The 143,229-nt window shown below is 45.4% G+C and overlaps 4 protein-coding genes across 7 annotated transcripts in view; 2 read left to right on the forward strand and 2 right to left on the reverse strand.

Moving 5' to 3' along the window:
- The window catches only part of LOC129828726 (slit homolog 1 protein-like), a 193,016-nt gene extending 177,594 nt beyond the window's left edge, over nucleotides 1–15,422 (forward strand). For both annotated transcript variants that reach the window (XM_055889887.1, XM_055889888.1), the window contains 9 exons: nucleotides 391–628; nucleotides 1,262–1,355; nucleotides 1,456–1,593; nucleotides 3,532–3,760; nucleotides 3,952–4,082; nucleotides 4,342–4,496; nucleotides 6,667–6,955; nucleotides 7,504–7,715; nucleotides 10,567–15,422. In XM_055889887.1, coding sequence (XP_055745862.1) covers nucleotides 391–628; nucleotides 1,262–1,355; nucleotides 1,456–1,593; nucleotides 3,532–3,760; nucleotides 3,952–4,082; nucleotides 4,342–4,496; nucleotides 6,667–6,955; nucleotides 7,504–7,715; nucleotides 10,567–10,805 — 1,725 coding nt within the window. In that variant the 3' untranslated portion in view covers nucleotides 10,806–15,422. The remainder of the gene's footprint in view (nucleotides 1–390; nucleotides 629–1,261; nucleotides 1,356–1,455; nucleotides 1,594–3,531; nucleotides 3,761–3,951; nucleotides 4,083–4,341; nucleotides 4,497–6,666; nucleotides 6,956–7,503; nucleotides 7,716–10,566) is intronic.
- Nucleotides 15,423–19,299: 3,877 nt separating this feature from the next.
- LOC129828727 (nascent polypeptide-associated complex subunit alpha, muscle-specific form-like) lies at nucleotides 19,300–87,913 on the reverse strand. Of its 3 annotated transcripts, none has more exons than XM_055889890.1 (8): nucleotides 87,804–87,913; nucleotides 66,349–66,414; nucleotides 64,369–64,448; nucleotides 57,554–57,686; nucleotides 57,017–57,346; nucleotides 55,825–55,921; nucleotides 30,400–30,532; nucleotides 19,300–28,939 (listed from the first exon to the last, which is right to left on the reverse strand). In XM_055889890.1, the coding sequence occupies exons 1-8, from the start codon at nucleotides 87,898–87,900 to the stop codon at nucleotides 22,571–22,573; spliced, it is 7,305 nt and encodes a 2,434-aa protein (XP_055745865.1). In that variant the 5' UTR covers nucleotides 87,901–87,913; the 3' UTR covers nucleotides 19,300–22,570. The 3 variants fall into 3 exon arrangements, with proteins under 3 accessions (XP_055745865.1, XP_055745867.1, XP_055745864.1); XM_055889892.1 differs by having other exon boundaries at nucleotides 87,808–87,826; XM_055889889.1 differs by lacking the exons at nucleotides 66,349–66,414; nucleotides 87,804–87,913 and adding an exon at nucleotides 66,083–66,303.
- On the reverse strand, nucleotides 36,951–48,484 carry LOC129828728 (ligand-dependent corepressor-like). The gene has a single exon (XM_055889893.1). It carries the CDS (start codon nucleotides 48,101–48,103, stop codon nucleotides 47,069–47,071), a length of 1,035 nt encoding a protein of 344 aa, XP_055745868.1. The 5' UTR covers nucleotides 48,104–48,484; the 3' UTR covers nucleotides 36,951–47,068.
- Nucleotides 87,914–97,226: 9,313 nt separating the features above from the next.
- Nucleotides 97,227–109,004, forward strand: morn4 (MORN repeat containing 4). The gene is made up of 5 exons (XM_055889897.1): nucleotides 97,227–97,388; nucleotides 98,409–98,521; nucleotides 100,774–100,881; nucleotides 100,957–101,066; nucleotides 101,199–109,004. The coding sequence occupies exons 2-5, from the start codon at nucleotides 98,421–98,423 to the stop codon at nucleotides 101,345–101,347; spliced, it is 468 nt and encodes a 155-aa protein (XP_055745872.1). The 5' UTR covers nucleotides 97,227–97,388; nucleotides 98,409–98,420; the 3' UTR covers nucleotides 101,348–109,004.
- Nucleotides 109,005–143,229: the final 34,225 nt, after the last annotated feature.

Raw genomic sequence — 143,229 nt, forward strand, 5'->3', positions numbered from 1 at the left:
TTTTTAGCGAATCAGAATGCAGAGCACAATGCACCAAAAAAAATAAAAAAATGCATTATGAAAATCCGCGAAATAGCGAATCCGCGATAAGTGAATCGCGAAGTGGCGAGGGATCACTGTAGCTTTGAACATCGCCGATATAGATTGAATCAAGTCCTTACTTGTCTTTGTGGCTGTTGAGTTTGTCACAAGACCTCTCCACTTCTGACATTATAAAGCCTGTTGTTCAGCTTGTGCAGGCTTTTCTTCCAGCCCAGCTTTAGCACACCTGATTCCATTAATGAAAATGCATTAATTTGAAATCCAGTGTTATCAATTTCTTCACAGACACTGTAGCTCTCCAGGAACAGGGTCAACTGGTGACCACTGAACTTTTCTTTGTGTCTGCAGGGTAGAAACTGTGAGACTTCTCTGAACGCGTGTGTCAGTAACCCCTGTGTCAATGGGGGCACCTGCCAACTCGATGAGGAGGAGGCAGCAGCATACAGCTGTGCCTGTCCCCTTGGCTTTGACGGTCCTACCTGCCTGACCAACATAGATGACTGTGAAGATAATGACTGTGGAAACGGAGCTGCCTGTATAGATGGAGTCAACCACTATACCTGCCTCTGTCCACTGTACTACACAGGTAACACACATTACACTACAGACCAGCCTTCTCTCGATCGCTGTTGAGTTGACCTATTCGGTTGCAATTTTTCATCCATCAATGTAATCTCTCCCTCTTTCCCTCTCTCCCTCTCTCTCTCTCATCCCTCTTTCCCTCTCTCCCTCTCTCCCTCTCTCTCTCCATCCCTCTCTCCCTCTCTCTCTCTCTCTCTCCATCCCTCTCTCTCTCTCTCTCTCTCTCTCTCTCTCTCTCTCTCTCTCTCTCTCTCTCTCTCTCTCTCTCTCTCTCTCTCTCTCTCTCTCCATCCCTCTCTCTCTCTCCATCCCTCTTTCCCTCTCTCCCTCTCTCTCTCTCCATCCCTCTTTCCCTCTCTCCCTCTCTCTCTCTCTCTCTCTCCCTCTCTCTCTCTCCATCCCTCTTTCCCTCTCTCCCTCTCTCTCTCTCCATTTCCCTCTCTCCCTCTCTCTCTCTCTCTCTAACTCTCTCGCTCTCTCTCTCTCTCCCCCTCTCTCCCTCTCTCTCTCTCTTTCTCTCCCTCTCTCCCTCTCTCCCTCTCTCTCTCCCTCTCTCTCTCTTTCCCTCTCTCTCTTTCCCTCTCTCTCTTTCCCTCCCTCCCTCCCTCCCTGTCTCCCTCTCTCCCTCCCTCTCCAGGGGAGGTGTGTGAGGAGATGGAGGATGTGTGTGCTCCAGGTGTCAGTCCGTGTCAACACCAATCTACCTGTCTCATCACCTCTACTGGGCCCCAGTGAGTACACCATATCAACGTGTGGGAGACTTAAAGATTTGCGTTGTCACCCAGACCTAATGCCCTGGCTCAAGCTCACAGACGTTTGTGTGTGTTGCAGGTGTGTGTGTTCTCCGGGCTACGTCGGTGATGACTGCAGTGTGGACTATGATGATTGTGAGGGGAATCGCTGTCCGAACAGAGCTCAGTGTGTCGACCAACTCAATGGATACTCCTGCTCCTGCCCCGATGGCTACAGGTGAGGCCCACGCACACACACACACAAGCCTTAGAACTCATACACAAGCCTTAGAACTCACACACAAACCTTAGAACTCACACACAAGCCTTAGAACTCATACACAAGCCTTAGAACTCATACACAAGCCTTAGAACTCACACACAAACCATAGAACTCATATACAAGCCTTAGAACTCATATACAAGCCTTAGAACTCATATACAAACCTTAGAACTCACACACAAACCATAGAACTCACACACAAACCATAGAACTCATATAAAAGCCTTAGAACTCACACACAAGCCTTAGAACTCACACACAAATCTTAGAACTCACACACAAACCATAGAACTCATATACAAGCCTTAGAACTCACACACAAGCCTTAGAACTCACACACAAGCCTTAGAACTCATATACAAACCTTAGAACTCACACACAAACCATAGAACTCATATACAAGCCTTAGAACTCACACACAGACCTTAGAACTCATATACAAACCATAGAACTCATATACAAGCCTTAGAACTCACACACAAACCATAGAACTCATATACAAGCCTTAGAACTCACACACAAACCATAGAACTCATATACAAGCCTTAGAACTCATATACAAGCCTTAGAACTCATATACAAGCCTTAGAACTCATATACAAGCCTTAGAACTCATATACAAGCCTTAGAACTCATATACAAACCTTAGAACTCACACACAAACCATAGAACTCATATACAAGCCTTAGAACTCATATACAAGCCTTAGAACTCACACACAAGCCTTAGAACTCATATACAAGCCTTAGAACTCATATACAAACCTTAGAACTCACACACAAACCATAGAAATCATATACAAGCCTTAGAACTCATATACAAGCCTTAGAACTCACACACAAGCCTTAGAACTCACACACAAACCTTAGAACTCATATACAAACCATAGAACTCATATACAAGCCTTAGAACTCATACATAAGCCTTAGAACTCATATACAAGCCTTAGAACTCATATACAAGCCTTAGAACTCACACACAAACCATAGAACTCATATACAAGCCTTAGAACTCATACACAAGCCTTAGAACTCACACACAAGCCTTAGAACTCATATACAAACCTTAGAACTCACACACAAACCTTAGAACTCATACACAAGCCTTAGAACTCATATACAAACCTTAGAACTCACACACAAACCTTAGAACTCATATACAAGCCTTAGAACTCATACACAAACCTTAGAACTCACACACAAGCCTTAGAACTCACACATAAGCCTTAGAACTCTTATACAAACCATAGAACTCACACACAAACCATAGAACTCATACACAAGCCTTAGAACTCACACACAAACCTTAGAACTCATACACAAGCCTTAGAACTCACACACAAACCTTAGAACTCACACACAAGCCTTAGAACTCATACACAAGCCTTAGAACTCACACACAAGCCTTAGAACTCACACACAGACCTTAGAACTCACACACAAACCATAGAACTCATACACAAACCTTAGAACTCACACACAAACCATAGAACTCACACACAAACCATAGAACTCACACACAAACCATATAACTCACACACAAACCTTAGAACTCATATACAAACCTTAGAACTCATATACAACTTAGAACAATATCAAGCCATCTGTGCTACTTCTTCTTCTTTAGCAGTGAAGTTTCTAATGTCTCTGAATCTATCATTTTGACTTACTCACCCTTATCTCTCTGTCTCTCTGCCTCTCTTTCTCTGTCTCTCTCTCTCCCTCTGTCTCTCTGTCTCCTCTCTCTCTCTCGCTCTCTCTCTCTTTCTGTCTCTCTCTCTGTCTCTGTCTCTCTCTTCTCTCTCTCTCCTCTCTCTCTTTCTCTCTCTCTCTGTCTCTCTCTCTCTCTCTGTCTCTCTCTCCTCACGACCTCCCCTCCCGCATCCTCCCGTAGTGGTCAGTTGTGTGAGGTGCCCCCCTCCCCGCGCTCTCTGTGTGACCTGGCAGACTGCCAGAACGGTGCCCCGTGTGTGGAGCGAGCAGGCCGGGCACTGTGCCAGTGTCTCCCTGGGTTCGGAGGGCCTCGCTGTGAGAAGCTGGTCAGCGTTAACTTTGTAGACAGAGACTCCTACCTGCTGCTCTCTGACCTCAAGAACTGGCCCCAGGCTAACATCACACTGCAGGTATCTAACATCTCACTACAGGTACTGTAACACACACACACAAAGCTTATACACTGCAGGTACTGAATGAACAATTCAACAAGCATGTGTTTGAGATCATACATGTACAGTAACTTGGATTTTTGGATTGTGAAAGTGATGTCAAAGGGAAATGTGCATACCTTTTATTCTATTGTGATGTGTGTCCCCAGGTGTCGACAGCGGAGGAGAACGGTATCCTGCTGTATAATGGAGACAATGATCACATCGCTGTAGAGATGCATCAAGGTCACGTTAAGGTCAGCTACGACCCTGGCAGCCAGCCTGGGCATGCTATTTACAGGTAAACATACACACACGCAAACACACACACACACACACACACACACACACACACACACACACACACACACACACACACACACACACACACACACACACACACACACACACACACACACACACACACACACACACACACACACACACACACACACACACACAAACACACACAAACACATAAGCACAACAGAAACATTGTCTGTCTCTTTCTTCCACTCTCCTGGTTATTTCTCCCTCCCTCCCTCTCTCTCTGTCTGCAGTACTGAGACAATCAACGACGGTCAGTTCCACACGGTGGAGCTGGTGACCTTTGATCAGATGGTGAACCTGTCCATCGACGGGGGTCTCCCCACCACCATGGATAGCCTGAGGGGGGTCCGGCCCCTCAATGGGGAGGCTCCGCTATACGTGGGGGGTAGGGGCCCTCTCCAGAACACACCCACTTCCTCCTCCTCTGCTGCAGGCACTACAACTACTACACTACTGTCAATGTCACCCCCCACCCCCCATCCCAAAACCCCAACTACCACAAGCGAGCCATATCCTGACCCAATCCTGCAAGCTACCCAACTCCAAACCTCAGTTCACCCAGTCCATCCCCCATAACCACTGTGTTTGTTAGAGCGCGTCCAGCATACAAACAGCACACACACATTTATGAACACACATAACAGAAAACACACTGATAAAGCTACATACTCCTGCCTACAATATAAACCCCATAGACACGTATACAAACACTCAGCAACACTGCAAACCTGGTGTCTGATATAGTGCACAACATTAAACCCTTGGCCCTATGAGCGTCACCTCTCAAGGCCCACAGTGTTCAGAATACATACAGTATTCCTACCATATAATACATACAGTATTCCTACCATATAATACATACAGTATTCCTACCATATAATACATACAGTATTCCTACCATATAATACATACAGTATTCCTACCATATAATACATACAGTATTCCTACCATATAATACATACAGTATTCCTACCATATAATACATACTGTATTCCTACCATATAATACATACAGTATTCCTACCATATAATACATACAGTATTCCTACCATATAATACATACAGTATTCCTACCATATAATACATACAGTATTCCTACCATATAATACATACAGTATTCCTACCATATAATACATACAGTATTCCTACCATATAATACATACAGTATTCCTACCATATAATACATACAGTATTCCTACCATATAATACATACAGTATTCCTACCATATAATACATACAGTATTCCTACCATATAATACATACAGTATTCCTACCATATAATACATACAGTATTCCTACCATATAATACATACAGTATTCCTACCATATAATACATACAGTATTCCTACCATATAATACATACAGTATTCCTACCATATAATACATACTGTATTCCTACCATATAATACATACAGTATTCCTACCATATAATACATACTGTATAGTCCTCTATTTCTGTGATTCCTACTATTTCCAGTTTTCATCCATCCTTATTCAACACATTGCTATAGATCTCTGTCCTACCAGACACAGTCTTCACTCTGGATATGTGATGTGGTATATTGACATGGGTTATGATTTCCTTCTTTATTTTTTATTATTATTTTTATTTGATTTAACTCGGCAAGTCAGATAACTCCTTCTTAATTACAATAACGGCCTGGGAACAGTGGGTTATAACTGCCTCGTTCAGGGGCAGTAATACAGATTTTCCCTTGTCAGCTCGGGGATTCGATCTAGCAAGCTTTCGGTTACTGGCCCAATGCTCTAAACACTAGGCTGCCTGCCGCCCCAAACTTGTAAGTAATGCTCTGTAACCTGACTAGCCATTCTTGATATTAAAATGTTGAGTGTTGAAATAGAACTGATCTGATATCAGAAATGGCTGTGTGTCCAGAGTTTGTGATATTATGTTTTGGTGCTGTGCTGTGCTGTACTGTGGTGTACTCTATTGTGGTGTAATGCACTGTGGTGTACTGCACTGTTATGTATATTTGTGACTGTTGGCCACTGTATGAAAGAGTATGCTACACATCACCCAATACCCCTTCTCCTTTTCACTGTCCTCTGTTTCAAAGACGCTGTTTCGGGAATTCAATTAGTGTCAAATCAATGTATTATACCAGAGACACTGTTGAATTAAAAATAGTCAAATGTTAATTATTTAATTGAATTCTTTGATCAAATTTTCATTAAAAAGATTGGGAAATGGACCCGGCTCTATACTTTCCCTCCCTACTGGCTCAGTAGCATATTTATTCATTCTGGACCAACATGTCCTATAAATCAGATGTTGATGTTAGTGAACGTTTTGGAGGATTCGGCCCTTAGTTCTCCTAACTTCTCGTAATGAAGCAGTATTTTGGCTCACACTTCTATCAGATGTCTGCAGTATATTCACTTGCATATGGCTCTTTGAAAAAGCCTCTTTCTCTTCCTTCATTACCTCCATATCAGTCCTGTGTTAGCTGTTACTCTACTTCCCCTGCTTCCCACTCCCACTCTAACCAACATCTCCCTTCTTCCTCCTCTATCTCCTTCCCCTCCGTCTCTCAGGTATGCCTGTGGACGTCCACTCGGCAGCCTTCCGCCTGTGGCAGATCCAGAATGGCTCCAGTTTCCACGGCTGCATCCAGAACCTGTATATCAACAACGAGCTGCAGGACTTCACTAAGACCCAGATGAAGCCGGGTGTGGTGCCAGGCTGTGAGCCCTGTAGGAAGATCTACTGCCTGCATGGTATCTGCCAGCCGGACGGGGCACAGGGACCAGTCTGCCACTGCCAGCCAGGCTGGAGTGGACCACACTGTGACCAGCCTGCCGCCAACCCATGCCAGGGCAGCAAGTAGGAACAGACCACTGGGGATATGATGATAATGCATTACATTTCACTTTGGTTTTCACCAAGTCTCAAACTGCAATTTATATGAACAGCTTGAGACAGATCATTACATACAGTAACATTCAAAAGTTTGGACACATCTACACATTCAAGGGTTTATCTTAATTTTTACTATTTTCAACATTGTAGAATAATAGTGAAGACATCATAACTATGAAATAACACATATGAAATTCTGTAGTATGCCTTGATTATGTCTTGACGACAGCTTTGCACACTCTTGGCATTCTCTCAACCAGCTGTGAGCCAGGCCTAATCGCCCAACATCAGTGCCCCACCTCAGTAATGCTCTTGTGGCTGAATGGAAGCAAGTCCACGCAGCAATGTTACAACATCTAGTGGAAAGCCTTCCCAGAAGAGTGGAGGCTGTTGTAGCAGCAAAGGGGGACCAACTCCATATTAATGCCCATGAATTTGTTCGACCAGCAGGTGTCCACATAATTTTGGTCATGTAGTGAATATTGATTGACTGATTAATTTATATTCCCTAGGTGTGTGCATGGGAAGTGTATTCCCCTTGACCTGCAGTCGTACCGCTGTGAGTGTGTGGAGGGTTACCGTGGCGCCCTGTGTAACCAGCAGGGGGAGCTGTTTAACCCCTGCCGCAGCCACAACTGTAAACATGGACGCTGCCGGATGTCTGATTCAGGAGACGCCTACTGTCACTGTGAGGCCGGATACATCGGAGAGCTCTGTGACGCAGGTAGGAGACACACAGACACACATACATACACGTATTACTACTGTGGATACATCGGAGAGCTCTGTGACGCAGGTAGGAGACACACACACATACACATATTACTACTGTCACTGTGAGGCAGGATACATCGGAGAGCTCTGTGACCTACAGAGTCAGAGTCTCTGTCTTTCCTCCCCTACAGAGTCAGAGTCTCCATCTTTCCTCCCCTACAGAGTCTGTGTCTCTATCTTTCCTCCCCAACAGTCACTGTCTCCGTCTTTCCTCCCCTACAGTCACTGTCTCCGTCTTTCCTCCCCTTCAGTCACTGTCTCCGTCTTTCCTCCCCTACAGAGTCTGTGTCTCTATCTTTCCTCCCCTACAGAATCAGTGTCTCTATTTTTCCTCCCCTTCAAAGTCAGAGTCTCTATCTTTCCTCCCCTACAGAGTCAGAGTGTCTCTGTCTTTCCTCCCCTACAGAGTCAGTGTCTCTATCTTTCCTCCCCTACAGAGTCAGAGTCTCTGTCTTTCCTCCCCTACAGAGTCAGAGTCTCTGTCTTTCCTCCCCTGCAGAGTCAGAGTCTCTATCTTTCCTCCCCTACAGAGTCAGTCTCTGTATTTCCTCCCCTACAGAGTCACTGTCTCTAACTTTCCTCGCCTACAGAGTCAGAGTCTCTGTCTTTCCTCCCCTACAGAGTCAGAGTGTCTCTGTCTTTCCTCCCCTACAGAGTCAGAGTGTCTCTGTCTTTCCTCCCCTACAGAGTCTGTGTCTCTATCTTTCCTCCCCTACAGTCACTGTCTCCGTCTTTCCTCCCCTACAGTCACTGTCTCCGTCTTTCCTCCCCTTCAGTCACTGTCTCCGTCTTTCCTCCCCTACAGAGTCTGTGTCTCTATCTTTCCTCCCCTACATAGTCAGTGTCTCTGTCTTTCCTCCCCTACAGAGTCAGAGTCTCTATCTTTCCTCCCCTACAGAGTCAGAGTCTCCATCTTTCCTCCCCTACAGAGTCTGTGTCTCTATCTTTCCTCCCCTACAGTCACTGTCTCCGTCTTTCCTCCCCTACAGTCACTGTCTCCGTCTTTCCTCCCCTTCAGTCACTGTCTCCGTCTTTCCTCCCCTACAGAGTCTGTGTCTCTATCTTTCCTCCCCTACAGAGTCAGAGTCTCTATCTTTCCTCCCCTACAGAGTCAGTGTCTCTATTTTTCCTCCCCTACAGAGTCAGAGTGTCTCTGTCTTTCCTCCCCTACAGAGTCAGAGTCTCTATCTTTCCTCCCCTACAGAGTCAGTGTCTCTGTCTTTCCTCCCCTACAGAGTCAGTGTCTCTATCTTTCCTCCCCTACAGAGTCAGAGTGTCTCTGTCTTTCCTCCCCTACAGAGTCAGTGTCTCTATCTTTCCTCCCCTAAAGAGTCAGAGTCTCTATCTTTCCTCCCCTACAGAGTCAGAGTGTCTCTGTCTTTCCTCCCATACAGAGTCAGTGTCTCTATCTTTCCTCCCCTACAGAGTCAGAGTGTCTCTGTCTTTCCTCCCCTACAGAGTCAGTGTCTCTGTCTTTCCTCCCCTACAGAGTCAGAGTGTCTCTATCTTTCCTCCCCTACAGAGTCAGAGTCTCTATCTTTCCTCCCCTACAGAGTCAGTGTCTCTATTTTTCCTCCCCTTCAAAGTCAGAGTCTCTATCTTTCCTCCCCTACAGAGTCAGAGTGTCTCTGTCTTTCCTCCCCTACAGAGTCAGTGTCTCTATCTTTCCTCCCCTACAGAGTCAGTGTCTCTATCTTTCCTCCCCTACAGAGTCAGAGTCTCTGTCTTTCCTCCCCTGCAGAGTCAGAGTCTCTATCTTTCCTCCCCTACAGAGTCAGTCTCTGTATTTCCTCCCCTACAGAGTCACTGTCTCTATCTTTCCTCCCCTACAGAGTAAGAGTCTCTATCTTTCCTCCCCTACAGAGTCAGTCTCTGTCTTTCCTCCCCTACAGAGTCAGTGTCTCTAACTTTCCTCGCCTACAGAGTCAGAGTCTCTATGTTTCCTCCCCTACAGAGTCAGAGTCTCTATGTTTCCTCCCCTACAGAGTCAGAGTGTCTCTATCTTTCCTCCCCTACAGAGTCAGAGTGTCTCTATCTTTCCTCCCCTACAGAGTCAGAGTGTCTCTATCTTTCCTCCCCTACAGGGTCAGTGTCTCTGTCTTTCCTCCCCTACAGAGTCAGTGTCTCTGTCTTTCCTCCCCTACAGAGTCAGAGTGTCTCTGTCTTTCCTCCCCTACAGAGTCAGAGTCTCTGTCTTTCCTCCCCTACAGAGTCAGAGTCTCTGTCTTTCCTCCCCTACAGAGTCAGAGTCTCTGTCTTTCCTCCCCTACAGAGTCAGAGTCTCTGTCTTTCCTCCCCTACAGAGTCAGAGTCTCTGTCTTTCCTCCCCTGCAGAGTCAGAGTCTCTGTCTTTCCTCCCCTGCAGAGTCAGAGTCTCTGTCTTTCCTCCCCTGCAGAGTCAGAGTCTCTGTCTTTCCTCCCCTGCAGAGTCAGAGTCTCTGTCTTTCCTCCCCTGCAGAGTCAGAGTCTCTGTCTTTCCTCCCCTGCAGAGTCAGAGTCTCTGTCTTTCCTCCCCTGCAGAGTCAGTGTCTCTGTCTTTCCTCCCCTACAGAGTCAGAGTCTCTGTCTTTCCTCCCCTACAGAGTCAGAGTCTCTGTCTTTCCTCCCCTACAGAGTCAGAGTCTCTGTCTTTCCTCCCCTACAGTCACTGTCTCTGTCTTTCCTCCCCTACAGAGTCAGAGTCTCTGTCTTTCCTCCCCTACAGAGTCAGAGTCTCTGTCTTTCCTCCCCTACAGAGTCAGAGTGTCTCCGTCTTTCCTCCCCTACAGAGTCAGAGTGTCTCCTTATTTCCTCCCCTACAGAGTCAGAGTGTCGAGGGGAGCCTGTGAGGGACTTCTACCAGGTGCAGCGTGGATACACCATCTGCCAGACCACACGCATGGTCTCCTGGGTAGAGTGCTCCGGCGCCTGCGACACGGGTGCCTGCTGCACAAGCCAGCGAATGAAACGTCGGAAATCCACCTTTGAGTGCAGCGACGGAAGATCATTCAGCGAGGAAGTGGAGAGGACCATCAAGTGTGGCTGCGTGGGCTGTATGTAGCACGCTTCACACAAACCTGCTAACGCCGCCGAACGCACCACAGAGAGAACCGGAGAGGAGTAAGAGAAATAGTATAAAGAAATATATATAAAAACCTCTATGTATTATGGGACAACAGTCTTTATAAAATAGGACATTACCTCCTCTTGCTTTGGGTGTGTGACGTACAGAAACACACCAACCACCAAAACATTGTATCTGCAACATTGTTTCGGAGGGGTCTAAAGATGTCAAAGGTGTTGCATTCAGAGCAAGGACTCAACCAACCTCTCATACACACATGGTCTAAACCTCTGGCCTCTTGGCCATCCATCCATTAGGTCCCAGATAGCCTAAGAACCATCTCTCATCTTTTCTTCCTGATGGCAGTGTGTGGAATGTAGCGTCTGTCCTGGTCAGGGTGGCAGGAGGGAAGAGGTACAGAGATATTGAAAGAGAGGGAGGAGACTGGGGTTTGGCTGTAGTTGAGTTTGGTTAGGCAAGGGCTGGAGCTGGGCTGGAGTTGGGCTGGAGCTGAGCAGAAGCTGGGCAGGGCTGGTATAAGCTTGCCTGGGCTGAGTTGAGCCAAATAAGGTCAGGCTTAGCTGGGCTGGGCCGGACTGCAGTTGAGCTGTGCTGGGCTGAGCAGAGCTAGGGCTAGGTCGGAATATAGCTGGTCTAGACCGAAGCTTATTAGACTCCTGGAGCTTTTAGAACAAGATATGTCCATTATTTTCCTTATTTATAACACTACTGCACTGAATACCAGCACTGAAAGTCAGTGCCCTTCACAGTGCACACACATACATACACGCACCCACACAGTAGAGAATGGCCTTGTCTGAGCAGAAGGAAACACACACACACAAACACACATTTTCTGTCTGTGCAGAAAGGTAATTTAATTTGAAGCAATACACATTGAGATGCAGGTAGACTCTCCATTTCCCTACTGTAGGCTATAAGCTATAACCCCACCTGGAGCAGGCAGTGCCCGTTGAAGACCCATCTCCCAGCATGCATTGCCTCAGGATGATTTGCATAAGCCCTCCCCCCTTTGAGCAGGATGATTAGGCCCCTCAATGCCTTCAGTATTAAACGTCTGCAAACTGTTGCATGTGAGAAGTTTGCAAATGGATATGTAGAGCTTTTTATTATCATGATGTATATTATTACAGAACAAAGGTGCAGAATATAATTTTTTGTTTGTTTTGTTATGTCTAATTTCAATGATTTGTTTTGCATTATATTATATTACTCCTTCAGCCCTCTCTTTATACAGAAATGCCTAACAGATTCTAATATATATATATTTGTATTTCATTTTGGTATAGTATTTTTATATGTTAAAGAGTAAATCTGTGTTTTCTGGAAGCTTCCAATGGAACGGGCAGGATGGCGTTTGATTGGTTCCATAGCTGTTTTCCTTTGTATATTTCACTTGCTCTAACAAGCTAGTTTGTGATTGTCCAAAACAAGGTAGCGAATGGTTGGCCTTGTTCTATAGGAGGCGTATTTATGTACAAACATGTTTAATATTGTATATGTTGTCTTCCATTTGAATATGACATCTAATTCATTTAAAAGTCTGTCTGCTGTTTTGTTTTATTTATTTTATCTTAAGACTTTTTCCTGTAGAGTATAAAAGGCATAATAATTTTTGCAGATTTTCAAAAATTATTGGAAAAAAAGGAATACAAAGTTACAATAAAAACTAGTGTAACAAAAAAGAAAAGCTGTAAGGTATTTGTGACATCACTTAATAGCCATTGAAGACAGTGCTTGTGCCCTCTGGCTCAGACACATTCCTCATTGTCTGTTGGGCCCGAGTGGGTGGAGTTCAAATGCAAATGAGAGAGATGCCCCTCCTGCTCTGAAATAGATGTTTCCTGTATTTACCATACTCTGAAATATAGTGAAAGGGTTTTGATCGTCGTGTTGATTTTGTTGAAATGTTCCGTTGAATTTCTGTCATTTTATTTTGGGGACATTTTCCGTCGTAGATAGAAGTAATTATAAGATTCAAGTGAAACAGTCACAGTTGACTGAAACTTATCTGCTGTAGGAAGCTTACTTATTGTGGATGTGCACAAAGATGGAGTCTACATTTGACCTGCATTAAGCACTATTAATGCTGCCATCTTACCATTGTACTGTGGTGGGGGCATGGCTTGAATGACAGCAAACTGTAGACCTGCCATCTTACCATTGTACTGTGATGGGTGCATGGCTTGAATGACAGCAAACTGTAGACCTGCCATCTTACCATTGTACTGTGGTGGGGGCATGGCTTGAATGACAGCAAACTGTAGACCTGCCATCTTACCATTGTACTGTGATGGGGGCATGGCTTGAATGACAGCAAACTGTAGACCTGCCATCTTACCATTGTACTGTGATGGGGGCATGGCTTGAATGACAGCAAACTGTAGACCTGCCATCTTACCATTGTACTGTGATGGGGGCATGGCTTGAATGACAGCAAACTGTAGACCTGCCATCTTACCATTGTACTGTGGTGGGGGCATGGCTTGAATGACAGCAAACTGTAGACCTGCCATCTTACCATTGCACTGTGATGGGGGCATGGCTTGAATGACAGCAAACTGTAGACCTGCCATCTTTCTGTACATCTGCAATTGGATCCACCAATGAGTGTTTTGTCCATTTTTACATGTACAGTTAAATCTCTCTACTATGACAGAATATAGAACAAGCTTCAGAGATGAAAGAAGGTGCCAGTGGCAGAGTAGACCAGTCCAACCTGAATGTTTATAGATAAATATGAACTGAGCTCACTCCTGAAGGGGTATGGATCAGCCATCATCCTGTTTAGTTCACATTATAAAAGGTATAAAGACACCACATCCTGTGTTTTAAAAGTGGGAGACATACATGACTTTGGAGTAGGATGGAGACCTACAGGACTGTGGAGTAGGATGGAGACCTATAGGACTGTGGAGTAGGATGGAGACCTACAGGACTGTGGAGTAGGATGGAGACCTCTAGGACTGTGGAGTAGGATGGAGACCTACAGGACTGTGGAGTAGGATGGAGACCTATACGACTGTGGAGTAGGATGGAGACCTACAGGACTGTGTAGCAGGATGGAGACCTACAGGACTGTGTAGCAGGATGGAGACCTACAGGACTGCGGAGTAGGATGGAGATCTACAGGACTGTGGAGTAGGATGGAGACCTATAGGACTGTGGAGTAGGATGGAGACCTATAGGACTGTGGAGTAGGATGGAGACCTACAGGACTGTGGAGTAGGATGGAGATCTACAGGACTGTGGAGTAGGATGGAGACCTATAGGACTGTGGAGTAGGATGGAGACCTATAGGACTGTGGAGTAGGATGGAGACCTACAGGACTGTGGAGTAGGATGGAGACCTACAGGACTGTGGAGTAGGATGGAGACCTACAGGACTGTGGAGCAGGATGGAGACCTACAGGACTGTGGAGTAGGATGAAGACCTACAGGACTGTGGAGTAGGATGGAGACCTACAGGACTGTGGAGAAGGATGAAGACCTACAGGACTGTGGAGTAGGATGGAGACCTATAGGACTGTGGAGTAGGATGAAGACCAACAGGACTGTGGAGTATAATGGAGACCTACAGGACTGTGGAGTAGGATGAAGTTGAACCTATACACTGACTGAGATTTGGGGGGGGATTACGGTCAAATTTTGGGATTGGAAGGCTGATCCTAGATCTGTGCTTAAGAGCAACTTCTACCCAGAGCACCCTGTTGCAGTGGACTCCATGTTTGCCACCATGTTAACCCTGGTCTAGATTCAATCAGATCAAGTGCTCACCGGCGACAGCCGAAACCTGCATAGCTGATGTTCTAACAGTTTTGGAGGTGTAACTACTTTGGAGCTCTCAACATCGGCAAGCAGCTGCTCCTGATCATTGTCATGAAGCCACACCCGTCCCTCTCATGTTAGAAGTTCAGTACGAGAAAGAGTAGGCTTTATGGAAATAATTGAAAATCATTCAACTAAATTAAATAGGCTGAGAGAAATTCTGAGGTGTAGATTACATATCACATTCCAATGTTCAAACTCGCAAACGAGGCTGCATGGGCTTTCTCTTAATGCGACTCTGTGCAGACAATAGAGCCCTACAGTGGTGTCATAATACCCATAAAACCTAGCGGTCAAACAGGGAAATGGTTCCAATTGTTTTTCACATAGGGAATTTTCAAAGCACTTAAAATAAGGGCTGTGTTTCGTGTAGGCATACAGTACCATGGCGTGACGTTTTGATAACCATGTTCATCTCTCTAGGACAAGGTGCCTTTTATTAATATATTAGTCTCTATTTACTCTCAAGATCAAATTGCTAATTAGCATCAAAGTAGACATCATCTAATTTTAAAGAATGTAGCCCATTCATTAATTACTAAATGTAGCTAACATTAGATAGTTAATCCAGAGATCCTTACCTTCGCCTTGACTTGGCAGTCTCATCCAGATCATCATGGCATTTGTAGTTCCTTATACATTTACATTACATTTAAGTCATTTAGCAGACACTCTTATCCAGAGCGACTTACAAATTGGTGCATTCACCTTATGACCTCCAGTGGAACAGCCACTTTACAATAGTGCATCTAAATCTTTCTAAGGGGGAGGGGGGGGGGGGGGGTGTCAGAAGGATTGCTTTATCCTATCCTAGGTATTCCTTAAAGAGGTGGGGTTTCAGGTGTCTCCGGAAGGTGGTGATTGACTCCGCTGTCCTGGCGTCGTGAGGGAGTTTGTTTGCCACATTAGCAGCTAATTAGCAATTCATTTTGGGGGGGGGGGATACAGCTGAATATATTGATAAAAGTCACCATGTCCTACAGAGATGTACAGGGCAAGTTTACACAAAACACAGCCCTTATTTCAAGTGTTTTTAAACTACCCTATGGGAAAAACGAATGGTGAGAAAACAATTGGAACCACTTCCTTGTTTGACCACTAGGATTTATGGGTATTAAGACTCATACTGTGGTACTCTACGCCAAGGTAACACGCCAGGAGCTGCTTGTGGATTTGACAGCTCTAACGCAAGTCCACCTCCGACACCACCAAAACAACCGTTCTTCGGATGTCAGCTAAAGCGGATCTGATTGAATAGAGCCCGTGGTCTTGTATAACCCTGAAGTTTTCCTAAGGTCTCCACATTGTAAGATATTGATGAAGTGTCATCTCATCCTTTAGCTAAACATTTAGCTCTACCCCTCCTAGGTTTCAACATCAGTTCATCACAGTTCTCAGAAAAAGGACTTTCACAAATATGGATATGGATGGTTGCAATTCAGCCCGATCCTTTTGGTCTAGTGTGAAACCCTTAAATACTCACCCACCATACGTGGACAGAGAACTGTACTCAGTATCATTTCATTGTGAAAGACAGTCTCTGTTGTATTGAACTTGTGCAACAACAACAAATATAATCACAAAAACTATTTCCTACAGATGTGGTACTTCGGTTGCTTTAGTTGTGTTCCGTCGCAGGTGTGATGGTGGGATTTAACTGGAAGGCCCAGTGATGCTGAATGTATGTAGTATCTATCTTATCTATTGCCACTGACAACATGTTTACTCCTCCACTTTTTATTCATTAAACTTTGTGTGTACTTTTAATATGGACTCTAACGTGTCCCTTCATTGGTTTGAATGGAGCTTGTGTGTGTGATAAGGTTGAGGGGGGAGGGGGGTTAACAGAGTTCAAAATCAGTTTGAGTGACCTGAGCTGGAATATGTTTAAATGTTTTTTATTTTAAAGCATGTACAGTGCGTTTTGGGAAGTATTCAGATCCCTTGACATCAACTTGATTTGAGTCCTCGTGGTAAATTCAACTGATTGGATATGATTTGGAATGGCACACACCTGTCTATATAAAGGTCCCACAGTTGGCAGAGCAAAACTCAAGCCATGAAAGAATTGGGTATAGAGGTCCAAGACAGGATTGTTTCGAAGCACAGATCTAGGGAAGGGTACAAAACATTTTCTGCAGCACTGAAGGTCCCCAAGAACACAGTGACCTCCATCATTCTTAAATGGAAGAAGTTTGGAACTGCCAAGATTCTTCCTAGAGCTGACCGCCTGGCCAAACTGAGTAATCGGGGGAGAAGGGCCTTAGTCAGGGAGGTGATCAAGAACCTGATGGTCACTCAGACAGAGCTCCAGAGTTCCTCTATAGAGATGGGAGAACATTCCAGAAGGACAAGCATCTCTGCAGCACTCCACCAATCAGGCCTTTATGGTAGACTGGCCAGACGGAAACTACACCTCTGCAAAAGGCACATGACAGACCACTTGGAATTTGCCAAAAGGCACCTAAAGACTCCCAGACCATGAGAAACCAGATTCTCTGATCTGATGAAACCAAGATTGAACTCCTTGGCCTGAACGCCAAGCGTCACATCTGGAGGAAACCTGGCACCATTCCTATGGTGAAGGACGGTGGTGGCAGCATCATGCTGTGGGGAGTTTTTCAGTGGCAGGGACTGGGAGACTAGTCAGGATCGAGTCAAAGATGAACGGAGCAAAGTACAGAGATCCTTGATGAAAACCTTCTCCAGAGCACTCAGGACTTCAGACTGGGGCGAAGGTTCACCTTCCAACAGGACAATGACCCTAAGCACACAGCCAAGACAATGCAGGAGTGGCTTCGGGACAAGTCTCTGAATGTCTTGAGTGGCCCAGCCAGAGCCTGGACTTGAACCCGAGCAAACATCTCTAGAGATACCTTAAAATAGCTGTGCAACAATTCTCCCCATCCAACCTGACAGAGCTTGAGAGGATCTACAGTGAAGAATGGGAGAAACTCTCCAAATACAGGTGTGCTAAGCTTGTAGCGACATACACAAGAAGACATGAGGCTGTAATCACTGCCAAAGGTGCTTCAACAAAGTACTAAGTAAAGGGTCTGAATACTTAAGTAAATATGATATGTCCCCCAATTTTTTTTTATTAAATTAGCAAAATGTTCTAAAAGACCTGTTTTTGCTTTGTCATTATGGGGTATTGTGTGTAGATTGATGAGGTATCCAGTTTCAATTCAGGCTGTAACAAAATGTTGAAAAAGTCAAGGGGTCTGAATACTTTCCGAATGTTTTTAGAAACTTTAGCAAATTTACAGTATCTCATTTACATAAGTATTCACGCCCCGAGTCAATACATGTTAGAATCACCTTTGGCAGTGATTACAGCTGTGAGTCTTTCTAGGTAAGTCTAAGAGCTTTGCAAAGCTGGATTGTACAATATTTGCACATCATTATTTAAATTATTCAAGCTCTGTGAAGTGGGTTGTTGATCATTGCTAGACAGCCATGTTCAAGTACAGTTTTAACTCAAAACTGTTAACTAGGCCATTTAGGAAGATTAAATGTCGTCGGTAATCAACTCGTGTAGATTTGGCCTTTTTAGGTTATTGTCCTGCTGAACGGTGAATGTCTCCCAGTGTCTGTTGGAAATCAGAAAACCAGCTTCTCCTCCAGGATTTTGCTTATCTCTATTCTGTTTATTTTTATACTGAAAAAACTCCATAGTCCTTGCCGATGACAAGCATACCCATAACATGATGCAGCCACCACCATGCTTGAAAATATGAAGAGTGGTACTCAGTAATGTGGACATTAAGTTAATTTATCTACCACATGTTGCAGTTTTACTCTAGTGTCTTATTGCAATCAGGATGCATGATTCTGAATATTTTTATTCTGTACAGGCTTCCTTTTCACTCTGTCATTTAGGTTGGTATTGTTGAGTAACTGCAATGTTGTTAACCCATCCTCTCCGGCAACTGAGTTAGGAAGGACGCCTGTAACTTTGTAGTGGGTGGGTGTATTAATACACCGTCCAAAGTGTAATTGATAACGTCACCATCAAAGAGATATTCAACATCTGCATTAATAAAATACCCGTCTACCAATAGGTGCCCTTTGCGAGGCATTGGAAAAGCTCCCTGGTCTTTGTGGTTGAAATGCAGTGCTCGACTGAGGGACCTAACAGATAATTAATTGTATGTGTGGGGTACAGAGACAAGGGAGTCCTTAAAAAAAACTCAGGTGTAACACTATTGCACACAGTTTTGTACTCTTGAACTTATTTAGGATTGCCATAACAAAGGGGTTGAATACTTGACTTGAGACATTTAAGATTTTCATTTCTAATTAATACAAATTAATAACTCTAAAAACAATTCCACTGACATAAGATATTATGTGTAGGCCAATGACACAAAATCAAATTGTAATCCATTTTTAATTCAACTTGAAACAATGTGGGAAAAAGTCAAGGGGTGTGAATACTTTCTGAAGGCACAGTGAGGATGAGTAGAGTGCAATTTTACTTGTAATTCCATGACGGTATGAACATATGAGAATGATATTTTAGAAGATCAAAGTGAGGAATACAGTTGTTTTAGTTATACCTCAAAATGACTGACAGTAGATTAGTGAAAGCGAACCACTGGAGATGGATGCATGGACAAACGAAGCATGAAACCAAATGTACAACTCAAACACCTTTTTATCTAGTCCAGCAAAAATACAGCGCCATCACCTTAAGACATTATTGGGATTAACACATAAATCAGTTATTTAATTTCCAATATACAAAATCAAAAACTATAAATATCCACAGTAAAGAAGAATAAAACATGTTCAAGTTTGATATTTGGTGGGTTGCTTAATTTAGGTCTACTGTATGTATTTACCTATAGGGATTTCTTAAATAACAATATAAAACATGAATTATAACTTTTTGCATTTACAAATGATGAATACGTGAAATAACCATGATAAAAATAACACTGTGCTAAAATGTGTCTTCTTTCTATTGACGTAGACAAATGGAGGTCAAGCTATTGCTGAAGTACAGAAGTGTCACACCAAGAAAACAACACATCTTCCTGAAACAAAATATCAACATAATCTGAGAACTAAAAATAATACATGGCAGACAAGCCATTTCTATAACAGTGGGATAAACACTATCAGTCAAAAGCTTTAGAACACCTCATTTCAAGGGTTTTTCTTTATTTTTACTATTTTCTACATTGTAGAATAATAGTGAAGACATCAAAACTATGAAATAACACATATGGAATCATGTAGTAACCAAAAAAGTGTGAAACAAATCAAAATATATTTTATATTTGAGATTCTTCAAATAGCCACCCTTTGCACACTCTTGGCATTCTCTCAGCCATTGTCAAATTGCTGCAAAGAAACCACCACTAAAGGACACCAATAAGAAGAAGACTTGCTTGGGCCAAGAAACACAAGCAATGGAAATTAGACCGGTGGAAATTTGTCCTTTGGAGATTTTTGGTTCCAACCGCTGTATCTTTGTGAGTGAACGGACGATCTCAGCATGTGTATTTCCCACCATGAATCATGGAGGAGGTGGTGAGATGGTGCTTTGCTGGTGACACGGTCTGTGATTTATTTAGAACTCAAGGCACACTTAACCAGTATGGCTACCACAGCATTCTGCAGCGATACACCATCCGATCTGGCTTGGGCTTTGTGGGACTATCATTTATTTTTCAACAGGACAATGACCCAACACACCTCCAGGCTGTGTAAGGCCTATTTTACCAAGAAGGAGAGTGATGGCGTGCTGCATCAGATGACCTGGACTCCACAATCCCCCGACCTCAACCAAATTGAGATGGTTTGGGATGAGTCGGACAGCAGAGTGAAAGAAAAGCAGCCAACAAGTGCTCAGTATATGTGGAAACTCCTTCAAGACTGTTGGAAAAACATTCCAGGTGACGCTGGTTGAGAGAATGCCAAGAGTATGCAAAGGGTGGCTATTTGAAGAATCTCAAATAGAAAATATATTTTGATTTGTTTAACACTTTTTTGGTTACTGCATGATTCCATATGTGTTATTTCATAGTTTTGATGTCTTCACTATTATTTTACAATGTAGAAAATAGTACAAATAAAGAAAAACCCTTGAATGAGTAGGTGTTCTAAAGCTTTTCACCGGTAGTATATACTGAACAAAAATATGAGCGCAATATGTAAAGTGTTGGTCCCATGTTTCATGAACTGAAATAAAAGATCCCAGGATTTTTCCATACGCACTAAAAGCATATCTCAAATTTTGTGCACAAATTTGTTTCAATGTATTTATTTAAATGTCCTTATATGAAATGTAACTCAGTAAAATCTGTGAAATGGTTGCATGTTGCGTTTATATTCTTGTTCAGTGTATTCATTACTGATCATACAAAGATATGAAAAGTAGAAGCATTTTCTTCAACAGTTCTCATATGGCCACCAGGGGTCAGTATACGGCAAAATAGTCCAAATAAAAGGCAAACACTACCATAAAGCACAGGAAAAACATATCCAGCCAACATTAGATACAACGTGTGGCTCCATGTCGCATCATTCCTGGGATCTGCTCTCAAACAGCAAACCCCCTTCCAAAATAGCTGACCAATGACACGTCTTCCAAGGGTTCATATCTTCAGTTGTTAATGCCCATACAGTTCAGCACACAGAGGGTCACAGTAACGTGCATGCATAGTCTTAGTTAAAGAAGTTTCGGAAACAAATGCTAATTCAGAGAAAAAAAACAAGGTGAAAAGGCTCAACAAGAATTTTGCTAAATGTAAACGCTACAGGCAGCTACAGCATGCAATAAGCAGGTAATGACCACACCAGACCAGTACACTTTAACGGGAAACAAATAAGATAAGGACTGGATCCGAGTTACAACATAACGAAACAGGTGTAAATATCTCACACGCATTGCAACGGAAAAACCCCCTCCTTTGTCAACTCAGACAGTATTTGAAAGTTAAACAAAGCTACCATAACATCAGTTATAAAGCTACATCTCTGAAAATAAATATCCCCAGAATCTAAAAACAAAAAGACATTAAAAGAGAACTCGTCGGAATAACAACCCATGATGGGAAGCGGGGTGGTTTTTATAGCAGGAAGACGGAGGAGAGTCGGGAACATGGAGGGAAGTTGTGCATTAAGACACACAAATCCACTAATCTGGTGCCTCGAACAAACGACCAGATCTACAAGATAACTGGAGAAGAGTAACATGTGACGGACCCCAACATGACAACGTGCGCTGACCTGCACCAAATCCATATCTAGAAAGCTCCCTTTCTCACTCTTCCTACAGTACATGTGTCTGTGCAATGGCCAGAGAACTGAGGCTTCACCTGTTGTCAACGCATTACTCTTCATCTGATAAATAAGGCACCTGATCACAAAGTCACAAACTCCTTGATTGCGACATTGATGAATATAGGCTATAGTTCCAAGAGAATGTCCAGTGAAACCTGAGCTGTGCTGCAGTCAGAGAACATCATTATTTATTTTGTAGCAACATGGTGCCGATGTTTTCATGCCATTAAACCTCACTATTTTTCAAACCGTGGAATAGACACTATGGAATATAAAAAACTTGGACAAACAAAGGTGGAGGACCTGGCATGCTGTAGTCTGAATAACTGATCAACTCTGCATCAAACCCCAAAATAAAATGGCTTACATGTTTACAATGCAGATTTACCCTTATAATAAGATCTCCAGGCCAGTTAGACAACACTAAACTAGACAAAAACAGTATTTTTCCTCTTTCTTCAGCATGTCGATCTCCTTCCAAACGATAATTCACCAACACCGCTTGGGAAGAACACACAAAAATAGATACTACCAGTCCTTTCTATTATATTCCAGACAAAACAAAACAACTAAATGTCGTCAGATTGGCTGTTACAGTCCATGTCTGCACACAAGCTTCATTTCTGTAGGGATGTCCTGGTGCGCTTGGCTGGAGTCTGTGGGCTCTCCTGGCTTCTCTTTGTGGCACCTTTAGGAGCTCCACTTTGAGCAGGTTCACTGGCTCTCTTTATGGCAGACTTAGGGCTTGTACTAACAGTATGTGTAGGCTCCAGAGCTCTCTTTGTGGCACTCTTAGGAGTTCCACTCTGAGCAGGTTCATTTGCTTTCTTAGTGGCAGGCTTAGGGCTTGCACTCTGAGGGATGGAGGGGGGTGGATCGGCCTCCATCTTCCTCTGTGACCTAGTGAGAACCTGGTCAGGAGAACCTGGTGTTTTGACGTCCATGTTCTGTTGAGGAGTCTCTGCAGCACTTTCAGCGCCATTGCTCTCAGTACCTTTACTTTCAGTGACTTTAGTCTCAAAGACTCTACTTTGAGAGGGTCTCTTTGTTTGACCTGCTTTTGTTGCCATAGTCTTATCCACCCCTGCCTTCTCTGCTCCAACCTGCTGCTTGTTAAAGTCAGTCTTGGGGACGGTGGCAGGAGCAGGGGTGTTTTTCTGTGCTTTTGGAGTCATCACTCTTTGGGGAGACCTCTGTGGTGATGCACTCTCTTTCCTACCGAGATCCCGTAAGGTTCTACTGCTGCCGCTAGTCTTGACTGATCTCTCCAGGACAGCAGCTTTTACTGGAGACTTTCTACTAGGAGATGGCTGTGCTCGCTCTGTTTTTACTACACTTGTCTCCTTTACACCTTTATCACCAGAAACTGATAATTTCTGCCTCTGGGCAATGGCCGGTTTCAATTTTGACGGTTTTGCCAATTTTTTCTTTGGGGGTTTAGAGGGTTTGACTTTGGAAGCTTCAAGCTCTTTTCTTGGGGCCCCTTTCGGATTCTTGGAGCTCTGTTGACCTTGCATCTTCTCCCTTATATTGGAGTACTTCCTCAGGATCCGGGCGCTGGCTGGGTTCTTGGCCTTCGCTGAGGCCTTCTGGCCGTCGGCTGGTTGTGCCTGTGCCTCTGCAGAGGAAACATAGGCTTTGGTGGAGATCCGAGTGGCTGTAGTCAGCTCTCTCTTTTCCTTCCCTTTGGGCATACTTGTACTGACCTCCTGCTCCAGGGCTTTAGCAATCAGCTTCTGACTCTTAGGGTTGCTCTTCACAGGGGAAGCCATGGCAAACTTCTTCAAGTGTTTCTTCAAGCGCTCAGCTTGAAGGCTAGGGAAGACCCCTTGAGATGGCCTTTGGGACATACCGGGGAAGAGCAGCTGGGTCTCAGAGGGAAGACGTGTGTTCACCTTCTTTACGATGACCAGGGATTGGGTTTCTGTTGACTCCATGTACCAGTGGCAAATGCTGGCTAGGTCCAAATCGTTCTTGAAAAGCATTTGAACTAGCGAGTACCTCTGATGATCCGAAGACTTGGGCTTGCGGACCCTGCGCTTACTCTTCCATATCGCTGCCTGTCTGTCTGCCTTATTTTTGTGTCTTGGCGTTGGATGTCCCTCTTTGTCCATCTGGACCCAGCCTCTTTGCATCTTATCGAACATGGTGTTCAGAGAGGAGATTTTCTGTTGGTTTTCCTCTACATCCAGTAACTCCAGGAACTTGTGTCGAGTCTGTACTGGAAGCTCCAGCTTGGGCAGGAGGAAAGGAGTGACTGAGCTGGAGGGAAGAGGGGAACTGACCAGCAAAGGTGATTCCCTCAATGGAGACTTGATGATCCTCTCTGGTTTGAACCTGATTGGTGATGGAAGTCTCACTGGGGATTTCAGCCTAATGGGAGATGCCACTTCACTCCATTTCTCAGCTGTGATTGGCGCACTGGTCGAGGGTATGGGCGACCTCTGGACTCTCAAAGCTGACTTCCTGTTCTCCACTGGGGTCGGTGGGGTTGCCGGGGTAATGGACTGGCTGGCCACGTCAGTTTTACTACTCTCACTCCTCAATGGCATTCGCCCAGGTTTGTCTGAAGTACTGCTGACGGAAGACCTACTGGAATCTTCAGATGAAGTTTTGTTATCCATTGAAGTTGGTGCCGCTGCCTTCTTCAGCAAAGTCAATTTGCTTGATTCCCCTTCCTTTTTGAGAGTTCTTTTACTTCTTAGTGGACTACTTTGTGTGTGGGCCTCGCTCTTTTTAATGCGTGTACCCTCTGTGAGAGCAGAATCCTCACTGCTAACTTGCTGATTCTCAACAATTTCAACTTCCTTTGCTACCATCATTGACGATCTGAGCTTTGGTCTAGTTTGCCCCCTAGTTTCCTCTGCTGTTTTCTCTGTCTCGCTGGGTTTTGAATTTGGAGCTGGCTGAGCTTTTTGAACTTTAAGCTCTGCAGAGCTCTGGGTGACTGCACTGTTCTGATGAGATGAAGGGAAGAGATGGGAGACAATAGGAAGAAGAGGAGAGGCAATGGGGAGGGGAGGGTTGAGCTCAGTGGAGGGGAGTGGGAGGGAGGTAGACGGTTCTGGGGCAACAATGAAAATAACAGCCCCTTCAACAGAAGGGGAGGCGTCAGGGACGAGAGGGGAGGCGTCAGGGACGGGAGGGGAGGCGACACGGACGGGAGGGGAGGCGACAGGGACGGGAGGGGAGGCGACAGGGACGGGAGGGGAGGCGACAGGGACGGGAGGGGAGGCGACAGGGACGAGAGGGGAGGCGACAGGGACGAGAGGGGAGGCGACAGGGACGAGAGGGGAGGCGACAGGGACGAGAGGGGAGGCGACAGGGACGAGAGGGGAGGCGACAGGGACGAGAGGGGAGGCGACAGGGACGAGAGGGGAGGCGACAGGGACGAGAGGGGAGGCGACAGGGACGAGAGGGGAGGCGACAGGGACGAGAGGGGAGGCGACAGGGACGAGAGGGGAGGCGACAGGGACGAGAGGGGAGGCGACAGGGACGAGAGGGGAGGCGACAGGGACGAGAGGGGAGGCGACAGGGACGAGAGGGGAGGCGACAGGGACGAGAGGGGAGGCGACAGGGACGAGAGGGGAGGCGACAGGGACGAGAGGGGAGGCGACAGGGACGAGAGGGGACGCGACAGGGACGAGAGGGGACGCGACAGGGACGAGAGGGGACGCGACAGGGACGAGAGGGGACGCGACAGGGACGAGAGGGGACGCGACAGGGACGAGAGGGGACGCGACAGGGACGAGAGGGGACGCGACAGGGACGAGAGGGGACGCGACAGGGACGAGAGGGGACGCGACAGGGACGAGAGGGGACGCGACAGGGACGAGAGGGGACGCGACAGGGACGAGAGGGGACGCGACAGGGACGAGAGGGGACGCGACAGGGACGAGAGGGGACGCGACAGGGACGAGAGGGGACGCGACAGGGACGAGAGGGGAGGCGACAGGGACGAGAGGGGACGCGACAGGGACGAGAGGGGACGCGACAGGGACGAGAGGGGACGCGACAGGGACGAGAGGGGACGCGACAGGGACGAGAGGGGACGCGACAGGGACGAGAGGGGACGCGACAGGGACGAGAGGGGACGCGACAGGGACGAGAGGGGACGCGACAGGGACGAGAGGGGACGCGACAGGGACGAGAGGGGACGCGACAGGGACGAGAGGGGACGCGACAGGGACGAGAGGGGACGCGACAGGGACGAGAGGGGACGCGACAGGGACGAGAGGGGAGGCGACAGGGTCGAGATGGGAGGCGACAGGGACGAGAGGGGAGGCGACAGGGACGAGAGGGGAGGCGACAGGGGAGGCGACAGGGACGAGAGGGGAGGCGACAGGGGCGAGAGGGGAGGCGACAGGGGCGAGAGGGGAGGCGACAGGGGCGAGAGGGGAGGCGACAGGGGCGAGAGGGGAGGCGACAGGGGCGAGAGGGGAGGCGACAGGGGCGAGAGGGGAGGCGACAGGGGCGAGAGGGGAGGCGACAGGGGCGAGAGGGGAGGCGACAGGGGCGAGAGGGGAGGCAACAGCTGCTGCCTGTTGCAGTCTGGCAGATCTGAGGGGTTGTCTGGACTCAGGGCTCCTGGAGGAGTTGACTGGTGTGTCTGGGACTTGAGGAGTGTCAGGAATGCTCTGGCTTGCTGCTATAGGGGAAATAGGGGTCCTTGTGTCAGACATAATCTGGCTTGCTTCAGCAGGGGTCTGTGTGTCAGGCAGGTTCTGATTGATTTTAGCTTTAGGGGTTCTTTTGGGCCGTATGGACACAGGGCTTTTGATCACTTCGGCTGAAGGGAGAGAGACTTGAGGAACCTCTGGCATGTTCTCAGAATATTTCTCACATTGTTTCAGGGAGGCCTTGGTGAGGCGCTTCGACGAAGGGCTTTTGACGCTTTCCCCAGCAGGGATCGGGGTGAGAGCAGTCTCATGTGACACTTGTGGAATCTCAGACGCGTTCTCAGAAGGGTTCTCAGTCTGTTTCAGAGACGCCTTAGTGGGGCGTTTAGTCTTAGTAGGAGTAGACTCTGGGGTAGTTCTGGCTGGCCGTTCACGCAAACATCTGTCAGAATGTCCAATAGGTCTACCATTCACATATCCACATATAATCATACTCTCTGTATCAATCACTGCAGCTTCCTTCACCCTTGAAGGAATCACCCGTGCTGGAATACCCTGTTTTTCAGAATGCCTGAGAGGCAATTCTTTCTCAACTGCCTTACTGACCTTTTTAGAGGACGGATCAACATGTGTCTTTTTCTCTTCAGGCACATTGTCGCCATCGCCTGGAGCCAAGTCTGGTTCAACCTCGCCCGTTTCCTGCACCTCTATCCTTTCACTCTCCACGGGAACCTCCATGCCAGCTTTTGCTTCTCCTCCAGAGCCCTCAGACGGTTTCTGGTCAACTGAAATTTGCGGTTCCAGAGGCATTGCCTGCTCTTTGTCAACTGCACCTGCACTCACTACCTCTTTGTCTTCATTGCTCTCCAGGGAAGGGGTCAGTGATGCAGATTCCTGTTGGGTTTCAGAGACAACTTTCTGGCCCTTTGGCACACTCTGCAGCATATCCTGGACAAGCTCAGCTTCGTCTGATGTCTTATCCTGTGATAAGTTTACATCTTTCCCCATCACCACCTGCTCTGGGTTTTCACTTAAAACTATGTAATTGTGTTTACTGTTTACACCCTGATCTGCCGTCTCGACCACAGTCTGAGCTAGATTATCCTCTGGTGCTATGCTCCGCCTTGGCTGCTCCGAGTTCGTCCCTGTACTCTGCTCGTTATCCACTGGGGGACTCTGTGGAGGAGGTGGAGGGGCAGTCTGCTCTTTGCACTGACTCTGGTCTGTCTGACTAGTCTCAACGTTCAGTGCCATCCCACTGGCTGATGCTGCTGCAGCCTCCACATCCCCAGCCACCTCACTTTCAGCTGGAAGCTCGGAAGGAGTTTTCTGACTGACCGTCTCCACAAAACCTCCAACAAAAGGCATATCCACAAGAGGTACTCCCTCAGGCTTGCCAATCACCTGTTTAGGGGTGACCAGAGTGATGAGCTCTGGCATTGGAGTGGGACAGTTGCCACTATCATTGCGGGCAGACGTCTTGGCTAATGTACGGACAGTCTTCAGCTCCCACATTTCCTCCACATACATGTGACCTCGGGTGCTTTTCCTGGCGTTGCGTCGAGGGAGCAGACGGTGCTGTCGATCCCGGAAACACTCTGTGATTGGTTTGTCGATGTAGACGATGTCGCAGTGGCCGAGATCAGGGTCGGTTACAAACCGACACACTGAGGAAGTGTCCCTAGGCCGATGGTAGGAAGACCCCTTTATGGTCTTCCTTGCTGTCCCGGGGGAAACCGGGGGTATGTTGTTGGGGATCTTTTCAGGTGGACTTTGTTTGACCAGCGTGTCTTTGGTATGTTCAATGGAGCCTCTTTGTCTTGTTGAGCGATCAGCATGATCGTGCCTTTTCACAGAGGAGCCTTGTCCAGCACTGTAAGTATCTGCTCTGGTTGAGGAGTCAGAAATGCCCTGCATTTCTTCCAAAGTACCGGCACCAGCAGGAAGAGAGGTGGTGAGCACACAGGATAGCTTCTTACCATCAGCCAGGCTGCTGGACTTCAAGATTTTGATCTTTAGCGGAGCATGGTCACTAAGACGTTTACTCACACTGTCATCTGCGCTTCTGAACAGTGTTGCCAAAGCCTTAGACTCCCCTGGGCCAGGTTGACGTAGATCCAAGGCCGGCCCAGCGGCCCCAGACACATTTCGGAACACAGCAGTCTGCTCTGGGGTTACCAAACTTTCTTTCCCCTCCGTCGATCCTTTTGGAGTGGAAGCCAGGGGAAGTTTCTGACCAGTCCTCCCCCTCTCTGGGGACTGAAGGCAAGGTGCAGCGCTAGGACCCTGGAGGGCTCCGTGCTCCACTGAGCAAGAGGGTTTGGAGGCAGGAGCTAGCGAAGTGCTGGAGGAGGATATAGCCTTGACCTAGAACAAGAACCACCATGGGGTTATTCAACACCTCAGTTTAGTTATTACATAGACAAAACCAGAGCCCTGTATAGAGTTTTGCAATTGAGGTTTATGAAATTGTTGAATTTACATTACACAACAACCATAGAATTAGGAATTAGAATACTAGAATGAACATGAACCTTATGACAGTATAAAAGGGCATCCATTTTGGTATGGAAGCTGGTCAGCCAGTGCTGTGATAAGATGGTGTAAAATATTATTTGCACATTACCTTTGCTAGCTAGCCAGACAGTTGTAGTGGAATGATTCCAAATGTTTTCAAATTAACAGCCAATATGCCAACATTCCATACAAACAACGCAATCAATCCACAACCAGACACTGTCTGAAATCAGTTGATGACAGGACTTAGACAAGTTGTAATTCCGACAAGTACTGATATTGTATCTTATAATGAGACACAGCATTCCAAGAAAACAAACGTCTAGACATTTATTGTCTGTTTACATATATTTTAGTGCAGGGATCATCAACTAGATTCAGCCGTGGGACGATTTTTTCTTGAGTGGATGGTCAAGGGATCGGACCATAATTACAAATAATTTGCAGACTGCCCGCAAGAAGCCCAAACATGTATAATATTTGACTAAAACATAATCATTTCAAACCTTGCTTGCATTTGTATACAATCAAATATCTCTCTACGATGCGTGGGCATACTTTGGAACAGATTTCCAAAATTAAAATCCCTTGGAGCTGATTTGCCAGTGTTTTTATAGATGTATCCAGCGATAACACAAAATGAATTTTTTTTATTTTTTTTATTTTTTATTTTTTTAAATCACTGCCATTTGGCAGTTTTAGAGGCCATTTAGACAAACTAAATATTGGTACATAATTGTTATAACCTGTATAAACTGTATTCGTAATTATAGAACAATATTTTCGGGTGACAATTTCTGAAATATTAAAAGCCTTTAATTTCCTGTATAAGTAAAAGCAGGAAATGCATCACCTAAGCCTCTATTGCCATTCATTCAAATTAGACTGGTTTGGACTTCTCCATGACGAAAATGGCTCCCACTATTGTACCATTCTGGAACTTTGAGGGTTTATGTCATAGAGATCCTATTAAATTACTAGAGGTTATGACTACAACAGTCTATGGCCGCCATGTAATGTTAATGAGGCTCTAACATGGGGAATATTTCATTAATACTATGTAACTGAATGACTAGAACAGTATTGAAAAAGTTGGCCCAACTCTCTATATACATGGCTCTGGACAAAACAATCACTCGACAGTACGTCAGTCTCTTTTACTTCCTCTGCTGTGATGTACGGTATCTTCTTGTTTACATATGTATGTATCCTCTGTTGTGTGTGATTTGCGATTTACTTTCAGGGAAAATAACTTTCTATAAAATGTTACCGAATTGAAAATGCACAAAGAACGTAATGCCTATACAGACCTCTGTGTGTAGGAAGCCCAGAGCGTCGACAATCTGCCTCTGGTGGTGCAGACAGAGCTTGGTCATAAACTCCTCCAGCGTAGAGGTGGACTGCAGGTCCCTGGCATTTTCTGTAGTCAGCTCCAGACATTCACTGCAAGACAAACAGGACACGGATGTTTATATTGTTGTCATGAATATACACGTACAAAATGTCCAAAAGCATATGAATTCATTCAGACTCAAGTTAAAACATATGAAGACCATACCACATGGATTATAATGAGAGTTATAGCTATAGGTAGGGTGGGGCGGTATACCTTGTATCCCGGGTTATTTTGAAATACCCACAGTATGATTTCAATACTGTACAATATATTCTTTTACATTTTTAAATGTGGATATTTCTACTTTTTCCAATAAATACCTGCAGTCAACTTACTGACTTTATTGTCCCCATGGGGAAATTTTGTTGCTGTGTCATGTACACGTTTAAAGTGCCGTTTAAATAAACAAATTGACAATACAACTTTCATAACAATTACATACTAATAAAAAAAAGACTAGCCTGCTGGCCTTACTGGGCCGATAGATACATTAGCCCAAGCTATTTAGGAGGGATTACACACCTGGCACAAATGTTTTTCCTGCCGAGGGGTGCCCTATATCTGCGCCCAGAGGGGAGTAGTTCACTAGCTTACAGATAAGGCATATTGCATTCTTTATTTCAGCAGTTAGATCATTTTTCCATTATGAAGCTTACCGGTAGTTCACCAAAACAGCTGACTGAGCCAGTCATGTGTTTGTTTACAAAGCAGCAAACAGAAGCTTCATGAGGTGAGCGATTCCACTGCAGTGCAATTTAGAGAGGTGATCAAGTTAGAAATTCACTACTCATGTTTGCCAGCTATACATCTTAGAACTATTAAGTAACTAACTAAGATGTGCCAAATACATTCTCTCCAGCTGTGTATTTGGTTTGCTAATTTGCTAGCCAAGTGACTAACTTGCAACATCAAGCTTCTTGAATGTTGTTAACAGAAGAGACATTCCCCTCCTGGATTAAGATCCCTGCTGTGTAATATTGTTGTGTGTGCAGCAAACTGAGTAACCCTTTGAAAAATATGCATCACTTCATGAGCTGGGTTGTCTGTCCTTGCAATTAGTTTGCATGCGCTCCTTAGCATTTACCTAGCATCCGCTACGGGAATTCCTTAGCATTTACCTAGCATCCGCTACGGGAATTCCTTAGCATTTACCTAGCATCCGCTACGGGAATTCCTTAGCATTTACCTAGCATCCGCTACGGGAATTCCTTAGCATTTACCTAGCATCCGCTACGGGAATTCCTTAGCATTTACCTAGCATCCGCTACGGGAATTCCTTAGCATTTACCTAGCATCCGCTACGGGAATTCCTTAGCATTTACCTAGCATCCGCTACGGGAATTCCTTAGCATTTACCTAGCATCCGCTACGGGAATTCCTTAGCATTTACCTAGCATCCGCTACGGGAATTCCTTAGCATTTACCTAGCATCCGCTACGGGAATTCCTTAGCATTTACCTAGCATCCGCTACGGGAATTCCTTAGCATTTACCTAGCATCCGCTACGGGAATTCCTTAGCATTTACCTAGCATCCGCTACGGGAATTCCTTAGCATTTACCTAGCATCCGCTACGGGAATTCCTTAGCATTTACCTAGCATCCGCTACGGGAATTCCTTAGCATTTACCTAGCATCTGCTATGGGAATTCCTTATTATTTGTTAAATTACATTTTTTGGATCTTCTTTTTGTTTAAAAAAAAAAATAGCACCCCTTGTATGCACCACCGGTAATACGGTGTAACCAACGATGGCACTGGCATGATATGAAGGTATGAACATCTGAATAACGCCCAACCCTAGCTGTAGGTACTTAATGCATTTATCCTGCTGTATGACAGCTTAAGGCAAATCACTTTCCCCATGAAGATGAATAAAGTATTCACAGCATCCATCTAAATGAATTGTTTTCTATAGTTCAGAAATAAATATCATAAAAATGCAACATACTGGGCTGAGCTACATGCTAAGAGAAAAATGATATGGAGATAAATGTGAAGGGGAAAACATGGGATGGGATACATGGGATAAACATGGGATACATGGGATACATGGGATAAACATGGGATAAACATGGGATGGGATAAACATGGGATGGGATGGGATAAACATGGGATAAACATGGGATGGGATAAACATGGGATGGGATACATGGGATAAACATGGGGAACAGTAACTGATCCATAATTGAATCATGTTTGTTTTTTATAAATCCTAAACGTATTGATTTCACTTGTCCATGTCAGAATTTCCATCAGTTCAGGATATCCTCACATTCGATCAAATCTATAGAATGAACATGGCTCCATTACAACAAAGAAGCAGTGGTTATCAAAGCCCGTCTGATGGTACATCTTGGTGACACCATTCCCAAGTAATTATTTCATATGAGGCTTGAGGCTTATTATCCACATTGCTGGTGTAAAATGTTCACATGTTGATACTATTGACACGCCATACAGCAACAAGAGTTAAGGCTGAAATATTGTTCTAGCTATGTAAAAATATAACTTAATATCAACCCAATGAATGACTGAGTCAGACAATATGACCTTTATTACCAGCCATGGTTTCTAATTGTGTGGGAGGAATGAGAAGCTCATGAGCAGTGTTAAATATGTCTTTAGCAAAATATGAGTATTCACAGAGTTGGCCTAACGAGACATTTGACAGCGATGAGTAGGAGCGTATAATTAGATAAACAGTATTTAATTCAATTCATATTTAATCTATTAATTTTATGAAGCAACAAAATAAAATCGAGCCCATTACAAAATTGTGAAAAATCCAATGCTAAGTGTTTGTTTGAAAAAGACGACAGAGAACATTACATTTTCACAAAATTTATTAGAAGAATAGGTGATTTTGAAAAGTGATTATTTCGTCCAGTGAATTTGACCTGTTACATTGATAGAACTAATCTCTTTTTCAAAATGGCATTTTTTTCCTTACAGGATACATTGAGTAAATTCTTACACAAAGACAATCATTGGTGCCCCAGGTTCAATGCAACATAAACAAAAATGAGATCATATCACCCACTTCAGTTCAGAGATTATAAAAGGGGCGTATAAGAAGCAGTCATATTTTATGAGTAAAGTTGTCAAATCAAAATTGCATTAACAAAAAATTTAAATTTACCAGTGCAACCAAAATAACTTAGTGATCATTAAGTTCTCTACTACAAAGACACTTGACCATAGCCAAGTTCTAATACAGTACCCCCCAAAAAACATGCATAAATAAATTACAGTAGAAGAAACAAAGTCTGCCAAACTGTGCAAATGGCAATTATTTAAACGAGGTCCAGTTAGGTTTGTGTGTACCTGTTATCTGAGCATCTGAATACATTAACCATTGAGACTAATGAATCCGAGGCATTTATATGAAACCGAATTGCTTATAGCCCACTTAAGCTGGAAATATAACGTAGGAAATATTTTTTATTAAATTCTTTTGAAAAGCCTCAGTGCTTTATGTTTGAAGTGTATTGTTCCAAGCATTGCAATTCAACACAATTAGTCCACAGTATAGGGTTGAAAAGAGCCGCTTTCAACTGTTTTAAAAGGAATAACTTGCTATGACAGACTCCATATAGAACAGTCTTAATCTACAAACCGTAGAGCTGTTAAACCAAAAATAAGCAGCAACATGTAGACTACCAAAACAAGCTCTAAATCCAGTGGGTTTAGAGAGAGGGAATAGGAATGACTGCTCAAAGAGAACATTAACTAAATAAATCTTCCCAACAAAAGGAATCGCAAGTCAGAATCTCTTCATCTGTTCAATCCATACATATACGGAAAGACCACTTTTTAATATATTTTTTTTTACGATACCTTGCACTCAGAAGGTTCAACTAACGAGGTGTCCAGCTACATCAGTTTATAAATTAGGCCTACCAAAATGCACAGATTCTTTTTCTTCAGGACTCACATTGTCCACAGATGCTCAGAGAGTAGGTTCCAATGTATTCTGTTAAACAGTAGTTCATTATCAACAGAGTGTGATAACTATGGTGTCTGAGGCACTGTGAGTAGGAGAGATTAATTGTTTGGCGTCTTACCTGAACGGAGTTTACATTGACATTCATTGTGTTTTTAAAAATAACGAAGCAATAAACAATGCAGAGATTCAATTGGATGTTTTTTTTTGGCTCAATTGCAGGATCAGCTTCAGTCAAAGAACCCCCCCCCCCCCCAAAAAAAATCCACATGCAACTAAAAAGCTCAACTGAAACAGACACTGTTTAGCCTAAATTAGTATCTGCCCCATTTTTTGGTGATTGTTGTATTTTTTCAGACAGGATTTTAAGTTGCTGCTATGTCTAAATGTGTAGACAGTACCTGAAGGAGTGAGGGGTGTGTTTTGTCCCTGAGGGCTTCTATGTCTCGCTCTCTCCACTTTTCTTTCAACATTGTGAGTTAAGATCTGACCACAATAATCTGAATATGTGTACATGACAAGTAACACGTTTGTGTTTTCTCAACAAAAAGGAGTGGACGGGGGAGACGAGCAGAAATAGAGCAAGAGACAACAGTAGCAAGAATAACAGAAGGGAAAGATATTTCACAAACGCATACAAAAACAGATGGAAAAACAGATGGAAATGCACCCCCCCCCCCCCCCTTTTTTTTACCTTATAATACATAGAGGGAGTAAAATTTATTTAGCAAACATTAAGAACACATGATATGTATGAGTTAATTACACACATCTTAAGTAGGTCATCAGATCATGGCCGGTTGACTAAGAATTCAAGTCTCAAAGGTTGTCTGTGACAATAATTTGCCTTGCATACACCAGTGTTTTCAACCAACCCTTCACCTACAGGATCAAACCAATTCCACTTCACATATCCAACAACAGTGCCTTGAATCCACACCGCCAATAATTCAAAATCTCATTCCTTCACACATTGCCCAAAATATAAAAGGTATTTTAAAGTGAAAAATGTAAAAAGAATATTGAAGATAATCTGGATCTGATAAAAGCTAAATATAACTATGTATCAATAAGTAACAAACACACACACACACACACACACACACACACACAGGTACGTTCAAAAGTTTGGGGCCACCTTGTGTTTGAAAAGAAAAGCAAATGTTTTGTCCATTAAAATATCATCAAATCGATAAGAAATACAGTGTAGACATTGTTAATGTTGTAAATGACTACTGTAACTGGAAACGGCAGATTTTTTATGGAATATCTACAGTACCTTGCAAAAGCATTCATCCCCCTTGGCATTGTTCCTATTTTGTTCCATTACAACCTGTAATGTAAATAGATTTTTATTTGGATTTCATGTAATGGACATACACAAAATAGTCCAAATTGGTGAAAAAAAAAAAAAAAAAAAAAACTTGTTTCAAAAAATTCTAAATAACGAAAAAGTGGTGCGTGCATATGTATTCACCCCCTTTGCTATGAAGCCCCTAAATATGATCTGGTGCAAACAATTACCTTCAGAAGTCACATAGAGTCCACCTGTGTGCAATCTAAGTGTCACATGATCTCAGTGTATATATACACACCTGTTCTGAAAGGCCCCAGAGTCTGCAACACCACTAAGCAAGCGACACCATGATGACCAAGGAGCTCTCCAAACAGGCCAGGGACAAAGTTGTGGAGAAGTACTAATCAGGATAGGGTTATAAAAAAATATCTGAAACTTTGAACATCCCACGAAGCACCATTAAATCCATTATTTAATAGATGGAAAGAATATGGCACCACAACAAACCTGCCAAGAGAGGGCCGCCCACCAAAACTCACAAACCAGACAAGGAGGGCATTAATCAGAGGCAACAAAGAGATCAAAGAGAATCCCGAATGCATGTGGGAGACTCCCCAAACATATGGAAGAAAGTACTCTGGTCAGATGAGACAAAAATTTAGCTTTTTGGCCATCAAGGAAAATGCTTTGTCTGGCGCAAGCCCAACACCTCATCACACCGAGAACATCATCCCCAAAGTGAAGCATGGTGGTGGCAGCATCATGCTGTCCCATGTTTTTCCATAGGCAGAGACTGGAAAACTGGTCAGAATTGAAGGAATGATGGATGGCGCTAAATACAGGGAAATTCTTGAGGGAAACCTGTTTCAGTCTTCCAGAGATTTGAGACTGGGACGGAGGTTCACCTTCCAGCAGGACAATGACCCTAAGCATACTGCTGAAGCAACACTCGAGTGGTTTAAGGGGAAACATTTTAATGTCTTGGAATGGCCAAGTCAAAGCCCAGACCTCAATTCAATTGAGAATCTGTGCTATGACTTAAAGATTGCTGTACACCAGCGGAACCCATCCAACCTGAAGGAGCTGGAGAAGATTTGCCTTGAAGAATGGTCAAAAATCCCAGTGGCTAGATGTGCCAAGCTTATAGAGACATACCTCAAAAGACTTGCAGCTGTAATTGCTGCAAAAGGTGTCTCTGCAAAATATTGACTTTAGGGGGGGGGGGGGGGGGGGGGGGTTGAATAGTTATGCACGCTCAAGTTGTTTGTCTTATTTCTTGTTTGTTTCACAAAAAAAATATTTTTCATATTCAAAGTGGTAGGCATGTTGTGTAAATCAAATGATACAACCCCCCCCAAAAAAATCTATTTTAATTCCAGGTTGTAAGGCAACAAAACAGGAAAAATGCCACAGGGGTATTTACGCAAGCCACTGTACATAAGTGTACAGAGGCCCATTATCAGCAACCATCACTCCTGTGTTCCAATGGCACATTGTGTTAGCTTTTTAAAATGATAAACTTGGATTAGCTAACACAACGTGGCATTGGAAAACAGGAGTGACGATTGGTAATAATGGGCCTCTGAAAGACTATGTAGTTATTCCATTTTAAAACATCTACTGTTTCCAGCTAAAATAGTCATTTACAACATCTACACTGTATTTGATCAATTTGACGTTATTTTAAATGATCAAAAAGTCATTTTCTTTAAAAAATAAGGACATTTCACTTTTGAACAGTAGTGTATATATGTGGAGGTTTTAATATACAGTGCATTCTAAAAATATTCAGACCCATTCCCTTTTTCCACATTACAGCCTTATTCCAAAATGTCTTAAATCTACACACAATATCCCATAAGGACAAAGCGAAAGTTTTTAGAATTGTTTGCAAATTTAAAAATAAAAAACAGAAATACCTTATTTACATAAGAATTCAGACCCTTTGGAACTTGAAATTGAGCTCAGGTGCATCCGGTTTCCATTGATCATCCTTGAGATGTTTCTACAACTTGGGAGTCCACCTGTGGTAAATTCAATTGACTGGACATGATTTATAAAAGGCACACACCTGTATATATGAAGTCCCACAGTTGACAGTGCATGTCAGAGCAAAAACCAAGCCATGAGGTCGAGGGAACTGTCCGTAGAGGATTGTGTCTTAACACAGATCTGGGGAAGGGGACCAAAAAAAATTCTGCAGCATTGATGGTCCCCAAGAACACAGTGGCATACATCAATCTTAAATAGAATAAGTTAAGAACAACCAAGACTCTTCCTAGATCTTGCCACCCAGCCAAACTGAGCAATTGGGGGAGAAGGGCCTTGGTCAGGTAATTTGTTAAGTGACTATGCAGAGATAATAGCGAGTGGGGGGGAAGGGTAGAAGCTGTTAAGGAGCCTTTTGGTCCTGGACTTGGTGCTCCGGTACCGCATGCCGTGCGGTAGCAGACAGAACGGTCTATGGACTTAGGTGACTGGAGTCTGACAATTTTGGGGGTCTTTATCGGACACTGCCTTGTATAGGTCCTGGATGTCAGGAATCTTGGCCCCAGTGATGTGCTGGGCCGTACGCACTACCCTCTGTAGTTCCTTACGGTCAGATGCCGAGCTGTTGCCATACCAGGCGGCGATGCAACCAGTCAGGATGCTCTCAATGGTGCATTTGTAGAACCTTTTGAGGATCTGGGGACCCATGCCAAATCTTTTCAGTCTCCTGAGAGAGAAAAGGTGTTGTCATGCCCCCTTCACAACTGTCTTGGTGTGTCTGGACCATGATAGATTGTTGATCCGCTTCACTTCAGCCCAGTTTATGTTAATTGGGGCCTGTTCGGCCCTCATTTTCCTATAGTCCAGAATCAGCTCCTTGCTCACATTGAGGGAGAGATTGTTGTCTTAGCACCACACTGCAAGTCTCTGACCTCGTCCCTATAGGCGGTCTCATCGTTGTTGGTTATCAGGCCTACCACTGTTGTGTCGTCACCAACTTAATGATGATGTTGGAGTCGTGCTTGGCCACGCAGTCGTGGGTGAACAGGGAGAACGGGAGGGGACTAAGCACAAACGCCTGAGGGGTTTGAGGATAGGCATGGCAGATGTGTTGCCTACCCTTACCACCTGGGAGCGGCCCATCATGAAGTCCAGGATCCAGTTGCAGAGGGAGGTGTTTATTACCATGGTCCTTAGCTTAGTGATGAGCTTTGTGGATATTATGGTGTTGAACGCTGAGCTGTAGTCATGGAACAGCATTCTCACATAGGTGTTCCTTTTGTCCAGGTGGGAAAGGGCAGTGTGGAGTGCGATAGAGATTGCATCATTTGTGGATCTGTTGGGGCGGTATGCAAATTGGAGTGGGTTTGGGATTGCAATGGGCGGTAATCATTTAGGCAGGTTAGCTTCGCTTTCTTGGGCACAGGGACTATGGTGGTCCGTTTGAAACATGTAGGTATTACCAGTGGTGAAAAAAGTACCCAATTGTCATACTTGAGTAAAAGTAAAGACACCTTAATAGAAAGTTACGAGTAAAAGTCACCCAGTAAAAGTCTAAAAGTATTTGGTTCTAAATATACTTAACTACAAAAAAGGTCAAATTGCTTAACTATACTTAAGTATCAAAAGTAAAAGTATAAATAATTTCAAAATCCTTATATTAAGCAAAGCAAACACCATTTTCTTCTTTTTAAATTTACGAATAGCCAGAGGTACACTCCAACATGATTTACAAATGATGCATTAGTATTTAGTGAGTCCGCCAGATCAGATGCAGTAGGGATGACCACGTGTTCTCTTGATAAGTGCGTGAATTGGACCATTTCTGTCCTGCTAAGCATTCACCATGTAACAAGTATTTTGGGCATCAGGAAAAATGTTTGGAGTAAAAAGGAATTTAGTGAAGTAAAAGTTAAAATAGAGTACAGATACTTTAAAGTACTAAAGCACTCCATTGGTTATTACAGACTTGGTCAGGGAGAGGTTGAAAATGTCAGTGAAGACACTTCCCAGTTGGTCCGTGCATGCTTTGAGTACACGTGCTGGTAAACCATCTGGCCCCGCGGCTTTGTGAATGTTGACCAGTTTAAAAGGTCTTAGTCACGTTGGCTACGAAGAGCGTGATCACACAGTTGTCCGGAACAGCTGGAGCTCTCAAGCATTCTTCAGTGTAGCTTGCCTCGAAGAGAGCATAAAATGTATCTAGTTCATCTGGTAGAATCGAGTCACTGGGCAGCTCATGGCTGGGTTTCCCTTTGTAGTCCGTAATAATTTTCAAGCACTGCCACATCCGACAAGCATCTGAGCCAGTGTAGTAGGATTCAATCTTAGTCCTGTATTGACGCTTTGCTTGTTTGGTGGTCTGTCTGCGGTCATAGCGGGATTTCTTAGAAGCGTACGGACTGGAAAGCAGCAGCAGCAGCTCTAGTCTTTAGTTCGATGCGGATGTTGCCATTAATCCATGGCTTCTGGTTGGGATATGCATGTATGGTCACTGTGGGGATGACATCGTTGATGCGCTTATTGATGAAGCCGGTGGCTGATGTGGTAACTCCTCAATGCAATTGGCTGAATCCCGGAACATATTCCAGTCTGTGCTAGCAAAACAGTCCTGTAGCGTAGCATCCGTGTCATCTGACCACTTCCATATTGAGCGAGTCACTGGTAAAATCGTAGATGGTCCAGTTTGTTTTCCAATGATTGCATGGTGGCCAATAATACAGAGGGTAGTGGTGGTTTATCTACTCGTCGGCAAATTCTTACAAGGCACCCCGCCCTCCTCCTCCCACCTTTCTCCGTTTTTTTCCCCCACGCGGATGATGGGGATTTGGGCCATGTCTTGACAAAGCAGTATATGCTTCGCGTCAGACTCATTAAAGAAAAATAATTGTCATCCAGTTTGAGGTGAGTAAGCGCTGTTCTGATGTCCAGAAGCTCTTTTCGGTCATAAGAGACGTTAGCAGCAACATTATGTACAAATTGAGTTACAATATTATTGTTTTGTTTTTTAAATAGCACAGTTGGTTAGGAGCCTGTAAAATGGCAGCCATACCCTCCGGCGCCATTATCAACCTTCCAACAGAACAACGACCCTAAGCACACAGCCAAGACAATGGAGAAGTGGCTTCGGGACAAGTCTCTGAATGTCCTTTAGTGGGCCCAGCCAGAGCCCAGACTTGAACCCGATCGAACATCTCTGTAGAGACCTGAAAATAGCTGTGCAGTGACACTCCCCATCCAACCTGACAGAGCATGAGAGGATCTGCAGAGAGGAATGAGAGCGTCATACCAAAGAAGACTTGAGGCTGTAATCGCTGCCAAAGGTGCTTCAACAAAGTACTGATTAAATGGTCTAAATACTTATGTAAATGTGATATTTCAGGTGTTTTTTTTTTATACATTTGCAAAAATGTATAAAAACCTGTTTTTGCTTTTCATTATGGGGTATGTCTGCAGATTGGAGGGGAAAAAACAATTGAATCCATTTTAGAATAAGGCTGTAACATAACAAAATGTGGAAAAAGTCAAGGGTTCTGAATAGTTTCTGAATGCATCTGTAAAATCTGTCTCTGTGTATAGTTTGGTATAATTAGTGTTAAGACTATTTATATAAATACTGCAGGAGTCAAAGGACTACAACTATCATGTCAAGAAACATCTTCATCTCATTGACCTGAAGGGTGTGCAAGCTTCTGAAAAGCTTCTCATCACGGCATTAGAGTGTGAAGGGTCAAATTACATTTCTGATTAATTGGGAAGAACGCCTACAAGCTATTCAATCAAAAACACATTAGTAGAAACACTGACAAAAACCAACAACCAAAGATCGAAAAACATTAACACCCTCACCTTTAAAATATGAGTCAATTAGGGTGCATTTCACTTTTACAGAACCTTGAAGTATTTCCAAAAAGTGTACCAACCCAGTCCTTCACTTTTCAGTAGTGTTGTATAAGAGAAGTCTCATCCAAGAAAATATTTGCTTATGTCAACCTTTGCCAAGTGGTATTCACCTCTCCATACATAAATGATTTTGTAGCTTAATTAACCTGATGGGCCATGGACAGCAAATCGCAAAACAGATAAAAAGATTACGGCATACATCTAAAGCAGCGGGTCAACAAACAGCTAGCAGAGTTCAACACATCCTGCAAAAAAACTTTTGGCCCATATCCTTCGCTTGTGTTTATGGGAAATTGCTACATACTGCCTCAAGAAGTTAGATTTATTTGAAGCAGGTTCAGTCCTTTCCTAGAGATGAGGTAGCAGAAACCAACAGATGTGCTTCTGTAGATTTTTGTAATTTTAACATTAAAATAGGTTCCACAAGGCTTGTGTTAACACGGAAACTGGTTGTCTATTGTGCAAGCATGCAAAACACTAATAAAAAACAAAACCTTAAATTTCTCTCCAAATAGTCTAATTGTTTCTCAGTATCCAGATTTATAATGGCAATTTCATGGCAGCGACTACTTATGAGCAAGGCTCCGTGATTTTCATGGTAACACAGAAAAGCCTTGCAACTGTTAAATTTGATTAAAGTAACTCACTTTGATTTGTTTACCTTTTTGTTGTCAATCCCATCGAATCCACTAATAAAACGGACTCATCGTCAAAACAAAGATGTAATCTTGTTTAGTTTCCAATGACCAATTACAATGAAATTAAATCATAACCAAAATCTATAGCAACTACTGTGAAGCATATGTCTCGACTCGAGGGTTATCACAGTTGGTTTGCAAGTTCATCAAAAGATTTATACATATACAGTACCAGTCAAAAAAGTTGACACCTCACTCAAGGGTTTTTCTTTATTTTTTACTATCATCTAAATTGTAGAATAATAGCAAAGATATCAAAACCCACATGGAATCATGTAGTAAAAAAAGAAAGAAAAAAAGGTGTTAAATCAAAATATATTTTCTATATTTGAGATTCTTCAAAGAAGCAAACCTTTGCCTTGACGACAGCTTGCACACTTTGCATTCTCTCAACAAGCTTCATGAGGAATGCTTTTCCAAAAAGTCTTGAAGGAGTTGTCATGTATGCTGAACACTTGTTGGCTAGTTTTCCTTCACTCTGTGTTCCAACTAATCCCAAACCATCTCAAATTGGGTTGAGGTCAGGTGATTGTGGAGGCCAGGTCATCTGATGCAGCACTCCATCACTCTCCTTGGTCAAATAGCCCTTACACAGCCTGGAGACGTTTTGGGTCATTGTCCTGCTGAAAAGCAGATGGGATGGCGTATCACTGCAGAATGCTATGGTAGCCATGCTGGTTAAGTGTGCCTTGAATTCTAAATAAAATCCGACAGTGTCACCAGCAAAGCACCCCCACACCATCACACCTCCTCCTCCATGATTCACGGTGGGAACCACGCATGCTGAGATCATTTGTTCACCTACACGGCGTCTCACGAAGACACGGCAGTTGGAACCAAAAATCTCAAATTTGGACTCAGACCAAAGGCGGATGGATTTCCACCGGTCTAATGTCCATTGCTTGTGTTTCTTGGCCCAAGCAAGTCTCCTCTTCTTATTGGTGTCCTTTAGTAGTGGTTTCTTTGCAGCAATTTGACCATGAAGGCCTGATTCACGCAGTCTCCACTGTATAGTTGATGTTGAGATGTGTCTGTTAAGTGAACTCAGATGCATTTATTTGGGCTGCAATTTCTGAGGCTGGTAACTCTAATAAACGTATACTCTGCGGCAGAGAAATTCTTGAAATTTTCCAGATTGAATGGCCTTCATGTCTTAAAGTAATGATGGACTGTCATTTCTCTTTGCTTATTTGAGCTGTTCTTGCAATAATATGGACTTGGTCTTTTACCAAATAGGGCTATCTTCTATATACCACCCCTACCTTGTCACAACACAAATAATTTAACCAAACACATTAAGAAATTCCACAAATTAACTTTTAAAAAGGCACACCTGTTAATTGAAATGCATTCCAGGTGACTACCTCCTGAAGCTGGTTGAGAGAATGCCAAACGTTTGCAAAGGTATCATCAAGGCAAAGGGTGGCTACTTTGAAGAATCAAATATAAAATAGCTTTCTTGGTTAATGCATTTTTCGATATGTGTTATTTCATAGTTGAGGTCTTCAATATTATTTTACAATGTAGAGAATAGTAAAAATAAAGAAAAGCCCTTGAATGAGTAGGTGTGTACAAGCTTTTGACTGGTATACATTGCACATTTAACAAGTTACAGTAGATTTACAGTAGATTCATACTAATTAGTTAACTATATTTATTTTCACTATACCTATATACACCTGAAAGACTGAAGGAAATGTCAGAGATTCTGAAATGTAATGTTGTCCCCCCAAAAAAACCTGAAAGGAGACAGTAGGACCAGACTTGCTTAAGGAAAGCTCTTAGTTTTTGCATTTCATGTGATATCAGTTCAGTTTCAACAATTAACTAAGAGTTTGTAGTAGCTGTGTGTTCACGGTGGGCCAAAATCAAACTTTCAACTCAAATGTTTGTCTAAATATTTAAATTACATCTAGATTTACATGAGTCTCAAAAATGATGCCTAAGAACTTACTGGGGGAAGAGTAAGAAATAAACATCTTACAGTCTTGTTAACTATAAAGATTTCCCTAGAACTGTAGTAATACAAGCTGTCTGATGACTGTATTAAAACCAGCACTGTAATAGAAACCTTATACAAGGACAATTGGGGCTTGATCTAGTATTCTGAATTGTCCTGAGGAATAACTGTTGATAGGGTAAGTAGTACTCACAGTAGTTTTGCCAAATTCACAGCGGGACGCCATCTTGCTGCTTCCGAGCGTTCTAGTCACGATGAGTATTTGGATTCTAGTTCTGATTGTAGAATTAGATAAGTAAACATTGTGTACAATTCTGAGATTTCCATAAATTGTTATTGGTCGGTATCACCAAGGAGGAGCAAATACAGCATCCATTGAATTATATGATGTTCTCTAAAAACGTCATGTTAAAACTGCAATGGGCAAAGTATCTATGCGTCAGCATATTCTACACTTCTCCAAAGAATTTCCTTAGTGCTGTGCGCCACATGGCGAAACCTTTGTTGAGACTCAATTTACTGCACCTTAAAGCTGCAATCTAACACGTGAATAAAACCAATCTTTAAATACATAGTTAAGATTTCTTTTAAATGTTTTAAGAACAAACATTTCCACCTGTCCCTTGTCCTTGCCTTCTTCTGTTAGGCAGGGACAGTCATCCCTAGAGGTAACGAAACTACCCGACTTCACACCTGAAGTTTGTTGTGCTAACTGCAGCACAGATTTAAAAGTCCAGGAGGCTCAAACTGGTAAACAAATGCTTGGTTAAGGTAAGTTGTGAGAACACCTGATAAGAGTCAGGTGCATATATTTATCAGTCAATGGTAAGACATCCCAAAAGTGTCTGTTCGCAGACTAAAAAAATGAGATTTACCCTTTTCAGAAGATTCTGGGTAAGATACAAGAGGCATGGAAATATGTAGGAGATATACATCCGAGTGAGGTATGTTTGTGTATAGATATCTAACATAGTATATACATTTCTGATAAAGATAGAAATATACACATTCACACAAGTACTGCAGCCCCACACAAACATTATCCTGAGTTGTGGTGAAGGCTACGGGTGAACACAGGTAAAGAAATGCCCCAGTCACACTACACAGCGGATAGCGACATATCTGAGTGGTTGTAAATCTGGCGTGCTTTTGGAGAGTATAAATGGTTAGCTTGTGTCACAAAAACAATGTGCAGGCTTCAATGAGGCAGAAGTGTGTTGTTGTGATTCTGGATGGCCAGACTGCTAGCAACAATGACAAGAAACTGCCACATGGGGAATTGTGGGTGGCGTGTTTTAGCTAGTTTGATCTCTTTGAAACAATGTCTCTTTTTGAGGTGTTTTGGCTGATGTCACATCTATGCTAATATAGCCAAAATTCACTAGCTAACCAACAACTGACATGTATTTCAGAGAAAAGTGCTCATTGTGCAAATGTACGCTTCAATACACATTTGAGACAAAATATAGTTAGTTTACGACAATCTAGGACAAAGCAGTTTCTCCATAGTGATTTTGTAGGTAAACAACCAACGCGTCCATAGCTGAGGTTTGGTTGGTAACTGAGGAGGAGGTGAAATTGCAGACAGGGGTATCTGTTCTCCAAACAAACAAAAACATACAACCTCACATTAAGATTTTCAGTAGTATTCAATGGTTGCGTGCATCCTTGCAACCACATATTCTTTCTGCTGTAGTTTGGTCTATTCGATCTCAGGTATGCATTTGCTGAACAGTGACAGGGAAAGAGATTGTCAACCAGTGTTTGACTTTAAACTCACAAAGTAAAATAAACATTATAAACCCCCATTTTGGTGATCAAATATGAATAGAGTTTCAAATAGAAATAAGCCTTGATTGTACATGTTGAGGGCTGAGCGTCATCTTTATGACCCAAACAAAGAAATGAGGTTGGTGTATCCAACCCAAATGTCTCCAACCTTGGTGCTACGAGGTCTGCAGGCTTTTCAGCTGGCCTCCAATAAGACCATACATTTCCTGTAGTTCTACAGAACCTGGGTTGGAGACCGTTGGTTCAACCCGAAGTGCTGTAATAACTAGAGTACTCCTAGAGGACAGTAAGGGGCGCCACTGATCAATATAAAACTCTGTGCAGACAATTGGGCTTGGTCCAATTGCAATTTTGCCAACACATCACACATTATATTAGTCAATTAGTAAAAATATTAGATTATGTTAGCACCGTATCTAAAGCAGTTTCAGGATGAACCGTTAAAATATTGTTTGATATCCTTATACAGTACAAACAAGCTTTACAAAACACTCCCAGAACATATTTCAATATGGAGTGTTTCAACAATGTCTAGGACAACGTCGAGGGGCAATCTAAAAGGAGTGCAGAGACAATTTAGTGTTTGATTGATTTAGACAACAGCTACTTATAGTAGGCTTTAAAACAATTAAACCGCTCAGATGAATAGGTCAGATTGATTCACGGGGTTGATCACAGTAAGTAGAAGTGCATTTGGAATAAATCAACATACCTAACTGATCAATTGTGTACTAGCTATATAGACTCCACAGGTGGTTGGTGGCACCCTAATTGGGGAGGACAGGCTTGTGGTAATGGCTGGAGCAGAATGGTGTTAAACACATGGATTGATGCCATTTAATTTGCTCTGTTCGAAACATTATTATGAGCCATCCTCCCCTCAGCAGCCTCCCCTGAAAGACTCCTCTGTCATTGCCACTGCCTGGCAAATGCAAACGATTACCTGGTCTGGGATAAAACATCACATATCATCAAGTACTGAATTTCTTTCAGTCGTGACTTTACTCGTCTGGGGAGAGGCCTGTACTGAGCAGCTGCCTGCCATTCTCTCCGGATGCTGACACAGACTGGAGGTCCATGGTCGCATCCAGAGCTTCTTGGCTCTCTGGGGCCTCCGTATCCTCCGGTTCCTCCATTCGGCTCATCAGCTTCAGCTTCTTCTTGGGTGGATGTTTCAGGGTGCCAAGGCGCTCCTTGACTTTATACTCCAGAGTGCTGTGAGGGATCCCGTAGACGGTCTGAGCCTTGGACACGCTCATCTTCCCCCCCATCACTACTCCGATAGCCTCCTCTAGCAGCTCTGTGTTGTACTGACGGTATCGTCCCCTCTTTTTCCTCAGCTGCTTGTTGCTGAGGTCTGCCTCGGGGTCAGAGGTAGGATACTGCCCCCCAGAGGCAGGGCGGTCTGCATCGGATGAAGCCCAGTAGTCCCTCTCTCCTCCACTGCTTCCCCGGCGGCTGTGTTTGGGCAGGATGGACCTCTGCCTCTTCCCCAAGCTGTTCTCACAGTGGTAGCTGGGGAGGCTGTAGGGATCAGAGCTCAGGGAGCCCAAGCAGAAGTCCACCCCCAGGCCTCCAAGGCCTCTCACCTGGGGGATTTTGAGGTCAACGGTCAGGGAGTGGGAAAAAGAGGGGCCCTGGTCTCTGGGGGCCTCCTGGATGATTGCCTTCCCACAGGAGGGCGACTTGGTGAAGAGCCCTGCGGCCTCCAGCAAGCTGGGTAGGTCTTTGAGGTGGTCCCCAGCTCTGCTGTTGGCCCGGAGCTTCAGGAGGGCTCCGGAGTGGATCTTGGAGGCCCAGGACGGAGAGCCGTACCTGGAAAGGAGAGAGAGGTGGTCGAAGGGTCTGGACATCTGGTTCTGGTTGGGAGAAAACTCTGTTCTGGAATATAGGTTCACTTCCTGTTTGATGTGCAGGGCGTGACAGAGAGATGAGGGGGGCTTTACAGGGACAGAGTGGCTGAAATTCTCCCTCCTCCCATCCTGCAGGCTCCACATAGGCAGCCCGGCCTGTCCGTCAGCACTCAGGGAACGCATGATTGGATGGAAGGAAATTGGGTGTAAGCAGAGCTTGCACAGTGCTTTATTGTTTCTCTCTCTAGGGGAGGATGGGTTGGGGGAGGGAAGATGAGGCCACTCCTTTATTGGTTGATCTTGCTTAGGTAACCTATTATAAAATATATACGTCTGTGAGTGTGCTACTTTTAAGAACAAAAAAGGCTCACGGTTTGAGAATTTGTTTATTTTGGCTTCGCATTTTATTACAAATTATGCTTCAGTCAACATAACAATAAGAAAACAATTTAAAAAAGGATATGAAGGGGAAAGAAAATCAAAAGAAAATCAAAAGGAAAAGATGAAATCTAAAAAAAAGTTAGCTCTGGTCATTAGTCCTGTCCATATAGATCAGGAGGGAGGGGGGAGGGCATGTTGGTCATTAGTCCTGTCCATATAGCTCAGGAGGGAGGGGGGAGGGCATGTTGGTCATTAGTCCTGTCCATATAGCTCAGGAGGGAGGGGGGAGGGCATGTTGGTCATTAGTCCTGTCCATATAGCTCAGGAGGGAGGGGGGAGGGAATGTTGGTCATTAGTCCTGTCCATATAGATCAGGAGGGAGGGAGGGGGGCATGTTGGTCATTAGTGCTGTCCATATAGATCAGGAGGGAGAGTGAGGGCATGTTGGTCATTAGTCCTGTCCATATAGCTCAGGAGGGAGGGGGGAGGGCATGTTGGTCATTAGTCCTGTCCATATAGCTCAGGAGGGAGGGAGGGGGGCATGTTGGTCATTAGTCCTGTCCATATAGCTCAGGAGGGAGGGAGGGGGCATGTTGGTCATTAGTCCTGTCCATATAGCTCAGGAGGGAGGGGGGAGGGCATGTTGGTCATTAGTCCTGTCCATATAGCTCAGGAGGGAGGGGGGAGGGCATGTTGGTCATTAGTCCTGTCCATATAGCTCAGGAGACAGGGGGGAGGGCATGTTGGTCATTAGTCCTGTCCATATAGCTCAGGAGACAGGGGGGAGGGCATGTTGGTCATTAGTCCTGTCCATATAGCTCAGGAGGGAGGGGGGAGGGAGGGAATGTTGGTCATTAGTCCTGTCCATATAGCTCAGGAGGGAGGGGGGAGGGAGGGCATGTTGGTCATTAGTCCTGTCCATATAGCTCAGGAGGGAGGGGGGCATGTTGGTCATTAGTCCTGTCCATATAGCTCAGGAGGGAGGGGGGAGGGAGGGCATGTTGGTCATTAGTCCTGTCCATATAGCTCAGGAGGGAGGGGGGAGGGAGGGCATGTTGGTCATTAGTCCTGTCCATATAGCTCAGGAGGGAGGGGGGAGAGGGAATGTTGGTCATTAGTCCTGTCCATATAGCTCAGGAGACAGGGGGGAGGGCATGTTGGTCATTAGTCCTGTCCATATAGCTCAGGAGACAGGGGGGAGGGCATGTTGGTCATTAGTCCTGTCCATATAGCTCAGGAGGGAGGGGGGAGGGCATGTTGGTCATTAGTCCTGTCCATATAGCTCAGGAGGGAGGGGGGAGGGCATGTTGGTCATTAGTCCTGTCCATATAGCTCAGGAGGGAGGGGGGAGGGCATGTTGGTCATTAGTCCTGTCCATATAGCTCAGGAGGGAGGGGGGAGAGGGAATGTTGGTCATTAGTCCTGTCCATATAGCTCAGGAGGGAGGGAGGGGGGCATGTTGGTCATTAGTCCTGTCCATATAGCTCAGGAGGGAGGGGGGAGAGGGAATGTTGGTCATTAGTCCTGTCCATATAGCTCAGGAGGGAGGGAGGGGGGCAAGTTGGTCATTAGTTCTGTCCATATAGCTCAGGAGACAGGGGGGAGGGCATGTTGGTCATTAGTCCTGTCCATATAGCTCAGGAGGGAGGGGGGAGAGGGAATGTTGGTCATTAGTCCTGTCCATATAGCTCAGGAGGGAGGGGGGAGAGGGAATGTTGGTCATTAGCCCTGTCCATATAGCTCAGGAGGGAGGGGGGAGGGCATGTTGGTCATTAGTCCTGTCCATATAGCTCAGGAGACAGGGGGGAGGGCATGTTGGTCATTAGTCCTGTCCATATAGCTCAGGAGGGAGGGGGGAGGGCATGTTGGTTATTAGTCCTGTCCATATAGCTCAGGAGGGAGGGGGGAGGGCATGTTGGTCATTAGTCCTGTCCATATAGCTCAGGAGGGAGGGAGGAGGGAATGTTGGTCATTAGTCCTGTCCATATAGCTCAGGAGGGAGGGGGGAGGGCATGTTGGTCATTAGTCCTGTCCATATAGCTCAGGAGGGAGGGGGGAGGGAGGGCATGTTGGTCATTAGTCCTGTCCATATAGCTCAGGAGGGAGGGGGGAGGGAGGGCATGTTGGTCATTAGTCCTGTCCATATAGCTCAGGAGGGAGGGAGGGGGGCATGTTGGTCATTAGTCCTGTCCATATAGCTCAGGAAGGAGGGAGGGGGGCATGTTGGTCATTAGTCCTGTCCATATAGCTCAGGAGGGAGGGGGGCATGTTGGTCATTAGTGCTGTCCATATAGCTCAGGAGGGAGGGGGGAATGTTGGTCATTAGTCCTGTCCATATAGCTCAGGAGACAGGGGGGAGGGAGGGGGGCATGTTGGTCATTAGTCCTGTCCATATAGCTCAGGAGAGAGGGAGGGGGGCATGTTGGTCATTAGTGCTGTCCATATAGATCAGGAGGGAGAGTGAGGGCATGTTGGTCATTAGTCCTGTCCATACAGCTCAGGAGGGAGGGGGGAGGGCATGTTGGTCATTAGTCCTGTCCATATAGCTCAGGAGGGAGGGGGGAGGGCATGTTGGTCATTAGTCCTGTCCATATAGCTCAGGAGGGAGGGAGGGGGGCATGTTGGTCATTAGTCCTGTCCATATAGTTCAGTAGGGAGGGAGGGGGCATGTTGGTCATTAGTCCTGTCCATATAGCTCAGGAGGGAGGGGGGAGGGCATGTTGGTCATTAGTCCTGTCCATATAGCTCAGGAGACAGGGGGGAGGGCATGTTGGTCATTAGTCCTGTCCATATAGCTCAGGAGACAGGGGGGAGGGCATGTTGGTCATTAGTCCTGTCCATATAGCTCAGGAGGGAGGGGGGAGGGCATGTTGGTCATTAGTCCTGTCCATATAGCTCAGGAGGGAGGGGGGAGGGAGGGCATGTTGGTCATTAGTCCTGTCCATATAGCTCAGGAGGGAGGGGGGAGGGAGGGCATGTTGGTCATTAGTCCTGTCCATATAGCTCAGGAGGGAGGGGGGAGAGGGAATGTTGGTCATTAGTCCTGTCCATATAGCTCAGGAGACAGGGGGGAGGGCATGTTGGTCATCAGTCCTGTCCATATAGCTCAGGAGACAGGGGGGAGGGCATGTTGGTCATCAGTCCTGTCCATATAGCTCAGGAGGGAGGGGGGAGGGCATGTTGGTCATTAGTCCTGTCCATATAGCTCAGGAGGGAGGGGGGAGGGCATGTTGGTCATTAGTCCTGTCCATATAGCTCAGGCGGGAGGGGGGAGAGGGAATGTTGGTCATTAGTCCTGTCCGTATAGCTCAGGAGGGAGGGAGGGGGGCATGTTGGTCATTAGTTCTGTCCATATAGCTCAGGAGGGAGGGGGGAGGGCATGTTGGTCATTAGTCCTGTCCATATAGCTCAGGAGGGAGGGGGGAGGGCATGTTGGTCATTAGTCCTGTCCATATAGCTCAGGAGGGAGGGGGGAGGGCATGTTGGTCATTAGTTCTGTCCATATAGCTCAGGAGGGAGGGGGGAGAGGGAATGTTGGTCATTAGTCCTGTCCATATAGCTCAGGAGGGAGGGGGGCATGTTGGTCATTAGTCCTGTCCATATAGCTCAGGAGGGAGGGGGGAGGGCATGTTGGTCATTAGTCCTGTCCATATAGCTCAGGAGGGAGGGAGGAGGGAATGTTGGTCATTAGTCCTGTCCATATAGCTCAGGAGGGAGGGGGGAGGGCATGTTGGTCATTAGTCCTGTCCATATAGCTCAGGAGGGAGGGGGGAGGGAGGGCATGTTGGTCATTAGTCCTGTCCATATAGCTCAGGAGGGAGGGGGGAGGGAGGGCATGTTGGTCATTAGTCCTGTCCATATAGCTCAGGAGGGAGGGAGGAGGGAATGTTGGTCATTAGTCCTGTCCATATAGCTCAGGAGGGAGGGGGGAGGGAATGTTCGTCATTAGTCCTGTCCATATAGCTCAGGAGGGAGGGGGGAGGGCATGTTGGTCAGTAGTCCTGTCCATATAGCTCAGAAGGGAAGGAGGAGGGAATGTTGGTCATTAGTCCTGTCCATATAGCTCAGGAGGGAAGGAGGAGGGAATGTTGGTCATTAGTCCTGTCCATATAGCTCAGGAGGGAAGGAGGAGGGAATGTTGGTCATTAGTCCTGTCCATATAGCTCAGAAGGGAAGGAGGAGGGAATGTTGGTCATTAGTCCTGTCCATATAGCTCAGGAGGGAGGGAGGAGGGAATGTTGGTCATTAGTCCTGTCCATATAGCTCAGGAGGGAGGGGGGAGGGAATGTTGGTCATTAGTCCTGTCCATATAGCTCAGGGGGGAAGGAGGAGGGAATGTTGGTCATTAGTCCTGTCCATATAGCTCAGGAGGGAGGGGGAGGGCATGTTGGTCAGTAGTCCTGTCCATATAGCTCAGAAGGGAAGGAGGAGGGAATGTTGGTCATTAGTCCTGTCCATATAGCTCAGGAGGGAGGGAGGAGGGAATGTTGGTCATTAGTCCTGTCCATATAGCTCAGGAGGGAGGGGGAGGGCATGTTGGTCATTAGTCCTGTCCATATAGCTCAGGAGGGAGGGGGGAGGGCATGTTGGTCATTAGTCCTGTCCATATAGTTCAGGAGGGAGGGGGAGGGCATGTTGGTCATTAGTCCTGTCCATATAGCTCAGGAGGGAGGGGGGAGGGCATGTTGGTCATTAGTCCTGTCCATATAGCTCAGGAGGGAGGGGGAGGGCATGTTGGTCATTAGTCCTGTCCATATAGCTCAGGAGGGAGGGGGAGGGCATGTTGGTCATTAGTCCTGTCCATATAGCTCAGGAGGGAGGGAGGCATGTTGGTCATTAGTCCTGTCCATAAAGCTCAGGAGGGAGGGAGGAGGGAATGTTGGTCATTAGTCCTGTCCATATAGCTCAGGAGGGAGGGGGGAGGGCATGTTGGTCATTAGTGCTGTCCATATAGCTCAGGAGGGAGGGGGGCATGTTGGTCATTAGTCCTGTCCATATAGCTCAGGAGGGAGGGGGGAGGGCATGTTGGTCATTAGTCCTGTCCATATAGCTCAGGAGGGAGGGGAGAAGGCATGTTGTCATTAGTCCTGTCCATATAGCTCAGGAGGGAGGGAGGAGCGAATGTTGGTCATTAGTCCTGTCCATATAGCTCAGGAGGGAGGGAGGAGGGCATGTTGGTCATTAGTCCTGTCCATATAGCTCAGGAGGGAGGGAGGAGGGCATGTTGGTCATTAGTCCTGTCCATATAGCTCAGGAGGGAGGGAGGAGGGAATGTTGGTCATTAGTCCTGTCCATATAGCTCAGGAGGGAGGGAGGAGGGAATGTTGGTCATTAGTCCTGTCCATATAGCTCAGGAGGGAGGGGGGAGGGCATGTTGGTCATTAGTCCTGTCCATATAGCTCAGGAGGGAGGGAGGAGGGAATGTTGGTCATTAGTCCTGTCCATATAGCTCAGGAGGGAGGGGGGAGGGCATGTTGGTCATTAGTCCTGTCCATATAGCTCAGGAGGGAGGGAGGAGCGAATGTTGGTCATTGCAGCAAGGCAGTCTATCATTTACTAACAGAGCAGGGCACGATGACCGTGTTGCCAAATGACTAATGCTAAGTGTAGCGATAGCCCTTAGCGAGTGACGTTACCACTGAACAAGCACAGCAATAAAAGAGTAAGCCATCAGTATGGGATGTTATAGGGCTACTTACTGTACATAAACACTCACAATATCAACCTGAGAAATACTGTTAGTAAGAAAAACATCTGAAATACTTGTCTGCCAGGTCAGCACTCAAGGCACACACACTATGCGTGACAGAACATAGCAAATCATCAGGTCTTATTGAGTGAACATGATTACATTAAATTGACGGGTGAATAAATGATTTGTGATGAGGAAATAATGACGGACACAGAGGCAAATAAAATAAGCATGTGCTTTACTGTTGCTATTGCACTCGCAGGCATAAACCAATATATTATGACTTTACAGACGTCTGGGGTTTTAGCACTTCTAAATATTCCCTCCACCTTCAATCAGTTCTCCATCTGACCTCAGCTTTGAAATATCATTAGAGAGAGAAGAGAGAAGAGGAGAAGAGGAAAAGAGGGAAGAGAGAGAGAGAGATTGGTAGATACTAGATATATGGACCTATATGAACTCCCCCACACTCTCCCTTCACTCACTCCCCCGCACTCACTCACACTCTCCCTTCACTTACTCACACTCTCCCTTCACTCACTCACTCCCCCGCACTCACTCACACTCTCCCTTCACCCACTCACCCGCACTCTCCCATCACTCACCCCCCCCTCTTCCCCCGTCGCTTCCTTCACCCCCCTTCCTTCCCTCTCACCCCCCTCCCTTCCTTCACCCCCTTCCTTCCCTCCCTCCCTCCCTCCCTTCCTTCCTTCCCTCTCACCCCCTTCCTTCCCTCCCTCCCTCCCTTCCCTCTCACCCCCTTCCTTCCTTCCTTCCCTCCCTTCCTTCCTTCCCTCTCACCCCCTTCCTTCCCTCCCTCCCTCCCTCCCTTCCTTCCCTCCCCCCTCCCTCCCTCCCTCCCTCCCTTCCCTCCCTTCCTTCCTTCCTTCCCTCTCACCCCCCTTCCTTCCCTCCCTCCCTCCCTCCCTTCCTTCCCTCCCCCCTCCCTCCCTCCCTCCCTTCCTTCCTTCCTTCCCTCTCACCCCCTTCCTTCCCTCCCTCCCTCCCTCCCTTCCTTCCTTCCTTCCCTCTCACCCCCTTCCTTCCCTCCCTCCCTCCCTCCCTCCCTTCCTTCCTTCCTTCCCTCTCACCCCCTTCCTTCCCTCCCTCCCCGCCCTTCCTTCCCTCTCACCCCCTTCCTTCCCTCTCACCCCCTTCCTTCCCTCTCACCCCCTTCCTTCCCTCCCCCCTCCCTCCCTCCCTCCCTCCCGCCCTTCCTTCCTTCCCTCTCACCCCCTTCCTTCCCTCCCTCTAAAGAGAGTGCAGCTAGAGAGTGGAGAAACTGGAGCTTAATGAATCCAAATTAAAAATGAATGACACTGTTTCATTTCAAATGCACTAACATCCATACCGCGGTGTGATGATATGAGGCATTGCCCTAGCGCAAAACACAAGAGTTCACTGGATTAAAGATGGTAAATGATTTTTCACCTTGAAATGAAGGTCAATGTAAACCATTGAACACCATGCTGTGTAATTAGTAGAACGGGACGCTCTACTGGTTAGGGGTTTATTTGGATTATTTTGCTTATTTCTTAAATCCATTGGAATCTTAACTACATCTTATTGTGTATTTAAAAGGAATACAATAATAATAATGTCTCCTGATACCAAAGCATTTCCTTCAAGATGTCCTTCTTGAAGATGCACATGTGAAACCACTAATATGACAGAGCCAAATCAACACACACACCATGCATCTCCCAGGACCAGAGCTGGTGACCATCGCTTCATGACCCCCTACAGGTTATTATACACTGCTGTTTGAACAGGTTGGGGAGTGAGCTACGGTAAAGCCCTACAGGAAGTAGAAACAGAAAGTTGGTCTTACCCTCTAAGAGTGGACGTCTGGGAAAGATGAGGGCTGCGGAGCGATGACGTGCTGCTTTTGGCCCGTCCCTTTTTGAGTGACAGGTCCAGGACTCCATCTAGGTACAGGACACAAGGGTTAGCGCAGTACGTGTGTAATAGGGTTTCATATTTTCCCAGTATTTTACAAAATGTTCCATCCCAAGAATAAATCCCTTTCTCCCGGGTAACCCGGTATTTCCCGTCAAAACCGGAAGGGTCTTTCAAAAGCATTATAAAGCATTGAAATATGCTTTGATCAGCATGAAAATTCAAACCTGATGCTACCTCAGCCCAATAAGCCAAATATGTAATATATTTTACGAGCCGTACATTAACGACATTTAATGAGCCCAAGAATGTAAATATGAAAGAGGTAGGCTAGGACATCTATATATAGGGCTATATATGAATCAAGAACAGGGTTATTATTTTGGATGCAGTTTGAATAGAGTTGGAGAGAGAGAAAGACTGTTTGAACGTGCACTGATTTAAAGCAATAATATTAGAGTGTTAGTCTGTTTTAAAACTCTGCAGGTGCAATTAAAAAATACATCTTTACAATTAAAAAATACATCTTTACAATTAAAAAATACATCTTTACAAAAAACAAGGTGACCCTTGAAAGCCAGATGGAGATGGTAAATTTGATGCACATTCGTTCTATATATTACTGTATCATAGGCTATGCTGCAGCAAATAGAGGCCTACCTGTCAGAAGGGGAAAAAGTTAGCATGGTGAGATGATAAGTCTACTTGCATTGTGAACTGCGCTCCATACTGAGATGGGCTGTCTGTCCCCACCCTGAGGGTTGGTTCATCATGCAGAGGACGTAGAGAAGCCAGATTTAGACATCTCATATAATTTAACAGTTCCATTTCACGCCATGCTGTTCATATAAATTATTTATTTTAACAGTATCTGGCAGTTATTTATCCCGGGAAATGGGAGTGGTTTTGGGCGGTAAATTCCAGTAAATCTCAGTAACCAGGTTCCCATCATTCAACCCTAGTGTGCAGTACAGTAGTGTAGTGAATCTGCTGGTACCTGTTCTGCAGGCTGTGGCGGCAACCTCTTGACAGTGAGGAAGAGGTTACTTTACATCAAATATATTACCAGTACAAGTGTGTCTGCTCGGTCAGTCTACTACCAGCACTGGTGCATCTGCTGCTACCTTGTTCTACAGGCTGTGGCAGAGGCTTCTTGACAGTGAGGTCGAGAGGCAAGTCCTGGTCGGCCATCAGCAGCTTGGAGAGGACGGGGTTCTGGCTGGGCACGGAGGCGGTCGCAGTACCACCAGTGCTGGCAGCTGGGGGCACCGTGGGCAGCGAGGGGGGAGGAGGCAGGCTTTGGTCTGGGTGGGGACCAGGCCTGGGAGTGGAGCGGCTGTCTGGAGTAGAGGAACTGCTTTTTGAGGTATATTCTGCAGCAAACTGGCGGATCATCCTCTGCATTATCTCCAGAGCCACTACTGGAATGTGCGGGTCCGAGAAGCTGGGCACATCTGAGGGAGGGACAGGGAAAAATACCGTTACAAAGACATCTGTAGAGACGGTTGACCCTAAGCCCGTGAGGGAAAGCCATCTCAACCAAAGCAACAGTTTCTCAAATGTAACTAAGAACACACATGGTCCTGTTAGATATTCCTGTCGATACACAATCTTACAGAAATTGCTGTAACAAATATAGTTCTTCATAAGTAAAGACCTACCTTCTTTGTAGAGGACTGCATTAAAAAATTCCTCAGCTTGTTTCTCAAGTCTGTTGATCTTGGTCTGGTCTTTGAGCAGCAGGGGTTTAGCCCCACTCTCCAACCCCGGGTCGCTCAGGCCAACTAAGTGCTCCTTGGAGAAGAGACAGAAACACAGCTTATGACAGAAACAAATGGAATAGCGTCTTAGCAGCAGAAGTGACATGCTGTGGCGTATGGTAGACACGTACTTAAGCAATAAGGCACAAGGGGTGTGGTATATGGTGTTCTTCTGCACGACAACGGAGTGTCTGGATATAGCCCTTACACGGAACCCAAACCGGCTCCGCGCGTGCGCTATCGTGCATACATTTATTTTGTCCCCCCACACCAAACGCGATCATGACACGCAGGTTAAAATAGCAAAACAAACTCTGAACCAACTATATTAATTTGGAGACAGGTCGAAAAGCATTAAACATGTATGGCAATTTAGCTAGTTACTAGCTAGCTAATTTGTCTTATTTAACTAGCTTGCTGTTGCTAGCTAATTTGTCCTGGGATATAAACATCGAGTTGTTATTTTACCTGAAATGCACAAGCTCTTCTACTCCGCCAATTAATCCACACATAAAACAGCCAACCGAATCGTTTCTAGTCATCTCTCCTCCTCCCAGGCTTTTTCATCTTTGAACTTATATGGTATGGTGATTGGCATTTAAAATTTTCATAGTATTACCACAACAACCGGCAAAACAGTTTGTCTTTCAAATCACCCACGTGGGTATAACCAATGAGGAGATGGCACGTGGGTACCTGCTTCTATAAACCAATGAGGAGATGGCACGTGGGTACCTGCTTCTATAAACCAATGAGGAGATGGCACGTGGGTACCTGCTTCTATAAACCAATGAGGAGATGGCACGTGGGTACCTGCTTCTATAAACCAATGAGGAGATGGCACGTGGGTACCTGCTTCTATAAACCAATGAGGAGATGGAAGAGGCAGGACTTTCAGCGCGATCTGCGTCAGAAATAGAAAGGAGTTCTATTTTAGCCCTTGGCGTCGCAGACGCTTGTTGGCGCGCGCGAGCAGTGTGGGTGCAATTGAATAACATGGATTTCTACATTTATTTTGCGAGGCTTGCGCACGCAACGTGTCCGGTCTGGTCAGCATGTTAGCCATGGTATATTGGCCATATACCACAAACCCCAAGGTGTCTTATTGCTATTATGAACTGGTTACCAACATAATTACAGCAGAGAAAATAAATGTTGTCATACTTGTGGTATACGGTCTGACATACCACGGCTGTCAGCTAATCAGCATTCGGGGCTCAAACAAACCAGTTTATAAAAATAGATAAATACCTTTGTTGCATGAATGACATGTGGCATATGACAAACGAATATAACATCTTGGTGAGTGTATTCTAAGAGCACTTGTCATCTTCATTATAAAGACCCCAACACAGAGCTCATACCAGTGGATATCTGGAAAGATTGAATAATTATATGGCAGATGTCACAGAGCAAGCTAAGGATGTGCTGTATGGGTTAGCAGAATGCTTGTGGTAAATCGAAGATTCCCCTAACTACAGATCTAGGATCAGATTAAGGTTACCATAGGGGATAGGGGTAGGGTTGCAAAGGGTCGGGAAACTTTCCAGGAAATTTTAGGAATTTGGAGAATTTTGCTTAAATCATCAAAAAAAAAGTTTGCTTATAACAGTTAACCTTTGTGGTATTGCAACCCTCTGCATGCAGTGCATTCTTCCATCACATGGGCAGTGCATTCTTCCATCACATGGGCAGTGCATTCTTCCATCACATGGGCAGTGCATTCTTCCATCACATGGGCAGTGCATTCTTCCATCACATGGGCAGTGCATTCTTCCATCACATGTGCAGTGCATTCTTCCATCACATGTGCAGTGCATTCTTCCATCACATGTGATGGAAGAATGCACTGCACATGTGATGGAAGAATGCACTGCACATGTGCAGTGCATTCTTCCATGACTGGAACGAACTACAAAAATCTCTGAAACTGGAAACACCTATCTCCCTCACTAGCTTTAAGCACCAGCTGTCAGAGCAGCTCATAGATTACTGCACCTGTACATAACCCATCTACAATTTAGCCCAAACAACTACCTCTTTACCTACTGTATTTATTTATTAATTTATTTTGCTCCTTTGCACCCCATTATTTCTCTCTCTACTTTGCACTTTCTTCCAATGCAAACCAACCATTCCAGTGTTTTTTTTAGTTTTTATTTTACTTGCTGTGTTGTACTCACTTCGCCTCCATGGCCTTTTTATATTTTTATTTATTTATACATATGTTTGCCTTCACCTCCCTTATCTCACCTCACTTGCTCACATTGTATATAGACTTATTTTATTTTTATTTTTTTTCACTGTATTATTGACTATATGTTTGTTTTTACTCCATGTGTAACTATGTGTTGTTGTATGTGTCGAACTGCTTTGCTTTATCTTGGCCAGGTCGCAATTGTAAATGAGAACGTGTTCTCAATTTGCCTACCTGGTTAAATAAAGGTTAAATAAATAAAAATAAAAATCACATGTGCAGTGCATTCTTCCATCACATGTGCAGTGCATTCTTCCATCACATGTGCAGTGCATTCTTTCATCACATGTGCAGCTGATTCTCAAGATCTTGCACACTAATGAGATGCTATTGAGCCCACACTACTACACTGTCTGAGCCAAGGACTACATGCTTTATGGTAAGTTTTGATTACAATACTGGGTGGGGTGAATATATTTTATATAACATACATGAGTTTTCGTTAACTAGTAAAGAATAGACTACAGCAAATTGTGTTTAAATCATTTCTAACTTAGTTTTTGCTACCATGTGGGTTTTAACTTGCTTGAGCCTGCTAACTGAGGAGTTTAAATTCACCTGTTCCATACATGTTTCATTTCAAAAACACTTCTTACAAAGGAGTTGTTCAATCTAACTGCTTAACTATTTATCTGTACATGGAATTGTATTTTTTTTTTTTTAATCCTCTTTTTCTAATCTTTACAGGAAAATGCCACGGGCACTATCTGATGTGTAGAGACAATTCACTGCAGCTAATGTAGAAGGATTAGATGTGTACATTTGCAAATACTGTGCCAAATCATATGTGAAGAATGCAACAAAGATGCAGAATCATCTGGCCAAGTGCATAAAGTTCCGACAGCGCTCACAACAAGCAAACTCTGCCAAAAGTCCCTCTACTTCTATTTGAGGTGAAAATGATGAATCAGACACCTTATTGTTAGCAACAGCTCATGGTCCTCCTGGAATCAGAAGTTTTTTTTTTACTCAATGGAACGTAGACAGAGAAATGCTGATGAATGTCTTGCTCGAGCTGTGTATGCAACTGGTTCACCTCTGACGCTCACAGGCAATGTGTATTGGAAGAGATTTCTGAATGTTCTACACCCAGCATACACCCCTCCAACCAGACATGCTTTATCTACTCATTTGCTGGATGCAGAGTTCAAGTGAAGGTCAAGCAAATCAGAGAAAACAGAATATTGCAATCATCTGATGGGTGGTCGAACGGTCGTGGGCAAGGAATAATTAACTAAATCATCTCCACCCCTCAACCAGTATTCTACAAGAGCACAGACACGCCGGTCTCTACATTGCAGATGAGCTGAAGGCAGTCATCAATGACCTTGGACTACAGAAGGTGTTTGCACTGGTGACAGACAATGCTGCGAACATGAAGGCTGCTTGGTCTAAAGTGAGAGTCCTACCCTCATATCACACCCATTGGCTGTGATGCTCATGCATTGAATCTGCTCCTCAAGAACATCATGGCACTGAAAACAATGGATACACTACAAGAGAGCCAAGGAAATGGTTAGGTATGTGAAGGGTCATCAAGTTATAGCAGCAATCTACCTCACAAAGCAAAGTGAGAAGAATAAGAGCACCACATTGAAGCTGCCCAGCAACAACCCTTGGGGTGGTTTTGTCATCATCTTTGACAGTCTCCTGGAGGGGAAGGAGTCGCTCCAAGAAATGGCCATATCACAGTCTGCCGATATGGACAGCCCCATCAAGTGGATCCTCCTGGATGATGCATTTTGGGAGAGAGTGGTAAACAGCCTAAAACTCCTGAAACCTATAGCAGTAGCCATTGTACAGATTGAGGGAGACAATGCCATCCTGTCTGATGTTCAGACTCAGCTTGCAGATGTAAGAGAATAAATCCATACTGCCCTGCCCACTTCACTGTTGCGCCAAGCAGAGGAAACTGCAGTTCTGAAATGCATCAAAAAGCGAAGACTTGTGCCTGAAGCCCAAACACACTGCAACGTACATGTGGGACCCCAAGTACGCTGGCAAGAACATCCTGTCTGGTGCAGAGATCAACAAGGCCTATGGTGTCATAACTATCGTGTCTCGCGCCTTGGCCTGGATGAGGGCAAGGTTCTTGGCAGTCTGGCGAAGTACACTTCCAAGCAAGGGCTTTGGGATGGAGATGCAATATGGCAGTCGTGCCAACATGTCTCATCAGCAACCTGGTGGAAGGGACTTTGTGGATATGAGGCTCTTTCCCCTGTTGCCTCCATCATCCTCCAAATCCCACCAACATCAGCCACCTCAGAGCGCAACTGGTCCTTGTTTGGGAACACACACCAAAGCACGCAACAGGCTGACCAGTACAAGGGTTGAAAAATGTGTGGCCATCTGGGCAAATTTGAGGCTTTTTGAGCCTGACAACAAGCCATCCTCAACAAGGTTGGAAAGTGACAGGGAAGATGAGACCTCAGAGTCTGATGTTCAAGAGGTGGACATTGAGAAGGTCCAGGGAGAAGACATGGAAGCCTGAGAGGAAGACAACCAAAGCCTTAGTCTAGAAACTATAATTTTACAGATGTATGTTGAGAACGTTTTTGGGAGATGCGATGGATCATTGAATATTCCCTTTTGTTGTTGAGTGAAATCATCCCATGTGAAGAGTCAAGTCATTTAATTAAAGTTCAATTCGTAACTAAATTGTTTTTTGTTTGTTTATTTCGATTGGAAGGATTTAATCAATTTGCAATTATGTCTACTTATGATAAGGTAAAGGTTATGTTTGTCTCCTCATGAAATGGTAAATATATCCAATGCAAAAAACATTAAATTTAAATGATATTAATATTAATTTGCATACATTTCTGTTAATATCCATACATTCCCGTTAATTCCTACAGAAAGTTTCCACCTCTGAATATTCCCCAAAATGTGCAACCCTAGTTGGGGGTAAAGGCGCAGTGCCGTTAAACACATGATTTCCTCGTTTTTTTTGTACAAATAAAACTCTGAAATTGTGAAAATTATGATATGCCCTCCGTGTGTAAGAGCTTTTTGACATCATGACACCACAATGTTATCTGATTATAATAGTCCAGACTGTTCATCTAGGTAAGGATGGTCTCGAGCCCATCCCTTATCAGGGCTGTGCATGTAAATATCTTCAAATTTGTTTCCTAACGCCCACACGATTAGACTGAGCATTTCAAGGGCCAAAGGAGGCTCAGGGAAATAAATTATAAATCACTGTTTAATGAAAATATATTTATTAGACAGTTGTGATTACAAAAGACTGCATGGGGGCTTTATCCATTAGGGAGATAACAATATTTAACCCTGGCCTGTATCTGTTAGGGGCAAGATTTGTTGTTTTCCGAGATCAGCGGGTCCCAAACCTTCACTAGGGCCCCCGATCCAGCATTGGGGAACATCCCGCGGGTCACATCTATTTCTATGGGCAGAAGCACTGTTCATGACAAATGCTTCACACACCTCTTGCTGCCATTTTCCTGCAATTCTACGCATTTTGTCATGGGATGAAGATTTTTTTTAAATAATTTTAAAGCAAATTTTCATGGAATTCGATGGATTACGCCACATCTAATGTTTATGCGTGTGATATTTGAGTGATTCAAACATTAAAACTAAATGTATAGGCAAAAAAATAAAAAATACCTAAATAATGATAAGTGACATGGACTAGTTGATCCGGACACTTCTGATATGTTATAAATAGCTCTACGTTTTGCAATTACTGAAGAAAACTGATAATGCACTACTCAGTTACAAAAATGGCACATTGTGCATTCTACTATTACAACTTTCAAGAGTTAGCTGAAAGCTGGACTGAGTTCCCCAAAAAGTTTGGGAACCACTGTCCTAGATCAGTACAGTAGACAGGTGGAATGGGAGGATGAGCAGTGTGTTCTTTTTATTTCTCTTCAAGTGCAGATGTGCTTTCATGGGCACCGCTCTGCTTCTCTATAGCCTAAGGTCCAGTTGATGGGTGAAGTTTGAGCAAACTCCTCTCCAATCCACCTCCATTAGTTGCTATACAGTCTGTATGGCCTTCAAATTCAAATCTGGCCTCAGTCAGTTCCATGTTTCAGAATTCATAAGTCTAGTTCCTCAAGCTATGAAGCTTTCTCTTTCAGAATAAATGGAGGCTATAGCTACTTCCTCTAGGTCTCTTTCAGAATAACACCTATTCATACAGCTTAGCCCTAGTTGTTCCACATTCAGTTCTGAATGTGCTTTCTTTGTAGCCTACGGTCTTTGAAAATATTCCCACTTCACAGCAGATAGCTACATGTACAACAGTTATGAGAGAGAGACTGTTGAACTATTCAATTTCCAATCATCCAATCAAAAACAAGGTGCTTCTAAAGGACACTGTTGCTGCTGCTTTTGTAGTGTGATAATACAGCAGGTATACTCATATAGGGGTGGAACAGCAGAAGACAATAGAGCAAGAGAAAGACATGAAAAGAAAAGTTGTTACCTTGACTTTGTCTCGTTTTAAGCAGCAGAACAGGCAGTTCTCGTCAAATGACCAGTCTGTAACGCCTTCAGGCTCACTGCCTGTGGATCCACGAGAAGAGACATTTTAGAAAGGACAGGAGACGGTATAGTATGACAAAATACATCTAAGATGGTGGTGAAGGAGGCAACAAAATAAAACCTCTAGAAATCTTGTCTACAGTGACACAGTCCCCTAGACTTAAGGATCACAGATGTCAGAGTCAACCACTTATTATAGAAAGACAAAACATGAGTAGACATTGGTAAAAAAAAATTAAAGTATTTTCCAGTGAATGTGATTTCTAAAGTTATATGAAAAGTGTAGCCTATATTATGCACTACATTCACAACTGATTGTTTGGTTACTAGCTAAAGATTAGAGCAGGGTTTCCCTAACTCGGTCCTCAGGACCCAAAGGGGTGCATGTTTTGGTTATTGCCCTAGCACTACACAGCGGATTCACATAATCAACTAATCATCAAGCTTTGATCATTTGAAATCAGCTGTGCAGTGTCAAGGCAAAAAACTAAACATGCACCCCTTGGTGATTCATTTTAGAGTCATGGGGAGGTGAATTAGGACAACTAAAGATGCACCCCTTGGTGATTCATTTAAGAGTCATGGGGGGAGGTGAATTAGGACAACTAAAGATGCACCCCTTGGTGATTCATTTAAGAGTCATGGGGAGGTGAATTAGGACAACTAAAGATGCACCCCTTGGTGATTCATTTAAGAGTCATGGGGAGGTGAATTAGGACAACTAAAGATGCACCCCTTGGTGATTCATTTAAGAGTCATGGGGAGGTGAATTAGGACAACTAAAGAATTACAGACAAGGAGTTCATCTCAGACCATCAACACAAAGAAAGTTACAAAATTGTGTCAGTGACCGCAAATTGGTGCCTGGTTTGTCAGTTGCCATGGAAATCCATTTGCTTTGAGTCCTACTAACCTTCAGCAAAGAGCATACCTTAATAATTGAACATAATAATATACCTAGTCAGAGGCGTTGGGCAGTTTCATATTGATTCACTGTTGAACGCGGTCTAGAGTGCCTATTAAATCATCTAAATGAAGAATGTCTGATGGAATAGGCTTTCATGGCCAGTTCATCGTTAACCACTCTCCTAAGTTCATATTCTATAAGCAATGTGGTACACTAACATAAAATCCACTATATTTTTTCCCATGTCTTTTTTTTATTTTTATAAATGAACTCCAGTCTTCAAGTATAGCAATTAAGAATAGGTCCTAGTATTTCATTCAGATTGTTAACATCATTGTCAGAAGATCATGTTTGAGTTCTATGGTTTGTTGAGCACCAGAATGCATGCTTGCAGTACTAGGAGGTTATTGACTCTTAGACACAAAGGCTGTGTTTACACAAGCAGCCCAATTGTAATATTTTTTGCCAAAAGAGCTGATCTGACTGGTCAGAAGACCAATTCGTGGAATGAAAATCTGAATTGTGCTGCCGGTGTGATTATGACAAATTGAATGGAGCCCTGAGGGTTCTAGCTTTAGTTTTAGCTGAACGTGGTATTATTGTAACCCCACTGACTTCCATCATTTTCTTGGTATCGATCCTATTGTTCTTTTCCTTAAAACCAAAACAAATTGTATTGTAGTCCCGTTTAGTGGTTTACAGCTCTCAAAAAGAAGTTGCCACAACCCCAAATAATGCCTGAAAGAACCGTACAGGCTTTTCCATCGGCTCCAAACTCCCACTTCATATGTAAGGGGGGCGGGGCTTGGCGAAGGGGAGGGGCCTACTGGAATACTAATCCCTGCACCTCTTGATATGTTCGACTCTGGAATTGTTAACAAAATCACCGCAGGCTTCAGTTCAGGAGTCTTGGAACAATGATTTGTGGTTATGAATGGGAGGGACATCATTTAGGTTTTAATTAGCGTAACTGATGTTGGTTTGTGTGTCAGTCAGTGCAACATACGGACTCACCTTTAAATAATGTTAGGTCCTCCAGCAGCCCCGACCCAAACAACCCTTCTAGAATGCTCTCAAAACCTGTAGAAACAGAACAATGCATTCCATGAATAAACAGAACATTCCAGAAGTGTTGTGGAATTTGTATCCATTGGAGGCCCCAAAACATGTAGCCTGCAGTTTCTCTGAAGATGTAAGCCTATGCATCCCGTTGCCTTCACTGGGAATGTACGTACATCGGCCCTCGTCTTCTGCCAAGTGGCACAATTGACTCTTTGCTAAGCCCCGCCCCCTTGGTTACTGTTGCAACCACAGACAGTATTTTCCTGGGAAGCCCAATTCCCCATTCAACCACTGGCGAAATCCCCTCACAATGATCCCAAACTGTGTTTCTAATACACAATGAAAATAAAAACCAGACTACCCCTTGCTAATCAGGACACTTTTGGGCATGTTGTGGTGGACTGTCATTACAATTTCTTCACAGGAAGCTGGAGTAGCTAGCCTCTGAATGGCTCCGAATTCCCTGTCAGCGTGCAGTCAAACCAATATAACCACGTTGGAGCCAACTAGTGCTCTCAAATCATATCCTGATGTCGACAGCAAGTGTGAGTCATATTCATAACATTGTTAACTTAGTTTAACTAACATACATTTTGAGAAAACATTTTATATGGCTAGCTAGTATTAGAAACGTTTCGTGGTCAATGAGACAGCGCTAGCTAACCAGCTGAGCTAACAAAATGTAACAAAAGTATTATTTCGGTTTTGAAGGGTCATTAAAAAAAATGTAGCTTTTCTCCAAAATGTCAATTACAGGGGATGTTTGACATTCTCAGTAATCAAACACCAATCCTTCCTATATAGGCATAGCTAACCTAAATCTCCACAACCACACGGACTTCCCATTTTATCTTGAAGCCCCCCTCAAATCCCCCCCCCCCCCCAAAAAATAAAAATAAACATTTGCGGAATGCACATACACCCCCATTCAAAAGTTTGGGGTCACTTAGAAATATCCTTGTTTTTGAAAGAAAAGCTACATTTTTTGGTCCATTAAAATAACATCAAATTGATCAGAAATACAGTGTAGACATTGTTAATGTTGTAAATGACTATTATAGATGGAAATGGCTGATTTTTAATGGCATATCTACATAGGCGTACAGAGGTCCGCTATCAGCAACCATCACTCCTGTGTTCCAATGGCACGTTGTGTTAGCCTTTTAAAATGATAAACTTGGATTAGCTAATTGAGCATCAGAAAACCCTTTTGCAATCATGTTAGCACAGCTCAAAACGGTTGTTCTGATAAAGCAGCAGTAAAACTGGCCTTCTTTAGACTAGTTGAGTATCTGGAGTATCAGCATTTGTGGGTTCCCTTACAGGCTCATGATGGCCAGAAACAAAGCACTTTCTTCTGAAACGCATCAGTCTATTCTTGTTCTGAGAAATGAAGACTATTCCATGCAAGAAATTGCCAAGAAACTGAAGAGATCGTACAATGCTGTGTACTACTCCCTTTACAGAACAACACAAACTGGCTCTAACCAGAATAGAAAGAGGAGTGGGAGGCCCCGGTGCACAACTGAGCAAGAGGAAAAGTACATTAGTGTCTAGTTTGAGAAAGACGCCTCACAAGTCCTCAACTGGCAGCTTCATTAAATAGTACCCGCATAACACCAGTCTCAACGTCAACAGTGAAGAGGCGACTCCGGGATGTTGGCTTTCTAGGCAGAGTTGCAAAGAAAAAGCCATATCTCAGACTGGCCAACAAAAATAAAAGATTAAGATGGGCAAAAGAACAGACACTGGACAGAGGAACTCTGCCTAGAAGGCCAGCAGGACTTAGCCTAGCCATCACTTAAAACCCTGCCTCTTCACCGTTGATGTTGAGACAGGTGTTTTGCGAGTACTATTTAATGAAGCTGCCACACACACGTGCGGTGACAAGTGTGTAATTTTGGGTAACGATTGTCATAACTGATTTTTTTGGTGATTTTTTTTTGAGCTTGTAACGAATCTTCAAAAAAAAATTGCTATGACATACTTAGCCTAATGAATACAACACAACTTTGGTCTAAAAAACTAATGGTTTTGAACACTTGGAACTTTAGAAAAGTAAGCTTTTCCTCCTGATCGTGCCGTTCTCTTAGCCTACCCTCTTCATGTAAATATTAAAAACATGTACTGGGTTAACTAAAAATGTACTGTTCAAGGTTCTTATCCATAATTGTCGGTTTCACAATTATTGTGCCAGCCCTGACAGACACACAATTAGTAGGCTAGGCTATATACTGAACACAAGACCCTGTTCTCAACCGCCAAAGCCACATCTGGAGTTTATTCACTCTTCTCACTTGGCAGAGCACCATTCACTACAAAACATAAGTATCCAAGCAGCCATGAAGAGGTCAATGCATTACATCCTAAACTACATGGTTAATCCCATTGATCCGGTAAAGAGGTCAGAGGCAACATCCCTCCCCTTGACAGTAGTTTGTCCCCAACCACACAACCTCACCATAGTTTCAAAACCCTTAAACGCAGGATACCGTTGTTGTTTTGGTACAATGGAAAAATCAAGGACAGAGTAGCTACATAGGCTGTTGTAAGTCGTACAGTTCTAGTAGTCCACTCAACTAAAATCAAAATGTTGTCATTTGCTTATTTACATAGCCCAAGTCACACTTCCAAAACACTTTGCACAAGTTACTTTCCCAGAAAATACTGTGTCAGGACACAAACTCTAACACAACATGTTGTTACTCCATTTTAAAATACCCCTACTTAAAGTATCTACGAGCAGAACAAACCGACGATCCAAGTCGCCAACCCAATTCTCTTCTTCAACCAGTAATCAGTGTCATTAGTTTAAAAACCCTCATTCAGGAAGGGGTTGCCTTCCTCCTCCAGAACATCATGTGCAAAAAGAAACTGGTAGCCTAAATAAAAAAGAGAAGTGGTCAAATCTAGCCAATCAATCCAGCTAGAGCAGAGTTCTTTGGTTTCTGGGTTAGTGAACAGAACTTAGCCTAGCCATCACTTAAAACCCTGCCTCGCTCCCATTGCCCCAATTACAACCCCCTCCTTCAGAACAAAACATGAGGAAAAATGTTTCATAAAGAAGTGGTCAAATACAGCTATAGCCCTTAGCTGAAGGCAGTACTGTAAAGTACTTAAGTAGCTTTTTGGGGTATCTGTAGTTTATAAGTGACAACTTTTACTTCACTCCATTCCTAAATAAAAGAAATGTACTTTTTATTCCATACATTTTCAATGACACCCAATAGTACTCGTTATATTTTGAATGCTTAGCAGGACACGAAAATGGTCCGATTCACACAATTTTAAGAGAAAATCCCTGGTCAATCTGGTGGCTCACTAAACACAAATGCATTGTTTGTAAATTATGTCTGATTGTTGGAGTGTGCCTCTGGCGTTACGTAAATACAAAAATACAAGAAAATGGCGCCAACTAGTTTGCTTAATATAATGAATTTGAAATGATTTGTACTTTTACTTAAGTATATTTTAGCAATTAATATTCACTTTTGATACTTAATAGATTCCAAACAAAATACTTTTACTCGAGTATTATTTTACTGTGTGACATCCACGTTTACTTGAGGCATTTTCTATTAAAAGGTATCTTAATAACCGTTTGTCAAGTATGACAAATGGGTGCTTTTTCCACCATTGATTAAAAGGAGGGCAGAATGAGCCGTTTCTGGGTTAACGTGACTTCATCTGTAGCAGCTAGTTAACCCAACCATCCAATCCCATTTCAGGAACATTCCAGAGGCAGAGAGGGGGGGGGGGGGGAAATAGGTCATCCACTTTGGTTTGACAGATGAGGTATTAAATCAATCCGCTGTTCAGGAATTCATTTTAGGGCATTTAAACATGAGACAGTGATGCACTATTAAAAAGGTGCCACACACGTTTGCCCGCCGGCGATGTGATTGGCTGAGGAATTTGCCTATTGACTTCTCCTCCAGCGGAGCAACATCTGTTGTCAAACTGGGAAAGCTGTTCCGACTTTGTGGCTGTGTTCTCTAGTAGAAACTGCTCATTTCCTAGTTGATAAAATTCTACACTGTTCACTCAATTTCAGTTTGTGAGAAAACAAGCAATGAATAGTGTAGGAAATCAGTGTCCCATCCAAATGATGCAAAATATATTTAGATATATATTTATTTATTTTCCACCACCTCAGTTTGAAGGTGATGGAACAAAACTAAAAAGTTACTTTCAGTTTTGGTCCACCAGCTTCAAACAGAGGTTTTGGTTCACCAGCTTCAAACAGCAGTTTTGGTTCACCAGCTTCAAACAGCAGTTTTGGTTCACCAGCTTCAAACAGCAGTTTTGGTTCACCAGTGCATGTTCTCACAAACTGAAATTGAGTGAACAGCGTAGAATTTTAGTAAAAAAGAAAAATGGCGGAGCGATTTCCAATAGATAACACAGCCACAAAGTCAGATCAGCTTTCCCAGTTTGACCACAAAAGCTGTTTCTGCAGGGAAAAAAATTATCAATAGGTGAATATCACAACCAATCACAACACTGGCGGGTTCCACAGGATATATTTTGGCAATTTTCTGAAATTACAACGCCCCCCCCCCCCCCACCGCCCAAAAAATAATAATCAAACATACAGCCTGGCAAGTGAGGTGGTTCAACCCAGTGGTTTAAGTAAAAAAAATGAACTTGCACATATTTTTTAAATGACTAAGACCAAATGGAAACTGTATAAATGATAATGGACCTGCATTCATACAGTTTCTTTACTGTGTCCTGCGGGCTAAATCAATCACCCAAATGAAAGCTAGACAGCCAGGGAGCATCGAACATATACTAAAATGATAGAGGACTATTTTTTGCTAATTTTGACAGCAAGCAAATAACACATTTTCAGTGCTGCCCCCGGGGCAAAAATGATTTTGACTCCCCTACTCTACACACATAGGCTCCCCTACTCTACACACATAGGCTCCCCTACTCTACACACATAGGCTCCCCTACTCTACACACATAGGCTCCCCTACTCTACACACATAGGCTCCCCTACTCTACACACATAGGCTCCCCTACTCTACACACATAGGCTCCCCTACTCTACACACATAGGCTCCCCTACTCTACACACATAGGCTCCCCTACTCTACACACATAGGCTCCCCTACTCTACACACATAGGCTCCCCTACTCTACACACATAGGCTCCCCTACTCTACACACATAGGCTCCCCTACTCTACACACATAGGCTCCCCTACTCTACACACATAGGCTCCCCTACTCTACACACATAGGCTCCCCTACTCTACACACATAGGCTCCCCTACTCTACACACATAGGCTCCCCTACTCTACACACATAGGCTCCCCTACTCTACACACATAGGCTCCCCTACTCTACACACATAGGCTCCCCTACTCTACACACATAGGCTAACTCAGAGCGTTCAGTATTGGGTTGTGGGTGTGGTGGTGGTGCTGAATGCAACAACAACAAAAAACACATGGAGGGGAAAAAAAGCCTACTATCGCACCATCAAAATACACCACTAGCAGTGAGCTATCAAAAAGCATGCTATCCAAAATAAAACCAGTGACATGTGAGTTCTAATTGGGACTTTGACCACCTGAAACCTCTAGGCCTAACCCATTCATTGAAGAAATGAATGAGGCTGCTGTGGATAACCAGATATATAGTCTGACGGTATTGAGGGTAGAATAGGACTAGAGACGTGCTTCTGGCGCTAGCCTATAGCCTGCAGACGTGGCAGTAACAAGGTGCATGATTCAATAACCATTAGGCTTGGCTACTAAACTAACGAGAGAGGAAATCTATGAAGGCCAATCGTGAAAAGATGCAGGCTAGTATCAGAGTATAACAAAGAAAGTTGCCCTACCATTAAATTTTTTTCCAATAAAGAAAAACACTGGAACATTCCATTTGTGCCCCGTCTCCAGTGTTGTGTTTCGTAACGGACCACACACACCAAATGGTGATCTGCCATTCATTCGGCGCAATGCGTTTTAGGAACCACCCCGCTGGTGGATGTCAGACTTCTGTCACACTCGGTGCAAACCGACTCTACATGTAGTATCGTGGAAATTACAGAAAATTTCCACCCAAAAACTATTTTGGTATTTGTTTCATCAGTCCATTGTTGATATAGTCCCAACATGTTTTGCATGTCAGTGTTCACGTTTTCAAGATATAGAACTTTCAAAAAAACAGCCGATATGATGCAAAATAAATCATACCAGCTGTATTTTGAAAGTCATACAGCTTGAAAACAGGATTGTTGACATGCAAAACATTCTGGGACTATATCAGCAATGGATTAATGAAACAAATAGCTAAATCATTTTTGGGTGGAGTTCTCCTTTAAGAGCATCTGAACTGAGACCACCTCTCCTACATCCCAAAAGGCGGTGTGTATAAGATCACTTAGTCTAACTAAATGTTATATGAGTTCCTCATATAAACTATACTGTAGGCCTGCATGAAAACAGTTCAGCTTCTTTCTGCTATGAGGAACCAGCTGCAGCATGACTGTCTGTAGTTACCATGCAGCTACACCAAGTTCACCACTCATTCACCTTCTCCTACCTATATCCCTAACCAATCAGGGCTGAGGAAGAAGAAGAGATTTGGAGTGACACCATCTCCCCTCCCAGAAGCACTTAACTACTGAAATCCCTTTTTGGTAAAGCTCTGGGTAGTAATTCCCCTTAGGTACAGCTCTAGGATCAGTTTAACAACCCCAAATCTTAACTATTTAAGGGTAACATAGAATCTGACCTTGGATGAGTGTCATGGGAGCAACTTTATCCTAATCTAAAAGACTGGACCACTACAGTAAACTAACTACTAATACAGAAAGTATAATACTGGTTAAGTGATCTTAAATGGACAAGATAAACAGGCTGTCATGGTATAGGCTGCTATCAACTACTTTGGGCAAGAAGCCTAATGAAAGACATAGTGTTGATAAGACGAGGGTTCTGAACATCAGGCCTACAGTTACATATTCATCAAATAAGTAGAAGGAAGAGGTTGTGAGCCAAAGTTAGTTGTTTATCAGAGTAATGACCTAATTAGTCAGTTTCATTGTGTCACTTCCTCTAAATGAAAACAGGAAGTGTTCTTTGGTATTATAAATGGAATAACCTGAGTGACAACGCATCAGTCCAATAACAGATTAGTTTTGCAGTGAAGGAACAGCCCACTCATTCAAATGACAAACTGTGGCATCATCAATGCCTGCCAGGCAAATCCAACCCCCAGCAAGCCCAGAAAACTACAGATAAAAACACACATGGAGAATTACACACGTGTAACAACGCTTCTATAATTATGTATGTGCACGTGTGTGTGTGTGTGTGTCTTAGAGTTGTGACAAACTGAACTTTTTCCTTCATGTTTAAACTGCAAATCTACATTGTGCTTCCCGCAGAGAGACAATGGTATCATTTATGCTGCTGGCGCTCTTCTTTTTCCACGAGAGTGGCACATGTAGCTTGTTGTTGTCCAATCACAAGTCATCAAACCTGCACTAAGCTACAATCTCTGTTTGGCAAGTTATTAGGAGATATCTCAGGTAAACCAATGGAAGATGGAATTAAAATGACAGAACTAAAAGTTAAATGAGTTGGACAGGCTACAACAAATAACATTTTATTAGTCACATGCCCTGAATAAAACCAGTGTAACCTTACCATGAAGCGATTACTTACAAGCCCTTAACCAACAACGCAGTTCAAGAAGTAGAGTTAAGAAAATATTTGCTAAATACACATATAAAATAAAATAATTTTAATAACGAGGCTATATACAGATGGTACCGATACCGAGTCATTGTGTCATTGTGCAGGGATACAGGTTAGTTGAGGTAATTTGTACATGTAGGTAGGGGTAAAGTGACCATGCTTAAATAATAAACCGAGAGCAGCAGTGTAAAAGCAAAGTAATGCTAAAGGTCCGGTGACCAGTTGATTCATTGTTCAGGAGTCTTATGACTTGGGGTTAGAAGCTGTTAAGGAGCCTTTTGGACCTAGACTTGGCGTTCCGGTACCGCTTGCCGTGCGGTAGCAGTAAAAACAGTCTATGACTTGGGTGACTCGAGTCTTTAACCAGTTTTTGGGCCTTCCTCTGACACCGCCTAGTATATAGGTCATGGATGTCAGGAAGCTTGGCCCCAGTGATTTACGGGGCCATACACAGCTGGTTTGATAGTTTAAGTAGCTTCACTATTTGGTGCAGGTACTAAGGACATCAGATGATAAATAACGAGCAATAAGTTAGTCTACCAGCACGATCCGACTTGGGGGGGTATCACTCACATTTGAGCTGCTGCTCTGCAGGGAGCCTCTCGCTCTCTAATGCTTTACAGTTCCAGTTAATAAAGCAGTGTGGGGGGGGGGGGGGGGGGGGGGCATTCTCTTCCTCCTAACGTTACACCATTGTTAAAAAAACTAAATTGCCATTATGATTGTAGGTAAGCATTTCATTGTATTCGGCGCATGTGACTAATAACATTTGAAGTTCACATCCCTGGTATGTATGCATATACAGTTGAAGTCAGAAGTTTACATATACCGAAGCCAAATACATTTAAACTCAGTTGTTCACAATTCCTAACATTTAATCCTAGTAAAACTTCCCTGTTTTAGGTCAGTTAAGATCATCACTTCATTCTAGAATGTGAAATGTCAGAATAATAGTAGAGAATTAATTATTTCAGCTTTTATTTCTTTCATCACATTCCCAGTGGGTCAGAAGTTTACATACAGTCAATTAGTATTTGGTAGCATTGCCTTTAAATTGCTTAATTTAGGTCAAACGTTTCGGGTAGCCTTCCACAAGCTTCCCACAATAAGTTGGGTGAATTTTGGCCCATTCCTCCTGACAGAGTTGGTGTAACGGAGTCAGGTTTGTAGGCCTCCTTGCTCGCACACGCTTATTCAGTTCTCCCCACAAATCTTTTATAGGATTGGGGTCAGGGCTTTGTGATGGCCACTCCAATACCATGACTTTGTTGTCCTTAAGCCATTTTGCCACAACTTTGGAAGTATGCTTGGTGTCATTGTCCATTTGGATGGCCCATTTGCGAAAAAGCTTTAACTTCCTGACTGATGTCTTGAGATGTTGCTACAATATATCCGCATAATTGTCCTTCCTCATGATGCCATCTATTTTGTGAAGTGCACCAGTCCTTCCTGCAGCAAAGCACCCCCACAACATGATGCTGCCACCCCCGTGCTTCACGGTTGGGATGGTGTTCTTCAGCTTGCAAGCATCCCCCTTTTTCCTCCAAACATAACGATGGTCATTATGGCCAAACAGTTCTATTTTTGTATCATCAGACCAGAGGACAATTCTCCAAAAAGTATGATCTTTGTCCCCATGTGCAGTTGCAAACCATAGTCTGGCTTTTTTGTTGGTGGTTTTGGAGCAGTGGCTTCTTCCTTGTTGAGCGGCCTTTCAGGTTGTGTCGATATAGGACTCGTTTAACTGTGGATATAGATACTTTTGTACTTGTTTCCTCCAGCATATTTACAGGGTCCTTTGATGTTGTTCTGGGATTGATTTACACTTCTCGCACCAAAGTACGTTCATCTGTAGGAAACAAAACGCATCTCCTTCCTGAGCGGTATGACGACTGCGTGGTCCCATGGTGTTTATACTTGCGTACTATTGTTTGTACAGCTGAACGTTGTACCTTCAGGCGTTTGGAAATTGCTCCCAATGAATAACCAGACTTGTGGAGGTCTAGAATTATTTTGCTGAGGTCTTGGCTTATTTATTTTGATTTTCCCACAATGTCAAGCAAGGAGGCACTGAGTTTGAAGGTAGGCCTTGAAATACATCCACGGGAACACCTCCAATTGACTCAAATGATGTCAATTAGTCTATCATAAGCTTCTAAAGCCATTACATCGTTTTCTGGAATTTTCCAAGCTGTTTAAATGCACAGTCAACTTAATGTAAACTTCTGACCCACTGGAATTGTGATACAGTGAATTATAAGTGAAATAATCTGTCTATAAACTACTTGCCATGCACAAACTAGATGTCCTAACCGACTTGTCAAAACTATAGTTTGCCAACAAGAAATGTGTGGAGTGGTTGAAAAACGAGTTAATAACTAAGTATTCCGACTTCAACTGTATGTATGTATGTACAGTGGGGAGAACAAGTATTTGATAACCTGCAAAATCGGCAGTGTTTCCTACTTAAAGCATGTAGAGGTCTGTAATTTTTATCATAGGTACACTTCAACTGTGAGAGACGGACTCTAAAACAAAAATCCAGAAATCACATTGTATGATTTTTAAGTAATTAATTTGCATTTTATTGCATGACATAAGTATTTGATACATCAAAAAAGCAGAACTTAATATATATTTGGTACAGAAACCCTTGTTTGCAATTACAGAGATCATACGTCTCCTGTAGTTCTTGACCAGGTTTGCACACACTGCAGCAGGGATTTTGGCCCACTCCTCCATACAGACCTTCTCCAGATCCTTCAGGTTTCGGGGCTGTCGCTGGGCAATACAGACTTTCAGCTCATTCCAAAGATTTTCTATTGGGTTCAGGTCTGGAGACTGGCTAGGCCACTCCAGGACCTTGAGATGCTTCTTACGGAGCCACTCCTTAGTTCCCCTGGCTGTGTGTTTGGGGTCGTTGTCATGCTGGAAGACCCAGCCACGGCCCATCTTCAATGCTCTTACTGAGGGAAGAAGGTTGTTGGCCAAGATCTCGCCATACATGGCCCCATCCATCCTCCCCTCAATACGGTGCAGTCGTCCTGTCCCCTTTGCAGAAAAGCATCACCAAAGAATGATGTTTCCAGCTCCATGCTTCACGGTTGGGAGGGTATTCTTGGGGTTGTACTCATCCTTCTTCTTCCTCCAAACACAGAGAGTGGAGTTTAGACCAAAAAAACTATATTTTTGTCTCATCAGACCACATGACCTTCTCCCATTCCTCCTCTGGATCATCCAGATGGTCATTGGCAAACTTCAGACAGGCCTGGACATGCACTGGCTTGAGCAGGGGGACCGTGCGTGCGCTGCAGGATTTTAATCCATGACGGCGTAGTGTGTTACTAATGGTTTTCTTTGAGACTGTGGTCCCAGCTCTCTTCAGGTCATTGACCAGGTCCTGCCGTGTAGTTCTGGGCTGATCCCTCACCTTCCTCATTATCATTGATGCCCCACAAGGTGAGATCTTGCATGGAGCCCCAGACCGAGGGTAATTGACCATCATCTTGAACTTCTTCCATTTTCTAATAATTGCGCCAACAGTTGTTGCCTTCTCACCAAGCTGCTTGCCTATTGTCCTGTAGCCCATACCAGCCTTGTGCAGGTCTACAATTTTATCCTTTATGTCCTTACACAGCTCTCTGGTCTTGGCCATTGTGGAGAGGTTGGAGTGTGTTGGATTGAGTGTGTGGACAGGTGTCTTTTATACAGGTAACAAGTTCAAACAGGTGCAGTTAATACAGGTAATGAGTGGAGAACAGGAGGGCTTCTTAAAGAAAAACGAACAGGTCTGTGAGAGCTGGAATTCTTACTAGGTGATCAAATACTTATGTCATGCAATAAAATGCTAATTAAATTACTTAAAAAATCATACAATGTAATTTTCTGGATTTTTGTTTTAGATTCCGTCTCTCACAGTTGAAGTGTACCTATGATAAAAAATTACAGACCTCTACATGCTTTGTAAGTAGGAAAACCTGCAAAATCTGCAGTGTATCAAATACTTTTTCTCCCCACTGTATGTATGTATGTATGTATGTATGTATGTATGTATGTATGTATGTATGTATGTATGTATGTATGTATGTATGTATGCATGTATGTATGCATGTATGTATGTATGTATGCAGATAAGGACGTTTGAGAGTTTCTTGCTGAGTTGACAGGAAAATAAAATCTGACTGACGATACTGGATCGTTATATTTCTGAGTGTGCGTGCATGGGTCAGCTTTGTCGTTTATGATGGCTGGATGATGGGGGAAAGAGTGAAAAGAAATGACGGACTCATCAAAAGAAAACAGCCTACATATGTGACACAATAGCAGCTATAGCAGGACTAGTCACTTCTATTTTAAGTCAATTGATTCAGTAGCCTGTGTGAATCAAAATCCTATTCATTAAAGACAAATAAGGGACTTTGAGTGCACGCTCCCTAGCCTACTTCAAAATCCTGCCAATTTCTAAGCAGTGACATTAAGGCTCTAAGACTTTCTTACACCACGGTTTGAGCTGGAAAAAATGTAACAACGTCATGCACTCAGACACGTCTCTCTCTCTCTCTAAATGTAACAACGTCATGCACTCAGGCACGTCTCTCTCTCTCCAAATGTAACAACGTCATGCACTCAGGCACGTCTCTCTCTCTCCAAATGTAACAACGTCATGCACTCATGCACGTCTCTCTCTCTCCAAATGTAACAACATTATGCACTCATGCACGTCTCTCTCTCTCCAAATGTAACAACATTATGCACTCATGCACGTCTCCCTCTCTCCAAATGTAACAACGTCATGCACTCAGACACGTCTCTCTCTCTCCAAATGTAACAACGTCATGCACTCAGACACGTCTCTCTCTCTCCAAATGTAACAACGTCATGCACTCAGACACGTCTCTCTCTCTCCAAATGTAACAACGTCATGCACTCAGACACGTCTCTCTCTCTCCAAATGTAACAACGTCATGCACTCAGACACGTCTCTCTCTCTCCAAATGTAACAACGTCAGGCACGTCTCTCTCCAAATGTTAATAGTATGCAAACATTTCATCATCAAGGTATTTCCTCTCCTCTCAGTTAGGGGCAGTGTACCATGCTCCCTCTCTCCCAATCACTGTTCTCTACTCCAGACAGTATAAGGTTATGGCTGACATTTAGTCTCCCGTAAGCAGCCTTCACAGGGAGCAACACAGAGGTGATCTCCCCTAATCGGGGAGCGTCTCTCCTGCAGCGTAGATCACCAGAAAGGAATCAGCATAACTAACACACAAGTTACGGTCTGGGGCCGGTCATCACAACAATAAATCAGTTTAAAAAGTGCATGTTTATAATATGATGTAAGCTTCATCATATGCTCACATGTAGCAGTGAGGCTGATCACACACACACAGCACCAGTGGCGGTCAGTGAGGCTGATCACACACACACACACAGCACCAGTAGCGGTCAGTGAGGCTGATCACACACACACACACACACACGTGGCGGTCAGTGAGGCTGATCACACACACACAGCACCAGTAGCGGTCAGTGAGGCTGATCACACACACACACACACACACGTGGCGGTCAGTGAGGCTGATCACACACACACGTGGCGGTCAGTGAGGCTGATCACACACACACACACACAGCACCAGTAGCGGTCAGTGAGGCTGATCACACACACAGCACCAGTAGCGGTCAGTGAGGCTGATCACACACACACAGCACCAGTAGCGGTCAGTGAGGCTGATCACACACACACAGCACCAGTAGCGGTCAGTGAGGCTGATCACACACACAGCACCAGTAGCGGTCAGTGAGGCTGATCACACACACAGCACCAGTGGCGGTCAGTGAGGCTGATCACACACACACACACAGCACCAGTAGCGGTCAGTGAGGCTGATCACACACACACACAGCACCAGTAGCGGTCAGTGAGGCTGATCACACACACACACACACACACGTGGCGGTCAGTGAGGCTGATCACACACACACAGCACCAGTAGCGGTCAGTGAGGCTGATCACACACACACACACACACAGCACCAGTAGCGGTCAGTGAGGCTGATCACACACACACACGTGGCGGTCAGTGAGGCTGATCACACACACACGTGGCGGTCAGTGAGGCTGATCACACACACACACACAGCACCAGTAGCGGTCAGTGAGGCTGATCACACACACAGCACCAGTAGCGGTCAGTGAGGCTGATCACACACACACAGCACCAGTAGCGGTCAGTGAGGCTGATCACACACACACAGCACCAGTAGCGGTCAGTGAGGCTGATCACACACACAGCACCAGTAGCGGTCAGTGAGGCTGATCACACACACAGCACCAGTAGCGGTCAGTGAGGCTGATCACACACACAGCACCAGTAGCGGTCAGTGAGGCTGATCACACACACAGCACCAGTAGCGGTCAGTGAGGCTGATCACATACACAGCACCAGTAGCGGTCAGTGAGGCTGATCACACACACAGCACCAGTAGCGGTCAGTGAGGCTGATCACACACACACACACAGCACCAGTGGTGGTCAGTGAGGCTGATCACACACACACACACACAGCACCAGTGGTGGTCAGTGAGGCTGATCACACACACACACACAGCACAAGTAGCGGTCAGTGAGGCTGATCACACACACAGCACAAGTAGCGGTCAGTGAGGGTGATCACACACACACACACAGCACCAGTGGTGGTCAGTGAGGCTGATCACACACACACACAGCACAAGTAGCGGTCAGTGAGGCTGATCTCACACACACAGCACCAGTGGTGGTCAGTGAGGCTGATCACACACACACACAGCACAAGTAGCGGTCAGTGAGGCTGATCACACACACACACACAGCACCAGTGGTGGTCAGTGAGGCTGATCACACACACACACAGCACAAGTAGCGGTCAGTGAGGCTGATCACACACACAGCACCAGTGGCGGTCAGTGAGGCTGATCACACACACAGCACAAGTAGCGGTCAGTGAGGCTGATCACACACACACACACACAGCACCAGTGGCGGTCAGTGACGTTTAAGATGAAGAGTTTTTTCTCCCCTTCATGAGCATTGTCTTATTTCTATTACAGCATATTGGATGACTGTCATTCATATTCCATTCACCCAGTTCAGTGTCACATTCGATAGGTTTAGGCTACTACACGATACTCAAATTTTCATGAGGTTGCTACAACCTAGCCTATGAATGGAAGTTTACAACTTAGGTGCACACAGGTGGAGAGACAAATTTGAGGTGACAGACATAGACATTCCATACCGTCTTGCACACTCTTGCCTGCATCTAGCTGATATAGGGTGTAATCTTTAGTCCAACATTTGCAAACGAGAGTTTCTATTGGACAAATTCAGGTATGTTTATCCTCGTTTGTTTACTTTTCTTAAACGGAAGCAGAAGGGGCGGAATGAATACACCCCTGATCATACGTAAACACAGTTCACGTTGTATTCCTTCTCTTCCCTTTGTTTGTGGACTTCAAGGCACAACACATCAGCTGTATGTGATCAGCCGAAAAGACCTTTCCAAGCCAAACCATACCTGCTACACACAGCCTACATCGTTGTCACCATATCACCTAAAGAAACATCATAGTCAACATAGCTAATAGAACTAACGCATTACTATAAACTGGGTGGTTTGAGCCCTGAATTCTGATTGGCTGAAAGCCATTGTATATCAGACGGTATACCACAGGTATGACAAAACATTCCGTTTTACTGCTCTAGTTACGTTGGTAACCAGTTTATAACAGCAATAAGGCACCTTTGAGGTTTGTGGTATATGGTCAATAGGATACAGCCTGTATCCTGTTGCGCATAATATCAGCCCTTGGACATTCATTTCACCTCCTCGGGCCTATTGGGTTCTCAATCCCAATTTGCTGCTTGACTTTGCCATTATGCACATAGCAACAAAGGGAAAGGTGTAAATTCTACAGGACATTCAACATATAGTATAGGGTGCTGTCCTGTAGAGATGGAACAATAGGTTTAAAAATTAATGTGTCGTTACCTATGCAAATACACGCTCAACTAATCCATTCTAAACCTAATGTGACCTAACAGTCCAATGGTGTAATGCTGCTCTTAAAATAACAACCTACGGAGACTAAAGCCTGTGCACATATGTACGTCTCTAGGTAAAACCAATTAAAAGGCCACGTGATAAAGTATGTTGGTGTATCTCTCTGTAAAGACTACCTGACCTATGGCATAGTCTACGGTCGTTACAATGAGGCTATGCACCAAATCAAGATTATTAGTCTACCAATTTAGAAGGCATGGTTTTATCTATGCTAGGAAAAATCATCAATTTAATCCCAAACATAGATGTGCTAAATAAAGGGGTCTTCAACCATGTCTTGCTCAGGGACACCTCCCTGGTAAACCGGCGCCCAACAACGTACATTAGAAAATAGTTCACATCAAGGCTTGACTTTTTTCCCCCACTTGTCCTTTGGACAAGTAGGTCAGATTTTTTGACAAACGCTCAACTCACGCGTGTAAAAAACAAACAAAACACGATTTTTACATCATTGTTGGCTGATGCAAGGAACCACTTTACAAAATAAAAGCCTGTCTCAAAATACAACACTGCCCCTTTAAGGCTCTCCTGGAGGACGGTTGGCCACCCTTCCTACCCTATAAAATATTGCAACATTACAATTACAACCAAATACTTGGTCTTTATAAAGTAGTTTCCTCCAGGGCTGAAAATGAGTGTTGTCCCGTTGTCTCTTCATCCCTGGGAAAAACATTTTTTATTATGTCTTACCTTCAAATGTTGATAAAGTTGTATTTCTTCATTTATACGCTCAACAATGCATGTCAATGCAAATGTTCCATAATGCAATAAAGTGGGAAAAGACTGTTCTCAAAGTGCATCGCACTTTTGTGACAAATATGAAAATATCCATTAGAAATTAAGAAAAAGATGCATCGACTAGCATGGGTTACAGATTATGACTGATTACACCTTTGGCTGCTGGACAATGAAATAATGAGAAAAATGCTGGTTTCAATGACATTAAGTGTTTCTAAAATAATTCCCTCAACATTTATGGTTGTATTTCAGCTACTTTGAAACAAGGTACGACATGCTTCATAAAATGACAAAATGTTCAGGTTTTAAACAATTAAGTTCATGGTTAAATGGTTTGTAAATCTTGAGCACCTCCGCTCAGATTCAAGGTGGGTGATGTGTGGCGCGCAACAGGCACTGTCCTTCACTCTCAAGTCTTGTGATCATTTGACCTAAACAAGCCATGCCTCGAGTATGTCCACAGAATCAAGCCTTAGGAAATGAATTACCCTTCATTATAATTTGTCAAACATGACTGGCACTTAGCCTATATTTATGTAATTAAGTCTCCTTAAAGTTTGGCTACATTTTCTGGCTCCTCCCTCATGTCAGCATGGGTTTGGACATGGAGGCTGTATCCAATATGCATATAACCCACACTTTGACATGTAGTCTTTTTAAATTGTATTTATTTTTCATGAAATGTATTTGAATAATATTCCAGTGTTGGCCTCTGATCCGATTCTGATCGGAGTAATTGTTTGATATTGTGATGTCTTGATGAACAATCAGGCCTTAATGTCCATGAACTCTTATTAACTCCACTAGGCACAGCCAGAAGAGGACTGGCCAACCCTCAGAGCCTGGTTCCTCTCTAAGTTTCTTCCTAGGGAGTTTTTCCCTAGCCACACGCTCCTACATCTGCTTAGCTTGATGTTTAGGCTGGGTTTCTGTATAGCACTTTGTGGCATCTGCTGATGTAAAAAGAGATTTATAAATAAATGCAATTTGATTTGAAATGTATATTCTTGTCCAACATGTTTTTTGTTGTAGTTTTTTTAATTGTCCCAGACAAGCATTAATGTTGAGCCCTGCACACGCCTCATCTTATCAGGAGAATGATGGCAAGAAGTAATCAACATTTAAAAATGAATCGATTTGGTAGATAGTTTCATGATTTTGACCTTCCCACATTATAAATCGGAAGAGGAAGTGTAAACTCAAACATAGCCTATTAGCTAGAAAACGCCAAACACATTTTCACTAAGAACAGAGCAGTTTAACAAAGGTCAGCCATGTGTTGTCAAAAAGCCATGGGTTGTCAAAAAGCCATGGGTTGTCAAAAAGCCATGGGTTGTCAAAAAGCCATGGGTTGTCAAAAAGCCATGGGTTGTCAAAAAGCCATGGGTTGTCAAAAAGCCATGGGTTGTCAAAAAGCCATGGGTTGTCAAAAAGCCATGGGTTGTCAAAAAGCCATGGGTTGTCAAAAAGCCATGGGTTGTCAAAAAGCCATGGGTTGTCAAAAAGCCATGGGTTGTCAAAAAGCCATGTGTTGTCAAAAATGTTCAAGTTAAGAAAGCTTACCAGCAGCCAGAGGCACGTGCCAAACTGATAGCTAATTCACATTTGCTTTTTCAAAACCTCTGTCAGATACTCCAGTGAGTAACTTTTTTTTCTAAATATATTTTTGCAGATCCCTAGAGGACCCCCGGTTGAATCCCCCAGTGCTAAATGATACAGAGCAGCCCAACAACGTACAATGTAGGCTACCTGTAAAGAGATGAAAAGTGCCTCGTTCCCTTTCCTTTGAAATAGAATGGGTATAATCAGAATGATTGGTGGGTAGGGGGGGGAAATTCTGCCTTCCATTAAGAAAATGGTTTAGCAGGGATGTGTGCTGAAGGCTTTGTCTGTTCTTTCACAGAGAAATGGCTTCTTATGCTGACCTAGTTATAGTGGGAATTCATTAGAATTCTGCCAATTGCGCTTGGCAACATAACTATGGATGAAGTACTGATATAAGTAGTCTATTAAAGGCATGAAGATAAACCGTATAGCCGTTGCGTTTTCAACTATGTTGTCAACTATAATCTACTGTCAAATGGAAGACATTTTCACTAATGTAAATATGTAGAGCTTGTGCACTGTTAGTCTAAGCTCATCCCTCTGTAATAACACAGGCCGGGGCCACACCAATGGCTTCTGGAGAAAATAAACAATGTCATTAAGAAGAAGGAGCTACGTTAGCCGACCTCTCAGAATAGGCTCACAGAAGCACATCCACTAAATGTTTCTAACCGCCAGCCATGACTTTGTTTGAAGACGCCACAACAGTGTTTCCCCTACTATTATTCAGGCGGGGTGGGGTTCTCCACCTAGCCCTGAAGCCCCTAGCCATAATACACTCCTCTTCAAAAAGGGAATCCTAAAGAGTGAAGACTAGCCATGGCTTCAGCTGAAAGCTACATGGTGGTACTACGAGACTGTTGCTTTGAGGAAACCTTTCGACCCCGTCTGTAACAAGGAAAGCCTAAATAAGCCCTGCACTATAACCCAGAACCCTCAAAATGACCACAGAGATATAGAACTAGGCTACCTGCCTCCACCACCACGGCTCTGGGTTGGGGCAGTGCAGTGAAGTGTGATTTGAACTAGCCTAACTGAGTGCCACATCTAGCGTAATTCACAGCAATGTTACCCCGCTAACAGCAGTAAAAGAAGTCTGTTCAGTTCCCATCTGAAATTGGTATGACCCCCTCCAATCGACTTCTCCGCCATAGAATCTGTATTGGACTTCCATGTTTCACTGGCATTCGTGGTTCTTGTTAGGCTACTCCAAACCATTTGGAATGCAAAACATTGCCAAAAGAAGACAGAGGATGAATGTACAGTGAAGACACACGTTTGCATACGGAGTCTGGTGGACACAGAGACAGAATAGTTTCTGTTCTATTGGACAAACACTCTCCTCTCCATTACTTTAGTGTTCACATGAAAACACACAAGGAACAAGATGTCAATTTCAGTTTGAGCAGGGCGGTGGTGCTACTCTCGTCCCTCCACCAAAAACCTTGTGTTGTCTTGACTTTAGGTAATAATAGGGGATGTTATGATGTCTGCTCCCCAGGCATCCATACTGTAGCATAGCAGCAGGGGAACAACAGGGATGGAAGGCTGACCATAGGGGTTGACTTGGCCTGGAACAATGGACAGCAAGAATTACCTTTATTTAGGTTTCTCTTTCACCCCCTCTTTCCTTTTCACTGCATTAAAGATGCATTACGCAGAAATCCTTCCGCCATTTTATGGTTGCTAAAATTAGAATAGGTCACCTAATTTCAGTGTGTGTGACAAAACAAGCAAGTACAGTGTAGAGAATCATTGTACCATCTAAACTGCTGTGAAATATATTTTCCATCAGCTGAAAATACATTTTTGGTTGTGTACAGAACGTAAAATACACAAAAACTAAACTTAACAGGAAGCATAGAAAAAGTGTACATAAAACCAGACCTACCGCTTCTTAGACTTCATTTGAATGAGAAAGAAATATTAGTTATAGATCTGTCCATGTGAATTTGGACAGGTCGCCCAAAAGGCTATATATTGAAGCTTTAAGTAGACAATGGAGATCTGGGTCGTCTTCAGTAAGCATGTGACGAAACAGGGGTAAATGTTTGTTTAAAAACAGAAGAGGTAACCTACCACCAAAGCATTACATAATAAAAGCTGCACATGTTATGTTCAAAATATTGTATCCCGTTTCGTGCTGAACTCAAGCTTGGCCAAATGCACTGTACAAGAACAGCAGTGTGGGAAAAAAACACATTTGACACACTTCCCAAGTAGAGGTACAAATTGTTGCAATTCCTTGGCCAGTATGTTTAACTCCTTCTGTAAGTAGGTGAGTGTGACTGAGAAATTGGGCCTGGTTATTTCCACAGAACACACACACAGTTTAGGGAATTCTAATAGTAACCTGAGGTGTAATCATTAGTCCAAACAAGTAAAACAAGTATATTTTGGACAAATGCAGGCCCCTGCCAGTCTCCTTCCATTTGCTAATGTTAAAGAAACGTTTTGCAATAGAATCCACATAATGAATACACCCCAGATTAGTAGGTAATTACAGGTAAGGTTGATGCAATGCAAAACAACTAATCCCACTTCTTGGAGCAAGAACACACTGATCCATAGGTGTTGCAAGTCAGCTTCAGACAAGTGGAGTAGAATGCACATAATGTTGACAAACAATGCAGGAAATAAGAATTCAGTAGAGCCAAAAAGTGCTGCCTGACTAGCTTTGTTTCCAAGGAGCAAATTCCACCCTATCAGAGAGTCGACCCTTACTTCCTCATTGTAGCAATGCGCGCTACCGAAAGCTGATTTGGAAGAAAGCTCGTTGACCCCGGAGCATCGCCCTCCCCCAACCAAAATACAGTAAAATAACGCGGGAGCGCGCATTTCAATGAAACGGAATCTGCGCTCATTGGTCGAGGCATCATTCCTGCTCGGTTTGACACTCCCTCTACAACTAACAGTGCCCTTTAAACAAATTATAAACTACAGATAAAACCACAAATACACAGATAACAGATAGATACAAATGCATTAATAAATAGTAAACGTATAATACAGAGAGCCATGTAATTACATTCCGATGTAAACAATATTACATTGCGCTCAACAGTGACTGTCGAGAGGAAATAGAACAGTTGAAGACAACAGAAAGTCGCTCTGTGTTGCCCCTGATGGTCACAGCCCGAATTTGAGCAACGTAGATAGCGAAGAAATTAACAATTACAGAAATTGGTACCTGAAAACCCGCCTGTCGCTTCGGCGTGCATTTCTGAACATCCTTACCTACACAATGAATGAGTTTGTGCCGCCACGAATCAAGATCCTGCCGAAAGCCTCGCCTCTCGATCGAACATTGCTGCCTCTTACACACACTCGCCATTTTCTACCGAGCCCTCTCGGGAACGCGCGCGTTGGCAGAGAGGAAGCGCTAACATTAAGATGAGCGCGCACGCAATGAAGAATAGGCGCTCTACCGAGTGCGCACTAAACTGCTGTCAAAGCTCAGTTGCGCTGTCACACCCTACAAGTTCACATCTATTAAAAAATATATATTTAACCTTTATTTAACTAGGCAAGTCAGTTAAAAATTCCTATTTACAATGACGGCCACCCTGGCCAAACCCGGACACTGGTCCAATTGTTCGCCGGCCTATGGGACTCCCAATCATAGCTAATTCTTTATTCAAAAATATTGTGCCTACACATATTTGAGCTAGTTATTGAAATAGGACGTTTAAAATGCAGCATTAATTCACTGCCCCATTGAACCATGTCTGCCAGAGTGCTCTAGCACAGCGGTTCCCAAACTGTTTCACTCTGAGCCCCCGTATTGGGGAACATTCCGCTCAACCACCCTCCCACCCTGCGTGCGCGCCACATCTATATCTATGGGGAAAAGCATTGTTCATGACACAAACTGTTCACACCGCTCTTGTTGGCGGAGAGACATTTTGGCAGTTTTGAAGCAAATTTTCTTGCAATTCTATGTCCATGTCTAATGTGTATTCATGTGATATTTCAGTAACACAAACACTACAACAAAATCTATGGGCTAAAAAAACCTAACAAAAAAATGTTACCTGACATTTCTGACAAGTTATAAATAGCTCTCTAAGGTTTGCAATGACTAAGGAGAACTGATGATGCACCACCCAATTTCTACATTGCACCTTGTGCATTCTACTATTACAACTTTTAAGAGTAAACTGAAAGCTGGACTGAGTTCTTTAAAAATATACACTACCGTTCAAAAGTTTGGGGTCACTTAGAAATGTCCTTGTTTTTGAAAGAAAGCAAAAAATGTGTCCGTTAAAATAACATCAAATTGATCAGAAATACAGTGTAGACATTGTTAATGTTGTAAATTACTTTTGTAGCTGGAAATGGCAGATTTTTTATGGAATATCTACAGAGGCCCATTATCACCAATCATCACTCCTGTGTTCCAATGGCTCGTTGTGTTAGCTAATCCAAGTTAATCATTTTAAAAGGCTAATTGATCATTAGAAAACCCTTTTGCAATTATGTTAGCACAGCTGAAAACTATAGTTCTGATAAAGAAGCAATAAAACAGGCCTTCTTTAGGCTAGTTGAGTATCTGCAACGTCAGTATTTGTGGGTTTGATTACAGGCTCAAAATGGTCTGAAACAAAGAACTTTCTTCTGAAACTCATCAGTCTATTCTTGTTCTGAGAAATGAAGGCTATTCCATGCGAGAAATTGCCAAGAAACTGAAGATCTCGTACAACGCTGTGTACTACTCCCTTCACAGAACAGCGCAAACTGGCTCTAACCAGAATAGAAAGAGAAGCGGGAGGCCGCGGTGCACAACTGAGCAAGAGGACAAGTACATTATAGTGTCTAGTTTGCGAAACAGATGCCACACAAGTCCTCAACTGGCAGCTTCATTAAATAGTACCCGCAAAACACCAGTCTCAACTTCAACAGTGAAGAGGCGACTCCGGTAGCCCGAGCCATGAAAAACAGCCCCAGACCATAATTTCTCATCCACCTAACTTTACAGTTGGCACTATGCATTGGGGCATTCACCAAACCCAAATTAGTTCATCAGACTTCCAGATGGTGAAGCGTGATTCATCGCTCCAGAGAACTTGTTTCCACTCCTCCAGAATTCAAAAGCGGCGAACTTTACATCACACCACACCACTCCACCTGACGCTTGGAATTGTTCATCGTGATCTTAGGCTTGTGGGCGGCTGCTCGGCCATGGAAACCCATTTCATGAAGCTCCAGAATAACTGTTCTTGTGCTGACATTGCTTCCAGAGGCATTTTGGAACTCGATAGTGAGTGTTGCAATGGATTGCAGACTACTTTTATGCGCTACACGCTTCAGCACTCAGTTGTTCCGATTTTATACACCTGTCAGCAACTTGTGTGGCTGAAATAGCCGAATGCACTAATTTGAAGTGGTGTCCACATACTTTTGAATATATGTATATAGTGCATTCGGAAAGTATTCAGACCCCTTGACTTTTCCCACATTTTGTTAGGTTTCAGAATTCTTCTAAAACTGATTAAATTGTTTAATACTCCATAATGACAAAGCAGAAACAGATTTTTTTTTTAATTACTAATTTAAAAAAAATACGAAAGTAATAACACATTTACATACTGTAAGTATTACTCAGTACTTTGTTTTTTCACCTTAGGCAGCGATTATAGCCTTGAGTCTTCTTGGGTATGACGCTATAAGCTTGGCACACCTCCATTTGGGGATTTTCTCCCATTCTTCTCTGCAGATTCTCTCAAGCTCTGTCAGGTTGGTTGGGGAGCGTTGCTGCACAGCTATTTTCAGTCCTCTTCAGAGATTTTCAAATGGGTTCAAGTCCGGGCTATGGCTGGGACAATCAAGGACATTCCCGAAGACTTGTCCCGAAGCCACTCATGCATTGTCTTGGCTGTGTGCTTAGGGGCATTGTCCTGTTCGCCCCACACTGAAGTCCTGAGTGCTCCGGAGCAGGTTTTCATCAAGGATCTCTCTGTATTTTGCTCTGTTTATCTTTGCCTCAATCCTGACTAGTCTCCCAGTCTCTGCCGCTGAAAAACATCACCAAGGCATGATGCTGCCACCACCATGCTTCACTGTAGGGATGGTGCCTGGTCTCCTCCAGACGTGACGTTTGGTATTCAGGACAAAGAGTTTAATCTTGGTTTCATCAGATCAGAGAATCTTGTTTCTCATGGCCTGAGAGTTTTTAGTTGCCTTTTGTCAAACTTCAAGCAGTCATCTGCCTTTGACTGAGGAGTGGCTTCCATCTGGACGCTCTACCATAAAGGCCTGATTAGTGGCGTGCTGCAAAGATGGTTGTCCTTCTGGAAGGTTCTCCAATCTCCTCAGAGGAACTCTAGAGCTCTGTCAGAGTGACCATTGTGTTCTTGGTCACCTCCCTTACCAAGGCCCATCTCCACCGATTGCTCAGTTTTGCCGGGCGGCCAGCTCTAGGAAGATTCTTGGTGGTTCCAAACTTCTTCCATTTAAGAATGATGGAAGCCACTGTGTTCTTGGGGAACTTTAATGCTGCAGAAATGTTTTTGTACCCTTCCCCAGATCTGTGCCTCGACACAATCCTGTCTCTACGGACAATTCCTTTGACCGCATGGCTTGGTTTTTGCTCTGGCATGAACTGTCAACCGTGTGACCTTAAATAGACAGGTGGGTGCCTTTCCAAATCATGTCCAATCAATTGAATTTACCACAGGTGGATTCCAATCAAGTTGTAGAAACATCTGAAGGATGATCAGGGGAAACAGGATGCACTTGAGCCCAATTTCGAGTCTCATAGCCAAGGGTCTGAATACTTATGGAAATAAGGTATTTCATTTTTTTATTTTGAAACATTTACAAAAAAAATCTAAAAACAGTTTTCACTTAGTCATTATGTGTATGGTATTATGTGTAGATTGCTGAGGATTTGTTTTTATTTAATCAATTTTAGAATAAGGCTGTAAGGAAATAAAATGTGGAAAAAGTCAAGGGGTCTGAATACATTCCGAAGGCACTGAGTATATGTGTATACATACACTACCGGTCAAAGTTTTAGAACACCTACTCATTCAAGGCTTTTTCTTTATTTGTTCTATTTTCTACATTGTTGAATAGCAGTGAAGACATCAAAACTATGAAATAACACATATGGAATCATGTAGTAACCAAAAAAGTGTTAAACAAATCTAAATATATTTTCTATTTGAGTTTCTTCAAATAGCCACCCTTTGCCTTGATGACAGCTTTGCACACTCTTGGCATTCTCTCAACCAGCTTCACCTGGAATTATTTTCCAACAGCCTTGAAAGAGTTCCCACATATGCTGAGCACTTCTTGGCTGCTTTTCTATCACTCTGTGGTCCGACTCATCCCAAACCATCTCATTTGGGTTGAGGTCGGGGGATTGTGGAGGCCAGTCATCTGATGCAGCACGCCAGCATTCTCCTTCTTGGTCAAATAGCCCTTACACAGCCTGGAAATGTGTTGGGTTATTGTCCTGTTGAAAAACAAATGATAGTCCCACTAAGCCCAAACCAGATGGAATGGCGTATTGCTGCAGAATGCTGTGGTACTGTAGCCATGGTGGTTAAGTGTGCCTTGAATTCTAAAGAAATCACAGACAGTGTCACCAGCAAAGCACCCCCACACCATCCCACCTCCTCCTCCATGGTTTACGGTGGGAAAAACACATGCAGGGATCATCCGTTCACCCACACCACCTCTCACAATGACACAGCGGTTGGAACCAAAACTCTCCAACTTGGACTCCAGACCAAAGGACACATTTACATCGGTCTATTTTCCATTGCTCGTGTTTCTTGGCCCAAGCACGTCTCTTCTTATTATTGCTGTCCTTTAGTAGTGGTTTCTTTGCAGCAATTCGACCATGAAGGCCTGATTCGCCCAGTCTCCTCTGAACAGTTGCTGTTGAGATGTGTCTGTTACTTGAACTCTGTGAAGCATTTATTTGGGCTGCAATGTCTGAGGCTGGTAACTCTAATGAACCAATCCTCTACAGCAGAGGTAACTCTGGGTCTTCCTTTCCCGTGGAGGTCCTCATGAGACCCAGTTTCATCCTAGCACTAGATGTGTTTTGCGACTGCACTTGAAGAAACTTTCAAAGTTCTTGAAATGTTCCATATTGACTGACCTTCGTGTCTTAAAGTAATGATTGACTGTTGTTTCTCTTTGCTTATTTGAGCTGTTCGTGCCAAAATATGGACTTGGTACTTTACCAAATAGGGCTATCTTCTGTTTACCACCCCTATCTTGTCACAACACAACTGATTGGCTCAAACGCATTAAGAAGGAAAGAAATTCCACAAATTAACTTGTAAAATCAAAACAAATCAAATTGTATGAGTCACATGTGCCAAATACATCAGGTGTAGACTTTACAGTGAAATGCTTACTTACGAGCCCCTAACCAACAATGCAGTTTAAAAAATACGGATACGAATAAGAAATAAAAGTAACAAGTAATTAAAGAGCAGCAGTAAAACAACAATAGCGAGACTATATACAGGGGGATACTGGTACAGAGTCAATGTGCGGGGGCACCGGTTAGTTGATGTAAAATGTACATGTAGGTAGAGTTATTGAAGTGACTATGCACAGATGATAACAACAGAGAGTAGCAGCGGTGTAAAAGAGGGGGAGGGTGGGGTGGGGGGTGGCAATGCAAATAGTCTGGGTAGCCATTTGATTAGATGTTCAGGAGTCTTATGGCTTGGGGGTAGAAGCTGTTTAGCCTCTTTGACCTAGATTTGGTGCTCCGGTACCACTTGCCATGCGATAGCAGAAAGAGCAGTCTATGACTAGGGTGGCTGAAGTCTTTGAAAATATTTAGGGCCTTCCTCTGACACGGCCTGGTATATGTACTGGGCCGTTCACACTACCCTCTGTAGTGCCTTGCAGTCGGTGGCCGGGCAGTTGCCATACCAGGCAGTGATGCAACCAATCAGGATGCTCTCGATGGTGCAGCTGTAGAACCTTTTGAGGATCTGAGGACCCATGCCATATCTTTTCAGTCTCCTGATGGGGAATAGGTTTTGTCGTGCCCTTTTCACAACTGTCTTGGTGTGCTTGGACCGTCTTAGTTTGTTGGTGATGTGGACACCAAGGAACTTGAAGCTCTCAAACTGCTCCACTGCAGCCCCATCGATGAGAATAGGGGCGTGCTCGGTACTGTTTTTCCTGTTGTCCACAAATATCTCCAATGTCCAAAAGTACATTTGAATGAAACTAGTGGCAGTGTTTTTACAACTAATGCCGGTTTGCCTGAGGCTGATGCCGTGCAGGTGTTTGTACACATGCATATACACACACTCTCATTCAAATAAAAACATACAAGAACACACACGTACATGTAATAGTGCCAGACATGCACACTAACATATAAAGTAGGTATTACTGTTATGATTTCAGTTGTTCTCGATGTCCTTTGTTCAAAATGTATAATTTTTTAATGTTTTTTTGCATTGTTGTTTGCTGTTTTCTTCTGTCTTTTCCTTTTTTCTCTTTAGTTCATTCTCTTGGTTGTTGGTGCATTGGGGGATTCTTGGGGATTTTTATTTTTTTTCTTCCGGGGGGGACTGTGGGAGGTGTCTCGAATGGTTGAGGGACAGCTATTGGGGAACTGAGGGGGGGATCTTGGAGGATTCGGGTTTCACAAGATTGTGATCACCAAAAAGGAAACTATGACATATATTTTATATCACTATCATGCACACGCACCCTCACACGTAAGGACGTCTCTATTGCGGAAAGACTGATACATGTTTGATAGTGTCTTGATGCTGTATTGTTTGTCCATTTTAATGTTACCCCTTCCTTGTGTTTTTTGTAATAAATAATTATTATTTAAAAAATGAAAAAACATCTCCAAAGTCTTGATCATGTTGAGGGGGAGGTTGTTGTCCTGGCACCACACGGCCAGGTCTCTGACCTCCTCCCTATGGGCTGTCTCGTCGTTGTCGGTGATCAGGCCTATCACTGTTGTGTCATCTGCAAACTTAACGATTGTGTTGGAGTCGTGCACGGCTGTGCAGTCATGAGTGAACAGGGAGTACAGCAGGGGACTCGACCCCTGTGTTGAGGATCAGCGTGACGGATGTGTTGTTACCTACTCTTACCACCTGGGGGAGGACTGTCAGGAATTCCAGGATCCAGTTGCAGAGGGTGGTGTTTAGTCCCAGGGTCCTTAGCTTATTGATGAGATTTGAGGGTACTATGGTGTTGAACGCTGAGCTGTAGTCAATGAATTTCATTCTCACATAGGTGTTCCTTTTGTCCAGATGGGAAAGGGCAGTGTGGAGTGCAATAGAGATTGCGTCATCTGTGGATCTGTTGGGGTGGTATGCAAATTGGTTTCTGTGATAATGGTGTTGATGTGAGCCAATACCAGCCTTTTTAAGCACTTCATGGCTACAGACGTGAGTGCTACGGGTCGGTAGTCATTTAAGCAGGTTACCTTTTAATGTTCTTGGGCACAGGCACTATGGTGGTCTGCTTAAAACATGTTGGCATTACAGACCAGGACAGGGAGAGGTTGAAAATGTCAGTGAAGACACTTGCCAGTTGGTCAGCGCATGCTCGCAGTACACGTCCTGGTTGACCGTCTGGCCCTGCGGGCCTTGTGAATGTTGACCTGTTTAAAGGTCTTACTCACATCGGCTGTGGAGAGCGTGATCACACAGTCTTCCGTAACAGCTGGTGCTCTCATGCATGTTTCAGTGTTATTTGCCTCGAAGCGAGCATAGAAGTAGTTTAGCTCATCTAGTAGGCTCGTGTCACTGGGCAGCTCACGGCTGTGCTTCCCTTTGTAGTCTGTAATGGTTTGCAAGCCCTGCCACATCCAACGAGCGTCAGAGCCGGTGTAGTACGAATGATCTTAGTCCTGTGTTGACGCTTTGCCTGTTTGATGGTTCGTCGGAGGTCATAGTGGGATTTCTTGTAGTCTTCCGGGTTAGAGTCCAGCTCCTTGAAAGCTCTAAACTAGCTCAGTGCAGATGATGCCTGTAATCCATGGCTTCTGGTTGGGGTATGTACGTACGGTCACTGTGGGGACGACGTCATCGATGCACTTATTGATGAAGCCAATGACTGATGGGGTGTACTCCTCAATGCCATCGGAGGAATCCTGTAACATATTCCAGTTTGTGCTTTCAAAAAGGTCCTATAGTTTAGCATCTGCTTCATCTGACCACTTTTTTATCGACCGAGTCACTGGTGCTTCCTGCCTTAATTTTTGCTTGTAAGCAGGAATCAGGAGGATAGAATTATGGTCAGATTTTCCAAATGGAGGGCGAGGGAGAGCTTTGTATGCATCTCTGTGTGTGGAGTAAAGGTGGTCCAGAGTTTTTTCCCCTTTGGTTGCACATGCTGATATAAATTTGGTAAAACGGATTTAAGTTTCCGTGCATTAAAGTCCCCGGCCACTAGGAGCGCTGCCTCTTGCACGTTTGCTAGCAGAATAGAAGGTGGGGTTTATTCGAATGCCTATGAATTCTCAGAAGGCAGCCCGCCCTCTGGTCCCATTTTCTCCACCTCCTCATCACGCAAATCACAGGGATCTGGGCCTGTCCCCGAGAAAGCAGTATATCATTCGCGTCAGGCTCGTCAGACTCGTTAAATGAAAAATAGGATTCTGGCTGTTACGGCTGTCGTCGGAATGAGACCAAGCGTGGTAGGTGAGCATGAGCGTCGTAGGTGTACATTTTCTTTAATATAAATGTTCCATCAAAAACAATAAACAACTCAATGAACGTAAAGCTAGGAGTGCAAACACATGCAACAAACAAGACAAGATCCCACAACAGAAGGTGGGAAAAAGGGCTGCGTAAGTATGATCCCCAATCAGAGACAACGATAGACAGTTGCCTCTGATTGGGAACCATACTCGGCCAACAAAGAAATATAAACATAGATTTCCCACCCGAGTCACACCCTGACCTACCAAATAGAGAATTTAAAGGATCTCTAAGGTCAGGGCGTGACACTGGCAGTCCATGGTGAGTAATCGCAGTCCTGATGTCCAGAAGTTATTTTTGGTCTTAAGAGACGGTAGCGGCAACATTATGTACAAAATAATTTAAAAAACAAGTTGCAAACAACGCAAATAAACAAACGAAAAAACAATCGGTTTGGGACACGTAAAACAGCAGCCTTCTACTCCGGAACACCTGTTAATTGAAATGCATTCCAGGTGACTACCTTATGCTTGGTTGAGAGATTGCCAAGAGTGTGCAAAGCTGTCATCAAGGCTAAGGGTGGCTATTTGAAAAATCTCAAATATATATAGATTTTGATTTGTTTAACACCTTTTTGGTTACTACATGGTTCCATATGTGTTATTTCATAGTTTTGATGTCTTCACTATTATTCTACAATGTAGAAAATAGTAAAAATAAAGAAAAACCCTTGAATGAGTGGGTGCTCTTAAACTTTTGACCTGTAGTGTATATTTCTTTTATGGGGAGGGGGTGAACCAGCGCCACCCTGCCGACCCCTCGCGCCCCCCCACTGACACCTTGCCCCCCCCCCCCTCTGCCCCCCTCTGCCCCCCCCCCCCCCCCCCAGGGGGCGTGCCCCAGGGTCTGGGAACCACTGCTGTAACACATCAAACCAATCAGAACAGGGTTTAAATGAGCGGCAGCCTAAGCCCTGCAATGAAACAGCACGGCTATGTGAGCGCGTAGTGATGCCATACGGTCCGCGTCAGGAACACTGAAGCTTATAGCGGCAGGCTTATAATGTCCACTAGTCGATATGTGCTTCTGCTCTCTAATCGTCAAATCAACTCGCTAATGTCGTAAAGGTGGATTCCAATGCTCCAGAGACAGAGAAGGTAGCGCACAGGTAAGCCGTTTGGTTATTTATTTAGGCTATGTACACTGTCATTAGAATGCAGTTCGGGATTTGTCCAAATTAGCTCAGTTACTGTAGCTACAGTAGCTACAGTAGCTACTGTAATATACAGACATGGTAGACGATACACCGGCGAAATAATAGTAATAATGTTGACAACATGTATGAAGGCAGACGTGTGATCACCTAGGATTACTCAGTAATCCTAGGTGTTTTACAGGTGAGAATATAGCTGCATTGGGAGAGCGGTGTCACTGTAGACTAATTTACATATAGACGAGCCTTTGAATAATTTATTACTCATCCAGTGTCAACGGGTTCATACTTGAATTACATCATTGGCAGCATTTGTCTCACGTGCCAATGGCAATGTGGCAGTGAATAGCCTACCTTATCAAGTTCTCTGACTGATTAGGTTATATTCCTGCTGCAAATTGATTAAGAAATTATTGAAAATTAAGGGAAGCTTTGCCAATCCTCTTTCTCACACATATTCCCCTTTTCCTTTGTCTGTGTGTGTAAAAACCATCCAGAGTCCAGTAGAGGCCCATGCTTTAGATTCTTGTGATGCAATGTCAATAGGCTAGCTAGCCCACCTCAAGTGTGCACACTTCACTTGATAGTACAGTCTCTGGAAAGCTATTGATCTTTTGTCTTTCCTGCTGTGCCTCTGGAGTTCAGCACCTGTCCTCTGCCCCCACGCCTACCTCGTCCCTTCTCTCTCTCTCTCCATCCTTGTCTTCTGCCCATCCTCTCCTCTCCCTCGACCTCAGCCTATCCGTTTGTCTCACATCTCTCCATTCGTCTTTCCCCAGCCTCCTTTGCCCATCCTTCAATTTCTCCCCATCCCTTAATCTCACTGTCCCTCCCTCCCCTCCTCTCACCATCCCTCTCCCCAGCCCTCTCTCCCCTTGACTTTAACATACTGTACCTCTGAGATCACACTAATGTCAGGGTTACGTTAAGACTGTGTATGTGTGTGTGTGTGTGTGTGTGTGTGTGTGTGTGCAGAGCGGAGGAGCCATGACACTGACGAGAGGGTCGTTCACCTACACCACGGGGGAGGAGTACCACGGGGAGTGGAAAGAAGGCAAGACATCTCCTCTATTAACCTTCTTTATCAAGTTCACTTCATTTGACATCGTTATACTGTACAGTAGGCACATATAGTGGCTGATCAATATGGCGCCAACGCATCAGTGCATCATGCTTTATACTGGTATGTAGGCCTTCATGTATATATGAGAGTCTGGTGATTCTCTAATCCTCATTGTGTTCTAATATTACGACGAAGCCTTCACACTGAAGTCCAGAGGTTACTCAATTCATAGGCTCAATAATCTGAGCGTAATATCTTCAGGGGGTAGCATCAGCCAGATAATTCATCCACAGAGCTGTCGGATATAACATCCTTACAGCCTCATTACCAGCAGCTAGCCTATCTAGGCAGTCCCCTGGAGTCTCTGACTCCATAAGATGTTACCTAACAGTCTCCCGTGGCTCTGTTTCTCTGTGTCTTAACTAACAGTCTCCCGTGTCTGTTTCTCAATGTGTCTTAACTGTACGTATTTATTTAGTTAGTCAGTAGTTGGTGCTGTCAGTAATTCGGGGTAATCTGGGCAGGATGAATAGCAGTGAGAGGATGGGGGTTGGGGGAATACTGTGAATTTAACAACCCTTTGTCGTCCTCCTGTCCTTTGTTCTTTCTGTAAGGCACCAGACTAGGTTTTTAAACATAGAAACATGTGACAAACATGTCTCCCCATTTCTAAAAGTGTTTGATCTTATTATTCTGACAACACACACAGTCGTAGTCTATTAAGCCAAATCCTAACTAACCTTTAACCCATGACGTCAACGCTGACCTCACGTAGCTTTTAAAAAAAACTTTATTTAACTAGTCAGTTAAGAACAAATTTTTATTTTCAATGACGGCCTAGGAACAGTGGGTTAACTGCCTTGTTCAGGGGCAGAACGACAGATTTTTACCATGTCAGCTTGGGGATTCAATCTTGCAACCTTCCGGTTACTAGTCCAGCACTCTAACCACTAGGTTACCTGCCGCCCCATCAGGAATAGACCTTGGACTGCTTTTGGAAACACACTAGAAAGCTCAGACTCAACCCCTGTTGAGGAGACACAGTTCAAGCAGCAGAACAGCCAAACACATCTGCCAGGAGGAACTATAATATTCATGAGAATATTTCAAAAGTTGAGATCGTTAAAACATACTCTTTGTTTAAAATGTCAGCTCCCTCAAACACAGCCATGTTATGAACAGTTCCCACGGTTTTAATGAGCATAGAAGTCCAATGAAAGGTCAAAGAAGGTCAAGAGAGCAGGATTGCAGTTTATATACCGTAACGTTTACTGTAAAATGTAGAATAAATATCCTAAACTTTCTTTATCCGACCTGTTGATGATTGGCTAAGTACACATTCTTAGGGTTATATGCCTAGTAAAATAAAATAAATATGGAGAGAACAGCCACATACGTATTGGATCATACAGGCAGCAGACACACATAAATCCTTGTGTGTGTGTGTGTGTGTGGTGTAGCTCATTCACAGACGGTAGGAATCCCTGTTAGAAACCTGCTGGATTAGACCACTTTAAGGAGGCAATAGGCAGATGGTATCCTAATATACTCAACCTGCTGGATTAGACCACTTCAAGGAGACTGAAGGCAGATGGTATCCTAATATACTCAACCTGCTGGATTAGACCACTTTAAGGAGACTGAAGGCAGATGGTATCCTAATATACTCAACCTGCTGGATTAGACCACTTTAAGGAGACTGAAGGCAGATGGTATCCTAATATACTCAACCTGCTGGATTAGACCACTTTAAGGAGACTGAAGGCAGATGGTATCCTAATATACTCAACCTGCTGGATTAGACCACTTTAAGGAGACTGAAGGCAGATGGTATCCTAATATACTCAACCTGCTGGATTAGACCACTTTAAGGAGGCAATAGGCAGATGGTATCCTAATATACTCAACCTGATGGATTAGACCACTTTAAGGAGACTGAAGGCAGATGGTATCCTAATATACTCAACCTGCTGGATTAGACCACTTTAAGGAGACTGAAGGCAGATGGTATCCTAATATACTCAACCTCTAGTTGATAGAGGGAAGGAAGATTAGTTAAAAATGGCGTGTATTCAGGACTCGTGCCAAGAAGCACAGATTATTAAACGATCGTAGCCTATTACAAGAGCATTGGGCCATGCAGTAGGTTTCATTATTTGATGATAAGGAAGGAAGAAATGCTGCATTTCTAAATGAATGTAACAGCTCAGATTGTTGTATTTTTTGTTTCTGTGTTTAATAACTTAAATGTTGTTTCCTGTGCCCCCCCGGTCGGAGACATGGAATGGGCCAGCTGAAGTTCTCAGATGGAACGTGCTACGCGGGACAGTTTGAGAATGGACTATTCCAAGGCTCGGGGGTGCTCCTCTTCCCAGACGGATCCAGGTGTGTGTCTGTGTGTGTGTGTGTGCGTGTGTGTACATCTTCTTTATTTCATGATTTGTTCTTCTTCATCCCGAGGTATGAGGGTCAGTTTACCCAGGGGAAGTTCCAGGGAGCCGGGGTCTTCAGTCGCTTTGATGGGATGAAGTTTGAAGGAGAGTTCAAGAGTGGTCGTGTGGAGGGATATGGTACGTTCATCAAACCACAAGGCTCTAATAGGAGAAACAGTTGCAAAACAAACACAACACCGACCCAATCTTGCTCTTCTTATTTTTTGTGTTTCAATCAGCAGCTCATCCTCCATCTTGTCTGTTGTCCAGGGTTACTGACGTTTCCAGATGGGAACCATGGTGTGCCGCGTAACGAGGGCCTGTTTGAGAACCACAAGCTGCAGAAGAGGGAGAAGTGCCAAGGGGTGGTACTGCAGGCACAGGGAGCCGCCTCCACCGCCCGCAGTCTGGCTCTATGACCCTGCACACACCCGAGACCCCACCAGGACACTATGAGGAGTGGCTAGCTGTTCAGCAACTGGACTCATCTTAGATCCAAAATGGTGGAACAGTGGGTCTCAACCATGGCCAGGGTACAACGTCCTCATACAGGCACTCAGGGATGGACAACAGGGTTATGCACCAGGGTTGTGGTCAATTGTTAATTGAGTTGCGAATTGGTCTTTGAATTTGAATTAGCCACACCCCACAGAAAGAAGAATTGAATTTGAATTAAAGGAAGTATCATTTAATTCGATGTATTTTAATTCAATTAAAGGAAGTATCATTTAATTCAATGTATTTTATTTAAATTCAATTGTCTAATTTTTCTACACATCACTTGGCCTATGCACAATGTACAGTTACTAATACTATGTATAACATACTGTAGGTTAAACCTAACATTACCTCTGAGTTATAAACAAGTTAATATTTTAAATGCGGTTTTCTTTGTAGTAATAAGTTGCATATGCTTTTGGTAAATTATATGTCAAAGGATTGAAACTTTAATGTCTAAGTTACATTTCTTTGAATTGGTTTGAATTAAATGTCTACTTCCTTCAATTCAAAGTCTGCTTCCCGTGGGGTGTGGGCAATTGAAATAGAATTTGGCATTTCATGGGTTGAATTAAATTCAGAATTGACCCCAACCCTGTCATTCTCTCGCTGTCTCTGTCTCTCTCTCTGCCTTTCTGTGTCCTCCTGCTACACCAGTGCTGTTCTGCCTTCAAATTTGATTTGTCACATGCGCCGACTACAAAAAGTGTAGACCTTACCGTGAAATGCTTACTTACAAGCCCTTAACTAACAATGCAGTTCAATAAATAGTTAAGAAAATATTTACTAAATAAACTAAAGTAACACAAGAAAATGTCATAACAAGGCTATATACAAGTGGTGCCGGTACCGATTCAATGTGCGACGGTACAGGTTAGTCGAGGTAATTTGTACAAGTAGGTAAGGGTAAACTGACTCTGCATAGATAATAAACAGTGAGTAGCAGTAGGTAAGGGTAAACTGACTCTGCATAGATAATAAACAGTGAGTAGCAGTAGGTAAGGGTAACTGACTCTGCATAGATAATAAACAGTGAGTAGCAGCAGTGTAAAAACTATGTAAATAGTCTCGGTGACCATTTGATGAATTGTTCAGCAGTCTTATGGCTAGGGGGTAGAAGCTGTTAAGGCGCCTTCTGGTCCTAGACTTGACGCTCCGGGTACCGCATGCTGTGCGGTAGCAGAGAGAACAGTCTGACTTGGGTGACTGGACTCTTTGACTTATTTTTTTTTGGGGGGGGGGGGCGTCTTCCTCTGACACCGCCTAGTATATAGGTCCTGGATGTCAGGAAACTTGGCCCCAGTGATGTACTGGGCCGTACACACTACCCTCTGTAGCGCCTTACGGTCAGATGCTGAGCAGTTGCCATACCAGGCGGTGATGCAACCGGTCAGGATGCTATTGATGGGGCAGTTGTAGAACTCCTTGAGGATCTGGGGACCCATGCCAAATCTTTTCAGTCTCCTGAGAGGGAAAAAGTGTTGTCGTGCCCTCTTAACTGTCTTGGTGTGTTTGGACCATAATTGTTTGTTGGTGATGTGGACACCAAGGAACTTCAAACTCTCGACCCACTCCACCCCGTCGATGTTAATGGGGGCCTGTTCGGCCCTCATTTTCCTATAGTCCAGGATCATCTCCTTTTTCTTGCTCACATTGAGGGAGAGGTTGATGTTCTGGCACCACACTGCCAGGTCTCTGACCTCCTCCCTATAGGCTGTCTCATCATTGTCGGTGATCAGGCCTACCACTGTTGTGTCGTCAGAAAACTTAAGGATGGCGTTGGAGTCGTGCTTGGTCAGGCAGTCATGGGTGAACAGGGAGTTCAGGAGGGGACTAAGTATGCACCCCTGAGGGGCCCCATTGTTGAGGATCAGCGTGGCAGATGTGTTGTTGCCTACCCTCACCACCTGGGGGCGTCCCGTTAGGAAGTCCAGGATGCAGTTGCAGAGGGACATGTTTAGTCCCAGGGTCCTTAGCTTAGTGATGAGCTTTGTGAGCATCATGGTGTTGAACACAGCTGTAATCAATGAACAGCATTCTCACATACTGTAGGTGTTCCTTTTGTCCTGGTGGGAATGGGCAGTGTGGAGTGCGATTGAGATTGCGTCATCTGTTGGGGCGGTATGTGAATTGGAGTGGGTCTAGGATTTCCGGCATGATGGTGTTGATGTGACCCATGACCAGCCATTCAAAGCACTTCATGGCTACTGATGTGAGTGCTACGGGGCGGTAATCGTTTAGTCAGGTTACCTTCGTGTTCTTGGGCACAAGGACTTTGGTGGTCTGCTTAAAACATGTAGTTATTACAGACTTGGTCAGGGAGAGGTTGAAAATGTCAGTGAAGACACTTGCCAGTTGGTTCGCACATGCTTTGAGTACACGTCCTGGTAATCCATCTGGCCCGCGGCTTTATGAATGTTGACCAGTTTTTAAAGTTCTTGCTCACATCGGCTAAGGAGAGCGTGATCACAGTCTTCCAGAACAGCTGGTGCTCTCATGCATGGTTCGCTGTTGCTTGCCTCGACGCGAGCATAAAATACATTTAGCTTGTCTAGTAGGCTTGTGTCACTGGGCAGCTTGCAGCTGGGTTTCCCTTTTGTAGTCCGTAATATATTTTGAGCCCTGCCACATCCGACGAGCGTCAGAGCCGGTGTAGTACGATTCAGTCCTAGTCCTGTATTGACGCTTTGCCTGTTTGATGGTTCGTCTGAGGGTATAGCGGGATTTCTTCTAAGCGTCCGGATTAGTGTCCCGCTCCTTGAAAGCAGCAGCTCTAGCCTTTTAGCTTGGTGTGGATGCTGCCTGTAATCCATGGCTTCTGGTTGGGAAATGTACGTGCGGTCACGATGTGGACATCGTCGATGCATTTATTGATGAAGCTGGTGACTGAGGTGGTATACTCCTCAATGCCTCACATTGGTGCCCACACCAGGTGTATGGCTCTATACTACACACCATTTTTGTGTTTTTCTGTACACCGTTATGGCTCTTCTGTACATAGCAGAAGTCTATCACCTCAACAAGCGAAGTAAAGGGAAACTGGGATGCCTTTCATTGTGTGGAACTGTGGTTGTGTGAATTCACCCAGAACTTACCTTGGATGGACATGGGGCAAACTGAATGCCTGTCTGCGCTGCTAGGAGGGGCTACTGACTCTACACAGCCTTGGGATTGGTCTCTACGACTGTCAGTCAGGACTGTAGCAAATTTCAGCAACAAAAATTGTCACCATAAGCCTACAGTGTCTGAAATGTAAACGATTAGAACTACAACAAGGACAATGTTTCTGCAATGAAACACACAACACAGTCACAGCATCTCACTTTAGAACAGGAAAACACTGCTTGCTGGCAATCTGAATTCCATACTCCACCTGACGCCTGTTCAGGTCAGGAGGGTGCTTACTGAACATGATGATAGAATAAAGACAGGTATGATTGTTATTCAAGTAGAATGAAAAGTATGCAGTTAACTGAGCTGTTACTTGTACTTTAATCTATGTCTAAATGCATGTGTGGGAACCTGTCAGGCCACATTGTTCTCTTTTGTCTTGAAATATCTTTGTCAGGGCTGTTTAATATCGGTCCTGGAGGGCCGAAACACATACAATTTTTTTTCTTCTACCTGGTAGTTAATTGCACTCACCTGGTGTCCCAGGTCTGAATTAGTCCCTTATAAGAAGTAGAGGATGAAAAACAGATGTGTTTCGGTGCTCCTGGACCCACATTGAACAGCGCTGCTTCATGATAACACTGGCAGGCTGCTTTTCAGGTTAGCACTCGCCCCCGAGTCTTGGTCTTGAATCGGTCTCACTTTAGGTCTCGAACAAAACATTGAGCGCGGATGTATTGTTTTGAAAACGTAGAAGTGTCCCAAAACATGATTCATTTATAATTCACTAAATAGTGGTTCTCACCTACAACATTAAGCTCGATTTTCATAATGGAATTGCACTATTTAAAGAATCAAGCATTTCATTTTTCAGCTATTGATCAAATAGGCATCACTCTGGTGAACTAGTCCTATACTGAGACGTATCTACAATATGTGAATAATGACCTATTGATATGTTTGTATTGTAGGTAAAACACACATTTCACATTTGCCTTAACAGGGTGTGTTGGAATAATTGTCTAAATAAGGGAACTGTTCATTTGAGGAGGATTAAAATGAACTTCTTTCTCCCCTCTGCCATCCTCTTCTTCCTTTCCCTCCTCTCCTATCTCAACCTCTTCTACCCTCATCCGTTCTCTCGTCCTCCCTCTGTAACCCCTCCCATCCTCTTCCTTTCCCTCCTCTCCTATCTCAACCTCTTCTACCCTCATCCGTTCTCTCGTCCTCCCTCTGTAACCCCTCCCATCCTCTTCCTTTCCCTCCTCTCCTATCTCAACCTCTTCTACCCTCATCCGTTCTCTCGTCCTCCCTCTGTAACCCCTCCCATCCTCTTCCTTTCCCTCCTCTCCTATCTCAACCTCTTCTACCCTCATCCGTTCTCTCGTCCTCCCTCTGTAACCCCTCCCATCCTCTTCCTTTCCCTCCTCTCCTATCTCAACCTCTTCTACCCTCATCCGTTCTCTCGTCCTCCCTCTGTAACCCCTCCCATCCTCTTCCTTTCCCTCCTCTCCTATCTCAACCTCTTCTACCCTCATCCGTTCTCTCGTCCTCCCTCTGTAACCCCTCCCATCTTCCTTTCCCTCCTCTCCTATCTCAACCTCTTCTACCCTCATCCGTTCTCTCGTCCTCCCTCTGTAACCCCTCCCATCCTCTCCTATCTCAACCTCTTCTACCCTCATCCGTTCTCTCGTCCTCCCTCTGTAACCCCTCCCATCCTCTCCTATCTCAACCTCTTCTACCCTCATCCGTTCTCTCGTCCTCCCTCTGTAACCCCTCCCATCCTCTCCTATCTCAACCTCTTCTACCCTCATCCGTTCTCTCGTCCTCCCTCTGTAACCCCTCCCATCCTCTCCTATCTCAACCTCTTCTACCCTCATCCGTTCTCTCGTCCTCCCTCTGTAACCCCTCCCATCCTCTCCTATCTCAACCTCTTCTACCCTCATCCGTTCTCTCGTCCTCCCTCTGTAACCCCTCCCATCCTCTTCCTTTCCCTCCTCTCCTATCTCAACCTCTTCTACCCTCATCCGTTCTCTCGTCCTCCCTCTGTAACCCCTCCCATCCTCTTCCTTTCCCTCCTCTCCTATCTCAACCTCTTCTACCCTCATCCGTTCTCTCGTCCTCCCTCTGTAACCCCTCCCATCCTCTTCCTTTCCCTCCTCTCCTATCTCAACCTCTTCTACCCTCATCCGTTCTCTCGTCCTCCCTCTGTAACCCCTCCCATCCTCTTCCTTTCCCTCCTCTCCTATCTCAACCTCTTCTACCCTCATCCGTTCTCTCGTCCTCCCTCTGTAACCCCTCCCATCCTCTTCCTTTCCCTCCTCTCCTATCTCAACCTCTTCTACCCTCATCCGTTCTCTCGTCCTCCCTCTGTAACCCCTCCCATCCTCTTCCTTTCCCTCCTCTCCTATCTCAACCTCTTCTACCCTCATCCGTTCTCTCGTCCTCCCTCTGTAACCCCTCCCATCCTCTTCCTTTCCCTCCTCTCCTATCTCAACCTCTTCTACCCTCATCCGTTCTCTCGTCCTCCCTCTGTAACCCCTCCCATCCTCTTCCTTTCCCTCCTCTCCTATCTCAACCTCGGGTGTATCCAGAAGCATGACATCCTAATGAGGCTAACACACACACTCACACACATACTATCCTCTGAGACACATGCTGTGGTGATGACGGGATTCAACTCAAATGACTCCAGTAGTTTTCCACTCTAACAGCCTCTCCAAGGATGTCATTTGTAAGGAGAGAGTAGGTTCAACACTATGATTTTGACAGGCATGAGTCCTTAGTTGCTACATCATTGATTATTGAAGAATATAACTTGTAAATTACTCATGTGCTTAGTTTAACTTGCATAACCATCAGAACCCAATATACACTTGTTTTAGTCTGTTTAAAACCTCTACAGGATCGGTGTACCCCCGTGGGACGGTTGAGCTAACGTAGGCTAATGTGATTAGCATTAAGTAACAAGAACATTTCCCAGGACATAGACATATCTGATATTGTCAGAAAGCTTAAATTCTTGTTTATCAAACTTCACTGTCCAATTTACAGTAGGTATTACAGTGAAAGAATACCATGCTATTGTTTGAGGAGAGTGCACAGTTATGAACTGTAAAAATGTAACTGAAATGAACTGTACAAATTTATTAATACATAAAAATGTATTAATAAACCAGTTAGGCACATTTGGGCAGTCTTGATACAACATTTTGAACAGAAATGCAATGGTTCATTGGATCAGTCTAAAACGGTGCGCATAAACTGCTGCCATCTAGTGGCCAGAATCGAAATTGTGCCTGGGATGGAATAATACATTATGGCCTTTCTCTTCCATTTCAAAGATGATGGTACAAAAAAAAATTTTTTATTTTCTTTGAATGATCTTTTACCAGATCTAATGCGTTATTCTCCTCCATTCATTTCACATTTCCACAAACATCAAAGTGTTTGCTTTCAAATGGTATCAAGAATATGCATATCCTTGCTTCAGGTCCTGAACTACAGGCAGTTAGATTTGGGTATGTCATTTTAGGCGAAAATTGAAAAAAAGGGTCGGATCCTTAAGAGGTTTGTACATTTAAACAAACACTGTATAGTCTCAAAACATGGCTAAAATTATACATTTGATGTTCAGTCCTTGAATCCATAGCTCTGTCTTTGAATTTGAGAGTGGTTACATTTCTCCAGACCCTCCCTTAGCTTTGTAGCGAAACGGGTGGGGAGTATGCTTTGTTATTGCTCCAATGAAAGATTCTAGCTTTAACGGAACGAATAGAGGGAAATGGTAAAAGTGAACTCTTGCACAGTCCGTATACTTCTAAAAACCAACATATAACAAATGCAACATTTCTGTCACATATCCTTCCCTTTGTCAAGACATGAGGGAAGGATATGGTTGATCTGATAGCTGGCTGTTTATTCTCTATGGTGTGAATAGCATTACATGTGTGTCTTACAGTATATCTCTGTTAGGGGACAAGTGACACTTTATAGGCTAGGGACACTTTATTAACCATTAATTACACACCTATGTTACTTGTCATTATTAGTCATAGGACGGTTGGTATCTGTATTCTGTGGGGTTGAATTGTATTCTACTAGAATTGATCATGGCTATAGTGTGATGAAACCCGAATGAATCCATTGTACATTAACAGTTTACTCTGAATGAGTAAATATATGGTTTTGTCGGTGGATAACTAGAGCCTTTATTAAAGACAATGGAATGATTAGATACACAGAGGCTTTGGGAAGCAGACGTGTCTGTAATGAGACCATCATTATCAAGATATACTCCGTTATTCCCCAGAGGGTAGAATGACATGGAGATCAATGCTATATGGTAAAGACTTATCCCAAAGGGATTCATGCTAATAACAAAGACAAAGAGATTGACAGGAGACGTCTTACTGCTGACATTCTGGCTGCTAATTTGACAATAAAAAGTACCTTCTAATAAATCTGTACCTTTGTTGAGATCTCTTTGTTCGATAGGCAACACAGACTAGAGAAAATAGTTATGTTAAAAATAAATATAACATTTTCATTTGATAGAAAGATTGTTTCTTACAACGATAAAGGTTTATCCACATATCTATTCTTCCAAATCAAAATAAAGGAGAGTGCTCTTTCACTGGGTATCCTGAATATTTCCCTGTAGAGAGACAAAGAGCTGCCTATACCACAAAGTGAATGTCAACAGAAATAAATACAAATTCTGCCAATAATGTGAATTCTGCTGTCGTTGGAACCTGCTGTCGTTGGAACCTGCTGTCGTTGGAACCCATGTGATCCTGCAGTTTGCTGTCTTTAACACGGTCCTCTCAAAGCTAAGGGGATGAACAGATGTGGGCGCAATTTTCCGCCACATACAGAACTAACGCTCTTTTGAGTCATATTTGGGGTCCCCCAAAAAATCTGATTGTCAAAAGGTTGTGAGGTGGGGGCCCCAACCCAAGAGCTGGTGCTGTTGAGAAGCTCAAACACTGTAAATGATCCACCCACAAGCCACCATAATAAGACCAGACTGATTTAGACAGATACAAATACGATGTATTGTCTGCAAGGGTTTGTCTCTTGCAGATAATTTTGCAAAGAAAATCTTTGGAAATTTGTACCACAACTGAGATTTTCTAACAGAGAAGTCCTTGAATAAATGAAGTCAATTGATGCGAGGTATTTGGAACATCATGTATAAGTCTGCCATGTCTGGTACATCGGACTCATTTTAGCTTGTGTTATACATGCAGAGCCTAGTATGGAGGCCTACAGGCAGATATGTTTTGTTTGTATGGCATTTTAGGTGTATTAGTTAAACCTTCATATATATCTCCCTGTTGTTGTGTCTTTAAAGCATACCCTTCATTAGGGTTTCCGTCATATAGTATCTCTCCAGACATCCTCATTCACGGTGAGACAGTAATGAGTCAGCCTTGGTTGTCATGACATTCATCTGAAGTTTCTGAAGGGATTCTTTTCACTACACCAGGCAATAAGATACTTAAGTATTTGAGAGTGTCAATGGGACTCTATGGCAACAAGAAATACATCAAAATGGAAGATAAACGGTCATATATTTTGCCCACTGTGGTGTACTTGAGTAAGGTTTCCTGTCAGATAGTCTATAAAAAGAACCAGAAACAAAATAATCAGACTCATCATGACAAACAACATTTTTCACAACAGAGAATTCTACAGGTTCTGTAGACTAAAGAGATTGACATAAACCCGGTGGCAGTTGAAGACAGCCCTGTTGTTATAACCGTTTAATAGTAAGCTAACAGATCTGTCTGGTGGACTGCTGCAGGTTAGATCTCATTTCCTTCCCCTCCCCCTCTTCATACTACTCTACTCCAGGACTGTATCTCAATAGTCAATATTGGTCTCTTCTCCTTCATTTTAATAGTATATAGTGGTCTCCTCTCCTCATCTCCTCTCCTTCATTTCAATAGTCTATAGTGGTCTCATCTCCTCTCCTTCATTTCAATAGTCTATAGTGGTCTCCTCGTCTCCTCTCCAATTTCACTAACTGTAAATACAGTGTAGAAGAGAGCAATATGGTGGAGACCTAATTGGAAATAGTTTTGATCTGTGCCAGTGCTGTTCTTTCATGTCAGAGCAGATGTGGTTTAGGAGAATAGAAGACGACATATAAGACTGTTGACAGTATCAAGTATCATAGTTTTAGTGTGCGTTTTGTAAAGTTGATGTTTACTGATTGAGAACTATACAGGTCGAAAAATCCCTGTAAGCGGTATCATCACATGCACGACTAAGGGAAAATCTATCTCATCACCTGTTCATGTGAGAAAGCCCACGTAGGACAAACGAAAATACAATTAGAACAACGCAGAGCAGAACGCCACAGCTCAATCAGGTGTAAGAACATTGACTGTCCAGTAGCAGCTCACTTTGTTGAAGCTAACCATCCAATCTCCTCCCTCAAATACACAGGCATTGAGCATGTTGCTCTACCAAGGAGAGGAGGTAACGTTGAGATCCTACTACTACAAAGGGAGGCTTACTGGATGTCCTACTGAAATCTGCTGTTTATTTTATTTGGAATAAGCTTAATGTGTGGATGTCAGCAGTACACTACATGGCAAATGATTATAGGTTTTCTAAGCTAATATAAATAACATTGGCATACACATACATTATCTGTTATTCAAAACCAACACGCTTGGATGCACATTTTCTGTACATAATCCATACACAACATACTGTCACTGTGGCAACAATGTCCCCCGATGGCTCAGAAGTAAAAGTTTAACCAGTTTTATTTCTTTTTTATTTCTTTTTTTACCTTTATTTAACTTGGCAGGAACATATTCTGTAAAGTGAGGATTACTACTAGTATTAATAGCTTTATCTTTCAGGTGCTTTTCAGACATTGCACTCAAATCAATACCGTTGTAGTGATTTAGGGAGAACCTATGGAGTGGGGCTTGAACCAGCAACCCTACAGTTAACCAGACCTCTTGGCAAAGGTACAGTGAACTCACATTCACAGGGCTTATACTATTGTTCCTTCTGCTTTAAGTCCTTCCACTATTCAGAGATACACGTCAATGTAACCAAACCAACAGACATTCTGACAGGTCTATCCTATCCCTGAGCTAGAGATCGTTTTCCCTCAGGCAGGACTGTACCTATGATGACAACAGGAAAATATTTCCACTGGACCCACGGAAGTATGTCCACACATTTGTAACCCAATCCTGGGGTTTAACTTAGGAAAAACAGCCACCCCAACCATCCCATCCACCCCTGGGGCACCACAGAGACAATAGAGCCAGTGTTAACTAAACATTGTCTGTGACTCTAGCCTCTGTAAAATTAACCGTTTTTCAGTGACCTTTAAACGTGGAACAACTGCTGCTGGACAGTCGATGTTTTAATTACTGTAATAATGGAGGATAAACCAGACGCAGATCCAAATGAAAACCCAGTGCTGATATAAAGCTATGATGATGCAATCAACACATGGGCCTACTGCATTGGTAGCATTTAAAATCTGCTCAGAAAATACTGCTCAGAAAGACTTTTAACAACAAGAACAAAAATGCACTTTGACATACATTTGTACATCATTTGTTGATTTAATATCCCCATGGATGGTGTAATGTTGGAGAGCAAAGCCAGCAGTGAATGTACTGTGAATCTTGGATTCTCATATGGATTATCTGCAATTTACATTGACTCTATGGTGACTAGCCTAAATGGCAAGATAGTGTCCCCACTAGGCACAGACTACAATTCAACGTCGATTCTAATGCAAGAACACAGCTTTTCAGGGGTTTTAAAGCTCTTCAGAAAAGAATCGCCAATGAGCTGCTTTTTTAAGTCCTGTCACCAGCACCACACTGCTCAGCTGAAAGGACTTTTCAAAAAATGTATTTTCAGCAAAAGCAGATGACATGAAAGCAGCAGTCTCATCCTCGCTGGTATAACGGCACACACAACTAATCTCTGACCTTCAGCCTGTTGTGTCCTAGAAAGACACACTGCAGATAACACATGCATCAAATACCATGTACATAAGGGGCATGAGTATACAGGAAATATATAACAAATACAGGAAAAGTGCTTGGTTTATGTTCCTGAGAGCCATGCAGACACACTAGGAGAGTAGAGAATATATTATCAGGCCACTACTGTAATGGTACGATCCTGTTATATCAAATATACCCAGAAAACAAGATGATGAGAGTTTGCCATGACTGTAGGTCTGCGTTGAAATGACTTGATCAAATACGCGGTAGCCCACTGGGCACAAACATCACTTCATCGTCTAGTTTTGATTTACATTTGAGAGATACACTTGTAGAAAAAAGGGTTACAAAATGGTTCTTCGGCTGTCCCCATTGGAGAACCCTTTTTGTTTCCAGATTGAACTCTTTTGGGTTCCATATACAGCCCTCTGTGGAAAGGGTTCTACCTGGAACCAAATAGGGTATGTGCACAGCCAAAGAACCCTTTTAGGTTCTAGATAGCACAATTTTTTCTAAGAGGACTCAAAAGCCTTTACACACTGTGCCTGTCCAGGATGGGAGTTGAAGTTAAGCCCTATGCACCCAGTCAGGGGCTGATTTGGTGGTGTCTGGTTAGGTAGGTAACAGTGGGATGTGGAGGTTTAGGGCTGAAGGCTGATTTGGTGGTCTGGTTAGGTAGGTAACAGTGGGATGTGGAGGTTTAGGGCTGAAGGCTGATTTGGTGGTCTGGTTAGGTAGGTAACAGTGGGATGTGGAGGTTTAGGGCTGAAGGCTGATTTTGTGTCTGGTTAGGTAGTTAACAGTGGGATGTGGAGGTTTAGGGCTGAAGGCTGATTTGGTGTCTGGTTAGGTAGGTAACAGTGGGATGTGGAGGTTTAGGGCTGAACGCTGATTTGGTGGTCTGGTTAGGTAGGTAACAGTGGGGTGTGGAGGTTTAGGGCTGAAGGCTGATTTGGTGGTCTGGTTAGGTAGGTAACAGTGGGATGTGGAGGTTTAGGGCTGAAGACTGATTTGGTGGTCTGGTTAGGTAGGTAACAGTGGGATGTGGAGGTTTAGGGCTGAAGGCTGATTTGGTGGTCTGGTTAGGTAGGTACCAGTAGGGTGTGGAGGTTTAGGGCTGAAGGCTGATTTGGTGGTCTGGTTAGGTAGGTAACAGTGGGGTGTGGAGGTTTAGGGCTGAAGGCTGATTTGGTGGTCTGGTTAGGTAGGTAACAGTGGGATGTGGAGGTTTAGGGCTGAAGGCTGATTTGGTGGTCTGGTTAGGTAGGTAACAGTGGGGTGTGGAGGTTTAGGGCTGAAGGCTGATTTGGTGGTCTGGTTAGGTAGGTAACAGTGGGGTGTGGAGGTTTAGGGCTGAAGGCTGATTTGGTGGTCTGGTTAGGTAGGTAACAGTGGGATGTGGAGGTTTAGGGCTGAAGACTGATTTGGTGGTCTGGTTAGGTAGGTAACAGTGGGATGTGGAGGTTTAGGGCTGAAGGCTGATTTGGTGGTCTGGTTAGGTAGGTACCAGTAGGGTGTGGAGGTTTAGGGCTGAAGGCTGATTTGGTGGTCTGGTTAGGTAGGTAACAGTGGGGTGTGGAGGTTTAGGGCTGAAGGCTGATTTGGTGGTCTGGTTAGGTAGGTAACAGTGGGATGTGGAGGTTTAGGGCTGAAGGCTGATTTGGTGGTCTGGTTAGGTAGGTAACAGTGGGGTGTGGAGGTTTAGGGCTGAAGGCTGATTTGGTGGTCTGGTTAGGTAGGTAACAGTGGGGTGTGGAGGTTTAGGGCTGAAGGCTGATTTGGTGGTCTGGTTAGGTAGGTAACAGTGGGGTGTGGAGGTTTAGGGCTGAAGGCTGATTTGGTGGTCTGGTTCGGTAGGTAACAGTGGGGTGTGGAGGTTTAGGGCTGAAGGCTGATTTGGTGGTCTGGTTAGGTAGGTAACAGTGGGGTGTGGAGGTTTAGGGCTGAAGGCTGATTTGGTGGTGTCTGGTTAGGTAGGTAACAGTGGGATGTGGAGGTTTAGGGCTGAAGGCTGATTTGGTCGTCTGGTTAGGTAGGTAACAGTAGGACGTGGAGGTTTAGGGCTGAAGGCTGATTTGGTGGTCTGGTTAGGTAGGTAACAGTGGGGTGTGGAGGTTTAGGGCTGAAGGCTGATTTGGTGGTCTGGTTAGGTAGGTACCATTAGGATGTGGAGGTTTAGGGCTGAAGGCTGATTTGGTGGTCTGGTTAGGTAGGTAACAGTGGGGTGTGGAGGTTTAGGGCTGAAGGCTGATTTGGTGGTCTGGTTAGGTAGGTACCAGTAGGATGTGGAGGTTTAGGGCTGAAGGCTGATTTGGTGGTCTGGTTAGGTAGGTAACAGTGGGGTGTGGAGGTTTAGGGCTGAAGGCTGATTTGGTGGTCTGGTTAGGTAGGTAACAGTGGGATGTTGAGGTTTAGGGCTGAAGGCTGATTTGGTGGTCTGGTTAGGTAGGTACCAGTAGGATGTGGAAGTTTAGGGCTGAAGGCTGATTTGGTGGTCTGGTTAGGTAGGTAACAGTGGGGTGTGGAGGTTTAGGGCTGAAGGCTGATTTGGTGGTGTCTGGTTAGGTAGGTAACAGTGGGATGTGGAGGTTTAGGGCTGAAGGCTGATTTGGTGGTCTGGTTAGGTAGGTAACAGTGGGATGTGGAGGTTTAGGGCTGAAGGCTGATTTGGTGGTCTGGTTAGGTAGGTACCAGTAGGATGTGGAGGTTTAGGGCTGAAGGCTGATTTGGTGGTCTGGTTAGGTAGGTACCAGTAGGATGTGGAGGTTTAGGGCTGAAGGCTGATTTGGTGATCTGGTTAGGTAGGTACCAGTAGGACGTGGAGGTTTAGGGCTGAAGGCTGATTTGGTGGTGTCTGGTTAGGTTGGTTAACAGTGGGGTGTGAAGGTTTAGGGCTGAAGGCTGATTTGGTGGTCTGGTTAGGTAGGTAACAGTGGGGTATGGAGGTTTAGGGCTGAAGGCTGATTTGGTGGTCTGGTTAGGTAGGTACCAGTAGGACGTGGAGGTTTAGGGCTGAAGGCTGATTTGGTGGTCTGGTTAGGTAGGTAACAGTGGGGTGTGGAGGTTTAGGGCTGAAGGCTGATTTGGTGGTCCGGTTAGGTAGGTAACAGTGGGGTGTGGAGGTTTAGGGCTGAAGGCTGATTTGGTGGTCTGGTTAGGTAGGTAACAGTCGGATGTGGAGGTTTAGGGCTGAAGGCTGATTTGGTGGTCTGGTTAGGTAGGTAACAGTGGGATGTGGAGGTTTAGGGCTGAAGGCTGATTTGGTGGTCTGGTTAGGTAGGTAACAGTGGGGTGTGGAGGTTTAGGGCTGAAGGCTGATTTTGTGTCTGGTTAGGTAGTTAACAGTGGGATGTGGAGGTTTAGGGCTGAAGGCTGATTTGGTGTCTGGTTAGGTAGGTAACAGTGGGATGTGGAGGTTTAGGGCTGAACGCTGATTTGGTGGTCTGGTTAGGTAGGTAACAGTGGGGTGTGGAGGTTTAGGGCTGAAGGCTGATTTGGTGGTCTGGTTAGGTAGGTAACAGTGGGATGTGGAGGTTTAGGGCTGAAGGCTGATTTGGTGGTCTGGTTAGGTAGGTAACAGTGGGGTGTGGAGGTTTAGTGCTGAAGGCTGATTTGGTGGTCTGGTTAGGTAGGTACCATTAGGATGTGGAGGTTTAGGGCTGAAGGCTGATTTGGCGGTCTGGTTAGGTAGGTAACAGTGGGGTGTGGAGGTTTAGGGCTGAAGGCTGATTTGGCGGTCTGGTTAGGTAGGTAACAGTGGGGTGTGGAGGTTTAGGGCTGAATGCTGATTTGGTGGTCTGGTTAGGTAGGTAACAGTGGGGTGTGGAGGTTTAGGGCTGAAGGCTGATTTGGTGGTGTCTGGTTAGGTTGGTAACAGTGGGGTGTGGAGGTTTAGGGCTGAATGCTGATTTGGTGGTCTGGTTAGGTAGGTAACAGTGGGGTGTGGAGGTTTAGGGCTGAAGGCTGATTTGGTGGTCTGGTTAGGTAGGTAACAGTGGGATGTGGAGGTTTAGGGCTGAAGGCTGATTTGGTGGTCTGGTTAGGTAGGTAACAGTGGGATGTGGAGGTTTAGGGCTGAAGGCTGATTTGGTGGTCTGGTTAGGTAGGTAACAGTGGGGTGTGGAGGTTTAGGGCTGAAGGCTGATTTTGTGTCTGGTTAGGTAGTTAACAGTGGGATGTGGAGGTTTAGGGCTGAAGGCTGATTTGGTGTCTGGTTAGGTAGGTAACAGTGGGATGTGGAGGTTTAGGGCTGAACGCTGATTTGGTGGTCTGGTTAGGTAGGTAACAGTGGGGTGTGGAGGTTTAGGGCTGAAGGCTGATTTGGTGGTCTGGTTAGGTAGGTAACAGTGGGATGTGGAGGTTTAGGGCTGAAGACTGATTTGGTGGTCTGGTTAGGTAGGTAACAGTGGGATGTGGAGGTTTAGGGCTGAAGGCTGATTTGGTGGTCTGGTTAGGTAGGTAACAGTGGGGTGTGGAGGTTTAGGGCTGAAGGCTGATTTGGTGGTGTCTGGTTAGGTAGGTAAAAGTGGGATGTGGAGGTTTAGGGCTGAAGGCTGATTTGGTGGTCTGGTTAGGTAGGTAACAGTAGGACGTGGAGGTTTAGGGCTGAAGGCTGATTTGGTGGTCTGGTTAGGTAGGTAACAGTGGGGTGTGGAGGTTTAGGGCTGAAGGCTGATTTGGTGGTCTGGTTAGGTAGGTACCAGTAGGATGTGGAGGTTTAGGGCTGAAGGCTGATTTGGTGGTCTGGTTAGGTAGGTAACAGTGGGGTGTGGAGGTTTAGGGCTGAAGGCTGATTTGGTGGTCTGGTTAGGTAGGTACCAGTAGGATGTGGAGGTTTAGGGCTGAAGGCTGATTTGGTGGTCTGGTTAGGTAGGTAACAGTGGGGTGTGGAGGTTTAGGGCTGAAGGCTGATTTGGTGGTCTGGTTAGGTAGGTAACAGTGGGATGTTGAGGTTTAGGGCTGAAGGCTGATTTGGTGGTCTGGTTAGGTAGGTACCAGTAGGATGTGGAGGTTTAGGGCTGAAGGCTGATTTGGTGGTCTGGTTAGGTAGGTAACAGTAGGACGTGGAGGTTTAGGGCTGAAGGCTGATTTGGTGGTCTGGTTAGGTAGGTAACAGTGGGATGTTGAGGTTTAGGGCTGAAGGCTGATTTGGTGGTCTGGTTAGGTAGGTACCAGTAGGATGTGGAAGTTTAGGGCTGAAGGCTGATTTGGTGGTCTGGTTAGGTAGGTAACAGTGGGGTGTGGAGGTTTAGGGCTGAAGGCTGATTTGGTGGTGTCTGGTTAGGTAGGTAACAGTGGGATGTGGAGGTTTAGGGCTGAAGGCTGATTTGGTGGTCTGGTTAGGTAGGTAACAGTGGGATGTGGAGGTTTAGGGCTGAAGGCTGATTTGGTGGTCTGGTTAGGTAGGTACCAGTAGGATGTGGAGGTTTAGGGCTGAAGGCTGATTTGGTGGTCTGGTTAGGTAGGTACCAGTAGGATGTGGAGGTTTAGGGCTGAAGGCTGATTTGGTGATCTGGTTAGGTAGGTACCAGTAGGACGTGGAGGTTTAGGGCTGAAGGCTGATTTGGTGGTGTCTGGTTAGGTAGGTAACAGTGGGGTGTGGAGGTTTAGGGCTGAAGGCTGATTTGGTGGTCTGGTTAGGTAGGTAACAGTGGGGTGTGGAGGTTTAGGGCTGAAGGCTGATTTGGTGGTCTGGTTAGGTAGGTACCAGTAGGACGTGGAGGTTTAGGGCTGAAGGCTGATTTGGTGGTGTCTGGTTAGGTAGGTAACAGTGGGGTGTGAAGGTTTAGGGCTGAAGGCTGATTTGGTGGTCTGGTTAGGTAGGTAACAGTGGGGTGTGGAGGTTTAGGGCTGAAGGCTGATTTGGTGGTCTGGTTAGGTAGGTACCAGTAGGACGTGGAGGTTTAGGGCTGAAGGCTGATTTGGTGGTCTGGTTAGGTAGGTAACAGTGGGGTGTGGAGGTTTAGGGCTGAAGGCTGATTTGGTGGTCTGGTTAGGTAGGTAACAGTGGGGTGTGGAGGTTTAGGGCTGAAGGCTGATTTGGTGGTCTGGTTAGGTAGGTAACAGTGGGATGTGGAGGTTTAGGGCTGAAGGCTGATTTGGTGGTCTGGTTAGGTAGGTAACAGTGGGATGTGGAGGTTTAGGGCTGAAGGCTGATTTGGTGGTCCGGTTAGGTAGGTAACAGTGGGGTGTGGAGGTTTAGGGCTGAAGGCTGATTTTGTGTCTGGTTAGGTAGTTAACAGTGGGATGTGGAGGTTTAGGGCTGAAGGCTGATTTGGTGTCTGGTTAGGTAGGTAACAGTGGGATGTGGAGGTTTAGGGCTGAACGCTGATTTGGTGGTCTGGTTAGGTAGGTAACAGTGGGGTGTGGAGGTTTAGGGCTGAAGGCTGATTTGGTGGTCTGGTTAGGTAGGTAACAGTGGGATGTGGAGGTTTAGGGCTGAAGACTGATTTGGTGGTCTGGTTAGGTAGGTAACAGTGGGATGTGGAGGTTTAGGGCTGAAGGCTGATTTGGTGGTCTGGTTAGGTAGGTACCAGTAGGGTGTGGAGGTTTAGGGCTGAAGGCTGATTTGGTGGTCTGGTTAGGTAGGTAACAGTGGGGTGTGGAGGTTTAGGGCTGAAAGCTGATTTGGTGGTCTGGTTAGGTAGGTAACAATAGGATGTGGAGGTTTAGGGCTGAAGGCTGATTTGGTGGTGTCTGGTTAGGTAGGTAACAGTAGGATGCGGAGGTTTAGGGCTGAAGGCTGATTTGGTGGTCTGGTTAGGTAGGTAACAGTGGGGTGTGGAGGTTTAGGGCTGAAGGCTGATTTGGTGATCTGGTTAGGTAGGTACCAGTAGGACGTGGAGGTTTAGGGCTGAAGGCTGATTTGGTGGTGTCTGGTTAGGTAGGTAACAGTGGGGTGTGGAGGTTTAGGGCTGAAGGCTGATTTGGTGGTCTGGTTAGGTAGGTAACAGTGGGATGTGGAGGTTTAGGGCTGAAGGCTGATTTGGTGGTCTGGTTAGGTAGGTAACAGTGGGGTGTGGAGGTTTAGGGCTGAAGGCTGATTTGGTGGTCTGGTTCGGTAGGTAACAGTGGGGTGTGGAGGTTTAGGGCTGAAGGCTGATTTGGTGGTCTGGTTAGGTAGGTAACAGTGGGGTGTGGAGGTTTAGGGCTGAAGGCTGATTTGGTGGTGTCTGGTTAGGTAGGTAACAGTGGGATGTGGAGGTTTAGGGCTGAAGGCTGATTTGGTGGTCTGGTTAGGTAGGTAACAGTAGGACGTGGAGGTTTAGGGCTGAAGGCTGATTTGGTGGTCTGGTTAGGTAGGTAACAGTGGGGTGTGGAGGTTTAGGGCTGAAGGCTGATTTGGTGGTCTGGTTAGGTAGGTACCAGTAGGATGTGGAGGTTTAGGGCTGAAGGCTGATTTGGTGGTCTGGTTAGGTAGGTAACAGTGGGGTGTGGAGGTTTAGGGCTGAAGGCTGATTTGGTGGTCTGGTTAGGTAGGTACCAGTAGGATGTGGAGGTTTAGGGCTGAAGGCTGATTTGGTGGTCTGGTTAGGTAGGTAACAGTGGGGTGTGGAGGTTTAGGGCTGAAGGCTGATTTGGTGGTCTGGTTAGGTAGGTAACAGTGGGATGTGGAGGTTTAGGGCTGAAGGCTGATTTGGTGGTCTGGTTAGGTAGGTACCAGTAGGATGTGGAGGTTTAGGGCTGAAGGCTGATTTGGTGGTCTGGTTAGGTAGGTAACAGTGGGGTGTGGAGGTTTAGGGCTGAAGGCTGATTTGGGGGGTCTGGTTAGGTAGGTAACAGTGGGATGTGGAGGTTTAGGGCTGAAGGCTGATTTGGTGGTCTGGTTAGGTAGGTAACAGTGGGATGTGGAGGTTTAGGGCTGAAGGCTGATTTGGTGGTCTGGTTAGGTAGGTACCAGTAGGATGTGGAGGTTTAGGGCTGAAGGCTGATTTGGTGGTCTGGTTAGGTAGGTACCAGTAGGATGTGGAGGTTTAGGGCTGAAGGCTGATTTGGTGATCTGGTTAGGTAGGTACCAGTAGGACGTGGAGGTTTAGGGCTGAAGGCTGATTTGGTGGTGTCTGGTTAGGTAGGTAACAGTGGGGTGTGGAGGTTTAGGGCTGAAGGCTGATTTGGTGGTCTGGTTAGGTAGGTAACAGTGGGGTGTGGAGGTTTAGGGCTGAAGGCTGATTTGGTGGTCTGGTTAGGTAGGTAACAGTGGGATGTGGAGGTTTAGGGCTGAAGGCTGATTTGGTGGTCTGGTTAGGTAGGTAACAGTGGGGTGTGGAGGTTTAGGGCTGAAGGCTGATTTGGTGGTCTGGTTAGGTAGGTAACAGTGGGATGTTGAGGTTTAGGGCTGAAGGCTGATTTGGTGTCTGGTTAGGTAGGTAACAGTGGGATGTGGAGGTTTAGGGCTGAACGCTGATTTGGTGGTCTGGTTAGGTAGGTAACAGTGGGGTGTGGAGGTTTAGGGCTGAAGGCTGATTTGGTGGTCTGGTTAGGTAGGTAACAGTGGGATGTGGAGGTTTAGGGCTGAAGGCTGATTTGGTGGTCTGGTTAGGTAGGTAAAAGTGGGATGTGGAGGTTTAGGGCTGAAGGCTGATTTTGTGTCTGGTTAGGTAGTTAACAGTGGGATGTGGAGGTTTAGGGCTGAAGGCTGATTTGGTGTCTGGTTAGGTAGGTAACAGTGGGATGTGGAGGTTTAGGGCTGAACGCTGATTTGGTGGTCTGGTTAGGTAGGTAACAGTGGGGTGTGGAGGTTTAGGGCTGAAGGCTGATTTGGTGGTCTGGTTAGGTAGGTAACAGTGGGATGTGGAGGTTTAGGGCTGAAGGCTGATTTGGTGGTCTGGTTAGGTAGGTAACAGTGGGGTGTGGAGGTTTAGGGCTGAAGGCTGATTTGGTGGTCTGGTTCGGTAGGTAACAGTGGGGTGTGGAGGTTTAGGGCTGAAGGCTGATTTGGTGGTCTGGTTAGGTAGGTAACAGTGGGGTGTGGAGGTTTAGGGCTGAAGGCTGATTTGGTGGTGTCTGGTTAGGTAGGTAACAGTGGGATGTGGAGGTTTAGGGCTGAAGGCTGATTTGGTGGTCTGGTTAGGTAGGTAACAGTAGGACGTGGAGGTTTAGGGCTGAAGGCTGATTTGGTGGTCTGGTTAGGTAGGTAACAGTGGGGTGTGGAGGTTTAGGGCTGAAGGCTGATTTGGTGGTCTGGTTAGGTAGGTACCATTAGGATGTGGAGGTTTAGGGCTGAAGGCTGATTTGGTGGTCTGGTTAGGTAGGCAACAGTGGGGTGTGGAGGTTTAGGGCTTAAGGCTGATTTGGTGGTCTGGTTAGGTAGGTACCAGTAGGATGTGGAGGTTTAGGGCTGAAGGCTGATTTGGTGGTCTGGTTAGGTAGGTAACAGTGGGGTGTGGAGGTTTAGGGCTGAAGGCTGATTTGGTGGTCTGGTTAGGTAGGTAACAGTGGGATGTTGAGGTTTAGGGCTGAAGGCTGATTTGGTGGTCTGGTTAGGTAGGTACCAGTAGGATGTGGAGGTTTAGGGCTGAAGGCTGATTTGGTGGTCTGGTTAGGTAGGTAACAGTGGGGTGTGGAGGTTTAGGGCTGAAGGCTGATTTGGTGGTCTGGTTAGGTAGGTAACAGTGGGATGTGGAGGTTTAGGGCTGAAGGCTGATTTGGTGGTCTGGTTAGGTAGGTAACAGTGGGATGTGGAGGTTTAGGGCTGAAGGCTGATTTGGTGGTCTGGTTAGGTAGGTACCAGTAGGATGTGGAGGTTTAGGGCTGAAGGCTGATTTGGTGGTCTGGTTAGGTAGGTAACAGTGGGGTGTGGAGGTTTAGGGCTGAAGGCTGATTTGGTGGTCTGGTTAGGTAGGTACCATTAGGATGTGGAGGTTTAGGGCTGAAGGCTGATTTGGTGGTCTGGTTAGGTAGGTAACAGTGGGGTGTGGAGGTTTAGGGCTGAAGGCTGATTTGGTGGTCTGGTTAGGTAGGTACCAGTAGGATGTGGAGGTTTAGGGCTGAAGGCTGATTTGGTGGTCTGGTTAGGTAGGTAACAGTGGGGTGTGGAGGTTTAGGGCTGAAGGCTGATTTGGTGGTCTGGTTAGGTAGGTAACAGTGGGATGTTGAGGTTTAGGGCTGAAGGCTGATTTGGTGGTCTGGTTAGGTAGGTACCAGTAGGATGTGGAAGTTTAGGGCTGAAGGCTGATTTGGTGGTCTGGTTAGGTAGGTAACAGTGGGGTGTGGAGGTTTAGGGCTGAAGGCTGATTTGGTGGTGTCTGGTTAGGTAGGTAACAGTGGGATGTGGAGGTTTAGGGCTGAAGGCTGATTTGGTGGTCTGGTTAGGTAGGTAACAGTGGGATGTGGAGGTTTAGGGCTGAAGGCTGATTTGGTGGTCTGGTTAGGTAGGTACCAGTAGGATGTGGAGGTTTAGGGCTGAAGGCTGATTTGGTGGTCTGGTTAGGTAGGTACCAGTAGGATGTGGAGGTTTAGGGCTGAAGGCTGATTTGGTGATCTGGTTAGGTAGGTACCAGTAGGACGTGGAGGTTTAGGGCTGAAGGCTGATTTGGTGGTGTCTGGTTAGGTAGGTAACAGTGGGGTGTGGAGGTTTAGGGCTGAAGGCTGATTTGGTGGTCTGGTTAGGTAGGTAACAGTGGGGTGTGGAGGTTTAGGGCTGAAGGCTGATTTGGTGGTCTGGTTAGGTAGGTAACAGTGGGATGTGGAGGTTTAGGGCTGAAGACTGATTTGGTGGTCTGGTTAGGTAGGTAACAGTGGGGTGTGGAGGTTTAGGGCTGAAGGCTGATTTGGTGGTCTGGTTAGGTAGGTAACAGTGGGATGTTGAGGTTTAGGGCTGAAGGCTGATTTGGTGTCTGGTTAGGTAGGTAACAGTGGGATGTGGAGGTTTAGGGCTGAACGCTGATTTGGTGGTCTGGTTAGGTAGGTAACAGTGGGGTGTGGAGGTTTAGGGCTGAAGGCTGATTTGGTGGTCTGGTTAGGTAGGTAACAGTGGGATGTGGAGGTTTAGGGCTGAAGGCTGATTTGGTGGTCTGGTTAGGTAGGTAAAAGTGGGATGTGGAGGTTTAGGGCTGAAGGCTGATTTTGTGTCTGGTTAGGTAGTTAACAGTGGGATGTGGAGGTTTAGGGCTGAAGGCTGATTTGGTGTCTGGTTAGGTAGGTAACAGTGGGATGTGGAGGTTTAGGGCTGAACGCTGATTTGGTGGTCTGGTTAGGTAGGTAACAGTGGGGTGTGGAGGTTTAGGGCTGAAGGCTGATTTGGTGGTCTGGTTAGGTAGGTAACAGTGGGATGTGGAGGTTTAGGGCTGAAGGCTGATTTGGTGGTCTGGTTAGGTAGGTAACAGTGGGGTGTGGAGGTTTAGGGCTGAAGGCTGATTTGGTGGTCTGGTTCGGTAGGTAACAGTGGGGTGTGGAGGTTTAGGGCTGAAGGCTGATTTGGTGGTCTGGTTAGGTAGGTAACAGTGGGGTGTGGAGGTTTAGGGCTGAAGGCTGATTTGGTGGTGTCTGGTTAGGTAGGTAACAGTGGGATGTGGAGGTTTAGGGCTGAAGGCTGATTTGGTGGTCTGGTTAGGTAGGTAACAGTAGGACGTGGAGGTTTAGGGCTGAAGGCTGATTTGGTGGTCTGGTTAGGTAGGTAACAGTGGGGTGTGGAGGTTTAGGGCTGAAGGCTGATTTGGTGGTCTGGTTAGGTAGGTACCATTAGGATGTGGAGGTTTAGGGCTGAAGGCTGATTTGGTGGTCTGGTTAGGTAGGCAACAGTGGGGTGTGGAGGTTTAGGGCTTAAGGCTGATTTGGTGGTCTGGTTAGGTAGGTACCAGTAGGATGTGGAGGTTTAGGGCTGAAGGCTGATTTGGTGGTCTGGTTAGGTAGGTAACAGTGGGGTGTGGAGGTTTAGGGCTGAAGGCTGATTTGGTGGTCTGGTTAGGTAGGTAACAGTGGGATGTTGAGGTTTAGGGCTGAAGGCTGATTTGGTGGTCTGGTTAGGTAGGTACCAGTAGGATGTGGAAGTTTAGGGCTGAAGGCTGATTTGGTGGTCTGGTTAGGTAGGTAACAGTGGGGTGTGGAGGTTTAGGGCTGAAGGCTGATTTGGTGGTCTGGTTAGGTAGGTAACAGTGGGATGTGGAGGTTTAGGGCTGAAGGCTGATTTGGTGGTCTGGTTAGGTAGGTAACAGTGGGATGTGGAGGTTTAGGGCTGAAGGCTGATTTGGTGGTCCGGTTAGGTAGGTAACAGTGGGGTGTGGAGGTTTAGGGCTGAAGGCTGATTTTGTGTCTGGTTAGGTAGTTAACAGTGGGATGTGGAGGTTTAGGGCTGAAGGCTGATTTGGTGTCTGGTTAGGTAGGTAACAGTGGGATGTGGAGGTTTAGGGCTGAACGCTGATTTGGTGGTCTGGTTAGGTAGGTAACAGTGGGGTGTGGAGGTTTAGGGCTGAAGGCTGATTTGGTGGTCTGGTTAGGTAGGTAACAGTGGGATGTGGAGGTTTAGGGCTGAAGACTGATTTGGTGGTCTGGTTAGGTAGGTAACAGTGGGATGTGGAGGTTTAGGGCTGAAGGCTGATTTGGTGGTCTGGTTAGGTAGGTACCAGTAGGGTGTGGAGGTTTAGGGCTGAAGGCTGATTTGGTGGTCTGGTTAGGTAGGTAACAGTGGGGTGTGGAGGTTTAGGGCTGAAAGCTGATTTGGTGGTCTGGTTAGGTAGGTAACAATAGGATGTGGAGGTTTAGGGCTGAAGGCTGATTTGGTGGTGTCTGGTTAGGTAGGTAACAGTAGGATGCGGAGGTTTAGGGCTGAAGGCTGATTTGGTGGTCTGGTTAGGTAGGTAACAGTGGGGTGTGGAGGTTTAGGGCTGAAGGCTGATTTGGTGATCTGGTTAGGTAGGTACCAGTAGGACGTGGAGGTTTAGGGCTGAAGGCTGATTTGGTGGTGTCTGGTTAGGTAGGTAACAGTGGGGTGTGGAGGTTTAGGGCTGAAGGCTGATTTGGTGGTCTGGTTAGGTAGGTAACAGTGGGATGTGGAGGTTTAGGGCTGAAGGCTGATTTGGTGGTCTGGTTAGGTAGGTAACAGTGGGGTGTGGAGGTTTAGGGCTGAAGGCTGATTTGGTGGTCTGGTTCGGTAGGTAACAGTGGGGTGTGGAGGTTTAGGGCTGAAGGCTGATTTGGTGGTCTGGTTAGGTAGGTAACAGTGGGGTGTGGAGGTTTAGGGCTGAAGGCTGATTTGGTGGTGTCTGGTTAGGTAGGTAACAGTGGGATGTGGAGGTTTAGGGCTGAAGGCTGATTTGGTGGTCTGGTTAGGTAGGTAACAGTAGGACGTGGAGGTTTAGGGCTGAAGGCTGATTTGGTGGTCTGGTTAGGTAGGTAACAGTGGGATGTGGAGGTTTAGGGCTGAAGGCTGATTTGGTGGTCTGGTTAGGTAGGTAACAGTGGGATGTGGAGGTTTAGGGCTGAAGGCTGATTTGGTGGTCTGGTTAGGTAGGTACCAGTAGGATGTGGAGGTTTAGGGCTGAAGGCTGATTTGGTGGTCTGGTTAGGTAGGTAACAGTGGGGTGTGGAGGTTTAGGGCTGAAGGCTGATTTGGTGGTCTGGTTAGGTAGGTACCATTAGGATGTGGAGGTTTAGGGCTGAAGGCTGATTTGGTGGTCTGGTTAGGTAGGTAACAGTGGGGTGTGGAGGTTTAGGGCTGAAGGCTGATTTGGTGGTCTGGTTAGGTAGGTACCAGTAGGATGTGGAGGTTTAGGGCTGAAGGCTGATTTGGTGGTCTGGTTAGGTAGGTAACAGTGGGGTGTGGAGGTTTAGGGCTGAAGGCTGATTTGGTGGTCTGGTTAGGTAGGTAACAGTGGGATGTTGAGGTTTAGGGCTGAAGGCTGATTTGGTGGTCTGGTTAGGTAGGTACCAGTAGGATGTGGAAGTTTAGGGCTGAAGGCTGATTTGGTGGTCTGGTTAGGTAGGTAACAGTGGGGTGTGGAGGTTTAGGGCTGAAGGCTGATTTGGTGGTGTCTGGTTAGGTAGGTAACAGTGGGATGTGGAGGTTTAGGGCTGAAGGCTGATTTGGTGGTCTGGTTAGGTAGGTAACAGTGGGATGTGGAGGTTTAGGGCTGAAGGCTGATTTGGTGGTCTGGTTAGGTAGGTACCAGTAGGATGTGGAGGTTTAGGGCTGAAGGCTGATTTGGTGGTCTGGTTAGGTAGGTACCAGTAGGATGTGGAGGTTTAGGGCTGAAGGCTGATTTGGTGATCTGGTTAGGTAGGTACCAGTAGGACGTGGAGGTTTAGGGCTGAAGGCTGATTTGGTGGTGTCTGGTTAGGTAGGTAACAGTGGGGTGTGGAGGTTTAGGGCTGAAGGCTGATTTGGTGGTCTGGTTAGGTAGGTAACAGTGGGGTGTGGAGGTTTAGGGCTGAAGGCTGATTTGGTGGTCTGGTTAGGTAGGTAACAGTGGGATGTTGAGGTTTAGGGCTGAAGGCTGATTTGGTGTCTGGTTAGGTAGGTAACAGTGGGATGTGGAGGTTTAGGGCTGAACGCTGATTTGGTGGTCTGGTTAGGTAGGTAACAGTGGGGTGTGGAGGTTTAGGGCTGAAGGCTGATTTGGTGGTCTGGTTAGGTAGGTAACAGTGGGATGTGGAGGTTTAGGGCTGAAGGCTGATTTGGTGGTCTGGTTAGGTAGGTAAAAGTGGGATGTGGAGGTTTAGGGCTGAAGGCTGATTTTGTGTCTGGTTAGGTAGTTAACAGTGGGATGTGGAGGTTTAGGGCTGAAGGCTGATTTGGTGTCTGGTTAGGTAGGTAACAGTGGGATGTGGAGGTTTAGGGCTGAACGCTGATTTGGTGGTCTGGTTAGGTAGGTAACAGTGGGGTGTGGAGGTTTAGGGCTGAAGGCTGATTTGGTGGTCTGGTTAGGTAGGTAACAGTGGGATGTGGAGGTTTAGGGCTGAAGGCTGATTTGGTGGTCTGGTTAGGTAGGTAACAGTGGGGTGTGGAGGTTTAGGGCTGAAGGCTGATTTGGTGGTCTGGTTCGGTAGGTAACAGTGGGGTGTGGAGGTTTAGGGCTGAAGGCTGATTTGGTGGTCTGGTTAGGTAGGTAACAGTGGGGTGTGGAGGTTTAGGGCTGAAGGCTGATTTGGTGGTGTCTGGTTAGGTAGGTAACAGTGGGATGTGGAGGTTTAGGGCTGAAGGCTGATTTGGTGGTCTGGTTAGGTAGGTAACAGTAGGACGTGGAGGTTTAGGGCTGAAGGCTGATTTGGTGGTCTGGTTAGGTAGGTAACAGTGGGGTGTGGAGGTTTAGGGCTGAAGGCTGATTTGGTGGTCTGGTTAGGTAGGTACCATTAGGATGTGGAGGTTTAGGGCTGAAGGCTGATTTGGTGGTCTGGTTAGGTAGGCAACAGTGGGGTGTGGAGGTTTAGGGCTTAAGGCTGATTTGGTGGTCTGGTTAGGTAGGTACCAGTAGGATGTGGAGGTTTAGGGCTGAAGGCTGATTTGGTGGTCTGGTTAGGTAGGTAACAGTGGGGTGTGGAGGTTTAGGGCTGAAGGCTGATTTGGTGGTCTGGTTAGGTAGGTAACAGTGGGATGTGGAGGTTTAGGGCTGAAGGCTGATTTGGTGGTCTGGTTAGGTAGGTACCAGTAGGATGTGGAGGTTTAGGGCTGAAGGCTGATTTGGTGATCTGGTTAGGTAGGTACCAGTAGGACGTGGAGGTTTAGGGCTGAAGGCTGATTTGGTGGTGTCTGGTTAGGTAGGTAACAGTGGGGTGTGGAGGTTTAGGGCTGAAGGCTGATTTGGTGGTCTGGTTAGGTAGGTAACAGTGGGATGTGGAGGTTTAGGGCTGAAGACTGATTTGGTGGTCTGGTTAGGTAGGTAACAGTGGGGTGTGGAGGTTTAGGGCTGAAGGCTGATTTGGTGGTCTGGTTAGGTAGGTAACAGTGGGATGTTGAGGTTTAGGGCTGAAGGCTGATTTGGTGTCTGGTTAGGTAGGTAACAGTGGGATGTGGAGGTTTAGGGCTGAACGCTGATTTGGTGGTCTGGTTAGGTAGGTAACAGTGGGGTGTGGAGGTTTAGGGCTGAAGGCTGATTTGGTGGTCTGGTTAGGTAGGTAACAGTGGGATGTGGAGGTTTAGGGCTGAAGGCTGATTTGGTGGTCTGGTTAGGTAGGTAAAAGTGGGATGTGGAGGTTTAGGGCTGAAGGCTGATTTTGTGTCTGGTTAGGTAGTTAACAGTGGGATGTGGAGGTTTAGGGCTGAAGGCTGATTTGGTGTCTGGTTAGGTAGGTAACAGTGGGATGTGGAGGTTTAGGGCTGAACGCTGATTTGGTGGTCTGGTTAGGTAGGTAACAGTGGGGTGTGGAGGTTTAGGGCTGAAGGCTGATTTGGTGGTCTGGTTAGGTAGGTAACAGTGGGATGTGGAGGTTTAGGGCTGAAGGCTGATTTGGTGGTCTGGTTAGGTAGGTAACAGTGGGGTGTGGAGGTTTAGGGCTGAAGGCTGATTTGGTGGTCTGGTTCGGTAGGTAACAGTGGGGTGTGGAGGTTTAGGGCTGAAGGCTGATTTGGTGGTCTGGTTAGGTAGGTAACAGTGGGGTGTGGAGGTTTAGGGCTGAAGGCTGATTTGGTGGTGTCTGGTTAGGTAGGTAACAGTGGGATGTGGAGGTTTAGGGCTGAAGGCTGATTTGGTGGTCTGGTTAGGTAGGTAACAGTAGGACGTGGAGGTTTAGGGCTGAAGGCTGATTTGGTGGTCTGGTTAGGTAGGTAACAGTGGGGTGTGGAGGTTTAGGGCTGAAGGCTGATTTGGTGGTCTGGTTAGGTAGGTACCATTAGGATGTGGAGGTTTAGGGCTGAAGGCTGATTTGGTGGTCTGGTTAGGTAGGCAACAGTGGGGTGTGGAGGTTTAGGGCTTAAGGCTGATTTGGTGGTCTGGTTAGGTAGGTACCAGTAGGATGTGGAGGTTTAGGGCTGAAGGCTGATTTGGTGGTCTGGTTAGGTAGGTAACAGTGGGGTGTGGAGGTTTAGGGCTGAAGGCTGATTTGGTGGTCTGGTTAGGTAGGTAACAGTGGGATGTTGAGGTTTAGGGCTGAAGGCTGATTTGGTGGTCTGGTTAGGTAGGTACCAGTAGGATGTGGAGGTTTAGGGCTGAAGGCTGATTTGGTGATCTGGTTAGGTAGGTACCAGTAGGACGTGGAGGTTTAGGGCTGAAGGCTGATTTGGTGGTGTCTGGTTAGGTAGGTAACAGTGGGGTGTGGAGGTTTAGGGCTGAAGGCTGATTTGGTGGTCTGGTTAGGTAGGTAACAGTGGGATGTGGAGGTTTAGGGCTGAAGACTGATTTGGTGGTCTGGTTAGGTAGGTAACAGTGGGGTGTGGAGGTTTAGGGCTGAAGGCTGATTTGGTGGTCTGGTTAGGTAGGTAACAGTGGGATGTTGAGGTTTAGGGCTGAAGGCTGATTTGGTGTCTGGTTAGGTAGGTAACAGTGGGATGTGGAGGTTTAGGGCTGAACGCTGATTTGGTGGTCTGGTTAGGTAGGTAACAGTGGGGTGTGGAGGTTTAGGGCTGAAGGCTGATTTGGTGGTCTGGTTAGGTAGGTAACAGTGGGATGTGGAGGTTTAGGGCTGAAGGCTGATTTGGTGGTCTGGTTAGGTAGGTAAAAGTGGGATGTGGAGGTTTAGGGCTGAAGGCTGATTTTGTGTCTGGTTAGGTAGTTAACAGTGGGATGTGGAGGTTTAGGGCTGAAGGCTGATTTGGTGTCTGGTTAGGTAGGTAACAGTGGGATGTGGAGGTTTAGGGCTGAACGCTGATTTGGTGGTCTGGTTAGGTAGGTAACAGTGGGGTGTGGAGGTTTAGGGCTGAAGGCTGATTTGGTGGTCTGGTTAGGTAGGTAACAGTGGGATGTGGAGGTTTAGGGCTGAAGGCTGATTTGGTGGTCTGGTTAGGTAGGTAACAGTGGGGTGTGGAGGTTTAGGGCTGAAGGCTGATTTGGTGGTCTGGTTCGGTAGGTAACAGTGGGGTGTGGAGGTTTAGGGCTGAAGGCTGATTTGGTGGTCTGGTTAGGTAGGTAACAGTGGGGTGTGGAGGTTTAGGGCTGAAGGCTGATTTGGTGGTGTCTGGTTAGGTAGGTAACAGTGGGATGTGGAGGTTTAGGGCTGAAGGCTGATTTGGTGGTCTGGTTAGGTAGGTAACAGTAGGACGTGGAGGTTTAGGGCTGAAGGCTGATTTGGTGGTCTGGTTAGGTAGGTAACAGTGGGGTGTGGAGGTTTAGGGCTGAAGGCTGATTTGGTGGTCTGGTTAGGTAGGTACCATTAGGATGTGGAGGTTTAGGGCTGAAGGCTGATTTGGTGGTCTGGTTAGGTAGGCAACAGTGGGGTGTGGAGGTTTAGGGCTTAAGGCTGATTTGGTGGTCTGGTTAGGTAGGTACCAGTAGGATGTGGAGGTTTAGGGCTGAAGGCTGATTTGGTGGTCTGGTTAGGTAGGTAACAGTGGGGTGTGGAGGTTTAGGGCTGAAGGCTGATTTGGTGGTCTGGTTAGGTAGGTAACAGTGGGATGTTGAGGTTTAGGGCTGAAGGCTGATTTGGTGGTCTGGTTAGGTAGGTACCAGTAGGATGTGGAAGTTTAGGGCTGAAGGCTGATTTGGTGGTCTGGTTAGGTAGGTAACAGTGGGGTGTGGAGGTTTAGGGCTGAAGGCTGATTTGGTGGTCTGGTTAGGTAGGTAACAGTGGGATGTGGAGGTTTAGGGCTGAAGGCTGATTTGGTGGTCTGGTTAGGTAGGTAACAGTGGGATGTGGAGGTTTAGGGCTGAAGGCTGATTTGGTGGTCCGGTTAGGTAGGTAACAGTGGGGTGTGGAGGTTTAGGGCTGAAGGCTGATTTTGTGTCTGGTTAGGTAGTTAACAGTGGGATGTGGAGGTTTAGGGCTGAAGGCTGATTTGGTGTCTGGTTAGGTAGGTAACAGTGGGATGTGGAGGTTTAGGGCTGAACGCTGATTTGGTGGTCTGGTTAGGTAGGTAACAGTGGGGTGTGGAGGTTTAGGGCTGAAGGCTGATTTGGTGGTCTGGTTAGGTAGGTAACAGTGGGATGTGGAGGTTTAGGGCTGAAGACTGATTTGGTGGTCTGGTTAGGTAGGTAACAGTGGGATGTGGAGGTTTAGGGCTGAAGGCTGATTTGGTGGTCTGGTTAGGTAGGTACCAGTAGGGTGTGGAGGTTTAGGGCTGAAGGCTGATTTGGTGGTCTGGTTAGGTAGGTAACAGTGGGGTGTGGAGGTTTAGGGCTGAAAGCTGATTTGGTGGTCTGGTTAGGTAGGTAACAATAGGATGTGGAGGTTTAGGGCTGAAGGCTGATTTGGTGGTGTCTGGTTAGGTAGGTAACAGTAGGATGCGGAGGTTTAGGGCTGAAGGCTGATTTGGTGGTCTGGTTAGGTAGGTAACAGTGGGGTGTGGAGGTTTAGGGCTGAAGGCTGATTTGGTGATCTGGTTAGGTAGGTACCAGTAGGACGTGGAGGTTTAGGGCTGAAGGCTGATTTGGTGGTGTCTGGTTAGGTAGGTAACAGTGGGGTGTGGAGGTTTAGGGCTGAAGGCTGATTTGGTGGTCTGGTTAGGTAGGTAACAGTGGGATGTGGAGGTTTAGGGCTGAAGGCTGATTTGGTGGTCTGGTTAGGTAGGTAACAGTGGGGTGTGGAGGTTTAGGGCTGAAGGCTGATTTGGTGGTCTGGTTCGGTAGGTAACAGTGGGGTGTGGAGGTTTAGGGCTGAAGGCTGATTTGGTGGTCTGGTTAGGTAGGTAACAGTGGGGTGTGGAGGTTTAGGGCTGAAGGCTGATTTGGTGGTGTCTGGTTAGGTAGGTAACAGTGGGATGTGGAGGTTTAGGGCTGAAGGCTGATTTGGTGGTCTGGTTAGGTAGGTAACAGTAGGACGTGGAGGTTTAGGGCTGAAGGCTGATTTGGTGGTCTGGTTAGGTAGGTAACAGTGGGATGTGGAGGTTTAGGGCTGAAGGCTGATTTGGTGGTCTGGTTAGGTAGGTAACAGTGGGATGTGGAGGTTTAGGGCTGAAGGCTGATTTGGTGGTCTGGTTAGGTAGGTACCAGTAGGATGTGGAGGTTTAGGGCTGAAGGCTGATTTGGTGGTCTGGTTAGGTAGGTAACAGTGGGGTGTGGAGGTTTAGGGCTGAAGGCTGATTTGGTGGTCTGGTTAGGTAGGTACCATTAGGATGTGGAGGTTTAGGGCTGAAGGCTGATTTGGTGGTCTGGTTAGGTAGGTAACAGTGGGGTGTGGAGGTTTAGGGCTGAAGGCTGATTTGGTGGTCTGGTTAGGTAGGTACCAGTAGGATGTGGAGGTTTAGGGCTGAAGGCTGATTTGGTGGTCTGGTTAGGTAGGTAACAGTGGGGTGTGGAGGTTTAGGGCTGAAGGCTGATTTGGTGGTCTGGTTAGGTAGGTAACAGTGGGATGTTGAGGTTTAGGGCTGAAGGCTGATTTGGTGGTCTGGTTAGGTAGGTACCAGTAGGATGTGGAAGTTTAGGGCTGAAGGCTGATTTGGTGGTCTGGTTAGGTAGGTAACAGTGGGGTGTGGAGGTTTAGGGCTGAAGGCTGATTTGGTGGTGTCTGGTTAGGTAGGTAACAGTGGGATGTGGAGGTTTAGGGCTGAAGGCTGATTTGGTGGTCTGGTTAGGTAGGTAACAGTGGGATGTGGAGGTTTAGGGCTGAAGGCTGATTTGGTGGTCTGGTTAGGTAGGTACCAGTAGGATGTGGAGGTTTAGGGCTGAAGGCTGATTTGGTGGTCTGGTTAGGTAGGTACCAGTAGGATGTGGAGGTTTAGGGCTGAAGGCTGATTTGGTGATCTGGTTAGGTAGGTACCAGTAGGACGTGGAGGTTTAGGGCTGAAGGCTGATTTGGTGGTGTCTGGTTAGGTAGGTAACAGTGGGGTGTGGAGGTTTAGGGCTGAAGGCTGATTTGGTGGTCTGGTTAGGTAGGTAACAGTGGGGTGTGGAGGTTTAGGGCTGAAGGCTGATTTGGTGGTCTGGTTAGGTAGGTAACAGTGGGATGTTGAGGTTTAGGGCTGAAGGCTGATTTGGTGTCTGGTTAGGTAGGTAACAGTGGGATGTGGAGGTTTAGGGCTGAACGCTGATTTGGTGGTCTGGTTAGGTAGGTAACAGTGGGGTGTGGAGGTTTAGGGCTGAAGGCTGATTTGGTGGTCTGGTTAGGTAGGTAACAGTGGGATGTGGAGGTTTAGGGCTGAAGGCTGATTTGGTGGTCTGGTTAGGTAGGTAAAAGTGGGATGTGGAGGTTTAGGGCTGAAGGCTGATTTTGTGTCTGGTTAGGTAGTTAACAGTGGGATGTGGAGGTTTAGGGCTGAAGGCTGATTTGGTGTCTGGTTAGGTAGGTAACAGTGGGATGTGGAGGTTTAGGGCTGAACGCTGATTTGGTGGTCTGGTTAGGTAGGTAACAGTGGGGTGTGGAGGTTTAGGGCTGAAGGCTGATTTGGTGGTCTGGTTAGGTAGGTAACAGTGGGATGTGGAGGTTTAGGGCTGAAGGCTGATTTGGTGGTCTGGTTAGGTAGGTAACAGTGGGGTGTGGAGGTTTAGGGCTGAAGGCTGATTTGGTGGTCTGGTTCGGTAGGTAACAGTGGGGTGTGGAGGTTTAGGGCTGAAGGCTGATTTGGTGGTCTGGTTAGGTAGGTAACAGTGGGGTGTGGAGGTTTAGGGCTGAAGGCTGATTTGGTGGTGTCTGGTTAGGTAGGTAACAGTGGGATGTGGAGGTTTAGGGCTGAAGGCTGATTTGGTGGTCTGGTTAGGTAGGTAACAGTAGGACGTGGAGGTTTAGGGCTGAAGGCTGATTTGGTGGTCTGGTTAGGTAGGTAACAGTGGGGTGTGGAGGTTTAGGGCTGAAGGCTGATTTGGTGGTCTGGTTAGGTAGGTACCATTAGGATGTGGAGGTTTAGGGCTGAAGGCTGATTTGGTGGTCTGGTTAGGTAGGCAACAGTGGGGTGTGGAGGTTTAGGGCTTAAGGCTGATTTGGTGGTCTGGTTAGGTAGGTACCAGTAGGATGTGGAGGTTTAGGGCTGAAGGCTGATTTGGTGGTCTGGTTAGGTAGGTAACAGTGGGGTGTGGAGGTTTAGGGCTGAAGGCTGATTTGGTGGTCTGGTTAGGTAGGTAACAGTGGGATGTTGAGGTTTAGGGCTGAAGGCTGATTTGGTGGTCTGGTTAGGTAGGTACCAGTAGGATGTGGAGGTTTAGGGCTGAAGGCTGATTTGGTGATCTGGTTAGGTAGGTACCAGTAGGACGTGGAGGTTTAGGGCTGAAGGCTGATTTGGTGGTGTCTGGTTAGGTAGGTAACAGTGGGGTGTGGAGGTTTAGGGCTGAAGGCTGATTTGGTGGTCTGGTTAGGTAGGTAACAGTGGGGTGTGGAGGTTTAGGGCTGAAGGCTGATTTGGTGGTCTGGTTAGGTAGGTAACAGTGGGATGTGGAGGTTTAGGGCTGAAGGCTGATTTGGTGGTCTGGTTAGGTAGGTAACAGTGGGATGTGGAGGTTTAGGGCTGAAGGCTGATTTGGTGGTCTGGTTAGGTAGGTAACAGTGGGGTGTGGAGGTTTAGGGCTGAAGGCTGATTTGGTGGTCTGGTTAGGTAGGTAACAGTGGGATGTGGAGGTTTAGGGCTGAAGGCTGATTTGGTGATCTGGTTAGGTAGGTACCAGTAGGACGTGGAGGTTTAGGGCTGAAGGCTGATTTGGTGGTGTCTGGTTAGGTAGGTAACAGTGGGGTGTGGAGGTTTAGGGCTGAAGGCTGATTTGGTGGTCTGGTTAGGTAGGTAACAGTGGGATGTGGAGGTTTAGGGCTGAAGGCTGATTTGGTGGTCTGGTTAGGTAGGTAACAGTGGGGTGTGGAGGTTTAGGGCTGAAGGCTGATTTGGTGGTCTGGTTCGGTAGGTAACAGTGGGGTGTGGAGGTTTAGGGCTGAAGGCTGATTTGGTGGTCTGGTTAGGTAGGTAACAGTGGGGTGTGGAGGTTTAGGGCTGAAGGCTGATTTGGTGGTGTCTGGTTAGGTAGGTAACAGTGGGATGTGGAGGTTTAGGGCTGAAGGCTGATTTGGTGGTCTGGTTAGGTAGGTAACAGTAGGACGTGGAGGTTTAGGGCTGAAGGCTGATTTGGTGGTCTGGTTAGGTAGGTAACAGTGGGGTGTGGAGGTTTAGGGCTGAAGGCTGATTTGGTGGTCTGGTTAGGTAGGTAACAGTGGGATGTGGAGGTTTAGGGCTGAAGGCTGATTTGGTGTCTGGTTAGGTAGGTAACAGTGGGATGTGGAGGTTTAGGGCTGAACGCTGATTTGGTGGTCTGGTTAGGTAGGTAACAGTGGGGTGTGGAGGTTTAGGGCTGAAGGCTGATTTGGTGGTCTGGTTAGGTAGGTAACAGTGGGATGTGGAGGTTTAGGGCTGAAGGCTGATTTGGTGGTCTGGTTAGGTAGGTAAAAGTGGGATGTGGAGGTTTAGGGCTGAAGGCTGATTTTGTGTCTGGTTAGGTAGTTAACAGTGGGATGTGGAGGTTTAGGGCTGAAGGCTGATTTGGTGTCTGGTTAGGTAGGTAACAGTGGGATGTGGAGGTTTAGGGCTGAACGCTGATTTGGTGGTCTGGTTAGGTAGGTAACAGTGGGGTGTGGAGGTTTAGGGCTGAAGGCTGATTTGGTGGTCTGGTTAGGTAGGTAACAGTGGGATGTGGAGGTTTAGGGCTGAAGGCTGATTTGGTGGTCTGGTTAGGTAGGTAACAGTGGGGTGTGGAGGTTTAGGGCTGAAGGCTGATTTGGTGGTCTGGTTCGGTAGGTAACAGTGGGGTGTGGAGGTTTAGGGCTGAAGGCTGATTTGGTGGTCTGGTTAGGTAGGTAACAGTGGGGTGTGGAGGTTTAGGGCTGAAGGCTGATTTGGTGGTGTCTGGTTAGGTAGGTAACAGTGGGATGTGGAGGTTTAGGGCTGAAGGCTGATTTGGTGGTCTGGTTAGGTAGGTAACAGTAGGACGTGGAGGTTTAGGGCTGAAGGCTGATTTGGTGGTCTGGTTAGGTAGGTAACAGTGGGGTGTGGAGGTTTAGGGCTGAAGGCTGATTTGGTGGTCTGGTTAGGTAGGTACCATTAGGATGTGGAGGTTTAGGGCTGAAGGCTGATTTGGTGGTCTGGTTAGGTAGGCAACAGTGGGGTGTGGAGGTTTAGGGCTTAAGGCTGATTTGGTGGTCTGGTTAGGTAGGTACCAGTAGGATGTGGAGGTTTAGGGCTGAAGGCTGATTTGGTGGTCTGGTTAGGTAGGTAACAGTGGGGTGTGGAGGTTTAGGGCTGAAGGCTGATTTGGTGGTCTGGTTAGGTAGGTAACAGTGGGATGTTGAGGTTTAGGGCTGAAGGCTGATTTGGTGGTCTGGTTAGGTAGGTACCAGTAGGATGTGGAAGTTTAGGGCTGAAGGCTGATTTGGTGGTCTGGTTAGGTAGGTAACAGTGGGGTGTGGAGGTTTAGGGCTGAAGGCTGATTTGGTGGTGTCTGGTTAGGTAGGTAACAGTGGGATGTGGAGGTTTAGGGCTGAAGGCTGATTTGGTGGTCTGGTTAGGTAGGTAACAGTGGGATGTGGAGGTTTAGGGCTGAAGGCTGATTTGGTGGTCTGGTTAGGTAGGTAACAGTGGGATGTGGAGGTTTAGGGCTGAAGGCTGATTTGGTGGTCCGGTTAGGTAGGTAACAGTGGGGTGTGGAGGTTTAGGGCTGAAGGCTGATTTTGTGTCTGGTTAGGTAGGTACCATTAGGATTTGGAGGTTTAGGGCTGAAGGCTGATTTGGTGGTCTGGTTAGGTAGGCAACAGTGGGGTGTGGAGGTTTAGGGCTTAAGGCTGATTTGGTGGTCTGGTTAGGTAGGTACCAGTAGGATGTGGAGGTTTAGGGCTGAAGGCTGATTTGGTGGTCTGGTTAGGTAGGTAACAGTGGGGTGTGGAGGTTTAGGGCTGAAGGCTGATTTGGTGGTCTGGTTAGGTAGGTAACAGTGGGATGTTGAGGTTTAGGGCTGAAGGCTGATTTGGTGGTCTGGTTAGGTAGGTACCAGTAGGATGTGGAGGTTTAGGGCTGAAGGCTGATTTGGTGATCTGGTTAGGTAGGTACCAGTAGGACGTGGAGGTTTAGGGCTGAAGGCTGATTTGGTGGTGTCTGGTTAGGTAGGTAACAGTGGGGTGTGGAGGTTTAGGGCTGAAGGCTGATTTGGTGGTCTGGTTAGGTAGGTAACAGTGGGGTGTGGAGGTTTAGGGCTGAAGGCTGATTTGGTGGTCTGGTTAGGTAGGTAACAGTGGGATGTGGAGGTTTAGGGCTGAAGGCTGATTTGGTGGTCTGGTTAGGTAGGTAACAGTGGGATGTGGAGGTTTAGGGCTGAAGGCTGATTTGGTGGTCTGGTTAGGTAGGTAACAGTGGGGTGTGGAGGTTTAGGGCTGAAGGCTGATTTGGTGGTCTGGTTAGGTAGGTAACAGTGGGATGTGGAGGTTTAGGGCTGAAGGCTGATTTGGTGATCTGGTTAGGTAGGTACCAGTAGGACGTGGAGGTTTAGGGCTGAAGGCTGATTTGGTGGTGTCTGGTTAGGTAGGTAACAGTGGGGTGTGGAGGTTTAGGGCTGAAGGCTGATTTGGTGGTCTGGTTAGGTAGGTAACAGTGGGATGTGGAGGTTTAGGGCTGAAGGCTGATTTGGTGGTCTGGTTAGGTAGGTAACAGTGGGGTGTGGAGGTTTAGGGCTGAAGGCTGATTTGGTGGTCTGGTTCGGTAGGTAACAGTGGGGTGTGGAGGTTTAGGGCTGAAGGCTGATTTGGTGGTCTGGTTAGGTAGGTAACAGTGGGGTGTGGAGGTTTAGGGCTGAAGGCTGATTTGGTGGTGTCTGGTTAGGTAGGTAACAGTGGGATGTGGAGGTTTAGGGCTGAAGGCTGATTTGGTGGTCTGGTTAGGTAGGTAACAGTAGGACGTGGAGGTTTAGGGCTGAAGGCTGATTTGGTGGTCTGGTTAGGTAGGTAACAGTGGGGTGTGGAGGTTTAGGGCTGAAGGCTGATTTGGTGGTCTGGTTAGGTAGGTAACAGTGGGATGTTGAGGTTTAGGGCTGAAGGCTGATTTGGTGTCTGGTTAGGTAGGTAACAGTGGGATGTGGAGGTTTAGGGCTGAACGCTGATTTGGTGGTCTGGTTAGGTAGGTAACAGTGGGGTGTGGAGGTTTAGGGCTGAAGGCTGATTTGGTGGTCTGGTTAGGTAGGTAACAGTGGGATGTGGAGGTTTAGGGCTGAAGGCTGATTTGGTGGTCTGGTTAGGTAGGTAAAAGTGGGATGTGGAGGTTTAGGGCTGAAGGCTGATTTTGTGTCTGGTTAGGTAGTTAACAGTGGGATGTGGAGGTTTAGGGCTGAAGGCTGATTTGGTGTCTGGTTAGGTAGGTAACAGTGGGATGTGGAGGTTTAGGGCTGAACGCTGATTTGGTGGTCTGGTTAGGTAGGTAACAGTGGGGTGTGGAGGTTTAGGGCTGAAGGCTGATTTGGTGGTCTGGTTAGGTAGGTAACAGTGGGATGTGGAGGTTTAGGGCTGAAGGCTGATTTGGTGGTCTGGTTAGGTAGGTAACAGTGGGGTGTGGAGGTTTAGGGCTGAAGGCTGATTTGGTGGTCTGGTTCGGTAGGTAACAGTGGGGTGTGGAGGTTTAGGGCTGAAGGCTGATTTGGTGGTCTGGTTAGGTAGGTAACAGTGGGGTGTGGAGGTTTAGGGCTGAAGGCTGATTTGGTGGTGTCTGGTTAGGTAGGTAACAGTGGGATGTGGAGGTTTAGGGCTGAAGGCTGATTTGGTGGTCTGGTTAGGTAGGTAACAGTAGGACGTGGAGGTTTAGGGCTGAAGGCTGATTTGGTGGTCTGGTTAGGTAGGTAACAGTGGGGTGTGGAGGTTTAGGGCTGAAGGCTGATTTGGTGGTCTGGTTAGGTAGGTACCATTAGGATGTGGAGGTTTAGGGCTGAAGGCTGATTTGGTGGTCTGGTTAGGTAGGCAACAGTGGGGTGTGGAGGTTTAGGGCTTAAGGCTGATTTGGTGGTCTGGTTAGGTAGGTACCAGTAGGATGTGGAGGTTTAGGGCTGAAGGCTGATTTGGTGGTCTGGTTAGGTAGGTAACAGTGGGGTGTGGAGGTTTAGGGCTGAAGGCTGATTTGGTGGTCTGGTTAGGTAGGTAACAGTGGGATGTTGAGGTTTAGGGCTGAAGGCTGATTTGGTGGTCTGGTTAGGTAGGTACCAGTAGGATGTGGAAGTTTAGGGCTGAAGGCTGATTTGGTGGTCTGGTTAGGTAGGTAACAGTGGGGTGTGGAGGTTTAGGGCTGAAGGCTGATTTGGTGGTGTCTGGTTAGGTAGGTAACAGTGGGATGTGGAGGTTTAGGGCTGAAGGCTGATTTGGTGGTCTGGTTAGGTAGGTAACAGTGGGATGTGGAGGTTTAGGGCTGAAGGCTGATTTGGTGGTCTGGTTAGGTAGGTAACAGTGGGATGTGGAGGTTTAGGGCTGAAGGCTGATTTGGTGGTCCGGTTAGGTAGGTAACAGTGGGGTGTGGAGGTTTAGGGCTGAAGGCTGATTTTGTGTCTGGTTAGGTAGTTAACAGTGGGATGTGGAGGTTTAGGGCTGAAGGCTGATTTGGTGTCTGGTTAGGTAGGTAACAGTGGGATGTGGAGGTTTAGGGCTGAACGCTGATTTGGTGGTCTGGTTAGGTAGGTAACAGTGGGGTGTGGAGGTTTAGGGCTGAAGGCTGATTTGGTGGTCTGGTTAGGTAGGTAACAGTGGGATGTGGAGGTTTAGGGCTGAAGACTGATTTGGTGGTCTGGTTAGGTAGGTAACAGTGGGATGTGGAGGTTTAGGGCTGAAGGCTGATTTGGTGGTCTGGTTAGGTAGGTACCAGTAGGGTGTGGAGGTTTAGGGCTGAAGGCTGATTTGGTGGTCTGGTTAGGTAGGTAACAGTGGGGTGTGGAGGTTTAGGGCTGAAAGCTGATTTGGTGGTCTGGTTAGGTAGGTAACAATAGGATGTGGAGGTTTAGGGCTGAAGGCTGATTTGGTGGTGTCTGGTTAGGTAGGTAACAGTAGGATGCGGAGGTTTAGGGCTGAAGGCTGATTTGGTGGTCTGGTTAGGTAGGTAACAGTGGGGTGTGGAGGTTTAGGGCTGAAGGCTGATTTGGTGATCTGGTTAGGTAGGTACCAGTAGGACGTGGAGGTTTAGGGCTGAAGGCTGATTTGGTGGTGTCTGGTTAGGTAGGTAACAGTGGGGTGTGGAGGTTTAGGGCTGAAGGCTGATTTGGTGGTCTGGTTAGGTAGGTAACAGTGGGATGTGGAGGTTTAGGGCTGAAGGCTGATTTGGTGGTCTGGTTAGGTAGGTAACAGTGGGGTGTGGAGGTTTAGGGCTGAAGGCTGATTTGGTGGTCTGGTTCGGTAGGTAACAGTGGGGTGTGGAGGTTTAGGGCTGAAGGCTGATTTGGTGGTCTGGTTAGGTAGGTAACAGTGGGGTGTGGAGGTTTAGGGCTGAAGGCTGATTTGGTGGTGTCTGGTTAGGTAGGTAACAGTGGGATGTGGAGGTTTAGGGCTGAAGGCTGATTTGGTGGTCTGGTTAGGTAGGTAACAGTAGGACGTGGAGGTTTAGGGCTGAAGGCTGATTTGGTGGTCTGGTTAGGTAGGTAACAGTGGGATGTGGAGGTTTAGGGCTGAAGGCTGATTTGGTGGTCTGGTTAGGTAGGTAACAGTGGGATGTGGAGGTTTAGGGCTGAAGGCTGATTTGGTGGTCTGGTTAGGTAGGTACCAGTAGGATGTGGAGGTTTAGGGCTGAAGGCTGATTTGGTGGTCTGGTTAGGTAGGTAACAGTGGGGTGTGGAGGTTTAGGGCTGAAGGCTGATTTGGTGGTCTGGTTAGGTAGGTACCATTAGGATGTGGAGGTTTAGGGCTGAAGGCTGATTTGGTGGTCTGGTTAGGTAGGTAACAGTGGGGTGTGGAGGTTTAGGGCTGAAGGCTGATTTGGTGGTCTGGTTAGGTAGGTACCAGTAGGATGTGGAGGTTTAGGGCTGAAGGCTGATTTGGTGGTCTGGTTAGGTAGGTAACAGTGGGGTGTGGAGGTTTAGGGCTGAAGGCTGATTTGGTGGTCTGGTTAGGTAGGTAACAGTGGGATGTTGAGGTTTAGGGCTGAAGGCTGATTTGGTGGTCTGGTTAGGTAGGTACCAGTAGGATGTGGAAGTTTAGGGCTGAAGGCTGATTTGGTGGTCTGGTTAGGTAGGTAACAGTGGGGTGTGGAGGTTTAGGGCTGAAGGCTGATTTGGTGGTGTCTGGTTAGGTAGGTAACAGTGGGATGTGGAGGTTTAGGGCTGAAGGCTGATTTGGTGGTCTGGTTAGGTAGGTAACAGTGGGATGTGGAGGTTTAGGGCTGAAGGCTGATTTGGTGGTCTGGTTAGGTAGGTACCAGTAGGATGTGGAGGTTTAGGGCTGAAGGCTGATTTGGTGGTCTGGTTAGGTAGGTACCAGTAGGATGTGGAGGTTTAGGGCTGAAGGCTGATTTGGTGATCTGGTTAGGTAGGTACCAGTAGGACGTGGAGGTTTAGGGCTGAAGGCTGATTTGGTGGTGTCTGGTTAGGTAGGTAACAGTGGGGTGTGGAGGTTTAGGGCTGAAGGCTGATTTGGTGGTCTGGTTAGGTAGGTAACAGTGGGGTGTGGAGGTTTAGGGCTGAAGGCTGATTTGGTGGTCTGGTTAGGTAGGTAACAGTGGGATGTGGAGGTTTAGGGCTGAAGGCTGATTTGGTGGTCTGGTTAGGTAGGTAACAGTGGGGTGTGGAGGTTTAGGGCTGAAGGCTGATTTGGTGGTCTGGTTAGGTAGGTAACAGTGGGATGTGGAGGTTTAGGGCTGAAGGCTGATTTGGTGGTCTGGTTAGGTAGGTAACAGTGGGGTGTGGAGGTTTAGGGCTGAAGGCTGATTTGGTGGTGTCTGGTTAGGTAGGTAACAGTGGGATGTGGAGGTTTAGGGCTGAAGGCTGATTTGGTGGTCTGGTTAGGTAGGTAACAGTAGGACGTGGAGGTTTAGGGCTGAAGGCTGATTTGGTGGTCTGGTTAGGTAGGTAACAGTGGGATGTGGAGGTTTAGGGCTGAAGGCTGATTTGGTGGTCTGGTTAGGTAGGTAACAGTGGGATGTGGAGGTTTAGGGCTGAAGGCTGATTTGGTGGTCTGGTTAGGTAGGTACCAGTAGGATGTGGAGGTTTAGGGCTGAAGGCTGATTTGGTGGTCTGGTTAGGTAGGTAACAGTGGGGTGTGGAGGTTTAGGGCTGAAGGCTGATTTGGTGGTCTGGTTAGGTAGGTACCATTAGGATGTGGAGGTTTAGGGCTGAAGGCTGATTTGGTGGTCTGGTTAGGTAGGTAACAGTGGGGTGTGGAGGTTTAGGGCTGAAGGCTGATTTGGTGGTCTGGTTAGGTAGGTACCAGTAGGATGTGGAGGTTTAGGGCTGAAGGCTGATTTGGTGGTCTGGTTAGGTAGGTAACAGTGGGGTGTGGAGGTTTAGGGCTGAAGGCTGATTTGGTGGTCTGGTTAGGTAGGTAACAGTGGGATGTTGAGGTTTAGGGCTGAAGGCTGATTTGGTGGTCTGGTTAGGTAGGTACCAGTAGGATGTGGAAGTTTAGGGCTGAAGGCTGATTTGGTGGTCTGGTTAGGTAGGTAACAGTGGGGTGTGGAGGTTTAGGGCTGAAGGCTGATTTGGTGGTGTCTGGTTAGGTAGGTAACAGTGGGATGTGGAGGTTTAGGGCTGAAGGCTGATTTG

The sequence above is a fragment of the Salvelinus fontinalis genome, chromosome 30 (assembly GCF_029448725.1).
Source record: "Salvelinus fontinalis isolate EN_2023a chromosome 30, ASM2944872v1, whole genome shotgun sequence".
NCBI lineage: Eukaryota > Metazoa > Chordata > Actinopteri > Salmoniformes > Salmonidae > Salvelinus > Salvelinus fontinalis.

Excerpts from the sequence above, each read along its gene's own strand:
- LOC129828728 (XM_055889893.1), bottom strand. The coding sequence starts at position 48,103 with ATGCGTTCCCTGAGTGCTGACGGACAGGCCGGGCTGCCTATGTGGAGC.
- LOC129828727 (XM_055889889.1), bottom strand. The coding sequence starts at position 66,284 with ATGATGTCCCTCCCATTCATAACCACAAATCATTGTTCCAAGACTCCT. Across the intron at positions 57,687-64,368 it reads TAAAACGAGACAAAGTCAAG|GAGCACTTAGTTGGCCTGAG; the intron begins GTAACAACTTTT and ends CTCTTCTCCAAG. Across the intron at positions 28,940-30,399 it reads TGGGCTTCCTACACACAGAG|GTCAAGGCTATATCCTCCTC; the intron begins GTCTGTATAGGC and ends TTCTTGTTCTAG.
- morn4 (XM_055889897.1), top strand. The coding sequence starts at position 98,421 with ATGACACTGACGAGAGGGTCGTTCACCTACACCACGGGGGAGGAGTAC. Across the intron at positions 100,882-100,956 it reads CTCTTCCCAGACGGATCCAG|GTATGAGGGTCAGTTTACCC; the intron begins GTGTGTGTCTGT and ends CTTCATCCCGAG. Across the intron at positions 101,067-101,198 it reads TGGTCGTGTGGAGGGATATG|GGTTACTGACGTTTCCAGAT; the intron begins GTACGTTCATCA and ends TCTGTTGTCCAG.